The 144,179-nt window shown below is 37.7% G+C and overlaps 6 protein-coding genes across 12 annotated transcripts; all 6 read left to right on the top strand.

Moving 5' to 3' along the window:
• Positions 1 to 4,206: 4,206 nt before the first annotated feature.
• On the top strand, positions 4,207 to 12,475 carry LOC144647173 (low-density lipoprotein receptor-related protein 5-like). The gene is made up of 5 exons (XM_078506938.1): positions 4,207 to 4,282; positions 5,395 to 5,558; positions 5,709 to 5,774; positions 10,955 to 11,360; positions 12,007 to 12,475. Exons 3-5 carry the CDS (start codon positions 5,717 to 5,719, stop codon positions 12,473 to 12,475), a joined length of 933 nt encoding a protein of 310 aa, XP_078363064.1. The 5' UTR covers positions 4,207 to 4,282; positions 5,395 to 5,558; positions 5,709 to 5,716.
• Positions 12,476 to 12,926: 451 nt separating this feature from the next.
• LOC144631929 (low-density lipoprotein receptor-related protein 4-like) lies at positions 12,927 to 74,995 on the top strand. The gene is made up of 19 exons (XM_078490507.1): positions 12,927 to 13,045; positions 13,590 to 13,986; positions 14,373 to 14,776; positions 15,072 to 15,203; positions 18,807 to 19,218; positions 20,176 to 20,576; positions 21,241 to 21,375; positions 57,957 to 58,368; positions 58,855 to 59,255; positions 60,185 to 60,319; positions 61,739 to 62,150; positions 69,135 to 69,535; positions 70,149 to 70,265; positions 70,885 to 71,130; positions 71,583 to 71,623; positions 71,881 to 71,963; positions 72,822 to 73,054; positions 73,617 to 73,758; positions 74,437 to 74,995. Exons 2-19 carry the CDS (start codon positions 13,637 to 13,639, stop codon positions 74,909 to 74,911), a joined length of 4,932 nt encoding a protein of 1,643 aa, XP_078346633.1. The 5' UTR covers positions 12,927 to 13,045; positions 13,590 to 13,636; the 3' UTR covers positions 74,912 to 74,995.
• Positions 23,497 to 28,547, top strand: LOC144644837 (uncharacterized). The gene is made up of 11 exons (XM_078504418.1): positions 23,497 to 23,936; positions 24,062 to 24,165; positions 24,291 to 24,400; positions 24,494 to 24,567; positions 24,645 to 24,757; positions 25,117 to 25,212; positions 25,289 to 25,381; positions 25,456 to 25,556; positions 25,913 to 26,068; positions 26,336 to 26,455; positions 26,943 to 28,547. Exons 1-11 carry the CDS (start codon positions 23,497 to 23,499, stop codon positions 27,090 to 27,092), a joined length of 1,557 nt encoding a protein of 518 aa, XP_078360544.1. The 3' UTR covers positions 27,093 to 28,547.
• Positions 31,658 to 39,918, top strand: LOC144632697 (uncharacterized). Its single transcript, XM_078491405.1, has 6 exons — positions 31,658 to 31,788; positions 32,166 to 32,288; positions 33,245 to 33,391; positions 33,791 to 33,831; positions 36,858 to 36,940; positions 39,749 to 39,918. The coding sequence occupies exons 2-6, from the start codon at positions 32,223 to 32,225 to the stop codon at positions 39,769 to 39,771; spliced, it is 360 nt and encodes a 119-aa protein (XP_078347531.1). The 5' UTR covers positions 31,658 to 31,788; positions 32,166 to 32,222; the 3' UTR covers positions 39,772 to 39,918.
• Positions 74,996 to 78,536: 3,541 nt separating the features above from the next.
• LOC144632759 (low-density lipoprotein receptor-related protein 4-like) lies at positions 78,537 to 116,040 on the top strand. Its single transcript, XM_078491482.1, has 27 exons — positions 78,537 to 78,650; positions 78,712 to 78,727; positions 79,746 to 79,856; positions 85,640 to 86,039; positions 86,635 to 87,053; positions 88,270 to 88,395; positions 88,719 to 89,118; positions 89,613 to 90,043; positions 90,315 to 90,437; positions 91,880 to 92,279; positions 92,699 to 93,102; positions 93,732 to 93,863; positions 94,193 to 94,598; positions 96,740 to 97,140; positions 97,602 to 97,730; positions 101,231 to 101,642; positions 101,768 to 102,168; positions 103,093 to 103,224; positions 105,543 to 105,954; positions 107,575 to 107,975; positions 108,481 to 108,597; positions 109,058 to 109,594; positions 109,896 to 109,936; positions 111,004 to 111,086; positions 112,117 to 112,382; positions 112,878 to 113,022; positions 113,929 to 116,040. Exons 3-27 carry the CDS (start codon positions 79,784 to 79,786, stop codon positions 114,485 to 114,487), a joined length of 7,350 nt encoding a protein of 2,449 aa, XP_078347608.1. The 5' UTR covers positions 78,537 to 78,650; positions 78,712 to 78,727; positions 79,746 to 79,783; the 3' UTR covers positions 114,488 to 116,040.
• Positions 116,041 to 118,991: 2,951 nt separating this feature from the next.
• On the top strand, positions 118,992 to 134,754 carry LOC144631682 (uncharacterized). Of its 7 annotated transcripts, none has more exons than XM_078490229.1 (5): positions 118,992 to 119,007; positions 128,569 to 128,784; positions 131,340 to 131,411; positions 131,808 to 131,879; positions 132,544 to 134,754. In XM_078490229.1, the coding sequence occupies exons 2-5, from the start codon at positions 128,570 to 128,572 to the stop codon at positions 134,096 to 134,098; spliced, it is 1,914 nt and encodes a 637-aa protein (XP_078346355.1). In that variant the 5' UTR covers positions 118,992 to 119,007; position 128,569; the 3' UTR covers positions 134,099 to 134,754. The 7 variants fall into 7 exon arrangements, with proteins under 7 accessions (XP_078346355.1, XP_078346347.1, XP_078346314.1 ...); XM_078490221.1 differs by lacking the exon at positions 118,992 to 119,007 and adding an exon at positions 125,600 to 125,755; XM_078490188.1 differs by lacking the exon at positions 118,992 to 119,007 and adding an exon at positions 125,600 to 125,755 and having other exon boundaries at positions 128,566 to 128,784.
• Positions 134,755 to 144,179: the final 9,425 nt, after the last annotated feature.

Genomic DNA, 144,179 nt, shown 5'->3' with positions numbered 1-144,179 from the left:
TCGCACTAACATATGGATGCTCACGTTTTGTCAATTTATTATTAATAAATATTTAATGAAGTTTCAAAATATAAGCGTTCAAAAGGTTTTTCAATTGTTCAAGGAACGTAAAGCTTCACCTTTTTTTAATTTGCATAATGAGAACTAAAAAAGCGTTTCCTCCTTTAATGAGATGGAAACTATAGAAGGTCGAGTCTTTTATTGTCCTGCAACATGGAAAAGTCAAGATCATCAAGTCCTACTAAAGGATCTGCATTTAGCTAGGTTATCGTGCAATGTTGGAAGCAAATCCAAAATATTCCCTTTCAGTTATACAGAAGGTGACTGATGAAGCAAATAATAAATTAAATATTAGGTATAACAAAATTGGGACACGAGCAAGTAAGAGGAATGGTTTTTCTTTCTTTATTCAAGACCGAAATTTCAGTCTCTTCTTTTTTTGTTGGCCCTGTAAGAAAAGTCGTTAAACTTCCTTGATGAATCTTCCTTAATAAAATGCGCGAGCAAAGGCCAACTTACTTTAATAACAGAGCATAATTTTAACATTGTTCTTGTTTCACCTGCAGATTTCATATGACTTAAAAATTAATAATAATTCATTTAAATTGAAGGAAAGTTGCGTGCTTATTTTCTAGGCCCATAGGCAGCAGGTGCTAAAGCTTAAAAAGTTCTATGTTTTTTTCCCTAATCTTTTTTATTTGCCGTTTTTTACGGGGAAAAGTATGTGCATATGGGATTAATAAACTCGTCTTTAAACATATCATTAAAACGAACGAGGGGTGCTTCTAGCGTGTGTTATTGTTATAACACAAGTTAATTGCTATCGTATAAGCACTTTATTTCCATAGTGCAATTTTCTTTTTTTATTTCTCTAGGTATTCAATAGAAAAAATGCACCGTTTGTTGGTTAAATTTTCTCATTGGTCATTTCAATTCCATACTCATATTAGTATTCACAACAGAAAGTTCATCTTTGCAATTTGCATTTTTTTCAAGAGGTTTGTCCCCTATAAGTTATAATTTATATTCAAATCACTTTCCATGGGTTAATTAATCCTACGTTTTAAATAATTTATTTGTATTCCCCTCACGTTCGAAATAAAATATCTCAGTACACCAGAGTCACTCACGGCATTGATTGATTTGCTGATCGAAAATTTGGTACATTCCCGCTGTTGAAAGGGCAAACTATGATTATTTGACAAGTCCAATTTATGTATGTAGTCAAAATACATAAAAATATATATTCAACACAATGGGAGATAAGCCATCTAATCAGACGCTAATTTTTCTGTCGAGGTGGTGAAGAAAGGGGATCGAGATGTAAAATGGTCGCCTACTTTGGGAGGATCGTTACTCATGAAACTTTATGCTAATAGGGCTCATTCACGATAGCAGCCATGTTTGTTTTCGCGCAGTTATAATGCAAATTAGGCACGTGATTTCTGAGGGGGCAAACAAGCTTAAATCGATAGATTTTAGCTGGTTTCTTATTACTTCTGATAGCCGGTTTTGTCATAGCCATGCTTTGGTTTTGTTATTGTGGTGAAAATATTCTAAGTTTTACGCAATTTCGGCGCTTTTTTAAAATTAAATGTCTGATAGTTTTTTCATAACCATGCTTTAGTTTTGGTATTGTGGTGAAAATATTCTAAGTTGTACGCAATTTCTGCGCTTTTTTAAAATGAAAACGGCTTGCTTAGCTAACAAGTCAAGTTATCGAGTAACTATTTCCAGTTAACCTTAACAATAAAATCATTATTCCAAAACTTGGCAATCAATGATGACTTTGGGGCAGATGATTCACTTTTTAGATGAGCCGATTTTCCGAGAAAAAAACGGGCAAACAACGTGGTTAATTTGCATTATAGCCGGAGCAAAAAACCATCATCACCATTTTTGCAATCAGAATTAAGGCCTCTTCCTCGCCCGGGGATTGGGTTCCGGTAAGAGGAATCGACTAATATTTCAGGTCATTCATTGTTTTCCTCCGTTATACTCCTTTGTGGTACCTGTATTAACCCTATATAAAAAAAGGTTTGCACAGTCCCATGTATATGGTATGCCAGATTTCTAAAAAACGTTGAATCCTTTTTTAGATTTTTTTATGAAATTTTACTCTTCGTCGTGTTTAATGTCGACTGGCTAAATTTAAAATGAGTTAACAAGCGCATTTTAAAAAGTTTATTTTTATATGCTGGTTAAATACACATCCCTGAAGGGGGAATGTTATGAGCCAGAGAATGCAATGTATATAATTAAGTGCACGATAATTAATGAGACGTTGAAACAACAAATACTAACTTCGTTTTAAAGAGATGTCTGAATTTTTCTTCAGGTTCATTGAAAATATTGTTGCGTAGATAAGTTGGCAGTGCAAATGTTTACGTACAAGAATGCACATTTACGAAGGGTTGCCCGGGCGTGTTTAGAAGCTTGATTCTTAACCATATTGGCCAAAAATAACATAAAAAGGAAGTAACTTTGTGTTCTTTAAAAAGTAACCCAGATTATTGTCTGGTAATTCTTGATCCTTTATATATGAATAAGTTTTGTTTTTGATATTCAGCGAACCATCCCAGACAGATAGAGGGAATAGCTTAAGCTCATGATGCATCTGTACCAATCCCAAACACTGGATTGTTTGATTAATCTTGGAAGTTATTGGATTCAAAATTAAACTCGAAATTTGATTGTTTTTATACAGATCAGAAATAAAATTACACGTTTACTCTGTTCCATGCATTGGAACGGTTCGAAACCTTAACTCTATTCAGACCGGGCTTTTTTGGACCTTCTCTGACCGGGGGAGGCCATGGAACTTACAGAATATTTAAGCAATCACAATGTATTTATAGGATGTATAGTATGTCCAAACATCTTTCTTTTGGTATGCGTCGCGTGGGATGATGACGTCATATTACGTGTCAATGACATCATGATGTCAACAGCCGCCATGCCAGAAAACCACCCGAAATTACTGCAAAGTACACAAAATCAATAAACTGTGCTTAAAAACCGTAAAAAGGTAAAAATTAATTACATTTAAGTTAATTTTCATTAATAGAAACACGAAAATTACAAATTTGGGAAAACATGCTTATCAAAATGCGGTTGCCATGGTGATGTCAAGTTCCTGACACAACATCCTATCCAACGTAATTATTCCCATAAAAATTTTAGATAAACTTACAAAGTTTGGCAGGGTTTGGTTAAATCTTGAAGAAGTTATAAGCGTTCAAAGTCAGCGCGGGCCTCAAAAGCCCCCCCCCCCCCCCCCGGTCTGAATAGGGTTAAGCTTGATACCACTCAAGGTATACAAAAAGCCAAGAAGATACAAAATGTTTCAAAAAAATGTTGCGTGAGATGGCTTACGTAAGATACTACTGTTTTCGTAAAGCGGATTCGTAGCTTGGATGGTTGCCCTGGTGGTGCAGTGGATATTGTACCTGTCTAGTATTCCTGGTGTGTTGGGTTCGATTCCTGCTCGGGAAGAGAATTGTACTTCCACATTTAGGCCTTCGACATAATTCTATGAAACACCTTTTCTATTTTGTTTCTTGAAGAAAGGAGCTTTAAATGTGATAATTTTTAGTTCTATCCTAACTTTACTCAGGCGCTAGGTAACAATCCAGTTGCCCTGGAAAATAAAACAGTTTAGCCTGTAGTATTTATCATAATGCCAGTCGTTATTATAAAAAGACTACCAAGAAACTTTAGTCTTTACCAGCCAATGGACGGCTACTTTCTGCTTCAAACCTACAAACCTACAAAGGTTAAACACCGTTTTTGCAGACGTTTGAGTTTATTTGACCATGAGGACTTAGTGTTTCTCAGGTGGAAACAAATCGTAAACGAGCTTAACTATACCCACTTGCTCGATGCAAACATAATAAACAATATTTCAAGGAACAAATTAAATCTACGAATTGAAAAGAGAACAAAACCATATCTTCAGCCAAAGTCAATCTTTACTTTTAATCATGAACAACGAGGCAGATATTGGTAAAAGCTCAACTACATTGATAAAATGGGTAAAGAAATTCAGAGCCTACACCAGACTTCACTGCTGAAAAACCGCCGATGCATGATCACGAGAACCACACGAAAACAAAGATTATCTTTTAAATGTGCCCAAATTTAGCTTCTTAGCAATATTCACTGATATTGCTGTGTTGGAAAACAATAGTCACTTGATTGATTAAAAGACAGAACACATCGTATGAACATAACAAGAGTCCGTATTCTTGTGTGAAATACAGCGCTAGGGCCGGAAATTTAGGTAAGACATTTCTTACTTTGTAAAATTATTAGCATTGCACGATTTGATTTCGCTGCTTTGATGCCATCTTATCCAGGTAACTGAACTGGGGTTTCTGTGCAATGACCAATAACGAACCGAGCTGAATTGACCGCAAAGTGAGATAGAGAATATAAACAAATGCCTTTTGTATCAAAGATATCTCCGAAAATGTATCGAAGACATCTCCAAAAATGAACGAATTTGACAATAGACCAACTATCTGATAAGCTTTTCGTTCATTGCAACCGTACAGTAGACTCTTCCAAATATCTGCCCGGTGGGGGGAGGGGGGGGGGGGTACCCAAAAACGTTTTGTACGGGGAGACTCCGCCCCGAGCTCTTACCCCTTACCCTATTATATACCATTTTGCTAGAAATTGTACCCTTTTAGTATACCTTTTACTGAAATATATACCTCTTTCATATACCTGAAAGTCATGGTATAGACTAAAAAACTTGACGTTTTCTTGTCATTTTCAGGTAGCGCTTAATAAATTGAAATAATACAGCCATAAATTGCATCTGTTTGAAATATTTTAATTAAAGGCCCTTTCAAAAACCTAAATGACAGATTTCATACCCTTTCGTATACCTAAACTTGTGAAATCCCTACCCTTTTATATACCTGAAGCCCGAAAAAGGTACTCCTTTCGGGCGGAGCCTCCCCGTATAGGCCATTATAGCGAGTACCCCCCCGGGAACATCTGACAGAAACAAAATATTATCCCTCGTTAGCTTGACCCAAGACAGTTTTATCTCAGTTTGCTATCACAGTTTTTACTCGGCCTATATCGATTTCGCCCTTCTCGAACTTTACGCCAACGCCACGAACACAATTTTTGGATTCATTCACGACAATTTCCCAACATTTTCCATCATTTTAAACTTCTGTTAACGCAAATGCACATGTCAGTGAAACTTAAAACAACCCATTCTTTACTAAAGTTTGTAAAGTTAATAAGTTATGTAGGGTAAGCATCTGAGTAAGCAATGTTGGCATCTAGAAAAGAATGTCTGGCATTTAAATGCACAGGAAATGTTCCGGATTCGTCAGTGTCGCTAACTGACAATATCTTTTACTTCCCTTCTAGTATAACAAGAGTTTACTTGAACAAAAATAGAACTTTCCGAAAGTTGAATAGATGATTATCAAGCAGATTATCAATGGAAACGTTATCGACGTAAACAGACTTGCCCACCAGCAGTTTCTGAAACTGAGTGCAAATTTTCGACTTATGATTTTGGGATTACCTAGGTAAGGATCGCTTTGTTGATGACTGCAATTGTCATGCTAAAGTTTTGAATGACTTTTTTATCTAATGAAGAGCATAAATTTCTGTTTAAATTTTACAGGGATTTTTTTTTCAATATTTTACAGAGTTTTACATACTTTGACTTCATTAAGGTCTTGAGATGGCAAAGTGTTGTTTACTTGCAGCCCTGGCTTTCTGCCTACTCTCTCTAACTCAAGGTACGTCCATATGAAACTATCGTATAAAGGAAGCGACAAACGCTTAACATACTAAATAAAACTTCTCTCATCGAACTATCAAAGAGAAAAAACTTCAATAAGACAGTAACTTAATGCAATACAATAAATATTACAATGTAACGCGTTAACTGTCTCAAATAACTAGTTCAGCTAGTGGTATATCGAATAAAATCAAAAACAAAAACTCGTCAGCAAATAGATTTTTAATTATTTCCGAAATGTTTATTTGCGTGGTTTGATATCCGCTCAGTTCTACTGGCGATAGAGATGTTGTCGTCGAATGTTTTCATCTACGCATGTAATAGGAGCTGTTAACATTTCACGTCTGATTAATCTGAGCCACCAAAAAACAATTCTTGGTGTAAAACTCTAAAAAAAAATTGATGGGTGAAATCATTTACATTTCGTCTTCAACACCCTACGTGATACCAAGATCCGAAATTTACATTCCTATATGAAACGACTAGCATCTTTGGTTCTTTTATAAGGGAGTGCCACGAGGCTCGTAAGCTGTCTCACGGCGTCTGCTCAGGGACTGATCTGCTTTCTGGAAAACTGTGCACAGTTATCCTCAGCAGAAATTGCGACATATAAATGAAAAACAACAGGTATACGGCGTTTCAAATAAAAATGGGGTTCATTTCACCTACATTGTTTTGTAGTTAATGAATGTTTTAGGTTAATGGTTTCATTGCCTGCGGCTGCAAAGTTTGTAATAAGAGCATACAGGCAAAAGTCATTTTCCGCAACGTTGCTAATTAAGAGTCATTATTTCAAAAGATCGCAAATTCTTCTCTTGCAACCAAATTACTTTATCAAGTTAAAGTGTATATGACATGAAAAATATTTTCTGCTTATTTGAAAGGCCTTTCGAAATACAGAAGAATGGCTTTTTTCTTTTCGAAATATCTTTTTTCGTTTCAGAGATATTGACGTTTTTGTATTATGCAAATTAGATCAGTGATGACGTCACAAGATTTGACTCTAAAAATGGTAAAATACTGAATAAACAATATCTCTAAACCTATTGAAGCAGTGTTCTTGAAACTTGGCACCACCAATGTGCATCAAAAAAGGAACAAAATGACACCCTTAGTATTGTTGCCATAGCAACTCTTTCAGCTCCAGTCTCTCTCTGTCAAAAAGACAAATATCCCCATATCTGACCTCTAAAGTGAGACAAAGTAGGGCTTTCCACAAGTTGCTCGGCAACTTTTTGGCAACTTTTCGTGATTCGAGCAACTTTTTTCCTTTCGAGCAACTTGTTGCATTTTGAGCAATTTCAAAACCGAAGATCTCCGAAGATTATCCGAGTGTTGTTCAAAGGCAATACGAACGTTTCCGAAGATTTACGACGTTTGCCGAGGAGCATCCGAAGACATTTCAACTTTCGGCTCATTTTGCATTAAAACATTACAAAACTCATCAGCAAACATGACTCATTGATATCTTCACGATTTTTCTCAGTTAAAGGAATCCTTGCTATTAAACAAACTTTCCCCTTTAATATGTTATTTATATACTTATTTTGCTGTAAAACTGCATAAAACTGCTTAGAAATCTTACCAAAAAAGGGAAATTAGCATATATTTAGAGAAATTCTCTTGATTAGAAGCAGCGTTTTGGATTTTTTGGAGCAACTTTCGAGCAACTTTTATTATCAGAAGCAACTTTTTTGAATTTTTGGAGCAACTTTTGAGCAACTTTTTGAGAAATTACGGGCAACTTTTTGGGAAATCTCGAGCAACTTGTGGAAAGCCCTAAGACAAAGGGTCCTGCTTAGAACAGACATAGTTCCCATATTGCCTTAATTCCCACCATTGGTTTGGCTGCGCTAGATGGTTCTTGGTTTAAGACAAAAACTGGGAATTTCAGTTTTTATTGAGACAGCACCAGCGGCAAAACTGTTGTCATGGCAACAGCCCTAAGAGTAACATTTTGTTTCTTTTGTGATGCACATTTGTGGTGCCAAGTTCCAAGAACACTGCTTTAATAGTTTTAGAGATATTGTTTATTCAGTATTTTACCATTTTTAGAGTCAAATCTTGTGACGTCATCACTGATCTAATTTGCATAATACAAAAACGTCAATATCTCTGAAACGAAAACAGATATTTCGAAAAGAAAAACGCCATTCTTCTGTATTTCGAAAGGCCTTTCAAATGAGCAGAAAATATTTTTCATGTCATATACACTTTAAAATTATACAGTGCCATTATGTTCAATATAACGTAAGTCTCCAAGTCGAACCATCCTGAGCAATCGCCATACATAAAATCTCAAGTTAATATTGCATCAAGCAATCTTAAAACTCACGTAACTAGCGAACCGCTCCCGCGAGGGACGACAATGACTTTTCAAAACGCACGGTCGCCAACGGAAAGTGCGACTTAACCCTATAAAGAAAATCTTGCTCAGTTGTCAGGGACCCCCAATATAAGAAGAAAATCAGTTTTGTTGTAAAAGTTCATATTAGTTGATTAAACTTTAGCTGAGCCAATCATGTTTTGCAATTTATTGATTGGCGAAAACAAGCATTTGTATTACTTTAATAAAACCTACTTTTAATATTTTTTAAAACTATTTTTGGAGAGAATAACCAGGGCCATCGAGTTATGTACATTAATTCTTGTGAACCCTTGACTTCCACTTCTATCGTCTTTCCAGATGGGTGGTGGTTAGTTGCTATGGGAACTATTATATGTACATTCACATGTAGATTAGCAGAGCAATATCTTTTTGCAACACTTGAAATATAGTTGTTGCCATATTTTTTCGTCTGAAACAATGCATGAATTCGAAAGTGTCAATTTCCATACCTCAGTTTTCCATGAAGATTTTTCCTTCTGCTGCCAATATATAACTAAGTCAACGGTATTGAAATCATTAAATCGATAATTGGTGTAAATAACGTTATACGTTCCGTGGAGTCGTGACGCGAAATATCACTTCATCAGTCGTTCAGTACTGCTGGTAGTTTGCCAACCCGATATTTATTGGCTGTTGAAGCAAGACGCTTTAAATATATTATATATTCTCTAAGAGTATCCAAAGCGTGTAAGCCGATTTTGTGTTTAATATCCAACAAAGGATATAGTCTCTTCTTATAGTTGAGAAAAACATTCGTATGTGGGCTTAAAACTAGAAAGTGGTGTCTAAATAATATAAAAGGCTTTGAGCAGATACCAACCCACATTTTGACAATAAATGACGTTGCTTTGATTTATTGCATTCGGGACTTCACCTCTGTTTGACTTTTTCAGTACAATTTATAGTCTAAAGAAACTGGTTTTGTTTTATGAAATATGTTAAAATCTCGCCTACAGCTACAAGTTCCAGTTTAACGAAAATTTAGGCCCAGTTCAAACGTCTTGCTCCTGCCGTGCTGAACATAATTGCAATTAGGTTCGACTGTAGCACGGCAGAAACACGACTCTGATTCAGACGTCGTGCAAGAGCCGTACCAAATTCAGGATTTACTGAAGCGACGTAACAGTTAGTCAGCGGTGATCCAACAATAATGGCGCCGTTTTCCAAACTGCAGTGAAAACCCCTACTTTTAAAATCATTGCAACACTCAAGAATAAGCTGTAGAGAAAGGCAACAGAAAATACTTTTCCTTTGCAAGCACGCCGAATGTTGTTATTGCAAGTTTGTTTCTTACAACCCTCCTATTAATTTCCGAGAACTCCAATGCTGTTCGAGCCTGTCGATGTCTACCACGCTACAACAACGGATGGTTTAGCCATTTGTGGAATACATCCTCGCCATGCTCTTCGATCAGCAAAGAAAAATTTCGTTTGCATTCCTTCGCTGGCCGCCATGTTTTTGCAGTCTGGCCAACCGTCGGCCAACCTCGTGCCCGGCGTCTTCTCGGCGACAAGTTTTGAAAATGGCGACTCGTGAAGCCGCCATCTTGAAAGCAGAGTAGTCCCTGGGAACGAGGTTGCAGTCTGGCAAGAAAAACATTCAATGCGCATACTCCGTAAAGGAGAATTCTCCTCGGGTCTCCTCGTAACTCCCCGCGGGCACCTTATCCCGCCAAAATACCGAGCTTAAAATTTACCATTTTTATTATTTACTAAAAAAACTTGATGATTTCGACATTGCTGATCCTAGCAGTATGCAGGACGTGATACATATCAACCTAGTAAATGGCCCAGCTCACAACGAGTCTCTCGTCGCTCAGTTGGTTAGAGCGCCCAACCGGTATCTGGGAGGCCATGGGTTCGATTCCCGTCGGGGACTCAGATTTTTTCTTTGTCCTATGCTCGTGTAATACTTCAACTTCACTACATTAATATAATTTATGAATTTTGTTTGGTGCGGCAAAAGCACGACGTTTGAACCGCTGCCGTGCCAAAGTCGTGTAGCACGGCAAGGCGTGTCGAACTAAATTGCTTTGCCGCACTTAATTTAAAAGTTTGATTCAGACGCCGCGCTTCTGCCGTGCTTTTGTCGAACTTAATTCAATTCCTGAATTATGTAAGCTCGGCACGGCAGAAGCAAGACGTCTGAACTAGGCCTAAGTATCTTGAAATCAGCCTTCCATCACTGATCAGTCATTAGAGAGATTTTTTCGTTGCTTCTTTGTATTGGTGAAATCTGTGATAAATGGATAGACGTACAGCCAATCAGTCAAAATTTTGTCGTTATGGACGGGAAACTAATTTTTGTCGATGTGTGTGTTAAAACTGGTATAAACATGAAAACTGACAAAACTGATCTACTTCACCACGTGGGCACTAGTTCCCTGACTCCGGGGATGAACAAGCACTATCCTGTCACGTGATTAATTTAAACAAATCAAAATAGAAGAAAATTTCGTGGTGCACTTTTGATGCATATTACTCGCCAAGATTGCATCATGATCGGTTTTGGCCAATGACGACAAAGTAAAACTCAATAGTAAACTACATCGACCGATACCCGTATAAGATTGTGCCGGGTAAACACACATTGGGATTGAAAACTAAATTTAATGGAAATAAGTGTAACACCAGTTAACCCCATACTCCGGGAAAATGTCAACACCGCTCATTTCAGCGAAACTCACTGGATTTCGTACGTAATAACTTACATGCAGTTAACTTGCTTGTGTTTTCGCCCCTTTAATTCACGACTGTTTTTCTGTTTTGTTTTGTTTTTTTAACGTTCAGAATACCCAGGATTCCTTCTTTTTGGCGAGTATAACAATCTCTGGCAAGTGGCATTACATGATAATGCTACAGTCGGTGCGACATTGAAGATCCCGCTTACAAAAAACATATCAAGTGTCGTAGCCCTGGATTACAATTTCCTCGACGAAAAGGTCTACTGGGCAGACGAGAGGCAAGAAACAATCTCCCGAGCGTTCCTGAACGGATCCTCTCAAGAAACCATAGTATCATCTCGACTTTCTTATCCTTCTGGACTTGCTGTGGACTGTTTTGGTAAAAACGTATACTGGACGGAACGCAAAGAAGACGTGATTGAGGTTGCGTCCTTGGAAGGACTGTACAGACGCGTCCTTATTAGAGATGAGTTACAAAATCCAAGAGATATTGTCCTGGACGTAACCAGAGGGTATGACTTAAGAATTAATATCAATTACTTTTAGTGATCACACTAACCCGGTCGGCTGACTGACTGACTGACTGACTGACTGACTGACTGACTGACTGACTGACTGACTGACTGACTGACTGACTGACTGACTGACTGACTGACTGACTGACTGACTGGTTGGTTAGTTGGTTGGTTGGTTGGTTGGTTGGTTGGTTGGTTGACTGATTGATTGGTTGATTGAATGGGTCATTTTTAATGGATCACTCCATGACCAACATGAGATTTTGAAAGACCCGCATCCAACTTGTGGTTTACCTATAAACGTCTTAACTTCTATTAATCTTAAGTTCGGCTAGTGGTTTTATTGAATTAATATAGGAAATGTTTGCGTCGAAGAACGAGTAGATCAGCATCTGTACTCTGTACTTTGTGGTCTTTTAGTTTGGGTATTTGGCTAATACTTCAATGTTATATAGGAATAACGCTTTCACACCTCCTCTTTTTTTCCTTGTGCGAATTTGAAGCTTGGCGTTTATTTGTGTTATATACGGTTGTGAATCTCGTTCGTTGAGGCTCTTTCTTCATTTAAAGAGATGATTTATCAAATTGTAATTTGGAGATCCTTCATTTGTGTTAAGATTTGCATGTACCTTCATTAATGCAGATTCATGTATTGGACTCATTCGTTCCACCGGGGACAGAAGCCGAAAATAGAAAGAGCAGACATGGATGGCAGCAACAGGAGAATAGCTATTAAGTTAGGATGCTCAGGTGACTCCTATCCTAGTAGTCTCGCCCTGGATGTAACAAAGAACTGGCTTTACTGGGTCGACTCGTATCATGATAAATTGGAAGTGTACGAGTTCCCATCCAAAACAAGAAGAGAAATAATCCGGTCTCATGGGGAAGCCTTCCTAAGAAATCCGACGGGACTGGCACTTTTGGGGAATCATCTGTTCTGGACTGACAGTTATTGGAATGGAATCTTCCGCGCGGATCGAGAAACAGGCAACAATGCAGCGAAAATCGTGTCAACACAATACGATCCTATGACGATCCAAGCTTACGACAAGAACTTAACTGTTACTCCAGGTATAAATTCAAGCCTCACAGTCACAATTGACAACGCTTAGTGATTTATGAAGAGAAAATAAAGTAAATTAGTTCTGTTACTTCCTGCTCTGTTCATTAACTTACTTGCTTTGCTTGGAAATCATTTTTCGTGAGGCCTTTCTAACCTTTTGAGTCGGCTTTACCACATTCTTCGCAAACTCCTGCGTGGAGCTCTGCGGGCGTTCAAAATATGTTCAAGATAAACCCGAAACGTTGGGGGCAGGTTATTCTTAGAAACGTGTTGACTGACACGGGATTCACGCCGCTTCCCGACTGAGAATTACAATGTCTTCAAACAAATATGCCACTTTTCTTTCCCTCGCTGTAACAAAGCGACATCGCTAGACCGGGGGTGCAGTGTTAATTACTCACTTCAAGAATTTAAAATTAGTTAGAAATCGGTCCACATTTGAAAACGAACTATCATGTATTTTGTTTGTTTGTTTGTTTTTTATTTTATTTTTTAGTTACAAACCAATGTAATAGCAACAATGGCGGATGTAGTCAGCTTTGCTTGCTTACGCCTTTTGGAAGAAAGTGCTTATGTTCAGCCAAGTTTATTCTTAGCGATGATGGGAAAACGTGTCTCGGTAATTAAAAAGCAATTTATGATATATCTTAACTAAGGACTATATCGTGCCTTTTGCTTCTGTTTAAAAATGAGTCCTTGTGCGATTTCATTCAAATAAAGAAGGCACTTTTCATGAATCGAAAATGAAAATGCCGGCGAGTTAATATACTCTCCTTATGAAGACTTTTGCACAAGAACTAGCTTTGAAACAGATCTAGACGTACGAGGAACTCGTAAATGACCTTTATGTCTGCGTTGCGATATGTAGACATCAAACTTACATTCCCTGTAAATGATTATGTACTTGCCAACCGGTAATATACCATAAAAGCTTTTTGTAAGTTAAGCACGCCTCTCTTGTTACATTTCCTTTTCAAGAAAGTCAAGAATTTTATTAAATATAGCACAGATGTGTTTTCAAAACCAAATTCAATAAAATGGAAAAATTGTTAGAAAAAATGGATAGCACTTAAGTAAAACTACCCATGCAAAGTTGGAATAAAAATGCACTCGTTGTGTGATCGCAAATCTCTTAACACTCAAATGTCTTTCCACAGATCTAGATCCTCCGCAGTTTCTGCTTTTTGCAGATGCCACAAACCGTAGGATAATGAAAGTTTTCCCACAAGACTCTGAGTCACTCACATCTTTGTCCTTGTCAAACACTTTAACCCGTCCAGTTGCACTAGCCTATGATTTCGTTGAAGACAGAGTGTATTGGACAGATGTCTGGAGAAATACTATCTCCCGTTCATTTCTAAATGGTTCTTCTCAAGAAGTTATTATCGACAAAAGATTGAATTACCCATATGGACTAGCAGTGGACGTTATTGGAAGAAACCTTTACTGGACTGATAATAATAGGCTGGAGATTTCCAAACTGAACGGCACTTATCGAACGGCCCTCATATCCACGGATTTGTATCAGCCAAAAGACATTATACTGGACGTTAATAAAGGGTTAGCATGTATACTTTAGCATTAATGTATCGCACAGAGTTTAATGGTTCAATAACATTTAAATGGACTTATCAGAGAGCAAGGGTGTTTTTTTTTCGTGTCGTTCAAGTCAACTTATGTAATTTGTCGAATCCCACATCTAAGAGTAGCGTCCTCAATCACGACGTGCGTATCTCAGCGGAGCTGAGTGATAGAACGTACCGGGCTACGGTGGAACGGATAGAAAAATACCCATCGATCTGTCAAGCTGCTTGTTTTTGATAGTCTTGAAAAGTTTTTTTTTTATTTCCAGCTTCCTGGATCAATGGAGGAATGAAAATGTTTCATTAAAAACTTTCTGTCCTATATAAAATCATGAAAATCTAACCTTTGATTTTTTTTTCCAGAATTATGTACTGGAAAAACCGGAAAACCAGTCCAAAAATTGAAAAAGCTGACATGACTGGAAAAAGGCGCGTGGCGATCGTCAGTTCAGGTTTGCAGCAGCCGAACGGCCTTACACTTGACCATAACAAAAACCGCTTGTATTGGGTGGATAGCAGCTACCACACGCTAGAGTACTTAGACCTGGATCAAAGCAATAGGGTCACTCTGATACGTTCTTATTCTGCCTTACCTTCTCCTTTTGGACTGACTCTCCTTGGAGATAACTTGTATTGGACTGATAAGCAGGAGCGCGCTGTTTATAGAGCAAGTAAAGAGACTGGTGGTAACGTCACAAAGTTTGTCACAAGCGACGGGCAGCCCATGGATATTCACGGATATAACCTGAGTGAATATTCAAGACAGGGTTAGTAAAAGACATCATTTCAAGTAAACATGTCCGTTTGTCCTGTGTTAGTATTAATCTTACTAATAGCCAGATAATGACAATGTCAGATAAAGAAAGCCTGACAGCTTTTCATTGGATAGTGAAAGCTAACAAAGTTCTCAGTTTTAAACACTTTTCATTGGGGTTTTCTTTTTAGTAAAAGTAAATATTGTTAAAACGTTCAACGTATTAACGCCATTTACCAGCTAACTGAACATAATTTTCATGTAAAAACATGAGAAAACTATAAGAATGATCTTTCTTCCCGTCCAAGGAAACTCTTCTTGTCAGCTGAATAATGGTGGTTGTAGTCACCTTTGTTTACTTTCTTCAACTGGAAGTGAGTGTGCATGCCCCGGGCACCTTACCCTGAAGGAAGATGGAAAAACTTGTCATTATAAATACGGTAGGTAAGACTAATCTTACCACAATAGTTATTACTAATCATTAGAAAATAGCACAAAGTAAATACGTGCGCTGATTGGTTAAAAATTGTGTTTCTATAACTCGATGGAGACACAGACAGTTGTCGTAGACACGGCAATCAATATTCACGGCGCTAAAATAAGCAATGCAAAAATAACAACTAATAATTGTGCCAAATTTTAATGTCACAGCTGACAAAAACCAGGTTAAGACTAAACAAATATTTGCACATTTTAAAACAAGCGAGTAAGATGTTTACAGAGCCCGCTACACATTCAAAAATAGTCTGTGAAAGAAATTATCGAAGCGGCTGACCATTCAAAGAAGTATATGAATTGGCGCAACTTCACTCCATTCTAGGCTTTGCAGCACTTCAGAACTATTCACAGCTCCTCAACTGGACAAGATATTCGTCCAGAATGCCGAGTCAAACTTCTTTTAACAGAAAAATAATTCACTTTCACCTCCAAGGTTCGAGTCGCTCGATCGTCGGTCGTCAAACCATTCGGTTAGTTCGATGAAGCGAAATAAAACAGAATAAAACCACAATTCTTGACTCCTTCCAGTGCTGGACTTCAGTTAAACCATCGACTTAGTTATTTCTCATAATTACGTTAACTTTGGGGCCTGTTTTCTTTGTTTGTTTGGCCAAACAACGGTGAATTTTAGCCTTGAAGCAAATGTTGAACAGTTGATTTATTTCTGTTCATCGACTCCCGTACTATGATTGGTTGATTACTGTTCATGACGTAAAACCGCGAGGTGAAGAGAATCTACGTTTTGATGTTAAATAAAGCGCTAAATATTACTTTGATGTGCGTTATTTTCTTTGTGCTGTTTTCTAAAAGAAATAGAAAACATGTTTTCCGTGTTTCTATCGAGTTATAGAAACACTCGTGAAAGTTTGGGAGAACTCGAAAAAGCTGTGGAAACACTCGTCTATCGACTCGTGTTCCCACAGCATTTCTCGTTCTCCCAAACTTCCACTCGTGTTTCTATAACTCGATAGAAACACGGAACATGTTTTCTATTTCTTAAATGTTTAAATCATTTGTACTTGATCATTGTTCATCATACATGAGATGCAACAGCAACAAGACATTGTCTACTGGGTAACTATTGCCATTGACTACACATGAATGAATACATACTGAATGAGTTTCCTTCTATTTTGGTAAGCAAAACGCAACGAAAAAAGTCTGATCTCAAGTAACTCACAACGAAACCGAAAAAGTTTTGGCATCTCTTACCCACAAGAAACTGCTTTAAGGACGGTGCCTACTAATAACAAAGTATTTTTGCCCGGCCGATGACTATACAAGAAATGTAGATGTTACCAAGGGCTACTAAAATTCAAAAAGAAAATTGGGGGTAGCCAGGCAAATTTTCGAGATAATTAGGTTTGAAATCTGGAAAAAAAAGTGCTGACGTGGCATTTTAAAATAAAGTAAAACTAAATACAATTTCCTTGCAAATTCCATTTGAAATTGGTTTTTCATGAACAAAATCAACATTAAATATAACAATCTTTACAAACTAACAAATAATGTCTTCGGAACTGCGTGATCCACGTTTTTATTAACAAAATAATTGCGTTTGACCCATTTTTGACTCTAGCAGCTCTCACTTGCACGGCCAGAAAATCGGCTTAAATTATTTTTTCACTTGATGAAAAATTAAATATGTGCTCTATAGACTTACCACTTACATTTTATAAAATAAAAAGTAGGGGTCACCACGCGTTTTTAATAGTTATACCAGTTGTTTTCAGGTTCTATGAAATCGCTTTTGGGGTCTGTTACATTTTCCCTATCCCCTCCCTAGCGAGTTCAATATTTGCATCTCGCGCGTGCACTACGCCATTTGTCACGGTTAGCAGTTTGCGGGTAACGTTTTAGCGCTTAGCGATTTGTTTTTAACTGTTAATGTGAGCCATTTTCAGTGGTTAGCGGTCAATGGTTACTGATATGTTGCTTTTCCGCTGTTCCTGGCTTAGGATATGTCCATAACCTGGATTTCGTCGCAGATAAATCTTTCTTGTTTTTAGTCGCGCGCTTGTTCGCGTAGTTGAATTCGTCATTTTGAGTGAGCAAATTAATTAAAAGCGCGCTCGCCCAGTGTGATCGATGCATTGCGTGATGCGCAGAACAAGTGCGCAGTAGCAATAGGAGGCACCGTCCTTAAACTGACGTACATCCGACTCCCTTTCAATTAATATCGCCGTCATGGCCAGAAATTCCGGTCAACGCCACGGCGCACGCGCGAGTTTAATTGGCAATATGGCCGCCAAAAACTGTATGAGAGAAATAAAACAAATTAAAACAGAGCAAGTTCTGGCCTACCGGGAACAAGTGCCGCCCTCTTCTCGAGTTCTTGAAAGGTCCTTCGGCTATTCTGATTAGTTTTTTTTTTCATCAACAAATGATACTGGCCCTGCTTTTTATCGATGTTTATTTTCGAAGCTTGGCTCATACAACGCTCTATATTTCAGAGGCTTGAAATCCAATATTTGCATCCCAAGCAGATTTCGATCCGCCGTAGCAGATAACATTTGCTGAATATCCCAAGTGCCGCCCTCGTTTGAGGATAAGCACCGTATGATGTACTATTTGGCCAATTTTCACCTTCGGTGCTGATTTCTTCGCCCTGCTTTTTGCTTTTAAAAATCTCGTAAATCGTCGAAAAGCAAACCAGGCGGCAGTCCATGTTGACATCCAAAATCCGCTGTCTTTGAACTGCGATATTTCAGCCGTCTTTGCTCCAATTTTGCTGCAAAAGCCATCGTTTGAAAGCTCTTTTGCTCCATTATTTTTATCGTGCAATACTTTTGACCAGTGGTTTCCCTACTACACAAGATATACATCTATGTAGGCCTCATTCTTGTGTCTTCGTAGATGTTTATGAGCCCAAAGTCACGCTTTTGAATCAGCGGCTATTACCAACTTTCGTGACCGCTAAATGTATGATGCATCAAAATTCGCCAAATCCGATGTCCGCGATTTCTGGCCATGGTAGAGGTGAATTCTGTGTAAAGTAACCGTTGCTGGAACTATGAAAATTAGCAAAAGCTAAATTCCGAAGTTTTTTTATTTCGACGACATTTCATTGAAGAAAAGTTTTGAATTTTGACGCATGAGCGAGAAACTCATCTTAAAACAGAACTGTCAACTAGTAAACAAAATATAAAAATAGACACAACAACGTCGCGCTCTTTAGCGACATTTCTCTCATTGACAGAACTTTAAATGGTATCGTCGCGTAAATTCAGAATTAAATAAAGGCAATTAAAAGGTAACTAGGGATCTCCGCATTTAGGCTGGCCTAAATCTATCTATTAAGCTTATCCACTGCGACCATTTTTTTCTACAAGAGACTCCTTCTCCTGGTGTCTTTAACTTCTTCCTAGCCTATCACCACACAAACTTCCTTGTAAAAAAGACTCAAGTAAATTTCAAGTGCTATTTCTAAGAAACGTTGAAAACAGGGAGGGAGGGCATAATTTTACAAAATGGACCATTAAAAAATCTTCAGTTGTATTGATGCAGTTAATTAAGCCCACTGATTTGGCTCTATATTTATTAAGATTTTCAGAAATTCATACTGTTTGCCAATGGATATTATAGCCATGCAGGAATATTTCTATTTTCTTTGGATGGCTCCAACTCAAAGGCCACACAAGTACCAATAGAGCTCAACATGTATCGGCCGGTTGCACTTGCTCTGGACATTATAGAAAATAGAATTTACTGGACAGACACTGGCCTGAACACAATCTCGAGGGTGTTTATCAATGGATCGTCACCTGAAGTTATCGTTTCTGAGAATGTTCATGACTCGTATGGACTGGCTGTTGATCTATTGGGGAGAAATATCTACTGGACTGACTCTTATGCAGACAAGATTGAGGTCAGTAGAATGGATGGAACAATGAGGAAGACACTGATACACCAGGACTTAAAAGACCCAAGGGATATAATACTTGATCCCAACAAAGGGTAAATATAATATTCTGCTAGCGACTTTTCGTTGTATTTTTTAATAGAGAAAGTATATTTAAAAATTCCAGTCATAAATCTTTCATCTTTGAAGTTTAAGATTTAATTAACCAACCACATTCTTGATTAGGATTACCATAGTAAACGTTATGCCAGGGCCGTGACTAGCAAGAGGCATGGCGAGGCACTTGCCTCGTCTATATTTACACCAAAAATTAAAAAAAATGTTTAGTTGAAAAATAATCCACAAAGATGGACTTTTCAGAAGAAATACCTTGTGAAAAGGGGGAATTGGCGTCAGACGTGCATCTAGATTTCAAAATTCGCGGCTCGCGCAAGCTATCACCGATCTATGCCAAAAGTCTGGTTACGGCCCTGAATACTGGACAAAACTGTTGCTTTCCTGAGTAAACGGAAGACGTTTTCTCTGTGAACAGTACTTCCTAGCATACACAACAGTTATATTGTCTCCAAGAAACGTTTAGTCCTGTGAAACCATGGGCGTACAATACAGGAGAAAACGCAATAGAATTTGGAAACAAACATTGGGGAAAATAAGAATGAAGAATTTCAAGTTCAACCTACGCAATGAAAATTTAAGGGAATGGCAACCCAACTTATTAGCAATCCATCAAATTTTTTTAATACTACGGTCTGTTCTGCCAGTCTGTCTGTCTGTCTGTCTGTCTCTTTTGTTAAACGTTTTGTTGGACACCTTGTAGTAATTGGACACTTTAGCATCGCGCGCTCCAATTTGGCGAAAATAGGGCGTGCTAAGAATTGAACCAATCACATTCGAGAATTTTGTTATAGTCATGATTAGTAATCGTCAAGTAAGCAAGTGCATCTCTGTAATAAGCGTAAACAGCGCGATTTCTGCTTTTCGTGTATTATTAGGACTCTATTAGCTAAACTGTTGCCGTCACATTTATTTTCTCTTTACAAATCGTTACACAGATTAATGTACTGGTGTGAAGTGGGTAGTAAAAGCAAGATTGAAGTCGCAAACATGGATGGCGATAAAAGACGGATGCTGGTTAGAAGAGGACTGTACTATCCAAACGGTCTTACACTAGATGAAGAAAACAACCGGCTCTACTGGGTGGACTCAAATTTCGATACCTTGAAATACTACGACTTAGAACGTCATGCGATAACAACTTTGTTAGACCGCAGTTCTATCTTGTCATATCCATTTGGTTTGACGTCGCTTGATGATCAGTTGTACTGGACGGATTGGTATAAGGATGCTGTTTATCAGGCGAATAAGACTTCACCTTCCAATGCAACGGTTCTTGTCGGTGGCTTTAGACAACCCATGGATATACATGCCTATAACAGAAATGTAACCCTTCCAGGTAAAAAGCTTACATAACAATTACTTTCATTACCTAGTTCACTTTTCTAAAAAGCTCAAAAATTCATTTTTTCTGAACTTTCTGCACCCTAGTTCCCAGGAGATCCTTTTCCTCTATCTGCCCTTGTAATCATTTTCCAAAACTCCCAGTAATTAGGAAATCCGCGGACTTGGAGTGGTTTCTTTTGAGTGTCCGTCCGTGATTGTCCGTAATTTCTGCTCAATTGTTGCGTCTGACTTAGAACAAATTCGTCGTTGTAAGCTTTGAGTATTGGCCGCGCTACAGCGCCTGATGTTTAATATTAAAACTCTGAATTAATATGAAAGATCCAAACACACGAAGGTATTTTTGTCGTCGAATTTCTTTAAAAGTTTGACAATTTTACTTTTTCCTCGTGTGTTCAAAAAAATATTGTATATTATTAAAGAATGCAAAAGAAAAGGAAATAAACTTGCTTCCAAAGTTCGCTAGGGATGCCCTTCTTCACAGTCCCGCACCCTACGTAGAATGAGGACTCCAAAGGCGTATTTAATCGTAGTTTCATAGAAAATCCCACAGAAGACGACTTAAAATATGTAGCTACCTCACGAAAGAGTGGTCCTTTGAATATGAAAAATTGACAGTTAATGAACTAATGTATAGTTATAATTTGCTTCATCATCAGTTCACAACTGTTCCTTGTCCTTTGGTGGCTGTTCTCATCTCTGCCTTCTTAGACCAGGTGGCGGATACAGCTGCTCGTGCGCCGATGGCTATCGTCTTTTGGAAGATGGAAAGACTTGCACCAACCGTACAAAAAGTAAGACTAACTATTCATACCAATATGCATCTGTATGCGTGGTAGGTCTGGCAACAGTTTAACGATCAATAAAAACAAGAAGTTGCAATCATACATATAATAAGGCTGGCTCTTCATAACTTCATACAAGCATGTCAACTTCTGTTACCTCGTACTTTCAAAACTACCTTCTTAAAGCGACCTTGAACATACAAAAAAATAGGAGAACAAAATAAAACGTCATTTCTGCATGAGTGATAAAACTTTAAAAATTGAGTCTTTTGCGATTAAATTAATTTACAGTTAAAATGGTATTCTAGTTTTTCTTGAAAAAAGTGGGAAACTTGTTTTCGTTATTTCTGAGATTTTCAGAGTTTCTTACTGTTCGTCGACAGTCAATCAGGAATAACTCTGTTTCCTTTGGTTGGTTCAGACTTGGAAGCCAAATCTGTACTAACAGAGCTCAACATGTACCATCTTTTTCGGCACCAATCAGCTTTTTTACTCGTGAATGCATAATGAAACACGGAGCGAGCCTATAAATAGCCCCCCCCCCCCCCCCCTCTAGCACTTAATTGGCTTCTTTTTCTTCAGCAATGGCGGCCGATGGCGGCCAAAGTAACCATCGCACAACAGAAGCGGGCGCCAGAAGAAATAGCGTTGTTTTATAAAACAACGTTTTCGCTTATGTAGAATGAAAGATGGTAAATAATTATTATACAGTGCAAAACATACATATTCACCTTTTGTAAATTCTGAACGGAAACGATGAATTCGCTTCGCTCGTTTCGACAACACTCCATTAATTTGCGAACATTCAAATGTTGCCGCTAACTGAAACACCAAAACCCAAGCCTGCGATCAATGAACCATCTGTTTTCACTTATTTGAGCATGCCGAGAGTTGACAGAACCAAAACCAGTCTCGTAGCCGCCTCGGATAATCGTATTTTGGCGCGATATTCAAATTTGTGTTGTGACTACGTTTGTTTGTGTTGCGACTTGCGAGCAAAATGAAACCATGCTCAGCGCTTCCTCTACAAACTGTTCTGTTCAGAACAAGAAAATTCGCAATGAGAAGTACTACGAAGACAACAAGGAAAACCTTAAAAATAGTAAAGTCAGATTCCAATTAAATTTGGAAGTAAAAAAGGAAAAAGGTGACTGGCTAAATGCCATAAAAACAAAAATTGATTTCGTAAAAGACCAGCTACACTTGAGCACCAAAAACACAAGAGCAGCCAATGCTCACCTTATGCAGGGGCGGATCCAGGATTTTTCAAAGGGGGGTGGCTGTTTACCAATATTTTTGTTTACTATATTGTTTAAGCCCCAATTTGTTTATGAGGGAGGGGGTTTCAGGCTTTTAGGCGGTTTTTTGAAAATGGGAGCGCAAATTATTTTGGGTCTGAGGACCATATTTCATGGAGCCATAGGCTCCATCCCCCTAGGGGGGTCTGGGGGCATGCCCCCCGCAGAAAATTTTGAAAAGTTGAAGCCTCTTAGACGTGATTTCTGCGATTCTGAGCAGCTTTATACAGCTGTCAATTAAGTTATTAAAACACTGTTTTTCCTTGATAATTTGGCAAAATATTCTTTCCTCAACTTACCTTGAGTTATATTTCGGAGAAAAAGTATAGTTTTATGAAATAAACAGTGATTGAAATTTGACAGGCCACGAACTTACAGGAAAGAACAGATATGCGTTGTTTTGCTCACCTACGTGCGTAGAAATTTTTAGCTCTTGGCAAAGTGGCCTTGGGACAACTTTGGCGACTTTGCCTGCTTGTGAAATCGCTTCGATGCGAAAAAACGGTAAGAAAACTCGCTAAAAAAAGACGTAAATGAAGACGAAAATTATTCTAGCAAGGCTAAAACAATTCTTGAAAGCTAAAAGGAATCTATTTTTTCAAAATTATACACACATGTTCTGTTACATTAAGCCAGAAGTTCGAAAAACAGGCTGTCGAAAATCTCCTATTATGGAAAAATGGCCGTCCTTAACTTTGAACGGCCGCCTGACTATGAGAGGTGAATGGACATTGTCCTTATTTTCTTATTCTTAGTTTCTTATTTTCATTTTTCTGGTGGATCAAGGGGGGTGGCTAGCCACCCAATCCACCCCCCTGGATCCGCCCCTGTTATGGAAGCTCTTCTCGATAACTGGTTAAAGAACAGTCACATTCCATTGGAGAAAAACACCTCAGATGAATTTGTAGACCAGCTGCATCCTTCTAAAGCTGTTCCGTTGCCACCGGAAGAAAAAATGGAAGTTGAGCTGCCAGAGTTGCCATCGGAAATGCTTCGCACAAAAACGCAGTTACATAGCCAATGCAGAGAGAATGATGACATTTACCTAGTTTGTGGGTCTGCAATTGAGCGTCTATTTCTGTATCTAACCGAGGAGCATAGTTTAATCTGTCACTGTAGAGAAAGGTTTGACTTTTCCACCTTCAAAGTGGGCAGAGTCACGAAAAATAATCATTGCTGTAAAGTGGTGGTGGAATGTATGGCCAAAGAAAAGCATACTTTAGAGTGGTTTTCCTCCTCGATTATTTCTGGAAAATACTATGTTAATCTCAGGTAAGAGCGAACTTTTTTACCACATTTTATTTCCATCAATAAAATATCACACTCTGTGTTATATAGTCGAATAAACTCCACACAATGGCTTGTTATTTATTGTATTTATTGTTGTTATTATACAGAATGGTTCACGGATTCACCTCAGCTGGGCTCATTCCATCACAGTACGAAAGTTTATGTCAAGGAGCAAAACTGGGCTATCTGAATGAGCACTATATAGCAGACGGTAAATAACAATTAAGTTTTTTTTAAAAAATAATTTGCCAAAAAATATATTTTTAATTTTTACATTTATGACTTATTATAAAACTGATATGGGTTAATTTAGGCTTCAATATTTTTCATACATAGTTTATGAGGGATCCAGATACCGTGAGGCTGTTGAAATGATGGTTGAATACAGTTTTGCTGAGGAAATTGAGGATGTGAAACAAGATGTTGCATATGACGATGAGGGAACGGTAAGAAGACACATTTTTTTTTATTGAATTTTTAATCTGCAATGATAACAGTTTTTCCTGAATGTAAAACAACCAAAGTCCTTGTCAATTTAGGGTGTTATGGTTGATGGTCGCCATGACTCTGCAAGGACAGCTTATCATACCACAGTCACTGCTATCAGTATGGGGTAAGTATTATTTCATTATTTGTTTCAAAATACTTTACTACAGACTGCAAACTGTAACATATGTATGTTCATAACAGAAGCCACAAGGTTTTAGGAGTGGCAAACTGTTCTAGAGAGGAGATAAGAAGTGCAGAATCCAGGGAGAAACCCATGACCCTTGAGTTGGTTGACAGGTTGAAAGGAGAGGAGGGTGAGTACAGTATACCGTCTCTTTATGGTCTGTAAATGTGTTATTAAACACCAATGTCTAATTGTGGTATAAAATGTTAGGGACCGGTCTTTATTTTGAGAGGGGAGGGGTAATGCAATGGAAAGATGCTATGTTCAAATTCCTCTGACCCTCCCTTTTTATGCAGCACATTTTTCACTGATCCTACCCCATCTTACCCATTCAAGCTAACCTCCCTCATATGTGTGCATAAATTTGTGTGTGCTCCCCTTTTTTCCTTGCACAAAAATCATTGACTGTCCCCCTATTTGCATGAGCCCTCCCCACCCTCTAAATAATGACTGGGTCCCTTAATCCTTTTTAAAATTCAAATACCCTAGGTCTAAACATTACAGAAGTCAGCCACGACACAGTTGTTGGTATAAAGAATGAACTAAGAAGCCGTGGCATTTCAAATTCCTTTGATACATGGCATGGTAAGAAACCTCCTTGCTAGTAAATGGCATCTCTTGGAAACAGAAACAATGTTTACTTTCAAAATTAATTTCCTAGGTGGTAAAGGTGTGAAGAAAGCAATTACAAAAATAGCAAAGGGCACTTTAAAGACTGAGGGAAAGGTGTGGTTCACTGATTTGTCAGACAAAGGTAAACAACTACAAAATCAATGAAACATGATCATCTTTAATGAAGACTTCTAACATTCAACTATCACATTTCAGTGAAAAGTATTAAAACCCACTTCTACTACTCCATGAAAAACTGCGAAGGGGATCCAAACAAACTGAGGACGAGTCTGACAAACATTGTGGAACATTATAAGGTATAACTGACTCTGTATTCCTTATTTTGCATATTCATAAGTAAAAAGCCTGATTTTTATACTACTGGTGATAATGAGAATGTATTAAGTATTCAGACAACCAAATTGCATCATAAAATAATCCCTTATATATCACACAGAAAAAGTTGTGCTGTTTTGAAAAAAAGACCCTGCTTTCTCATTAATTGTAGTTATTAAACTGAATTAAGAAAAAAACACCCTTTCTGAGGTTGACTATTTCTAAATTTGTACAATGTAATCAGCCTACATAACCATATGGCTAGGTTTGTATATTGCCATAACAAAACATTAGCTGAAAATGCACTTAAAAAAAACACACACATAACTCCCCCAAGGGAAATCACAGACACTGCCACCAAGAGTCACGCTGCAAGACACAGGGAGACTATGTGCCCACAAAGAGAATTATCAAGAACCCAGAAGCTGCAGAGGCACTGTTGAAGGCCATAAAGGGTACATCAGTGTACAAATATGCAGAGGATTTTGCTAAGGTATTTAATAGTCAGTAATGTCTGAGGCATTTATGCGTGCAATGGCACAAAAAAATGGCCAATGATGATGATAATTTCACAAGAAATGAAGGCATTATGTGACACCTGTCACAAAGGGGATAGGTAATTGCATACCTATACAAAAATAAGAAAGAGTATTTATTGTAGTAATGGGTTTGTACTAATATCTAGAGTTTAATAAAGGAACACAGTGTACCCTTCCACGCTTTTTTTTGTAAGTACTGACTGTCTTTAATCTTGTTTCAGTGCAGGGACACATACTACATCGAGAGTTTCCATAACTGCCTACTAATTTATGTCCCCAAAAGGATACACTTTGGTGACAAAGTGTATAACATGCGAGTGTACTTAGCATGTCTTGACTGGGTAAGTCACATTCTACTTGTACAATTTCTCTTACCCTAGCATACACCACCCTGTTTTTACTTGCAATACCACTTACTGAATCTTATGCTAAGGAGTGAAAGAACCATTATCTATAAAGTGCAGCCCAGTCAAAATGTGCCAGCAGCCTGTGAATTTGCTTCCTGCAACAGTGTCTGCCATCAACTTTACACAGAACTAATTAGAACAAATATGAAGACTCTTGCATTATGAGTAGCAGGGTAAATGGACCTAGGAACACCTTGAACACATTGTACTCTAAAACAAGCTCCTGGCCTCTATATCTATCTACTTCCTACTACTCCTGACATCCTGTCTCTGCTCAAAGACATTTTGACTGGGCTGAAAGGTGAAACAAATGTTTGCAAAGCTATAAACTGTACCAATGTTATTTCCAGGAGACAATCATGTTGTCTGGTCTAAATTGTACATGAAATACTGGCACTTTGTATTTTTCTTTAATTTACAGAATGAGAATGTTGACAGAGATGTCTACACAACAAAACAGTACCAAAGCATCAAGAGACCAGACAGGGTGGCACCCTTCAGAGTACTGAAGCCCAAAACATATTTTTTTAAGGACAACATCTGGGCAACATTTTTTACTTTTAACTGGTGAAGTCTTTGGGGTTACAGTTCCCTTCAGAGCCATTACTTTCAAATTTTCAAGATGTTATGCATTGCATAGGAATGTGATGGCAAAGACAAGTGTTCCTTTTTTACATTTGAAATAAGATAATTGCACTATCAGCCACAATCTGAGCACCCTCCCTAAACAAGTTTTTATTCCCAAAGCTCTTCTTTAGATAAAATTCCGGGAATTTTGTTTCAAACAAAATTATAAATATTCCTCTATGAGACTTCAATTTAGTTCAAATTCAATAGACAAAGGGCCAATGATAATTTCCAAAATCCTTTGAGTAATTTTACTGTAGAAGTCCTCTTGCCTAACTTATTAGCTACCATAGCATAATATGACTGACTAAAAGCTGATCACACCTAGTTAGATGTTTAACTAGTGGTACCGGTATATTACTTTTTAATGTGAAGCTTTGTGATTAAGAGGGTTCTCATTCAGGCTGATAAGCAATTTATTTACGATGACGGCACATGTCCTTTATACGGAATATTTGGTGGATTAGGCCACCTCTTTCGGACATCGGACACAACACAGTTGGGAAGAACCTCCCGTACATCTTCAATGAAAATTCCCAGTTCATGCTTTTTATTTAGATAGAGGGGATTTTCCCACAACCCAGCCCTTTTAAGCATTCGAAAGAACTCTTTGTAATCCTTGTACCTTTTTGAAATATTCTGAGGACGAGGAAGTCCATTAGCAGAAAGAAAAGAAGCCTTGTCTTGACTTGTTATGCAGGGCAGCTGCAGACAAAAACTACAACAGACTCCTTCTGGTTCTCTTAGTGTTCCCAAGGTGTAAGAGTAATGTGAACTCTCCCTTGCTGAGGGAGACCCAGTACTATTAGTTGTTTTTCTAACAAACCAAACGAGAAAAGGAGGACTTTAAGTAGAATATGATTTATTGAGCTCCTCAAAAAATTATAAGCTTATCTAAATATGACTTTTGTAAATATGTGAATAAAATTTGAACTAAATTATTTTGATAATAATTCATTAACATATTTGTGGGCAGAAACAGTACAGTAAGCCCATAAACTACAACAACAGAAATATGTGCCTTTGATATAACGCATTACATTTTGTAATAGGTCTGACAGGAGTAATTCCTATATGCACAGGCTATTTTTATACCTATCCTTATACCTAAAACTCATCAAACACATCACAGAATTATATAAGCTTACATAATCCAATGCATGTTGAAAATATGAAACATTCGTGAAATAAACTTGACCTTATTTATTGGAGCTAAGACTACTTTTTAACGATTCCACTTTAAAAATATGCTTAACTTCATTATTTACATCTTTTCAAACGAACAACGAGCTTCAAATTACAAATATAAATTTATCTCGCATTCAAGTTGTGCTGAATGTAATTGAAGCAACTGAACTTTGAAACTAAATCAAATATTTCTTTTAATACCTAAATACTTCCATGATAAATTGCAAAGTCGTTGTACTTTCTACTTATTCTAATACAAATTATTTATATTACAAAAGACATATTTTATTTTGGTACCGGCTTCAATTACATTCAACCTCTGTAATGACTGTGCGAATGTCGACCGCGACTATTAATACAAGTTGAGCTATGTTTATAAATTATTTACCAGCTTCATCGTCGTGTTGTACATTATCTTCGCCTTCGGCAACAATTTTCGGTCGCTTTCTAATTTTTCCAACGGTAAGTATCTCCCCGCCGCTGTAATCTACAAAGGAGCAAAGAGACTCGATTTCTTTCTCAGGCAGCAACAGTACCTAGACACGACAAATAATTTCAGTTTGAGTAAACATTATGTTCAACAACATTCGCCCACAAGTAAAAGAAAGAACAAAAATATGAAGTCAAAATCGACAAGAATATACCTTTCTTAATTCCTCGCCTGAAGCCATCGCTCCTGTTGTTTTAAAGTCGATATTTCCAAGCGAACACACTCGATCTTCGATCGCCAGAATTTTTGCGGGAGAGTGAGAAAATCAATACGCGCTAAAATTAGATCTGATAGTATTAACCAATCAAATGGGAGTATGGTCGTCCTTTGGGATTTGTGATTGGCAGGCTGAACAGTTCAGCCTCCTTATATAGGCTCGCTCTGCGTTGAACGAGTATTGTGGGAAAGTTGAGCCATCCGTCCATCCTTCCATCCATGTTAACATTATGCAAATTAGGTATGCTCACGGACGCTTTCTAAATTTCGTTTCCCTCGGCTGTGAATAAAAATACAGCTTTACAAAGGTATCATTTCAAAGAAATAAGTGTAGAAAATACTTCTCCCCTGTAAATGAGAAACAATCGTTTCCCAAACGATGAAATATTGCCTTTTCTTATATAATAATCGCGAACATTCGGAAACAATGACCAGTGACTTTATGTATGTGTTATTAAAAGACTGGGAAGGTTAGAGCACGGCACGATTTATTAAAGAATAATCAGTAAAAGAGTAACGAAACTCTATACAAGACAGATATGTATATAATATCCGTGGAAAAAATAAGAAGAAAAAAGAATTTTAGCCACAGGGTATGAGAGTCGATCGCCGGTCACACGCTTTATAACCGGAGCTCTACCACTGAGCCATCGGTTTACTAAGCAATAAAAATGATGAAAAAAGTAATTCTTATACCTAAGCGACCCTCTTTAAATAAAGTTGATTGTTATTATTAATCCCTATATTGAATATTTTCCATCGATACTGTTCAAAGGAACGATTCAAATATTCTAACGCATTCACGAGTCATAGACCTCTTTGATTCACTATATCAGGTGCTGACTCGTCCTCAGTCGTCTTTTGAATCCGTCTTGAGTCGACTGCTGAACACGGAGGGAATCATGGGAAGGAAGAAGAGAAGCGAGAGAGAGACTCTCGCCTTTCCTCCTCCCTATCACCCTTCGCGTCTTGCAATTTTCGCATAAGAGACGACTGGAGACGAGGTATCAGTTAGCAGTTGTAAATATTGCAATGACCTGTCGAAGACTTAAAACGTTTTAAAACAATGGAGATTTTATTCTGACACTCTTTCGTACCATTATCCGTATAAATGAAACCGAGCCTAATGTAGGTTTTCATTTTTTTTAAGTTTTTCAGAAATTCATACTGTTCGCCGGTGGCTATAATATTCAAGCAGGAATATTTCTATTTCCATTGGATGGCTCCACCTCAGCGGCCATGCCTGTGCCAATAGGGCTCAACATGTATCGGCCGGTTGCACTTGGTTTGGACATTGTAGAAAATAGAATTTACTGGACAGACACAAGCCTGAAGCCTCGAGGGTGTTTATCAATGGATCATTGCCAGAAGTTATCGTTTCTGACTACGGTATGACCTCGTATGGATTGGCTGTTGATCCATTGGGGAGAAATATCTACTGGACTGACCATTACGCGGACAAGATTGAGGTCAGTAGAATGGATGGAACAATGAGGAAGACACTGATACACAACGACCTTGATGCACCGAGGGATATAATTCTTGATCTAAAGAAAGGGCAAGTAAAGTTCACTTCCGTAATAAGTACAAATAGCTATATGGTAGCATTGTGTCCAACAACTTTTTCCCGGCGACAAATTAAGAAATACAAAATGATAGCAACTCCAAACAACATCTTTCAAGCTTAAAATATAAGTATAAGCAAGAAAAAAAACAACAAAAGTAAACGTCATATTTCGGTTCTTATTACAAGGCCATTATCAAACGTAACAAAGATATGATAACGTGCAAACTTATATAGAGGGAAACTAGCAAGGTGACGAAGATTATAATTACGACAAAAATGCTAGTACAACAAGAATGTGGAAGCTAAATACAACAGGAATGTTAAAGCTGAAATTAATATTAAAATAATACAAATTGTTTGGCAGTTTTAATGCCATAGTTGAGCGAAGGTTTATGCTTCTAAATCAGTAAAGATTCCAAGAAACATGACTGGTTGAAATTGATGTTACCGGTACGATGGTCCAAAGCTTTTTGACCAATCGAAGCGCGCGTAGTTAAGTGTCTACTTAGTGTCTTCTGCGTTAAACGTTCGAGACCGGTACACATTATTATCACACTATACACTTAACACATATTTTACATAATACGGGTACGTGAAACGGATAAATTATATAAGCTTACATATAAGGAAGTCACGCCATTACACGTAGTATCTCACTTATATGCCATAAAGCTATTATAAAATAAGAATAGGAATTTCCCTAATAATTTTACTTTCGTTGAAGTAGAGGCAGCAATTTTATCGTTGTAACAAACATTTTCTCCAAACGTTTCCGTAGGTTGATGTACTGGTGTGAAGTGGGTAACAAGCCCAAGATTGAAGTCGCAAACATGGATGGCGATAAAAGACGGATGCTGGTTAGAAGAGGACTCCACAATCCAAACGGACTTACATTAGATGATACTAAAAACAGGCTCTACTGGGTGGACTCATCTTTGGATACCTTGGAATACTACGACTTAGAACGCCATACGATAACAACTTTGTTAGACCGCAGCTCTATCTTGTCACATCCATTTGGTTTGACGTCGCTTGATGATCAGTTATACTGGACGGACTCGAATAGATATGCTGTTTATCAGGCGGACAAGACAACAGCTTCGAATCCCAAGGTTCTTGTCAGGGGTTTAAGAAGTCCTATGGATATACACGCATATGATAGAAATGAAACCCTTCCAGGTAAGGAGCTCTTATAAATTATATGACAAACTTCACTTCACTTTTGGCCTCTACCCCGATCGCGATGGGGGGATATAGGCCGGTTTATAAGAAACATCTGATTGATAATTCCCTGCACGTTCTGTGAAAGTTCCAAATTTTCTGTTTCCATGTACTAACTATAAGACTAGATTGGGAACAGCCTCTCTTTTGAAACAAAAATCAGTGGAACGAACGCGAAAATAACGAACGAGCACGATACACAAAGCCCGCTTGCCCGCTTTTTTCGAACTTATCCCACAGACTTAAACTGGAAGCAGAAACTGCTTCCAGTTTAGTGTCCGTCTCGTCGCTTATCGCTGCGTTACTTTTATTTTCTAAACTATCTTCACCATCAGATCATCCTTGTTCGTCTTCTTATGGTGGGTGTACTCATCTCTGCCTTCTAAGACCGGATGGATATAACTGCTCGTGCCCAGATCACCTGCAATCTGGTGAAGTTTGTTCACCTTCAAGTAAATGTGAGGAAATTGCGTGTGTAGCGATCAAGCTAAGTTTAAATTTTGAAAAGGCTGTTAATGTTTTCCTACTTTTAGCACTTTAGAGGGGCTTTTTATGTTAATCATATTTTATTTTTTTTATCCAAGGTAAATTGTCAATTATCTAATTGTCAAGCGCCTTTGAACTTATGGAAATGGCGCTATATAAATGATTATTATTATTATTATTATTATTATTATTATTATTATTATTATTATTATTATTATTATTATTTTCTGTCAGTTAAACTAACTTCAATTAAGTGAATACAATCTGGAGGGAACTTTTAAAAGCTATAAATTGATCAAAGATATTTACATTGTAAAGCTATTGCTACCTACATTTACGGCGATACCACTGATATTCAGCAGAATAATATGAACGTTTTTTGTAGGAGGGAAACTAGCGAAATTTAAAACATCCTCAGCAATTGAATTTTTTTTTTCTAATCGTTTTGCAGTCACCCGATCAACATCTCATGGTCGAATCTCTTTTTTTCAGCTGTAATACTGCCATTCTCGTCAACTCCAGTAAACACATTTTCGAACTCCATCTACCGAACTGAGAGTGTAGAAATAATTTCAAGCTCTACTTCCATCCTGAGCTCGTCATCTAGCAAAATTATTCAATCCCTTAGCACGTCTACCTCTCACATGAAAACACCTGTTTTTTCAAAGCCTCCATCTGCTTCCCTCATAACCTCTGTCCACTCTTCTCCACCCCCCCCCCCGGGGGTTTTGGGTCCCCCCTTTTTTTTCTTTGTCCCCCCACCTCCCCCCCTTTTTTATATCCCTCTTCCCCCCCCCTTGGTTTTTTTACCTTTTTTTTTTTTTTAAAAAAATTTTTTTTTTCCCTTTTTTTCGTTCCCCTCCAAAAACACCTCTAAAAAAAAATAACCCCAAAAAAATATATATTTTTTTATTTTTTTTTATTACAGTTATATCAACACGTGAGCCTCCAACATCTGCCGGTACTAATGCATGTCTTCCCAATACCTGTAAGAACGGAGGTACATGTGTTATACCTGGAAATTACTGCAAATGTGAAAAATTTTTCACGTGGCATGACTGCAGTGTTTACGTTGGTAAGTGGACGCTTGATGTGGCATTATTTTAATCAAATTTTGTTGAACAGTATTTTTTCAAAATATTCAAAATTCAAGGGCTTTTTTAGGTCACTGGAAAGTAATACACCATTATGTCATACTTCTTGCTTTCGCGTTCTCTGGCAACATTAAGTAATTACAGCGATTTTTACTTCTAATTTTACTCATTTCCCCTTTATTTTTATTATTTCAAATATGAAGGTATAATCAATCTCACTAAATGCACTAAGTTGTAAATCATAGAAGTATGTGGCTGTTTTCGAGTCTAAGAAAAAATATTCTTGAATCCATGACCTATTGTATTATAGTTTACTCACAGAACAGTTCTCCAGTTACATACTGTTTGGGTATTTGACTATCGTTATACTTATTTTTAAGGTTCAAGTACCGTGGAAATTGAGTTGGCTGCTTCTAAGGAGGTATGCTGTACTTCGTCTATTGCTCACTTCCCGCTTACCTGGGTATCTCGGACGCCAGAAAAAGAGAAAGTATTTATCGATTGATTCAAGGAGTCGAGAAGCACCATGTATTAATTGAGTTAAACTAACGTCTTAAGTAAAACGCTTTCATCAGTAGAACACACAGTTTTTTGCGCGCTCTTTGCTGATGAGTGGCCCTGCGTGTACAAGAATTATGATAACAAAAATGGCGCCGATAGCTAAAGCGATGATTTGTTTGTTCTATACTGTTTCTTTATGTGGTATTCTCCTTCTTAAATTGGCACAGTGTGTTGTTGGTCTTTGTCTTTTGTGAGAATAGTATCTCAGGCCCCTCTGATGCAGTGCATCGGCCGTTAGTCAAAAACTTAACATTGAGTGCTTTCGTGGCTTTCCCGGAAATGCGCATATTTCTAACGAACCGCTCATTAGATTTTCAGGAAAATACTTCAGTAAAAAGCAATTGGATTATTGCAAAAAATTTCGAAATTTAATACAAGAAATTGTAAATGATCCAGTGATCCTTCAACAAAGGATAGCTTAAAATCTCTCCGTTATAAGTAGCAGAATAGTGTTCAACTTTGTTCCAGGAAGTGGTGGAGAAAATCTAATAACCAGCAAATCTAATTTTCTGCAAAAATACAAACCCTGATTTTAATACCATGTTTATATTTAGTCACGTTACCACGGCAACGGCACACGCGTCAATTAAACTATCACAATACGCTCACCGTATTTGTTCATCCTCTCAGCTGAATTAATGTCTATAAAATTACGCCACGACCCGGGAGTCAAAGGCATTAATTTGTATGGCAACGAGCTCAAACTGTCGCAATTTGCGGATGACACAAATCTCTTTTGTGCAGATTTAATTTCAGTGGAAAAAGCTTTAAATATAGTCAATGACTTCGGTAGGATAGCTGGTTTACAGCTAAACATGAAAAAAAACAAAAGCGATTGGCTTGGAAAATGGGCCAACAATAAAACCAACCCCTTGGACATGAAGTGGATGCATACTCCTGTGAAGATTCTAGGAATTCATTTCTCGTATGACAAGAAAGGCAATGATGACCTTAACTTTAGCTTGAAATTAAGAAAGCTACAAACAAAACTGGATATGTGGAGTGCTAGAAGTCTCACGCTAATTGGGAGAGTATTAATAACCAATCATTTATTCCGCGTCAAGTATTGAAGTCCCAGATACAGTTGCAGGGACGCTAAAAAAGAAATTGTTCAATTTTATATGGAGAAAAAAGAAGGATAAAATAAAACGAACCGTTCTCTACCAAAACTTAGAGAAAGGTGGGCTACGTATGACAAATGTAGATCTTATGTTTAAAGCCTTGAGACTAGCATGGATCCCCAGACTCTTGAACGCTGGAAATACAAACTGGTGTTCTGTGCCAAACCACTATTTCAGAAAACAAGGGGGCTTATACTTTCTTTTAAAATGCAACTATGACACAAAGTACTTTCCTCAATTGCCAGCCTTTTACAAGAACATTCTCAATTTCTTTCAAGAATTAAAAACGCTTTATGGTTACGACCAAGCAAGTGATTTAGTATTATACAATAATAAAGAAATTCAAGTAGATCAGAAAACAATCTTTCTCAGCAACTGGATGGAGGAAGGAATTGTTTCTATAAAAGACTTGTTGAAGGAGGATGGTAGATACCTTTCATTCCAAGAATTTAAAGAAAAATTTTCATGCAACACAAACTTTCTTCAATATTTTCAGATTATCAGTGCCATACCTGACCGGTTACGGTTGAAAGCGAGACAACTAGAGTCATTTAATAAGCAGTTCTTCACAAGTAATGAACATCTCTTCCATTTTAACAATAATTTCACTTTCAACCTTGATAAAGCCAAATCAAGAGACTTCTACAATCTCTTCATTGATAAAATTCACACCGGAGGTCCGACCGGTCCCAAAAGATGGAGTGAAACACTTTCTTTAAATGATAAACATTGGGCAAAGATATTTAAATTAACACGAAAACTTTGCAAGGAAACGAAACTAAAAGAATTTCAATTTAAATTGATTCATAGAATCGTTGTGACAAAGAAAGAACTATTCAAATACGGTATTAAAACAGACGATAGATGCTGCTTTTGTGGGGAAAAGGACTCAATCAACCACACGTTTATTCACTGCTCTTTTACGAAATCATTCATACAAAAAGTCATTCTGTGGTTTAATACAACGTACAATTTACAGATCTCTCCAACAATAGAGCAACTTTTATTCGGAATTACCTCTAACTTATATGAGAAAAGTATGACCAACAAATTCAATTACTTTACACTACTTATGCGCTATTATATCTATAATTGTAAATTAAATAATAAGCCTATTGTCCTCCATGACTTTGTGAATGCTGCACAACAAAGAGAACTTATTGAAAACACCGTTGATAACTCAGAAACCAATAGAGGGTGAAATATCTCAACTCTCCTTAACGCGTATAAGTAGTTATATTGTAAGTAACAAAAAAGAGGAAGAAGATTGTCACCGTAGCTGACTAAGTAACTGTACATAGAGTAGTTAAGAAAAGTAGGGTAATTTGTAGTTTGTGTTTAAGTCTGCGTAGTATTGTAAGTAATTGGTTTGTTGTGTGTTATTAATAAAATTTAAAAAAAAAAAATCACAATACGCAGTCTACCTTTTTGACTTATGACTTGCCGTTTTGGGGAACCGAGGGATAACGCTTTTAGAGAATTGGCAAATGTGGCACAGGTATCAAAACCTGTGTTCAGCCACCTTAATATTTTTACGTCATCATTCATCGTTCAGTCCCACAAAAAGTACGAAGTTATGAAAAAATTTAAGAAGTGTTGTAATGAGATCTGTTGAGGTGCGTAATATGAAAAGAAAATGATGCTTATCCTGGTTTCGTTGCATTTTCCCTTTATCGGCCGGTTAGCTTAAATCTGAACTAGTCTTTTTACACGACTTTTTACACATGAAAGCTAATATTGCACTATGATTTTATTTTACTTACAGAATCAGTGGAATTTGCTGGATTTTAAGATTGCGATGGCAACTGCCTGTACAGAATTCTTTTGCAAAACTGGTGAATGTACAAGGTAATGTAATACATGCATAATGTACTAAAGATGTTTTTTCGTACCTTGTATAGGTAATCACATAATTTCGAGTGCAATTTGGGATAAATAAGCACGAGTCAATTTTTCAAAGACTAATTTGTAGTCGCTGAAAAATTTACGAGCGCTTATTTCCAAATTGCACGAGAAAAATCATGTGATTACTTATTTAGTAATATTCATGAAAAAATTGCGAGAAAATAACAGGCGCAAATCTCGTACACTGAAAACAATTTATTCAAACTCGGCAAATATCATCACGCGTTTATTCAAAACAAGTTCAAAGCCCAAACAACGTACAGGTTTCTCAATGTCTTAAAAGTTTTTTAGTCGAAAAATCTGGCTTAACTGTCAAACGAATTGTCTGATAAAAGATTCTGGGTTTACCTCTTCCAGAGATTTTCTTCTGCTTCTAATACTTGGCGCTTGGGCGCTTTCGACGGCCAGCCGAGCGAAGCTGTTTCGCTTTCCCTTCAACACTTCCTAGGACAAAACAATTCTCACTCCCGTACAATAGGAAGCCTATAGGTTCTTTTCACTAAGTACAGTGTCTTTCAACAGGTGTTCAAGCGATGTAGTCATTACTTTGAGGCTATCTGGTCCACGATCTTCGAAATTTTTCGCCAGTGTGTTTGTTTTTTAATTCGGGGAATTCGGCGTAAATAAATTCGCTCAAGCAAAGCGTGAGCTTAGTCGGCTCGTAGTTTCGATTTCGTCGGCAATCCCCTTCTTGAGAAACCACTTATTCCAAAAAGAGAACCAAAAAACCCGTGCTTTTCAGTGCTATGGTGTTTAGAGTTGTCTTCAGGTCCTCCACTGTGCTTAAAACGCCAGCCATTTTTTTTCTCGCATCTCGAAGTAGATCCAAACTTCGCGCCATTCAGATCGCGTGGAAGTGTTTGATTGGCCCTCTGTGAGTGTCTTTGTTTATTAACCAATCAGAATGCTCTCTTTTTTTTTTTTTTTTTGCACCGAATTTCCTATTTTCTGCACTATTCTCACTGGCAACCCTCAAGCGCAAACGCCCATAATTCCTTTGGGATATCACTCGTTTACTTCCCAGCTTCTGTATATACTCTAGGGAGTCTACTGTGCATAATGTTTGGCTAAGTTAGTATAAATAGGCCTGTTTATCATGTTTTTCCCTCTCTTCGCTTAAACGGACGCATGACATCAGATCGTCGCCCCACCCTCCTCCCCGCAGCGATGGCTGACCATTGCGCCTTAGCTCCCGCTCCTTTCCGCCTCCTGGCTCGCCTCTTCCTATATCTTATCCCAACCTAGGGCGTTTGGGAGTGGGGGCTCCCAGTGGGAATTTATTACTGTATTTACTCATTTCTGCATCGAATTTACTAAAAACTGCACTTCTCTAAGCCAATCAGATTCGAGAATTTTGTTCATGTATATTATTAAATCCATTAGAAGTATTAAGCAATGAGTGGGTTTAGTGTAATAATCAAAAAGTACTATTTTGTTAAATAATAACGTCTTCAGTCTGTCTTCCGTATAACTGTTGCCTTTGAGTTCAGGTATTTGCCTGGCTTACGTAAAAAAAACTTGCTTAGTTTGCTTTGATATTATCGTAAAGCAGTAGACCCACCTTCATGCATCTTATTTTCGTGTTTAGTTAAATTGAGAATTGTCCTCTCTAGTGTTTGCATTATTTGGCTCTTTCTTCAGCGTTTTGGCAACAGTACTGCCTTCACCAAGGTTTAAAGCCAAATTGTCAATTAAAAATCGTTGAACATTTTAAAAGATCAGCGAGCAGCACCGGCTGTTACCGTAGTTACTTTTATACTTCGAAATCCCAAATTGTCCTCGACCGGTAACATTAAAGGTATAGTAGAACCCCGGTAACTCGAACTCGGATAACTCGAAAAACCCCGCTAACTCGAACTAACTTCTATTTTCCTTGGACCCACTTTTTTATTTTCAGTAATTTTTACTCGGTTAACTCGAAAACCCCGCTAACTCGAACTGTTTTTCGTTTCCCTTCAGAGTTCGAGTTACCGGGGTTCAACTGTATATTGGAAATGTGCCTGTGCTTCAGACTCTTTGCTCTCTCGTTTTAGAAAATAATAGGTCCGGTTAGTAATTAAGAGCCAGCAGAATAACGAAAGTGGTCCATGGAACTCATAATGTTCATTCAACATCTTGCTGGCAATATTAGCTTCAGTCATCAATTCATTACATTATACACTTTTAAAATGACTGTTCCCGAGAGAAACAGATGATTTTGTTTCCTTAGAATCTCAATGGCGAAGCCAAGGGAAACATTGAGATTCGTGGGAAACAAAACATGTTTTGTTATATAGCACGACGAAGACTAAGAAAAATGGCGCTCGTCGATCAACATTCGCGGGCAACATTGCAATGTTACCCTCTGACTTCATAGATTTTGCAATGTTGCCCGCTCAGAGACTTTTGGCGGGAAACAGTTTTTATTGTTAGATGTCATGTGACCTCGCATTAGCCAATAAGAGCGCACGCTGATGGGGAAAAATTTCTACTATATAACAACAACCGATGTGTGATCTTTATTGGCCAGTGAATTAAATGTTCTTATCAGCATTTTCTGTTGGATACCTGTCAAAATATGATATGAGAACGTAGAATAGGACCAAACACGGTTAACCAAGGCGACTTGTTTGGGTTTTTATTTCTGTATTGCTGCATCAAGAAAAAAGTTACAATCAGACTTGTCCAAATTTTGCTGTCAATCACTTAATTGCCTTTCCTAACAGTCTCAGGCAGTAATCATACTCTTACTAATATCCTCATCTCTTGCAGCATGTCCAAATCTGGAAGAGTAAAGCGTTCAGTGGGAACCAAATTCTTTCAACCTTCTGATATTGTAATATCTGGAATTTCCTCTGGCGGTTGGAAAGTTCAATTTGCTGTATTATTTCCATCTGTGGACGGGAAGGCTCCCAAGCCAATGAGCCCTGTTGAAATTATTCACATGGTGAATGTGAATAAAGGAAGTATTGAGAAAGCTGTTGGAGGCAAAATCAAAAGGATAACCGCTGGGCACACAGTCCGACCAAGTAAGGAATCCACCATTGCATTTACTGTTGCTCTGTGAAAATACTGAGTGTAGCGTAGTGTAGTGCACTGCGCCGTAGTGTATGTTGTGTGAAATCTTTTGATTTTCATTTTCTTTTGAATTCCCTGTTTGTACAGTTTACCTCTGTCCAACTTAGCTGTTATTGATATTCACTCCTAGTCAGTTGAGTTGGAGGAAGAAACGTTAACGGCTTTCACTCAGAATAAATGAAGTTAAGTCACACGGTGGAGAGAAACAAGCAATCACATGACCCTCACCGTAAACCCACCAAATTTAACCAAAAATAAATTGTCAGTCAATTCATCTTTCAAATTCTGAGACGCTTCAAACATGCAAGGCTCATCAATACTAGTCCTCTTGCAAATCTTTGTGTCAACTTGAGCACAGGGCAAGAAGTTGGAGGGGAGGGTGGATGGCACTTCCCCTCAAAGCCTTTATCATTAGACCACAGCACAAAATTGAAGCGAGGGAAGAAAATAATTCGAAATTATAGCTTGGCCGGAAACTTTATTTAACAAATAAAGAAGCCTAAGCCATGTTTTATACTGTCATAAAACACGACGGGCATTTGAGAACACGAGGGAAATGTAGAAAACATGAGCCGCATGCGAATGTTTTCTACATTTCTCGAGTGTTCTCAAATGCCCGGATATAGATTTTAGACGACGCGAGTGAAAATTTAAATAAGGTTTCGGTCGAGAGCGACCAAGCAAAGATGAAATTCAGCAATTAGTTTACGGGAAAACCAGAAAACAGACACAATTTCATTCAGTGTTCAACGTAAAATAAGGCTAAGCATTCTTCTTGATGTTGTCTTTTTGAACTTCAGTATTTAAACTTCACCGACTCTGAGTGCAAGTTCGTCTCAGCATAATATAGTAGTCTCGATGACAGCCGTCCTTTGCTTCGTTCGACTTGAACTAGGCGTATAATTTCCAGAAAAGCTATTGCTTCGGATCTTCCCGTAAACATTAATTGTTGTCACAATTTTCCAGGATGAATAGACGATTTAAGAGTAGATTGTCGAAGAAAATCTTCGAAAGAAAACTCTCTCGCTCGCTTTCCTTGCGAGTTTCATTCAACTCAAGAAGTGAACACCGCGCCGCAAAATTTATCCCGCCTCACTTCGTTGACATCAAAATGAAATGTCCAGTGGATTTAAACTTAACAAGGAATTTAATAAAAACAATTATTCCATTCGCCCTTGTTGGATCACAGGCTTCCCAAGCTCAAAAGTCGTCTTTTTGATTGTTTTTTTGGAGCCCTTCGGGCGGCTGACTCTACATACGTGGTGTATGCGACAGCTTGTGTATATAGAGAAATGTATGGGAAAATCACGGATTCCCTAAAATGGGGTAAATAACTATCTATTTTGAAATAAAGTTTACCTACCTCTAATGTGTCGCTTACTTGTGTCTTGTGCCGAATTTGAAGCCATTCCGACGCCATTTAGCGAAGTTATTCGAAGTCGTTGTCTCTCCTACTAAAAAGAGTAGTAGTAGAGAGACAACGACTCCGAATAACTTCGCTAAATGGCGTCGGAATGGCTTCAAATTCGGCACAAGACACAAGTAAGCGACACATTAGAGGTAGGTAAACTTTATTTCAAAATAGATAGTTATTTACCCCATTTTAGGGAATCCGTGATTTTCCCATGCATTTCTCTATATACACAAGCTGTCGCATACACCACGTATGTAGAGTCAGCCGCCCGAAGGGCTCCAAAAAAACAATCAAAAAGACGACTTTTGAGCTTGGGAAGCCTGTGGTTGGATGCGAGTGGTTTATAGCCAAAGAACAGTCAACGACGCGCGAAGCATACACTCGAGGAAAGTTGACGAAAAACAATAAAACATGATTTTTCTATGTTTTATACTCTGATAAAACATAGATTTTTAGCCAATCACAGCGCGCGTAGACTCCTATCTATATTATAATATGGCCCAATGCAATCACAAGGTAACAACTACTTAAACTAAGGTGACCCAGTGCTGATCACGTGACTCAGTAGCCCAGGCCCAAACTGCAACCCTAACCCTAAATCTAACCCCAACCCCACCCCAACAACTCAACCCTAACCCAAAATCCCTAACCCTTACCCCAATCCGTACACGGTTATAGGTTAAGCATAACACTAGCTTTCACTCTGTGACGTCATAAGTTCTGATCACGTGAACTCTGTTGTTCTCCTTAAGCAATTGGAGAAAAGAGGCCTGGAAAAAAGCAAGGCTTTTACGGGTATCGCGGAGGTCACGGATTACATCCCGTTGAAGCCCTGAATTTTTCAGGTTCCTTTTCGCCAATTGCTTAAATGTTTGGGGATTATGGTGAGGATCGTGTCATTGCTTGGCTTTTTTTCAGTTCCTATGTCAACCCAAGATAAAGGAATATCTACAGTTGCTGCTGCTGCAGTTGGAGGCATTGTTGTCCTGGTGATAATAGTTGTGGTATATGTTATCTGCCGAATGAGGCGGTAAGGATTTCACATGATTTGATCTTGATAAAGTGTTCAATTAGATAACCGTTTTTTTTTTCTTTTACTTGTCTTTAGACATAGCTAAAGAGGCTATTCGTAAAGGTTTATAGAAAAATAAACTCTGTTTGAAGCAAACATGTGTACAGGTTTTTGTCTACGCACCTTTAATATATTTTCCTAGAAGGGAAACTGTGAGCTTCCATGAACAAATAACCTTTAAGGACAAATTCAGCTTCGTGGATTTCTTTCTCCAAAATACCATAATTTTGGTTATTTCACTTTGTTGTTCCCAAAGGACGGTGTTGATATCTACCAAGCTAGATGTATTTAATAAATCAGAAAAGCTGTTAGTTTCTTGAAACATTGTCTTGCTGCGTCCGTAGGAAAGTGAAACGCTTACTCAATAATCAACTTCGAGTTGACAAAGGTAAATTAACCAGCTCCAACTAAGGGCTAACGCTCCAAATGTCAGCTCTCTCTTTTTTGAGATTCAAGTTAGCTAAGTGTGTGTAAAACTAATTGCGTTCGACAAAGGAGAACGCATACTAATCGTGTCATTTGTCCGAAATCAGTCCCGCGGGTATCGCCGATGCTGTCCCATTTCAGCTTCTAGCGCCATCTTGGACTGGCTGGCTGACACATGGCCTCGATTTCATGCAAAACAAGATGGCCTCTGGTCTTTCGATTACAGTAACGTTTTGTGCTCGAAGAAATAACTGAAACGTGTGTCTTAAGTTTTTAAATGATGTCGAAAATGTCATGGAAAATAATTCACGGGTATCATCCAGGGACGTTGAGTTTTAGTAAAATTCATTCAATTATATCAGGACAATATTTTTGGCTCGTCACGCAATCTTTTCTTCAAGAGGTTGCGTTATCCTCTTTACCGCTAGTTAGGGCCTTTTGCCTCTGCTTGGTTTTCTTTTTCGAATTCCCCGTGGTTTCTATCTTGAGTCGAACGCACTCCCCTAATGTCTGATTACCACTGGTCTAGACGTGACAAGTATACGTCTGCGACTTTACGAGCCTTCCAGACGCATAAAGTTGTTAAAGGTCTTTTCTTTTTAAGTCATCTTATTGGCCGTATTTATGTAAAAAATACGGTTCCTTTTCCTTGCAGCAAGAGAACGCCTGACGAAAGAAGAACAGCCACCATGCGTCTAGGAAATAATGTGACAGGCGATACCCATATGAACACTGAATTTGTCAACCCAACCTTTGACGCAGACTCCATATGTGATTCCATCTCAAGAGCCAGGGGCATTTCAGTGGCAGCAAGCTTAGAGCAAGCGAGTAATGGCGCTTTAAAAGAAAATGACACAAGAAACGAAATAACAAATAAGGCACCCTCTGATGACAGAACATATCAAGCACTCGATGAAACAGCCATGACTTGCCAAACATACACCGTGGCTTGTTCATGAGGCGGCAGAATCGAGAATCCTGAGAAAAGTTACGCCTCTCTTCAGCAACAAGACAGCAAAGAACATTCTGGGCATGGTCGCAGAATCGAGGATCCTCAAAAACGATATGCTGCCTTTAGCAGAAGAAAGAACATTTTGGATGAGGTGGAAAGGCTGGCCATTAAGAGGCAAGGATTCCTCAGCATACTTTGGGTACAGCGACAGATGACGACATTTATGAAAACGTAAATTAAAAGAATTAGTCACGAGCTTTATTCGAAAAAGTCTTTTTCCCGCGTTGCAAGAGCTCCTTTAACTGAGCGAGTTTCTTCTTGCTCCAAAAAATTAAGAGCCCTCTGAGAAAACTCTTTCCAGAGTGAGTCTTAAGAGTAAAACGGAACAAAGATATAATCAACTTGGTAACATTTTTTTGTTATATCCAATGCTCAATCACTATAAACATAATTTTTTTTTCTGTATCACCGTTGGTATAGTTTCGTTGACAACCTTTGGTGTTCTTTTTTTATTTTATTCATTTATTTTAAGTAAAAATTAACTATGGTTATCTTTGGTGTTTAGCTTTCATTTTGCGTCCTCGTCCTGTAACAGGTCAGCAGCAAAAGAAAGCTGATTATGTCTCTACGTGTGTTTTCTCACGTTTGGCAACGGTCGCATTTTCTTGCTTCGAGTTTTGATTAGCTCACTGCGTTACTTGCGTCTCCTGTGATTGGCCAAATGTAGTTACTCTGGCTTTGGCTCTATAGCTCTGTGTATGTGTGTATATTTTCATGTTAGTTTCAGGTCGAATTTTCTTTCTTCCGTTATATTGCAGCTTGAAGTTTTTAGGCCATAAGTAAAAGTAGGCAACAGTTGATAGGAAGAATTAAAGACCCTGGTCTGGATGTTCAAGGGGGGGGGGGGGGGGGGGCACTTTCCACCGGATAAACCACTACTGAATGGAAAAGTGTTAAGAAAACCAATTACACTATTCACTGACACCCCGTGAATCACCGGGCCCTGTAAAATACTGCAACGTTTACTTAACCTTAAGTTTTCCATGGAGTGCTTACCATTGAGCCAAAAAATTCGTAAATTTCCCCTAGGAGCTATTTTTTCCTTGATGAAACAGAACGAAGGAAGTTTCTATTTCATATTTTACGTTTCTCCTGTTTCCAGTACTCTTGAAAATCAACCACGTGGTCTTTGCTGACGTCATAAACATTATGATGAGCGCCATTTCAAGTGCTGGTCGACTGTTTACCATTATTTCGACTTTGTGTGGCTGATGGTAAGCTCCCCAGGATTTTATGCCCAAGACAACTGTCAATGGTACGTTTCTTTAACGCTACAAAATGCAAGGGCAATATTTATGTAAATAGGTGAGATTATTAAAAAAATCGTAGCTTTAGTTTGTTAGGTTCTGGCTCTTTTTAAGTTGCCCTGTTGGTAAAGATTATTAAAAATAGGTGAGATTATTAAAAAAATCGTAGCTTTAGTTTGTTAGGTTCTGGCTCTTTTTAAGTTGCCCTGTTGGTGAATTGTTAAACAGTACTTGTTTGTAATCTCTATAATAGAATATAACAGATATTCATCCTCAGGTAATCAAAAGCCGCTTGGTACATACTGTTCAAATATGTGCCAGCGTAACGTTCAAATGTATTGATGAAAACGTCATTACAACAACCGTCGCAGAATTGTCAGCATCACTCTCCGGTTAACTGTAGCCACTTTGATTGACGGAGACGAGGGACAGGGGTGGACTGATCTTCCCGCTTCCATACCTTTTACTCTCGGTTGCCGCCGCGTCCGTGCACAATATTACAATATAAGCATATGTTTGCTAGGGGCCTAGTCAGCCCTCGTCAGCTCCGAGGATAAGACAATTTTATTGATTGATTAATAATGGTAATAGTACTGAGTGTAGCCCAATTCGGTCTGTAATCATACGAGTGATTAACAAAATCGGACGACCGCGAAGCGGGAGTCCGATTTGTTTAATCACGAGTATGATTACAGACAGAATTGGACGACACGAAGTCCTGTTACCAATTAATCAAAACTATGACAAAATTTGAGAAACAAACTAACCTTTAGTCAAACGTTTTTATAAAAACTGAAAAACATAACAGTTTACTCAACAAAATGCACAACAACAGCGCGCGCAAAATGACGCGTACTGTCCAATTACACAGGCATGACGCGTAAACTGTCCTATTACACTGTCCAATTACAAGCATGACGCGTACACTGTCCTATTAGTGCTCAAATCGGGCTGCTGATAACCAATCACCGATCGAGAATTTTGATATAGTTTTGATTAATTGATTGATTACGCACTGTTGCATTTTTCCCAATTCCTCACTGTCTCCGCCACTTTGGAAATCCCGATTCCCACCCCCTCTTATCCCGCCTCCCGTAGAGTTCCTTCCCCCTTTACTTCCACCGCCCCCTCCGCCCCTTAGATCCCACAAGAGGGACGAAAATATTAAAATTTGTCAAAGGCAGAATATATGAACAGTTCGGACATGTCTCGTATGTATAGAAGTAGAGTGTATATTTCCAATATTTTAATTTTTGATATATTGCTATCAGATCCTAGTATTCCATGCATTGTCGCATAAGTTTTATTGCCACGCTGTAGTATTTTTTACCTCGATATTTTTTGCTGTATTGTGGTTCATAAGAATAAGGGAATAAATTTCAGGTTGTTAAAATAAACTACGTTTGATTTGGCGAGTGTACTGGGTGTACATTGTTTTGAAATTATTTCGACTGGCAGGAGGCAAACCAGTTGGCTATATACAAAGCGTGGTCGAGGATTTGAACTCGGGACAACCGAGAACAAATCCAGCTAGTGGCAAGGGCAGGTCTTGAACCGAGGACCTCCAGATTACAACATCAGCGCCTTAAACCACTCGACCACGCCTCTTCCTATTTTTTATTGAACTCGTGTATTGTAAACGTTGTATTATAGGAGTATGTTAAGTGGTCACTTTTTATCTTTCTTTCTGGTCAGAAATGGCAATGTTTATTTCCCTGAGCAAGACATCTGTAATATTAATATACGTGTGGCTGCAATAAATGATTCTCTTTAAATACCGCCGGTATCTGTATTTGTGAAACAGCAGTTAAGATAGGGGTCGGGAGGCGGGTGGTGGGGGGAAGGGGGGGGAGGGGTATCTGTATTTGTGAAGCAGCAGTTAAGATAGGGGTCGGGAGGCGGGTGGTGGGGGGAAGGGGGGAGGGGTATCTGTATTTGTGAAGCAGCAGTTAAGATAGGGGTCGGGAGGCGGGTGGTGGGGGGGAAGGGGGGGAGGGGGATTGAAGAATCAGAAAAGGTGATCCTGTTCAGGGGAATTTAAAGCCAAGACCAGAAAAATGCACTCGCATAGTAACAGAGGGATAAACGACTATCTTTTTCAGCCAATGGACAAGTTTTACTTTCTGCTTCTATCTGAAGCACAAATGCACCTGGTTAAAATGCAGATGGTTGGGTCTTTTACCATAAGGACGTAGCGTTTCTCAGGTACGCAATAATTGTACAAGCCAAGGCATACCCACTTGCTTAATACAAACATAATAAACAATAGTTCAAGGAACAAATTGAAACAAATACGAACTAAAGAGAGAATAAAACCGCATCTTCAGCGAAAGTCAATTTTAACTTTAATTCATTTGCATCGAGGCAGATAAAAGCTCAACTACCTTGATAATCCCCCCCCACAAAATGGGTAAAGGAACTCAGAGCTTACAGTCCAGACTTGACTACTGAAAAGCCACGGAAGCTCGAACCACACGAGACCAACTAATATTATCTGTTAAGTGTGCCCAAATTTAGCTCCTTAGCAATATTCACTGATATTGTTGTCTAGGAAAATGATAGTCACTTGATTGATTAAAAGACAGAACGCATCGTGCACATAACAAAAGTCCGTAAAGTGAAGTAAAGCACAATGAGCCAAGTTTTGGCAAGGCATTCACTGCTTTCGTAAAATAAGTGGCGTTGTACGATTCGATTCCGCTGTTCTAATGTCATCTTAACAAGGTAACTGATCTGGTAGATTCAGTATAATGACCAGTTATGAACCATGCTGTACTGCCATAGTGAGATACAGAATAGGAACAAACACCTTTAGAGTCACAAATGTCTCCAAAAATGAACGAACTTAAAAATAGGCCAACCATCTGACCAGCTTTTCGTTCATTGTAACCGTACAGTAGATTCTTCCTAACTAAAAAAAAAACGGCATCTGAAACATCTTCTCGCTAGTTAACTTGAGCTAGGACATTTTTATCTCGGTTTGCTATCGCAGTTTTTACGCGGCCTATATCGAACTCGCCATTCTAGTACTTTACGCCAATTTCACGAACAAGAATTTGGATTTTTTTTACAACAATTTGCCATAACTTTCCATCATTTTTAACTTCCGTGAACGCAAATTCGCATGTTAATGAATTTTTTAAACAACCCATTCTTTTTCTAAAGTTTGTAAAGTTTATACTGTAAGTTGTGTCGAGTAATCATTTGAGTAAGCAATGTATGCGTGTAGAAAAAAATGTCTAGCATTTAAATACACAGAAAATGTTTCGGATTCGCCAATGCCGCTAACTCGCAATACGTTTTACTTCCCTATAACCAGAGTCTACTTGAACGAAATTAAAACTTTTTCATAACGTTAAATAGATTATTATTGAGAAGATTATCATCGGTAACGTTAATGAATAAACAGATTTGCCCACCTGCAGTTTCTTAAACTGAATCATTTGTGAATTTTCGACGTATAATTTCGGGATTACTGGGGTATGGACCGCTTTACTGACAACTGCTAATTTTTTTTAGCTAATAGAGAGCATTTCTGTTTACATTCTAAAAATGCATTATTTTTTTTTTTTACTTTTTACAGAGTTTTACATATTGCGACTTCATTAGGGTCCTGAGATGGCGAAGTGTTGTTTATTTGCAGCCCTGGCTTTCTACCTCCTCCCTCTAACTCAAGGTACGTCCACATGAAACTATCGTATTAAAGAAATTTCAAGATTTTTGCGACAAACTCTTAAATGTAATAAAATACTTTCATCGAACTGCCGGAATTTGCGTTAACTGTCTCGAATTATAATAATAATAATAATATACTTAATTGACCACTCCCGCAATGGGGTTTTTCAGGGCCAATGTGGAACAAATATTGTAAATAAACATAACATGGTTAAAAATCCCAACTGGCAGAAGGCAGACCAGTTGGCTATTTACAAACGCAGCCGAGGAGTTGAACTCGGGACTACCGAGAACAACACCAGCTAGTGGTCAGAACGGGACTTGAACCCGCGACCTCCGGATTACAAGTCCGACGCTCTAACCACTCGGCCACGCTGCCTCCTAGTGAAGCATTGAGAGTCAAAAAAAACGAAAACAAAAGCTTGTGAGCAAATAGAATTTCAATTTCTTTCAAAAATGTTTTTGTGCGGGTTGCGCTTAACTACAGTACGTTTTACGGTCCGACCAAAAATCAAAATAAGTTTATGGGTTGCGTTTTATAACAAGAAACTGTCCCAGTAACACAAACACATGTTGTCAAGGGGTGTGGATGCTCGTCGGAAAATTTAGTTAAAACCCCTAAAGATGACCAATCTGGGAATGGCTTAAAATCTTTTGAACCCCTAAAAATACCATTCAAAAGCAAACAGGCAAGTAAAAGCTAAAGTGACTCTACTGACGATAGGTATGTTGGCACGGTTGTTTACATCTATTCATATATGAATTTTAAAGATTTCATGTTTGATCCATGTGAGCTTTTTTCTTTCATTTTTCATGTGCAGCCCTAGAAAACCTTGAGGATTAATAAAGTAACGTTTCGTTTTCAACACTCAACGTAATACGAAACTCTGCAATTGACATCCAGATTAAGGACTGGAGATGATGAGCATGCTTTCTCGCGGCGTCTGCTCAGATCAGAGACTGTTTTCGTTTATTTTTTTCCTAGGAAAATTGTGCACGGTTGTCGTAAGCAAAAGCTGCAAATAGAACTGAATAACGACAGAAAATACGTTCAAAATAAATTTAGCTTTCAATTTACTTACGTTGTTTTGAAGTAAATGATTATTTCAGGCTAATTACTTTATTGCCTGCGCCTACAAAATTTACAATATATACGAACAGGCAGACAAAAGTCATCTTCCACGAATATTATTTCAAAAGATCGCAAATTCTTCTCTTGCCGCCAAATTACTGTTATCAAGTTAAAATTATACATTGCCATTATGATCAATATAACGAGTCGTATCAAACTAAATCACCAGTCGAAGTACCTGCCGGTTACCTGGGAGCAACCACATCTCAAAAGGGATCACCTTAGCGACCAGTTGTGCAAAAGATCTCAAATTAATATCATGCAATCTGAAAACTCAAGTAACAACTCACGTAACAACTTTGACTTTTCAAACCGCACGGCAGTCGTTTACGGAAAGTTCGACTATAGTTTATGAAAAAAAACATTGCTAAGTTGTCAGGAACCTCCAATATTACCAGAAAATCAGTTTTATTATGACCGCATTTAGCTCCAGTTCAGAGTTGTTTAAATTAAACTAAGGCCAATTTTGCATCTTATTTTTTGCAAAAACAACAGGTCACTGTCAGGTCCTGTATATTACTTTAACTAAGCATACTATAAATTTGTCCCGAAACTATTTTTTTAGAGAGATAAACAAAGACCATTGTGTTATGTTCTTATGAACCCTTGACTACCACTTCTATCGTCTCTCCAGATGGGTGGTGGTTAGTTGCTATGGACACTATCTCACGCGTAGACTATCAGAACATCTTTTTTGCAACACTTGAAATATAATTGTTCCTTAAATTTTCCTTCGACATAAAACAATGCATGAATTTGGAAAAAAAAATGTTACTTTAATTTCTTTTTCCATTAAAATTTCTCCTTCTGCTGCCAATTTGTAGCTGAGTTAGCGATATTGAACATAATAAATCGATATTTGGTGTTTTGCCACATACTGTTATCAAAATAACGTTAAATAAATACGTTCTGTGGTGTCGTGACGCGAAATATCACTTGATTATATTCAGTACCGCTGGTAGTTTGCCAACCAGATATTTATTGGCTGTTGAATTCATGAAGCAAGAAGCTTTTTTATCGAAGAGCCAAATCTCATTTTATTGTGTCCAATGCTGCTAGATATTTGTCAACCGATATCTTTTGGCTGCTGAAGCAAATAATTCTTTTGTTAAACGGGTGGTAAACTTAAATAACAAAAAGAAGTTGACGTCAAGGTTTATAAACAGCACATATCTTTAATGTATTCTGCGCAGAGCAACAACATTAAAATAGTCTACCTCTTGTTAGCACTTGTTTACGTCCACTCAACGCTTCGTGACGACCCAAATAACGGTTAAGAACGACATTATTATGTCGAATATTTGCTGTTTCCTTTCTGTTCGCTGTATGAGTTTGACTTGGACGGGCTAAGAGAGGAGCAATGCACAGCTCAGATGGGAATATCTAGTGAAACCACAATTCCATCTCCAGGCCAAGTGCACCTTCGTCGCTATGACAATAGAAAATAAGAGTTATTAACGTACATTTAAATTTAGCAGTTCTTCAAAACAAAACAAAAATTAATGAATTTCGGAACTTTTCAGGTAAAATATATATTTTATTATGATTTTGTTTTTTTAAATCAACTCTTGTAACAATATCCAAAAAAGTGTTAAGCCATTTTTTGTTCAATAACCAACCTTTAAAAAGTCTTCGTTTCGTTTGAGAATAGCATGCATATGTCGGTTAAAAATCAGAAAGTAGTGTCTAATAAAGCAATGCAACCCACATTGTGAACGCTTTACTTTTGGTTGGCTGAAAAAGTGGTGCAAAGTTTTTGAACCAATCACAAATCATAGTAATGCAAAACCAAAGCAAACGTGAATTACTTTCAAAAGTCACGTGAGAACCGCTGTAATATTATGTGCAATTCACTAGCCTGTATTTCCCCCGTCAATTCAACACGATCTTTTTTTGATTTTATTAACTTTCAGAATACCCAGGATTCCTTATTTTTGCCGAAAATAGCAATCTCAGGCAAGTGTCTTTGAATGATAATGTTACAGTTGCTGCGAAATTGAAAATTCCGCTTACAAAATATGTATCAAGTCCGATAGCCCTGGATTACAATTTCATCGACGAAAAAGTCTACTGGACAGACGTGGGGCTAGAAACAATCTCCCGAGCGTTCCTGAACGGATCCTCTCAAGAAACCATAGTATCATCTCGACTCTCTTATCCGTACGGACTTGCTGTGGACCCTTTTGGTCGGAACGTATACTGGACGGATCGCTATGAAAACGCTATTGAAGTTGCGTCTTTGGACGGGCTGTACCGACGAGTTCTTATTAGAGATGATTTACAATATCCAAGCGATATTGTCCTGGACGCTACCAGAGGGTATGACTAACACTGATTTTTCTGTAAAGATTAAATATCAAAAAAGATCTTTCCTGTTAACCGTCCTGATAAAGATTGTAGTGATTACGCTAAGCTGGTCAAATGACTGACTGACCGACTGACCTAACGAACGAATGAACGAACGAACGAACGAACGAACGAACGAACGAACGAACGAACGAACGAACGAACGAACGAACAAGCGACAGCGTTCGGACGGAAGGACAGACTGACTGTCTGACTGACTGACTGACTGACTGACTGACTGACTGACTGACTGACTGACTGACTGACTGACTGACTCCTCTTAACTCCAACAATTTTAACATGCAGATTATTATGATCAATTACTGGTAGTTAAATCGAATAAAAGGAATTTCTGCGTCGACTATGGGTATTTAATATATTTTTGTATTTGAGTCAATACATACATGTATCACGTTGAAGGTACAAAATCCTTGTCGTTAACACTTGATCTGGCGATTCTGTCTCTTCTGTGGTCTTTCAGTTTGGGTATTTAGCTAATACAACAAGGTGATATAGAAATAACACTAAAATCACCCTTCTCCTCAGGCGCTTCGCATTTTTCGTGCTGCAATAACAAAGCGAGCGAGAAGCGCGAGGGAATATCTCCTTCCTAATCCTAGGCCAAATTTGAAGCTTGGCATTTATCTGTCTTACACGATAATGATTTTCTTCTTTCATGCTCTTTCTTTATTTAAAGAGGTTTTCTTGTCAAATTGCGATTTTATTAATGCAGATACATGTATTGGACTCACTTGGTCTATTCGACGCATTATGAAAAGCCGAAAATAGAAAGAGCAGATTTGGATGGCGGGAATAGGAGAATAGCTATTGAGTTAGGATGCTCAAGTGACGCCTATCCTAGCGGCCTTGCCCTGGATGTAACAAAGAACTGGCTTTACTGGGTCGACGCCTATCATGATAAGTTGGAAGTGTACGAGTTCCCGACCAACACAAGAAGAGAAATAATCCGGTCTCATGGGGGAGCCTTTCTTAGTAATCCGACAGGACTGGCACTTTTGGGGAATCATCTGTTCTGGACTGACAGTTATTGGAATGGAATCTACCGCGCGGATCGAGAAACAGGAAACAATGCAGCGAAAGTCATGTCAACACAATACAATCCTGTGTCGATCCAGGCTTACGACAAGAATTTAAATGTTACGCCAGGTATGAGTGATATACGAGGAGACAATGAAGTAAATTAGTTAAGAGACCGTCTTTCTGAAAAACACCCACTCAAATTCGCGTCAAAAATTAAGTTTGCCTGAAACTCTTGAAACTAAAAGACTTTACCAAAGCTAGAACTAAAACAGATTTGGTTTCATTCAAAATGATTTTCTGGCCGCTTTAGGAGCCAATGAATATTTTGCCCCTTCTAGCCCGCCGCAACGTCTGGAAAATTAGAAAAATAGGCATTTTTCGAGCCGCTGTCAAAAATTTCATTCGCATCACACACCGACAATTTTTATATCAATTTGTTCATAAACATTTCTAGTATTTTTAAGAAAGTAGCAAGATTTCGCTCGATTTATCTGGAAATGCGAAATCAAGGATAAAATGACCCCCACTACTGATCGGCATCGATCGAAGGTTGAAAAATGACCTTGATTTAGAAGCGAATATTTCGATTTCGGGACCTAGCTGATAACCATACTCTACTCAGCCGAAAAGTGTAGTCCTGTACCGGCTAAAATATGCCAAATCCCATGTATTTTCAGTATTTCAAAAGTTATGACCGTCTGTATTAGCACATGTGCGAATAATAACGACATTTCCGCTTAAATCGTCGTTTGACAGCGGTTCAAAAAAGGCCTATTTTTCTAGACCGAAAGTGCATCGTAAGTTACTTACTTCAAGAATTTACTTTAGAAATTGGTCTACCGATATTAAAAAGCGCATTTTGGTTTGTTTTGTTTGCTTTTTGTTTTTTAGTTACAGACCAGTGTAATATCAACAATGGCGGATGTAGTCAGCTTTGCTTGCTCACGCCTCTTGGAAGAAAGTGCTCCTGCTCAGCCGGGCTAATTCTAAGCGAAGATGGAAAAACGTGTCTCGGTAATAAAAAAAAATCATAATATATCTTAACTGAGGACTATATTGTGCAAAAATATCACGGGAAAAGCTGTGAATTTTCGGCACAATAATTATCCCACTATTGGCTTAAAAATGAACTTCTCGTTTGTTGGTGTGTTTAGTAAAAACCCACTGCTTCCCTTGTGAATAATTGTAAAAATAGCGACCGGACGGGCTTACTAGAGGTATTTTATTGGCCGCAAAGCGAAAGCTGTCTGCTCCGAGTGCAGACTCGTTTGAAAGTGTCTTGCTTTCACCACAGTTGGTTTCTTTGTTCATGTCGGGGCGTTTTTGTCTTCTCTTCATCTTTGAAAAGGCGCTACTGACTATTTCCGATCCAGAAGTATAGATACTTTTATGCGAGATGTTTCCTAAACAAAAGGAAATCTTGGCTGAGTTGACGTTTCCTTCTGTAAAATGACAGCGTGCTTAATTTGATATAAGCTTAGCCTGACGACAGCTATTTTTCAAATGCAAGGAAACCAAGCCGAAGACAGCCAGTGCTGGTGCTAGGCCCTTTAAGTTCAATGTCGTTTGTTTGTTCGTCTTGTTACGAATTTGGTACGACCTAAACAAGATGACTTGCCCGTATAGTTTTTACACTAGTCTACACGAATACATGGTCAGACGATTTGTCCGTCAAGGCCATTTGTCCTTCTTTTTTGTGTGAAAACAGCCATCAGAAGAAAGGTATGTCATTTCTGTATTTCAGCGAACCAAAACACCAAAAAGTGCTAGTCAGAATACCCTCCAACCACTAAAATGGGCAAAGCAGCTCACTGTAGGTTTTTGTAAATATAGAAGATGTTTTTCCAAGACTGAATGCGATAAACTGGCTCCATGGTTAGATTAAGATATAGCACTTAATTAAAACTCAAAGATCCTTGCTAAAGGCATTTTGTAAGGAAATAATAACTCACCTGTGGTCTTTCCACAGATCCACCGCAATTTCTGCTTTTTGCAGATGCCAAAAATAGTAGGATAATGAAAGTTTCCCCACAAGACTCTGGATCACTCACATCTTTGTCCTTGTCAAACACTTTAAGCCGTCCAGTTGCACTAGCCTATGATTGCATAGAAGACAGAGTGTATTGGACAGATGTCTGGAGGAATACTATCTCCCGTTCATTTCTAAATGGTTCTTCTCAAGAAGTTATTATCGACAAAATATTGGATTACCCATATGGACTAGCAGTGGACGTCATAGGAAGAAACCTTTACTGGACTGATAACAACAGGCTGGAGATTTCCAAACTGAACGGCTCTTATCGAAAGGCCCTCATATCCACGGATTTGCATCAGCCAAGAGACATTATAGTGGATGTTAATAAAGGGTTTGTATTGATTTGCTAATCTTTCCTTTAAAGTTCATTATCATTAAATGGTCTGAGAGAGGAAGATTTGTTTGCCGTGCCGATCAAGCCAATTTATTTAATTTGTCGAGTCCCACAGCGAGCAGTCTCACTCCTCGAACATAATAAATGCGTACATATATATCTCCGACTCTTTTGTTTCCAACTGGTGCTGCAAGCTGCTTCTGTCATTTCAATTTTTGGCATTTTGGATACCTTCGATCTTCAGAAGTTCCAGATTTTGTTTCTTAGGAGCTCGGCAGTTGGCACCCCTTTCTCCCTATCTACTTCTGTAATTTGCAGAGGCCAGAATATTCACTTGTAAATGGAAGCTCCGGGCGGGAAAATATTTGACTCGATGCCATAGCCTTACGAACGAGAGTCAATATCTTCCAGAGTTCTCGACGCAACTCGATCAATAAGTATTCTATCGTACCAGAATTTTGAACATGGCTCGGACGGAACCTGTTGAAAATATCGTAATGAATACACAATACACAGTGTGCTAAATAAATAGCTGACCGTTATTGGTCGGAGAGCTTTTTCGGCATCGCCTTGCATCAAGCCGGCCTTAACCTGACTCATTCGGTGAAATATTTTGTATTGAACACGTCAGTGGGATATAGTGGCAAGGATAGAGAAATACCCTTCGACCTTTAAAACTTTTTTGATAATCTTTTTTTTTTTTCATCTTGCTGGCTTAAGGGATTAAAAACATGACACTAAATATTCTCTCTCCAATGTAAACTTGTGGAAAATCCAACCTTTAATTCTTTTTTAACTACTTTTTTCCAGAATTATGTTTTGGACAAACTGGAATACCAATCCAAAAATTGAGAAAGCTGAAATGACAGGAAAAAAGCGCGTGGTCCTCGTCAGTTCAGGATTGCAGCATCCGGACGGCCTTACCCTTGACCATAACAAGAACCGCTTGTATTGGGTGGATAGCAGCTACCACACGCTAGAGTACTTAGACCTGAATCGAAACAATAGGGTCACTCTGATAACTTCATATTATGCCTTATCTTCCCCTTTTGGACTGACTCTCCTTGGAGATAACTTGTATTGGACTGATAAGCAGGAGGGCGCTGTTTATCAAGCAAGTAAAGTGACTGGTGGTAACGTTACAAAGTTTGTCACGAGCGTCGGGCAGCCCATGGATATTCACGGATATAACCTGAGTGAATATTCAAGACCGGGTTAGTAAAGATGTCATTTCAAGTAAAAATGTGCGTGTGCCCTACGTGAGTGTTTCTGACAACAAGATAAAAAAAAATAGTGTCAATGTCAGAAAAAAAAAGCCTGACAGTTAATTTACTTCAGTTGTTTAAGGAAACATACTATGTCCCTGTCGTTGGATTGCGAATTTTTCAGTTTTAAACACTTTTGATTCATTGGGGCTGTCTTTTCAGTAAAGTAAATTTTGTTGTATGGTTTTTTCTTTGAAATGTTCAAACGTATTTGCCAAAGTTATAACGCTAACATGTTGATCCTTCAAAAACATGAGAAAACTCTTAAGTTGTAATCCGATTAATAAAACACGATATTTCTTTCTGTTCAAGGAAACTCTTCTTGTCAGCTGAATAATGGTGGTTGCAGTCACCTTTGTTTACTTTCTTCGACCGGAAGTGAGTGTGCATGCCCCAGGCATCTTACCCTACGGGAAGATGGAAAGACTTGTTATTATAAATACGGTAAGTAAGACTAATCTTACCCGATGTTTAATGTTATCGATGATTTGTAGTTTATTGTACATTATTGTAGTTTATTGTCAAGAGAACTTGTTATTGTCCAACATAGAGACAACAGCAACCAGACACTACCTACTGGGTAACTGTTTCGATTGACTACAACTACGTTTGTACTTGGGATTAGGAATTGTATTGGGATAACTTTGATGTTGTTTTTGTTGTTACTGTTGCTCTAGTTGGCATAAGGTTATCCACTGTTGATCCAATGTTGCGCAAACAATTACTTCTACTGCTGTCTTTGATTTTATTTCCGGCCAATCCCCACATTACCTTTCTTGGAAACAAATCAAGTACAATCCCAGTGGAAAACAGAGCATCATTTTGTAAAACAGATCCTTAAAATATCTTCAGTTGCATTTATCCAATAATTAAGCTTACTGATTTGGTCTATACCTTTTTTAGATTTTCAGAAATTTTTACTGTTCGCCGATGCTAGATATAGTCAGCCAGAAATATTTCTACTTCCTTTGGACGGCTCTAACTCAGGGCCCACACCTGTGCCAATAGAGCTCAACATGTATCGGCCGACTGCACTTGGACTGGACATTATAGAAAATAGAATTTACTGGACAGACACTAGTCTGAACACAATCTCGAGGGTGTTCATCAATGGATCATCACCTGAAGTTATCGTATCTGACAATGTTTATAGCTCGTATGGACTGGCTGTTGATTCATTGGGGAGAAATATCTACTGGACTGACTCTTTCGCAAACAAGATTGAAGTCAGTAGAATGGATGGAACAATAAGAAAGACACTGATACACCAGGACCTTGATGAACCGAGGGACATAATTCTTGATCTCGACAAAGGGTAAATGTAAGCTAATGTAATATTCTACGTGCGGCTTTCAGTTATTTTTAATTATATTTACAATCTCCAATGAACTTGTTGATGATTTGAGGAATATTTTTTCTTCCACTTCTGCAAATCTTAAAGCTGAAGCCATTTTCAATACTACACGAATTTTATGTGTTATTGTCGAATTGTTTGTGTTATTTTATGTGTTATTGTCAATACTGCACTGTCGGAGTTTGACGACGTCAGGTAAAGAAAAACGCGTGATGGACTTAATCCAATTGCACGTGCGGATTTTGGACAGTGAACGAAGATTAATTATGCAAACTTTCACTAAATGAATTGACATTCCTCGGTCACTACCATTATTTGTGTTCCAGTAAGCACTGCGTCTTTACAATAAACATGAACAACGCGACTGTTGCTTGTCCTCTTTAATAAGAATTGTATTGGTTAAACTATTTCCTTGACATTTATTTCTCTTGATGAAACGCAATTTAGGTTGATGTACTGGTGCACCGTGGGTGTCAAACGCAAGATTGAAGTCGCAAACATGGATGGCGACAGCAGACAGATTCTGGTTACAAGAGGGCTGAACTATCCAAACGGACTTACATTAGATGATACTAAAAACAGGCTTTATTGGGTTGACTCGGGGTTCAATAACTTGGAATACTACGACTTAGAACGTCATACGATAACAACTTTGATAGACAGCTATTTTATATTGCCCCGTCCATTTGGTTTGACGTCTCTTGGTGATCATTTATTCTGGACGGATTGGTATAGGGATGCTGTTTTTCAGGCGAATAAGGACACACCTTCAAATTCAACGATGATTGTCAGTGGTTTGAGACAGCCCGCGGATATTCACGCCTATGACAGAAATCAAACTTTTCCAGGTAACGGACTATTAAAAATTAGTTAAAACCTTGCGAGGTTTAGTTTGCAAACATGTCTTTAAAAGCCCCACGAAGTCTATAGAATACCAAGTATAGAAAAATACCAAAATATTACTACAGAAAGTTTATTGTATCCTGTCGTCTTAATAATCGGCAAAATGCAACTACTCGAATTAACCTTAACCTTTATGTACAAAATATGTACGCCAGTTTTCTTTAAACACAGAGACCAAACTTGAACAAACAAGAAATGAACCCGAAAATAATAAATATGCTTTTTGATTTAAAGTGCTACTACGATCAAATTTTCGACTTCCATTTTTTTACATTTTCGTGTACAAAAAGGCTTTCTTACTCACCTTGCCAATTTTCAATCCATTACGAACATCAGAAGGCGTTTTATTTTAATGTTTATTTCCGATAATTTACGGCCGCCATTAAAAAACCTTGTTCCAAGGCTTGGTTGCGAATAGGGAGAAAATGACGTCAAGGCTCCAAATACCTCACGGGTTGAAATTATAATAACAATATGTAGTGAAAATCACGCGAAAAGCAACAAAAAGTTTGGGCTTATTTTTCGTGCAATGTTCTATGCTGATTGTTATTATAATTTCAACCCGTGAGGTATTTGGAGTCTTTGACGTCATTTTCTCCCTATTCGCAACCAAGCCTTGGAACAAGGTCTTTTAATGGCGGCCGTAAATTATCGGAAATAAACGTTAAAATAAAACGACTTCTGATGTTCGTAATGGATTGAAAATTGGCAAGGTAAGTAAGAAAGTCAAATTGTACACGAAAATGTAAAAAAATGGAAATCGAAAATTTGATCGTAGTAGCACTTTAAAGTAAATGTATTTCATTCCTTAAAGTAACCTTCCATAAGATTTGAAATACGTCTTATGTAGGCCATAATTTTGCTTCGTTATCAGATCATAACTGCTCTTCGTTTTTTGGAGGGTGTTCTCATCTCTGCCTTCTAAGACCGGATGGCAAATATCGTTGCTCATGTCCCAACAAACTTATTCTGTCAGAAGATGGAAAAACTTGTATCAACGAGACATATGGTAAGGCTTACTTTTCATACCTGCGTCGCTACTTTTGAGACATTTTTTCTGCTGTTTACATGCATCTGAATGCATGGTAGGTAAGGGCAACAATTTGGCGATCGATAAAAGAACAAAAATATTTAGATGATAAATAAATATTTATTATTTATATAATATTTTTATTTTTATTCATTTATTTACTAATTAGGTGATTCGTTTCGTTTTTAATTCTAGTAAGTATTTTGTATTTTAATATTCTCTTTGAAAAAAATATTAGCTTATTGTATATACATGTATCTACTATGAAATTCAAGGTAAAAAAGTTTATGTACGTTTGTATAAGATGGCTAATTAGTTAAGGTTGTCTGAGTTATAGGTGGTTTTCACTGTCACGCCACTGTCACGCCGCGAAAAAATAAATCCAAAACTATTGAGTCAAAAAAATCAAGAATAATACAGGTTGTAGAAAACTACTAAATAAACTTTTTGTCCAATTCTCAGGTCCGTATTTTGTTCCGTACTCGAGTTATCCGTCAAAATGTTTCACGCAAATTTAGAGAGCACAGTATGGAAACTCCATGATGGAGTCCAACTGGTTGGGCTCCAACATGGCCGCCGGAAATCAATGAAAACATCTGGCATTAAATTTTGCTACAAAAAGCGGTCCGATCACCCTCGTAAAAAAGTAAACATTCGCATAAACACTTCTAGCAACACCTCAACTGTTCAGATTGTTAAAAATCGCAAAATAAGGCATTTTTTAAAGAGAACGTGACAGCCTTCTGGCGGCCATCTTGGATCTCGTGTGGCGAGAAACTCCGAAATTCAAAATGGTCTATCTTAAAGACGGCGATTGCTATCGAGCTAAAAACCTTCAAAACGATATATATTAAGGACGTCTAATAGCCAGTGAAGGATAAAAACTCAGGGGTCTTGCGATTCTGGATTTTACAAATTTTGATGACGTCACGTGTAAACCAAGAATAGACGGGATCGGCTAACGTGTTTACATCATTGCTGTCACTCAATCTAGACCACGAGATGATTCATTTGGGAGATTGAAATAGTGCAATTTCTCACACGCAACTGAGAGCATGGGAGTATGTACCGACATCCCAAATGGATGTAAACACGTTAGTCGATTTTGTCTATTATATGTTTGTCCTTTGGTTCTTTCCTGCTAATCGGCAATACCTTATCAGTCATTCCCAGCGATGATGAACATGATAAACACCTGTGCGAATTTCTAAAAATGAAGCAAAGAAAATTGCAAAAGCAAGTCATAATTTATAGCAAGTATTCCAACTGTTTTAGAATTTAGTGACTTTTACAATTCTCTTTATTTTCTGTTAAAACCTTGTTCCAATTTTCTTGTGAAAACAAGACTTAATTTTTTTTAAAAAAAAAACTCATTTTATTATTTTATGTTTTTTTAAGATTTTCAGAAATTCTTGCTGTTCGCCGACGCAAGATATAGTCAACCAGAAATATTTATGTTTTCTTTGGATGGTTCTAACTCAGAGGCCAAACCTGTACCAATAGACCTCAACATGTATCGGCCGGTTGCACTTGGTTTGGACATTATAGAAAATAGAATTTACTGGACAGACACTGGCCTGAACACAATCTCGAGGGTGTTCATTAATGGAACATCATCTGAAATTATCGTTTCTGACAATGTTTATAGCTCGTATGGACTGGCTGTCGATCCTTTGGGGAGAAATATCTACTGGACGGACTCTTATGCGAACAAGATTGAGGTCAGTAGAATGGATGGAACAATGAGGAAGACACTGATAGACCAGGACCTAGATGAACCGAGGGATATAATTCTTGATATCGACAAGGGGTAAATATCGTATTTTGGGTAATAATCGCATGTCGACTTTCAGTTATTGAGACGAATGATTTTACTTTGATTTAAGTTAATATTACTCGCTTGGTAAATATTCGCCTTTGTTATTTAGCTGAATTTTTTTCCCAACAGTGCGCGCCCTCATTGGTTACGTCGAGGTCACATGACATCTAATAATAAAACTGTTTTGGGGCAAAAGTCTCTGAGCCAGCCAACTTTGCAAAATTTAGTAAACTGGACTGTTACCTGCGAATATTGACCGACGACCGCCGTTTTCACTGGAAAATTTGACCCATTTACAGACTTTATAAAATGTTTGTGAATCTCTAATTTACAGACTTCGTAGTTTTTCCTGTTAAAGACAAAATGTTTGTAAAATTATTTTACAGACATTTTATATGGTTTTTCGGTCTTGTATTTAAAAGAAAGTTAGTAAAATGTTAGTAAATTCTAGCAACAAGGATAAGACGTAAAGACTACAAATTTACAGACTTCATAAAATCTCACACAAATGTTTGTAAATCTTAATTTACAAAGATTTTACCGGGCTTAGTATCATCACATAAAATGTCTGTAAATGATAAGCTCTCAAAATAAGTAACAAAATCTCTGTAAATTTACCAAATGAATTTGTCTAAGCAAAACATCATAAAATCTCTGTAAATTTTCACATCTTCAAGTCTCCAAACCAGTAAAACAGAGCGAAAGAGAGAAAGAGATATTGAGAGGGATAAAGAGGGAAAAAAAACTTAGAAGACTCGACTATTGCAGTCGGACCATATTATTTAATGTGCGTTTAATTAATGCCCGTCCTTGAGGTCCCAGCTTGTTATTGCAAGAACTAAGAACGTAGTGCTGGCTGATTTACCTGTAAGTAGGGTAAAAGAGATTGGTTTTAAGAGTTATCCAGTCTGGTAGTCTCTTACAATGCACGGTTTAAAAGTAAGCCGGTAAATCAACATGCACTCTGACGTCTGAAACACGTACCGGAATCACGTAAGAAATGTTTATGAACTACACACAATATAAAATGACGCATGCAGGGCTTTATAAAATCTCCATAGATTGGCACAAACGGGGCTTCATAAAAACTCCATAAATTGGCACAAACGGGGCTTCATAAAATCTCTATAAATTGACACAAACGGGGGCTTCATAAAATCTCCATAAATTGGCACAAATGGGGCTTCATAAAATCTCCATAAATTGGCACAAACGGGGCTTCATAAAATCTCCGTAAATTGGCACAAATGGGGCTTCATAAAATCTCCATAAATTGGCACAAACGGGGCTTCATAAAATCTCCATAAATTGGCACAAACGGGGCTTCATAAAATCTCCATAAATTGGCACAAACGGGGCTTCATAAAAAGTTCATAAAATGTCCATAAATTGACACAAACGGGGCTTTATAAAATGTCCGTAAAATGCCCATAAATTGCCACAAACAGGGCTTCATAAAATTTCAATAAAATGTCCATAAATTGGCAGAGCCTTGGCACAAACAGGGCTTCATAAAATGTCCATAAAATCACAGGCCTCCAAAACTCACGATTCGAGAAATCGATGGAAAAGAAAAATTATATAAGCGTATGAATGATTTATATGCGTATGGACGATTCATTTAAACGTGTGAATTATTTATGTAAGCGTATGTATGATTTATGTCGTATTTTTTGTCGTACCCTTCATTTTGTCGTAGGGCTCGTAGCCTTCATGGCTACGACACATGACGACAAAAACCTCAAGACTCCCCCCAAAAACAATTAAATTAATTAAATCAAAGAAAATTGAGTACATTTTCCCTATTTTACTGAAAAGAAGATAAAATTTTATTTCGACGAACGCTTTTGTTTTTCGTCCATACGCTTACGAACAAACGGACGGAGGACAATGAGAAGGCTCTGGGAACGAGACTTGACGATTGGACGGAGGAGGTCTGAGTACCAAACGGTCAGGGTTCTGGCGCTTGTTTTATAATCATGATAACGAACTTTTATTCGTTTACAAATGTTTATACATGAAGATTCGATGCTCGAGTCGCTTTTCTATTAGTTTAAAGCTCGCTTCATGACGGTTATCGGTATTTCTGACGATAATCTACTCCCGAAGGCTTCTTTTGCTCAGAGTCGAGTGAAATCGAGTGTCAGTGAGTGGAGTATTCCGCCATGTTTAAATTTCGCCATACTGGTTCAGTTTTGTAATGCTTGCTGCTTCGTGTGGACTTCAAGGTACGTTTTTAAATGTAGGAAGTCTTGGTTTGTTAGATTATGTAGTAGATACTTGATGAGCTTTCTATTATAAATTATTTTAAGTGATGATGAAGTCTTCCTACATACCTTACGATTTTGTGAGTCCCTTTGAAAAGTTCGTGCACATGTATGAGGGAGATAAAATGTAAGGCTTACATGTAAGACTTTTTTTATAAGGAAAATTGAAATTCAGTACGAAAATCTTTCCCTGTAGAAAGTATTATAGAAGATTTTATCCTTCTTTTTTTCGACATGAATCATAACAACCAGCCAGGGTACCTATGTTGCAATTTCTGAGATTTGATTTGATTGGTTTACATGCAATGGCATGTGAGCTTCTATACCATGCCATAGGAAATACAGCCAATCAGAATACAAGAAAGCCATTATTTATTCGACGGTATTTAACCTAACCTTCCCATTGTGTGCCGCGATCTTAATCTCGACAAAATTTTGTAAGCGTATTTTGTATATGGCATGGTACATGTATAAAATAGTTACACAACACTTTCTAGTGGTATACTGTGGAAAATCCCACTTGTCACTTGTATTTTCTTCATATACACACTCGCCTAAAGGCTTGTGTGTATACCGCCAAAATACAAGTGGCTCGTGGGATATTCCATATTATTAAAAACTAGCAATGGTATATTGCAATAGCCGATTCCCTCTATAGCGCGCGCCTGCAGGAAATCAGGGTAGTTGTATTCATCAAATCATGCGCGAGACTCAGCAACAATGCGCGTTGCTGAGTCTCGTGCATGGTTTGATGAATACAACTACCGTGATTCCCTGCAGGCGCGCGCTATAGAGGGAATCGGCTATTCCTGCGTTTTGATTGGTTAACAGGCTATAGTATATGAGCTCATAATACCATTGGCCACAAATTTGGCAGCGGATACGCGTCAACGAAAATAGCTAGGGAGCTCAAATATTGCAATTCTTTTGGCATTTTTAATAAAACAAAAGACTTCAGCTAGGAGCTAGGATTTGAGCCAGGACTTGAGCTCAGGACTGGTTAGCTTTTATTTGTTGTTTAGGTCACTACTACTATAAATAGTGTAAAGATTACAACATCATAACAAAAAGGACTTTTTAATACAGTTTCACACTGTTCAAACACTAAAAAATAGTTCTGACTTGAGTCCCTAGCCCTGGCTGAGTCCTCAGAGCTCAAGTCCTGGCATTTACTGAAGTTTATCTCTTAAAATACACCTTTCTTCTTGCTTCAATTGTGTTTCGAAATCCAATTGTTGATTAGAAGTCATTCCACTAGCATGTGTTGAATATCAGTTGGCTACAACTAACTCATATTCAACAAGTACGAGTGGAACTGTTGTTTTATTCTAAACACCAAAAGAAATGAAATATTTGAGGTCCCGTCCGGGTTGTTCTCGTCAATGCATACACCCACCATATTTTGTGGTCCACAGTACATTGTATATGAGCTCATATTGAAAATTATATTGCCTATTAACTAGTCAAAACTCATAAAATTGGAATATAGCATGGCTTGTTTTTAATAATAGCAGATACATATGTTCAGTTATCCCAATATTGTGTTTTTGTGCCAAGAAAAGAATACTGCTACCCCAGCTAGAGCTCAAACCTCGATTGCATGATCTGGGATTACGTCAACCACACCTCGCCGTTTATTGCAATATCCGTCAAACATCAACTATAGGTTTTGTGCTGCATGTTACTAGGGAAAAATGTTACATGTATATTTCAGCATATCCTCTCTATATTTTTTAGATTAAATGTGCTGATTTAATTGTTTTGTTCATATTACATTTACAGTTCCTTTATTTTTTTGCACCTTATTGTATTAGTAAAATAATTATTTATTATTTTAAGAGTCTTTGTTTTTACTCAAGCTACCAAATCAACCCTTATGTCCTGGTTCATTTTTTGATTTGTTTATATTATGGTAACTGCACATAAGATTGAGGCATTGTTTACACAGATGCGGTTTCTAATCAACAGGGATTTACATATGCATGACCTATCAAAAGCTATATGGCTTTAAACTGTTCACAGGAAACCAATCAAACCATTTTCCAAGTGTACAGTGTATAAGCAAGCAGTACACTCTGTGGTTTGCCATATTTACTTTTTAGGAGCCAGCCAATTTCACACCAAAACACAACGATCCTTTTTTTTAAATAGAGCGGTTTTGCTGTTACAGACCAATGAAACCATAATTTTTGAGAACACTTTCTCAGCATTTTCAAAACAATGCTGTTTCAACATCCCAGGGATGTTATTAAGGGCCGGCTGCCGGCTAAATTTACCAGCTGAAAGAGAACTTAAAATCGGCTGAAATTTCACATGAAAACAAAGACTTGCAAATGGGTAAACTTGTAGAGCTCCCAAGGCCAGAAAAGCCAGCTGGGCTTGTTGATGATTAGTGTTTTCTTAGCTACATCCCTGCACCTGTCAGGGCTGTTTAAAGCAAAGGCGTACCCGTACCCAGTTCAAAGGCAGTATGGATACAAATGAGTGTGTGAACAGTGCCTTAGTGTCAGATACTTTATGTCATATTTATATTTTATTTGTAAATACTTAAATTTAAAAATGTTAATTACATTACAACTATCTTAGCTGTTGGTCTAATAATTATTGTCACCTACTCTGTTGGTGTAATTTTGCTTACTTGTTCTGTTTAGAACATTGGCCCTTTGTGTGCAGTTAACTAACAGTATTTTTTTCTGTTCACCACAGAAAAGGGCATGACCATGCACGTTTGCAACATGGCAAAGTGAAAAGAAATAAGGCATCAAGCTACATGTTCAGGAGGCCAAATTGTCTACTATGTACATATATATAAATGCTTGATTTGTTTTATTACCTTTGTATATTACCTTTACATGTACTGTCCTTGAATAGTGAATGAACATTGACAAAACATCACCAGTGAAGAAATTATTCAACGTGGGGCAAATAAAAACTCTGAGTCTCCGACGGGAATCGAACCCATGGCCTCCCAGACACCGGTTGGGGGAGGCCATGGGTTACCCATTGTTAACCATACATGTAGAAGCAGCGAGCAAACATCGTCTAGTTGACATGTCGGCCATTAAAGCGAGTTCTTTTTTCCCCGAATATTGCTTGTATTCCAAAGCAAAAGTATTATTCAAAGATGTATGTTTTAAATTGAAATCAACATGAATTCTTTGCCATGTTACCATACCAGTGGCATTTAAACATGAACTGTTAAATTTTGTATTCAACTTTTAGAGTTGTTCATATTACAATGCTTTTTTTTCCTGTTGATTTTACAGAGAAAATGTCAACATTTTATTAAGATTTATTGCAATGAAGTATATCCTTTTTATAGACATTCCCTGTACTTTTTAAGAACATTCTGTGTAGTTAATTTGTGTACATTCCACTGACATTTTATGCAATGATTTTACAGAGATTTTATTGAGATTATATGCTATATTTCACATACGCTTCTTGCTTTTCCATGTTGATTTTACAGGGAAAATGTGGACGTTTTACAGAGATTTATTGCAATAAAATGTATACATTTTATAGACATTGTGTGTACTTTTGTGATACATTTTATGTAGTTATTTTGTTCATATTTTACTGACATTTTATGCAATGACTTTCGTTCACTTTTTTCAGAGATTCTATTGAGATTTTGTAATTTCGCTTTTACAGAGATTTTATCCCCCACTTTTTTTACAGAGAAAACGTGGAGATTTTACGGTTAATTTACAGAGATTTATATCTATGTCACAGAATCTCTGTAAATTTTGCACCAAATTTACAAGAAAAGTAGCAACATTTCATAGACATTTTATGAGATTTCAACGAAGAAAAAGTGCTGAAATCTACGGACTTTTTATGTAGTTTACAAAACCTCTGTAAGTGTGCACATTTACAGAGATTGCAATTTACAAGGAGAATGTAGACATTTTACTGAGATTTCACTAACTTTATTAAAGTCTGTAAATGGTTCAAATTTTCCAGTGTTTTCTAAGTCTTTGTTGTGCTATATAACAAACCACTTAATGACTTGTCTTTACGGAAACCAGTTAATTTTGTTTCCCTCGAATCTGAGATTCTCGGAAAACAAAATTATTTGTTTCGCTCGGGAACAGTCATTTAGTGTAATAATATTCACTTCGCCTTCGGCGAATGTTTGCTGAATATTTCGCCCCAAATGGAGATTATTGTAAATTCAAACCTTGTTTGTAAGTGACCTATTGCGAGATACAGCTGGTTTGTGGAAATCAATCTTTTGCCTATTGTTATAACAGTTAAATTCTTTATGGAAAACGTATGACTGAAATTACAGTTGCTATTGCTATAGTGGTTGCATATATGTAGTTAATTTCAAACAAGAGAGGATAAAGGGTAAGAGAGTGAACTCCCCATATAGGCCGTAAACCAAAGGTAATCCCTCTTAAGTTATAGACATGTTACCCACTACTTCTGCGGATATAATATATCAATATATCGCTGCGTGGATGTTCTAGCGTGTTTCCGTGGAGAAAGCAAAGGCCAAAATATGGTGGTCGGCGGAGTGGGATAACTCTGGTCGAACCCATTAAAAAGCACGAAAACATCCACGCAACGCGCGCTAACATCCGCAGAAGTACTGGGTACCATATCTGAAAATAACTTTAAAGGGATTACCTTTGGAATAAGGCCTGTATAGGGGATTCACTCTCTTACCCTTTATCTTCTCTTATTTCAAACGTTTCTGCAGGTTGATTTATTGGAGCAACAGGGGTGTCGACCACAAAATTGAAGTCGCAAAAATGGATGGAGACAGCAGACGGATACTGGTCAGAAGGGGACTGTACTATCCCAATGGTCTTACACTAGATGAAGAAAACAACAGGCTCTATTGGGTGGACTCATTGTACGATACATTGGAATACTACGACCTAGAACGTCAAACGATAACAACTTTGTTAGACAGCAGTTCTGTCTTGCAACATCCATTCGGTTTAACGTTACTTGATGATAACTTATACTGGACGGATTGGTCTAGGGATGCTGTTTATCAGGCGGACAAAAAGACAGCTTCAAATATAAAGGTTCTTGTCAGTGGTTTGAGACGTCCTATGGATATACACGCATACGATAGAAATAAAACTCTCCCAGGTAAAAAAAAAAGTATACAAACGAAACCTGCTTCTTTCTCAGTTCCTTCTCTCTCGGTGCTTACGTCTATGCAGTAAAAGTCACAATACTCTTTTTTATGTTTAGCTCGTAATTCAGCAACTTCAACTGATGTGCGAGTATTAAGCAATGCACACGGTGGATTTGACTTTTGGGGAAAGAAAGAATTCCTAAATACGCCCATCACTATTCCCCTACCCATTTTAAAACCCAGTACCCGATGACAGTTTCAGGACATAAAGGACGAAGGATAATCCGAATAAATTCATTGTGTCCAACAATTCAGACAACAAATGAGGATCTTGATAAATAGATTGTTATATTTCGCTATAAGCTATACCATCATCAGACTGAGATTGCTCCACCTTCTATCAGTAATGACAACGAATATTTCACCCATGTTGTCCGTGATAATACAACGGTATTAGACTGTGATCACAACTGGAATCTTCTTCTATACAAAGAGGCTTATTATATCAAACGCCTAGCACCTTCCCTGAACAATGGACTAAAATCCAGCAGAGAACTCTATCTATTCTCCTGAGTAAACTTATTGTTTCCGTCTCCTTACCCAGCCATTTTTCTTTACCACCAGATCATCCCTGTTCCTCGTCATATGGCGGGTGTTCTCATCTCTGTCTTCTAACACCGGATGGATATCACTGCTCTTGCCCAGATCACCTAAACTTTGGCGAAGTTTGCTCCTCTTCGGGTAAGTGTCTGTGCGAGTAAACATAATCGTTGCACATTTTTGTAAGCAGTCGTTAAATCTATGTTAAGACTTAGAACATTACAAAAAAATTAGCGCAAGAAAATGTCTTATTTTCAGTTCCTCAAAAAAAATTCGTGATCAAATTATCCATCATAACTTTTTAACTAAATTACTGTGCTCGCGCAAAGCGAGATTTTTACCTGTAGTTAGGTACAATGGCTGAAAGTCATTACTTACGAGGATATATGTGCCAAAGGCTTCCCGTTTTCTGTATCTAACAAAACATCCTACAAGAATCTTAAAGATGTTTGCTATCTCATTTGTGGCCGAGTGGTTTAGTGCGCTGGTGTTGTAATCCGGAGGTCCCTGGTTCAAAACCTGCTCCTGCCACTAGCTGGATTTGTTTCTCGATAGTCCCGAGTTCAAATCCTCGATCACGCTTTGTATATAGCCAACTGGTTTGGCTCCTGCCAGTTGGGATTTTTAACCTCTTTATGTTCATTTTAAAATATTTGTTTCCTCTGTTTCAGTGGCATGCCTGTAAACTAGCTATCTCGAAGCTAAGTGCAGGACCACTATAAACAACATTTATCTATTTTTTATCTATTTTATCTTTCAGTTGTCATTTTGCCGTCGTCATCAACTCCAACTAGTAGAACGTCCACTTCCCCGACATCAATCTTCAATCTATCATCCTCAACCGTGCAGCGGGTTACGGTTTCATCTACCAATGAGCCTCCAACTCCTGTAAGTCCTACTGAGTGTCGTCATAATACGTGTAAAAACGGAGGAACATGTGTTGTACCAGGCTACTTTTGCAAGTGTCAGAAATATCACGTGTGGAACCTCTGCACTGTTTATGTTGGTAAGTGACGGGTGGTCGGAATGGTGCTGGTAATAACAAGTACTTAGTTGTATATTGGTAAGGAAGATTTAAGCCAAAACATTTCAGTCAAACAGCAACCCATTAAACATTTTTTTGCTCATTCCAAAGGCAATCTTTCTGAATTGTATTTCTAAAATGATTTTACGAGTATTTGAAACACTTTCAGGAGTTCCAGGAAATCGTATGTTTTTTTTTTTTTTTTTTGTCAAACCTAAAATCCGCCAAGGCTGTGCGAGGAAGAAGTTCTAAATTTCATGCACCAGGGAGGGCAAAAATCTCACCAGGTCGTGTTTCACCAACTCCTATAACTCCTTCTGGAGAAATTTACTGGAATTATTATGAAATAAGCACAATATATTTCCGGAGTATATCTAAATTGCTCAATTAGTGGTAAGAACATTGTTACTTAAATTAAGTACTTTTCTAATTAGGTTCAAGTGCTGTGGAAATTGAGCTAAGCTTTCCAAACGAGGTAGGGATTCTGGCTAATACCATCTTGTTTCCGGCATAAATAACTCTCGCTATTGGCTAGTCTGCTTTTGATTGTTTTTTTTTTTAATAAGGGTGAGTCAGTTAACATAAGTTTTGCTTCAGTTCTAATTCAATTTGTTACGTTTTTCTTTAATTGATTTAAAAAAAAACTATAGAATGAATTTTTACACCACCTATCGCATACCTAGCAATACTTACTGACGATCTGTTTTTTGTTATGTTTTGCCCTTACTTTAGAAACAGTGGAATGAGTTTGACTTTAAAGCTGCAGTAGCAAAAGGTTGTACAAATTTCTTTTGCAAAAATGGTCATTGTAAAAGGTAATAGTATTATTTCATTTTGGATTGATGTAAGGCTGTGTACTATTTATTGCTCATTATTTAAACTGACGAAACTGAAATGGAACCCAGGTTTTACAAAATCGAACTTGAGTGGTATTTGCTATTTTTCAATCACGTTCAGCGGACTTTTCCAATCGTTATAAAGAACACTTTTTTGCTCAATATTATGTTAATTCACGCGGAGATAACAAACGTTGAAATCTAATCCAGTGGAGCCCGAGTTTAAAGATTAGTTCATGTTCATGTAGATAAGCAATCAGATAAAACCGCGGTTTGAAAAACTGGAATAAACAGCTCATACAGTTTTAAAAGTTCTCAAATTCCTCTAGCCTAAAGGCTTTCAAAATCTCGTACCCAGAATTCGCAACTAGCTATTGTTTTGCGTCTATGCGATTTTCATTACAGCATGTACTAATTTTGAAATCTTAATAAGAGTTCTTAAAAAGTTTTTTGAACGGTATGAAGCCATTTACTGTGCTACTGTTTTGTCTGGATCGTCATTCGTTGAATACCAGAGGCCTGTCTATTTCAAAACAGAGTCAACTGTTTCAGAAGTCCCGATAGACTGTCCCTACTTACGGTTAAATCAATTTTTCTCCCCGTGTTTTTCGAAAAAAAAAGCAAGTACGGTAGATTCGAATACCTTTGGTGCAACAGATCTCAAGATTCTACAGCACCGATAAACTAAATTACTTGTTTTACTTTGTAACGTTTTGAACCAGCCAACCGTTGCAACTGCAAACGATTCAATGCATGCCTAACCTAAGCCACCTGACTTCCCAGGCTTGAAAAACTCGATTTTTCACTCTCTTGTCAACTCCTCCTTATATCTTGCAGACGGGTAAAGCGTTCAGGAAGGGCAAAATATTTTCAGGTTTCTGATGTCAAAATACTTGACCTTTCTTCTGGCGGAGAAAACACTTGGAAAATTGAGTTTGCTGTTTTATTTCCATCCATGGATGGGCATGCTCCCCAGCCAACGCCACCAGATCAACTTGTTGGAGTGGTCCAAGAAAATAAAGAAAGTATCGAGAAAGCTGTTGGGGGTATAATCATGAGTGTAAAAATCGGTAAGTTAATGTCTTTAAGTTAGATTAATGATCAAGAAACTCCATTCGTTCAGTCATTCGACAATCGAAAGGACAGTTGTGACTGACTGACTGACTGACTGACTGACTGACTGACTGACTGACTGACTGACTGACTGACTGACTGATTGACGGACGGACGGACGGACGGACGGACGGACGGACGGACGGACTGACTGACTGACTGACTGACTGACTGACTGACTGACTGACTGACTGACTGACTGACTGACTGACTGACTGTTTGCATGCTTGCCTGTATCATTGGTTTGCTGGTTGGTCTGGAACCAGTTTAGTATTGTATTGTTACTGTCGTTATTGCAATACAAATAGATTTTGTTAGTTAGACTTAAAGACAATAACTAATTTACAATATTTTTACCAAGAAAACAATAGAGCAATAGAATAACATGTCGTTAGCTAACATGTCGCGGCCGTTGTCGCGGCCGTTGTCGCGTTACTGAAAACATGCTCAATCACTCTTATATGCTTTAGAGTATTCACGATTAACATGTGTTTTTCATCGAAACAAATTTCTTCTTAGGTAAACAACCAGAACAACCTAAAAGGAATGAAAAATCAACCCAAGATAAAGTAACGTCTGCAGTCCCGATTGCTGCAGGGGTTGGAGGCATTGTTGTCGTGATGATAATAGTTGCGGCATTAGTTATTTACCGAATGAGGCGGTAAGACTATCTAGTAGTTTTGTTTTATGGGATTGTAAATGATTTTTTGAGTAGGGGGGGGGGGGGCATCAATCATGATAATGATGATGATGGCTTCGTCAGTCTCAGTAAACCTTGGATGCGCCTAGTTGAGGTCTATGTTTGAGGAACAGCGTCGGGTGTGGCTAAACAAGCCGATCCGCGAGTGGCAGTCTTTTTACTTCATATATATTACTACTTTTTTCTTTTTTTTTTTTTTCAGAACGTCTTTTGTGGTCTCTAATGCTTAGAAACCTTGAATGCGTGACCAGTCTATTTAAGACTACTCCAGCGTGAGGTTAAAATGGGGTTGCCTGTAAAATAGGTCTATCGTCAAGCTTGGGAAGCTCAACAGGGCAATTGTTGACTTGTCTTTCTGTAGCATGAAACCGGCGACTAGAGAAAGTTTGTGCTTCACCTACGATGGGATGTTAGACCATGACAGTCTTCCTGGAAGAATTTTTTGTTGCCTTAACAGTTTTTACTTACTTGAGGAGAAATGCACAGTGAGATTGTTGTTCTGCCTAAGAACACAACACGACCCGGATAGGGCTCGAACTTATTGGACCTTTTGATCAAAAATCCAACGAACTAGGCCACTGCGGCTCTCGCCATAAAAAGTAGGATACACTGTACCAAATAATTTCTTTTGTCTTGCAGAAACAGACGGCCTAACAACACAGGCGACTTCCAGTTGGAAAATGACTGGGTAACAAATACCAACTCACTCACTCCATTTGATAACCCAACCTTTAATGAGGACACGACGTGTGATTCTATATCAGAAGCCACGGGTAACTCGCTGGCGGAAAAAATAAGGCAAGGGAACGAGAGTGGTATACAAGAACCATGCCTCCAAAATGACACGAAAAACGAAATAACAAATAAGTCACCCTCAGACGACAGCATCGGAATGTGTAACCCTGCACATGATGTGGCTAATTCTGGAGATCGCGAAATCGAGTATCCCGAAAAAACATACGCCTCTCCTCAGCAGCAGAAAAAAGAAAATCCTCGGAAAGACGAAGACCATAACATGAAGCCTGTAGATTTCCAAGCCGAGTTTCCTCATAGCACAGCAACGAGCCACAACGACTATGTGAAAACAAAGTGTGAGGATGAGTTGCACGCTTGAGTTGCAAAGAGCATGTTACCTCATGATAAGGGCCTCCTTAAATGAGTGAGCTAACGGTCCTCCACCTTAGAATTAGCAGTCCTAAGACATTCTAAGACAGTGGACCTTAACAGTTTAATAAGACGCCGATATAACTAGCTTTATGCAACAAAAGATTATTTTAAAAAATTTATTTCAATTCATTTCAAAAATTTTATTTGTTATATCTATGGAGACTGCATAAATGGCACCTAAATTTAAAAAACAGTGCTTGTACATGCTTAACCTCATCTAAATGATTTCTGATAAAGGATGTTTTGCGTAAATGTGAGGCTTAAGATGTATAAGTATTTTCATTCAAATTCGGAGTCCATTTATGCAAAGTGTCTATTTTCATTATAATTTCTATAAACATTTTAAGCAAACTAGTCGTTGACACGGATTTCGATCGACTTTGACTTGCTTTGGCTGCTCTTAAAGGGGCTACCGCTATGTCACGCAATTTTAGGCAATTTCGGCACTGAACAACTGGTCATAGAATTAATTGAAATTTCTCAAGAACTTAAAAGAAACACAGAAAGGCCAAAAAGGGGCTTGGATGGGCAAAATTCGAGAAGATTAAAACCGACTGCGTTCGGGTAAACTTGAAAAACGTCGGCCCGACTTTTTCAAGTTTATCTCAATTTATATGAAAGTGTCATTTACAATGTTCGAAAATAAATAGAATTACCTGAAATATCGTGGCATTGAGGATGATTTTCAGCAAATCATAGACTTTCTCAACGTCCTTCGACGCGCGGTTTAGGTATGTCACTACCAACGTAAAAGTAAAGTTTGTTTTCCCGCTCTTGACACCGGGTGCATTGTTTAACACAGAGCTCCGATTGGCTCTCTGCATTGTTCGCGTTTATTGCGCTTCACCAGATGTGTTTAATTTCGCTTTGGTCAGTTTTACGTAGGACGGCTGAAATTGAAAACAGCTTTTTTTTCCCAGATACTGGTATATTGCTGACGCTGGTTAAACTTTATTGCCTGAAATCACATAGCAAACGTAGCACATGAAACAATGGGCGCTTTCGATTCGACCAAAAATTCCGGAAATTTCGGAACAAGGACGAATGGTACAGAAATTTCCTGGGAAAGTTTCCAGAAAATCTGGAAAGTGTTGACTTTCCGAAATGCGAACCATTCAACCGAAAACCTCGGAAATTCCAGAAGCAAAATCAAATGGAACTGAAAGTTCCCGGAAATTGTTTTCGAAAATTTGGGTCTACCTTGCGAGGTTGTCCTCTTTTCCGGAAATTTTGGAAAAAGCTACCATTTTACACTCAGCCTAAGTTCCTTCGGCAGAAAATTTAGCGATTTGTGCAGCTGAAAGCAGCTACATGTGTTAAGGAAACATTCTTGAAACTCCAAATAAAAAATTTAGGTGAACTCGGTTGTTTTTCGTTGTTGTTTTGCAGGCGGCAGCAAACTGAAATGTACAAATATTTATAACGCGCGTGCAGGCTACACCATTGTTTTGCTCATTAAACTGTTTGGGTTGGGACGTTTTCGTTGCTTGTAGTGGGCCTTTTGAAAGGTCCTTGTATTTGTCGCCACGATGTCATTCATGGCGTTTATATTCAGTGCTCGGAATGCTTTTTATTTGCAAAAATATCGAGTTATATGTACAGGAAACCGGCCACAGTGCATTATTTTAATGCACCGTAGAAATTTCCATATTAGACGCACTACCTGACCATGTGCAAATTTTGTTTTGCCTTCCGTGCAGTCAACCGAAAAAGTTGGAAAATGCAGTTCCATTTGCCACTGGAATTTTCTGGAAACTCAAACCAGAATTTTTGGTCGAATGGAAAGCGCCCAATAAGTTAAAGAATTTTTACCGCGAATGTTAACTCGTTTGTGTGGCCGGATCTGTGTATTGTGCGTTACTATAGTTACTTCAGGCAACTAGTACTCGAGCGTAAATTAATATTTTGTAAATTAAGAATTTTTTTAAAAGGGGTACAAATAAAGTAAAGTTGTTTCAAGAATACAAGCTTTATAACTTTGTCTTTATATTCTAATAAAGATAATATTAGCTATAGTTTCTGCTTTGTTAACCTTTTTTGATAAAATTATCATCATTATAATCGTGATATGCATGTTAGCAACCCCACCACCCGCAAGTATCCGGCTTATGTTATTTAGGTAGCGTTCCTTTTAACCAATCCATTTTCGGATCTAGTTCATTCAGATTGTTTGAATCTTTGGGTTAGCTGGAACGAAAATCTAAAAAAGGTCACGACAAGGGGCCGAGATGACCAATCATGTGTTATAATCCGGACCAAGTTCGCTCAAATGGAACGACAACCTGAAACAAGTTTCAGTACTGACCAATCTGAACGATCCACCTTCGAAAGGTGGATTGTTCAGATTGCAATCTAAGATTGGTTTGTCCATAAATGGAACGGGAAGTCTAATTTTCGATCGCAAAATCCGGATTTACGGATTAGTTAAAAGGAACACGGTTCAGGCACGTTAACCCGTTTAGCTAAATTATTGGCATTGATTTGCAGGAAATATCCAGTTTTAGATGAGACTGTGCTAGGATCATTTTCGAATAAAATTTTTATCGTACTCGCTTTTTACTCTGCGCCACTGTTTTATTTGCCGCCTTTTCCATGCACGGCTTTAATTAAAACAGAACTGAAACATCTATCTCATCTAGTTAAATTTACATTTTAAAAAATTAATCAAGTAATTGTGAAGTAAGTTGGTGAAATTCTTAATAAAACAATTCCTTCATTTGCGCTTGTTGGATATGAAGTGATCGCAATCAACTGGGCATTTCGCGCGCCGTTGATTATTAATCAAGTCAAATCAAACGCACAGTCGTCGAATAGTTAAGTAACTGACAGTTGACCAGGCGAATCATTGGTTTTTTTTTTCGAAATCAGGTGTTATTTTCTTTTCGTTAAAGATAATTCAAAATCGCTGTTAGAGAGACTGTTTGGAAATTACACAGAAGTTTTTATTGGTAATTAAAAAGAATTTTAAGGTTTCCCTCCTTATTCAGTTTGATAGCTTTTCATTGTCTTAACATTTTAATACAACTGAACATTCCCAAAATAACTCATACGGTTTTAAAACTTTGTGGTTTTGAGTGGTCGCACTCTATGATGTAATTTGCTGTGCTGAATTATGATAAACACAATCGTTTGTATCATAAGAAAGCTCTGACGCCACTTGATAGTATGATATAATTGGTTAAATAATTGAATTTAACACAATCTGTGGTTTCTAGAGGAGTTGTAATGACTAGTAATATTTGTAAGTCCTTACTAGTTGCTTATCAATAAAGCAAGGACCGCTAATAGCTATGTTGGCCATATGTAAACATGGTCTACACTTCAGTCCCCTCGGGCAAATTACTACTTTTTGCCGGATAACTTTTCGATGCTGGTTTCTTGAAGAAATAAACTTAAAATGTAATAACTTTCGGCTCGATCTGCTCACTAAATTTAGTAGCTCTGGGAAACAGTTCTCTGTGCAGTTACGAAGCGTGAAATGTTGATGTTTTATTCATAATCGTATCCACTCATAATGATACTTTGTTGTCTAAGAAAAATAATCACTTGGTTGAGTAAGGATGGAGTCGTCACCGAGGCAAGAAGAAAGCCGTATTCCCGCAGAGACTTAATATTAAATATTCGGGACTCCTAAGAGGGCGTGTAAGACTAATCCAAGAATAAATAGGACCAAGCAAGTTATTCATTGTCGTCGCAGTTTGCATCGTATGCACATACAAGAGTTTTACTCTTGTGTGAATACAGCCTCGATCCCCAAATTCAGGTAAGTTTATTGCTTCTGTCAACAAAAATGTGTTTTTGCTGTTCTAGTCCCTCCTTATGTAAGAAACTGGTGGATGGTGGATCCGATTGAAGAATGTTTTACAACTGTTTGCTTGGCGAGAACACTCTTATAGTAAAAGGCGAGTATACAGTTGAATTCGTGATCGATACATATCACCAAAAAGAAAATGCCTGATATGCTCTACGTTCAGTGTAACTACTGCAGACTGCTTTTAACGTAAACAAACATCTGAAACTATATCGTCTACTCGAACCAAGACAGTTTTATCTCAGTATGCGTACTCTCGCTTTAATTTAAACTTGTTTCTTTCCGCTTATATCCAACTCGCCATTCTCGAACTTTTCTCCAACTCGACGAACAGCATCCGCTAACATTCAGCATTCCTTTAGAACAATTTTAGCAATTTGAACAATATATCGATTATTATGAATTCGCATGTTTATGAAATTAACAATTTACTTTGCACGTTAAATCAATTCCTTTCTTAAGTTTACGACGAGGTTGAACATTTATACAGCGTACTTAGCTTATTACGAGAGTAAATGCATTCTGTGCAAATAGTGATAATAGCTAATTCCGCCCTTAGAAACAATGCCACAATTCCCAGTCTATGTCGCATTCGCTATGGCGGCTAAGTAGGAAGTTTACCTCAATAGTTATAACCAGAACCTTCTGGATTAAAAGTAACACTTTCGAAAAAGCTACATAGATAAGTGTTTAACATAGTATTACTTTAGAGTGCTCATCGAATAAGTTATTGCGTAGATACATTTGCCCTCCAGCTGTTTCTAAAGCTGAATGCAAATTTAACGAAGTTCATTTCGGGATTATTGACAGAGGTATGATTTATTACTTTTTTAATGATTAACTTTATTCACGTGTCGAGTCTTTTAGCACTGATGTGATAATTTACAACTGCCTTTATCCTCTGTTTATGTAAATAGTTTCAAGCAGCTACAGATCATTTCTTGACAATTAATGTTTACATTTTACATAGTTTTACACCCTGCGACTTCACTTGGACTTTATCAGTGAATGAAACCAGCCGCGATGGCCAAAGGTTGTTTACTTGTAGCCATTGCTTTGTACCTACTCGCTGTCACTCAAGGTACGTATAGTACAGGTACAGTACATCGAAGAGCCAAATCACAATAGAAAGAATGACCTTCTACAATACAACTGTTATTAAATGACTTAAAAATGCCGGGGTATACCTTGAACTGTCTCAAGTTATTTAACAAGTGGAGTATATTGCGAAGATTTTCATGCAGTCAATAACATTTTGTCCGGCGGCTTAGCTCGAAATTTTAGTTGAACTGTGCACTTTTTGATACAAGCATGAAACTTGGCACAATGAAAGTGGTCAACAACAGAAATTTTTGCAGATATAGTGCCAAGCCCGAAAAACACCGGTTTCCATGGAAACGGTAATTTATTAACCCTATTCAGGCCGGGCTTTTTTGGATATTTTCAGACCTCCGTAACTTCCAGAATATTTAAGCAATCACAATGAAACTTGGAGAATATATAGTATATCCAAACATCTATCTTTTAGTATACGTCACGTGGAAAGATGACGTCACATTACGTGACAATTACATCATAATGTCAAAACAGCCGCCATCTTGGATCCGCCATCTTGGATTTCGAAATTTTTCCAAAACGTCATAAAACCGCCAAAAATTACTACAAAGTACTCAAAATCAATAAAACTGTGCTAAAAACCGTAAAAGGATGAAAATAATTGCATTAAAATTATTTTTCATTAATAGAAACACAAAAATTACAAAATTGGGAAAACATGCCTGTCAAATTGCCGTTGCCATGGTAACGTCAAGTTCCTGACACAACAACTTATCCTACCAAATTATTACCAGATAAATTTTAGATAAACTCGCAAAGTTTGGTAGCGTTTGGTTGAATCTTGAAAAAGTTATAAGCGTTCAAAGTCAGCGCGGGCACTTTCCGCCCCTCCCGGTCTGGATAGGGTTAAAGATGAATTACAGTCCGTACTGCGCAATCTCGGCTGCAATGTTTATGTGAGCCTCACAAACAAAGCAAAACTAAAAATTACGTGACAAAGTGAAACTTACCTGTTTCTTCATTATTAACGCCAGATATCCTTGCAGAACAAATAATAACAAGTAGAAGAACCTTGACGCTATTCCAAACGGACGTTTCAGCTCATCGGAAATTCTTGAACGAAGCGAACTGTAATGGCGGACTAAAAAACTTCATGTATGCTGTCACCGAAGTGTAACGTTTCAACGAATTCAAAACAAAAACGTAAACAAACCCCGAGTCTGCGCAGTACGGACTGGAAATCAGCTTTAAATCAATGAAATTTCGTGAAATATTTGTTTGTCCTGGTTTATATACTATTATACCAGGTAGTGATACCAAGTCCCACGTACAAAATTTAGAATGAAATGCTGTAATTTAGACTGTTTACAGCCCTATATTTTCCTATTTTTCTTCTGTTAGCGAACGGTTCACCGATCGCGAGAGACCTGGACGCTAGCGCAAAACGAAAGACGCGAGGAAGCAGAGGGCGGGGAACGAAAAATCTTTTCCCATGCAATAATTTCCTAGTAAATTATTGGTATCAAACAGATGGTAAAAAATAACAATTGTAAGCCTAATTAAAAGCATTCATATCTGTATTTATGAATAAAAATCAACAATAAAAGGTTTACAAAAGTACAAGAAGAAATACTTCGTGGGGGAGGGGCCTCTCGGCTGAAAATTTCATTGCTGTTTACTAGCTGAAAATAGGAAATTGGCGTTGGCACTATATCAAGAATTGTTTAGTATGCGAATACTTGTAATCCTGCAAAGTTTGGTGCTTGTATCAAAAATCGCACAATTCAGGAGCTAAGCCGCCGGACTAATAACCGAAAACTCGTCAACAAATGAAACATTCATTATTTCCGAAACGTAAATTTTGTAAAGGCTGCTATCAACTACGGCTCGCTTCACAGTCCAGACTGAACAGACGAAATATGTACAACGAGGTGATTTTATAAGAAAAAGCCGTCGCAGTAACATAAACAAATTATCGTGAGCCATCCCGCTCCATGTTGGATTGATCTGTCTACCTCAAAATCGTTCCATCCTGAGCAAAAACTGTGAACATTAAAGGAAATGCTTGCGCATAGCAGCAGGATCGAGTACCTTAAAGTTGAAAATTGGCGTTTATTTCACCTACCATTGTTTTGTTAATTGTTTTTGGCTAATGAATGTTCCAGGCTAATTACTAGCCTGTGGCTTGCGGTTTTAATCACTCAACAGATTGGCAGCAACACAAGCAATCATGTGTTGACTTTTACAGTTTTGAAACTTTTTGACTTTATCTTCAACTTGAAGGTTTATATTCTAATATAACAAATGTATGTCAAACAAATCTTCATACTTCAACAATTCAAAAAAACTGTGGTTAAGCCAATGATACACTGTTCAACATGTGTTAAGCAACACATGTTGAGACTGCTGTTCAACAAATGTTGAACAGTGTATCATGTGATGCTGAATGTTGAAATATGCCATGTAACATGTTGAACGTTGTTGAACGGAATAGATCTGGTTGTGTCCCGTTTAACAAGTTGAAACATGCGTTGTCGCAACATTTGTTGCTCAACAAAAGTTGCCCTTACAATGAGTTAAAAACAAGATAATCAAAACATCCACATGCATGATTCTGACCATGGATGCACTTCAGGTTACGACTGTATTTTCATGCACAGGTTATTACGGTGAATGCGCATTCACCATTCTGGATTGCTTTTAATCAAATAGTGAATGCAATGAAGGCATTTTCGTGGAAATCCACTCTTTTATTAATACCGATCGCAAATAAGTTGTTGATAGCTAAATAGCCCAATGGCTACCGAACACAACTACCGGTTTAATCCAATTGAGATCAGGGTGGGGCTTTTGAGGCCCTCTCAACTAGTTTTGAGTGTAATTTCCAAACGATTCAAGCTATATCCACCAAACTTGTGACTTATTCAAAATTTTGCATCGGATTTTCGTGTTCCTCAACCTTTAAGTTTCCGTGGCAACCTGTTTTTGACAGTTATGTTTAAAGATTTCACTTTTTGGATAATTTAAATCAAAGTTATTCCTATTTTCCTGATTGCATTTATATTTTGTACACAGGTCATTTAACACTAATTTGAGAAAAATGTGAATTTTGCAACTGGATCATTTAAAGTTGTTACTGGGTGTTCTGTGATTTCATTTTTGCATTATATATTCTCATAGTGAAAAAAGTCTTTGATTACGAACAAAAGTTTTACGTTCCATTTTTCGTGGGTTATTTAATAAATAAGTTAAAGAAATTGATGGGTGGCGGATACTTTAATATCGAAACGTCAAGTTACGTTGTAAGTAGAGACCAGATCTTATCAGACTCGTTGGTGTTACAGATTTGTGGTTATAAATTCAAACTTGATCAAAAAATTGATAAAAGACGATTTCAGTCAACAAAATCAATGGCGTCATGCTGCGTCATAATGACACCGAAGGATCTATCTGATTTATGAGAATTATCATGTTAAGTGTCCTTTGTCGTATTGGTGGGTATAGCGAAAGAGGTGCTAAGGGGAGCAGGCTTCCAAGGCCCCCCGCCGGATAACAGAATGCCAAAAAATTCAGACTAAACGGGGTTGAAATGGATTTCAAAGAAAGGGCATTTAGTGCTTAAAGTTAAATTTATTAAATCCGCCAAAGCATTCTCCTTGTAGCCCGACTCATTCAAGAATCTGAGGGCGCTTCCATTAGTCAGAACTTGCCGGTTCGGTGGTTTTGAATGTTAATTATATAGCCGTCAGTATATCCCATATTGTCAGCACAGCTATTTTTCCTTAATTTCTGGGAACTGTCCAATTTGGGATTAAATTTGGATAGTTTCAATTAGGATTTTTTGGTAAAATTCACAATCTGTCCAATTTAAGATAAATTGGACAGTTTCGTCTCGGCCAATCAAATCGAAGAAAACACAACATGTGATGGATATTAGCCAATTAGCACAAAGCATAGCGTCAGCGCTGTAAACTGGTCGCATTGTGAGTCGACAATGGCGGAATTTTATGGAGCAAGTTTGCTACGTTTTTCTATTCCTTTTGAGCTTTTCAGCAATAGAAACAACAAAGAGAAATTTTCTACGTTGTAAGAAGAGGAGCTAGCTACACTAAGAAGCAAAAACCAAGAGCAAAACGCCTCCAATAGTACAAAACTTGGGTGAACGTAAATGCAGCGAAGCGAAGCAAGAAATCTGTCAGATATTCATCGCCATGAGCTAGATGCAATTCTTTGTCGTTTTTTGCTGAAATTCGAAAAGAAAAGACGGTGATGAAGTACGAACGATATAGGGGAAAGAAGTATGTCACATTCAAGAAGTTGTTAAGCTCTTCGGACACTTTGTTTACGACTTTCATTGATTGATGCCGTGTTTTCACTCACTTTGTAGCAAGCTTCGCAAACTCAGGTGAATAAAATTGCACTGTTTTGTTTAAGTTTTATTTGTGAAGACAATGCTCTGAGTGAGTTGCATGTGCTGTGCTATGCCTACTATTGTTGAATGCTTTTCCCGTTCTGGACATAAGTTTATTGTTTATGCTGGATTGACTGACTACAAGCTATATAATTTATATGTAACCGGACTACATGCTTGTCCAATTTTGGAAATAATTAGATTCAAAAAATTCCTCTGACAGCCAAATTGGACTCGGCCTACGGCCTCGTCCAATTTTGGCTGCCCTCGGAATTTTTTTCATCAAATTATTTCCAAATTGGACAGCATGTAGTCCAATTACGTATACGAAATGGCCCTTTTAACGAGATTTTCCCACAAAACAACCACAACAGTGTACAATATCTATGTATAGACTGATTTGACAGGACAAATCTGACTAACAACGGAATTTTGTTCTCGAATAAACCGGTCTGGCCAGTTTGAAATGTCAGCCGTCTTCTCGTCGTAACACCCCAGAGGAGGGGCGCGGCGAGAAGGAAAAGCGCCCTTATTTTCCTCTTTCCAATTCGGGTTCTTTTATGTTTTGGACGAAAACCCGTTTTATTTGATAATAGCAGAAACTCATAAGGGGTTTACACGTGTAACGCGCGCTCACAGCGTTTGAATATTCAGTTTTGCCAAGTAGCATATATTTGGGAAAACATGAAAGCAAATGCTTTATACACGTATTAAATGACACACGCAACCTCATTGCATTCGGTTTTGCGGTGAGTTACTTGAATTTCGACCTAAGCGCCGTAAAATTCTTACCAAAACTAACAAAAATCATTAAGTGTATCCAAGTGAAGTTCTCCAGACTACTAAATGATAACTAAATAATAACTTAATTCGACCAATCTTGTTCAAAAACAAGATTACGCCATCGAGTGCGAGCTAGAGTGCGCTGTGAACTTAATCCAAATATTGGAATTTTGATTGGTTGATTTATCTCGTGATTTTTCAAATATGGCACTTAATGGAAACGACTGTGCAAACTCTTTGTACAATACGAAATATAGGGAGTTACACGTTTCATTCTGATAATAAAGAAGTAAACTTTTGTCTTGTCAGTTTTAAGATTGAAAAGTTTCTTTTTCAACAAATATTGGTACGATTACTTTTGTGATTTCTTATGTCTAAAGTAGTTGTCATGTTTTTTAGTAGTAAATGTTGTTTTGTAGTAAACAAAATCGCTTATATCACCGATAAATGAATAAAGATAATCATTTCGAGACTGCAAAATATCATTAATTTTCAAACAATTTTGAAATTGTAGCTTCTCTTAAAGTGATCCATCTATTGCGTTTAAGAATGAAGCAAATCTAAGCGTAGGTCTTTTTCCTTGAATAAAATTCTTCTTTTCTTACAACACTAAGGTAACAACAACTGCTCTGAACCTTGCTTGATATACAGTGCAGGATCCAAAATTAACGCAATCGAGTTAAGTACCTCCAGAATAGTTAACCTCGTGCCCAACCTTCAGCGAGCAGCTGCCCTCGATGTCCATGTGAGCGAGAAAACGTTATACTGGAGCGATATCAGCCTGCGTGTTATCAAACGAATGAACATGTCAAGTGGGATTATCGAAGACATCATTACAGAAGATCTCGGGTATGTGTACGGCCTTACCGTGGAATGGGAAAGTCACTTAATATACTGGTCAGACTACACTTACGGCAAGATTGAAGTTGCTTGGCTGGACGGTTCCCAAAGAAAGCTACTCTTTATCGAGGACGTAAGCAGGCCGCGGGGAATAGCACTGTACCCAAAGAAAGGGTGGGTAACATTTAGCAATTATTCAGGATGAGGCTGAGCATGATAGCGATAATTATCATGGCCGATGTTTGTGTTGTCTGCCGAAGCCGAAGGCCCAAATCTAGGCCTTAATAATTTCGTTGTCATGCGAAAACCCAATCCAATAATTGTTTTTATTATACAATTACAAATGTAGAAGCGTTCTGATTTTTCACGGAGCAACAACAAGGTAAGTCACGCAATGGCACGTTTCAGTGTAAACAACTTTATTAACGACAGCCGTGTATTACAGTAAATTCAAATGGCTAACAGAAGGAAATTGAGCGTCTAAAAACTTTGCACGGTGACGTCATGTGACATCATAACTATGGTGACATGCACAAAAGCCATTTCAACAAAATCGTGTCATACCTGCTGGCGGACATTCCAGTGTCTGTAGATATGACGCGATTCCACAGTGCCATCTGGTGGTGGTAGATTGCTTTTAGCCAATAAAATTGAAATACCTTTAACATTGTATAATTTTATCCACCTTCGAGGTTTATTGTTTTTGCGAAGTAAACTAACTGGAAATGCATTGCTGTTGTTTCATGGCAATATTATTTTTCTTCTTTAGGTGGATGTTTTGGACTGACTGGGGATCAACACCTAAAATCGAACGTGCTAGCCTGGCTGGCGTGGATCGAACTGTCCTAGTTGATCTGAGCAGTTCCTCTCAATACTGGCCAAATGCGATTTTTGTTGACTATACAGAAGATCGTGTCTACTGGATTGATGCATACCAAGATGTGATTGATTCTACTGACTTATATGGGCACAACAGGCGAATGCTCTCAGGTAGCATTCATCCTTCACAAAACACGAATCCCTTTGACTTCACCGTTTATGGTGACACGCTATACTGGAGCGACTGGAATACCGACAGCATCGAGAAGCTTAATTGGACAACTGCGGATTACTTAGGGGGGTTTGGTGTTCTGACGTCTGATCAGGTTTTTGGCATCGCATTGCTTCACCAGTCACGACAGCCAGCAGGTAACGTAATCCTAATTTATTGCAATTTACGAACAGCAAATTTTCAAAAGTTTTCTAAGTTAACCCTCGGACGTACAAGAGGGGGGGGGGGGGGTGGATGCCACCCCCCCCGTAAGGTTTTTTCCAAATTTTGAAAAAAGCATTTACCCTACAATGCTGAAACTTTCGGTAGCCGTTCATTCATCCTTTGCGGCAATTTTGATATGTCAACCATGTGCCCATGGTATATGACGTTGCCATGGCAACGTCATAAGTACAAGCAGGTCTTGCCAAAAATCGTCATTTTTAACATTTTTCTTGATTTTTTCCAGTTTTTTAAAACAGAAGTGCAAGATTTGTGTATTTTTACATTCCATAAGCATTCTAGCTTGATTTTGCATCAATTTTTGTTATTTTGTGACTTTCTAAGAAAATGTTGAAATCCAAGATGGCGGATCCAAGATGGCGGCTCTTATGACGTCACGTGACGTCATGTGACGTCACAGCCAATTAAAATTATGTCATCTTGTAGAGTAAGCTAAGGGCTTTCTTGTCAGAGCAAAATAATTTCGCTACGCCTTAATATAACGAAAACTCCGGGGAGGGGTTCCATCCACCCCCCCCCCCCCCCCCCTTGTACGATGATGGGGGTATGAGTTTGCTTGTACGTCCGAGGGTTAATGTTATTGATATCGAATTTATAATTTAAATGGTGAATATAGAAAATCGGGGCATTCTGATTGGTCGAGAAACTCGGCTTATGACGATATAATCATCCCGCCAGAGGTGAAAATATTTCAAGGATTGGATACTAAGCCGTGCCAAATTCAACATCCAGGCAAGTTTTAACTATGGCGGAAAGTTGCTGAATAGAATTTTCGTTCATTGGAAGTCCAAGTCCGGGATATCCAACACATTGGGAGTTTTGAAAACTAGCTTCAAAGGCTTTTGGACGATAAATCGGCAAAAAATGGTGCTCATTGCGTTGGAATTGATCGTAAATACGGTGGTTTTATCGATCGCACGTGGCCATAAGAAAATGAGTGACGGTCCTTTTGCGGTACTTTCCTAAGCTATTTAGTGCAAAATCAAGTTGTTGCAACTGTTTTTGTTGCTGTTGCTGTTGCTGTTGCTGTTGTTGTTGTTGTTGCTGTTGTTGTTGTTGTTGATGTTGAACACTTCAACAGCAGTGACAACAAAATTTTAAAGTTCAAAAGGAATAAATGTTTCCTTTTAGGTAATCAGCTATGCAAAACAAACAACGGAGGCTGCAGTCACTTATGTCTTTTGACGCCTGACGGATTCTTGTGCGCCTGTCCATATGGCCTGCCACTGTTGCCCGATGGAAAAAGCTGTCAAACAGGTAAAACCCGTTGTTCTGTATGTTATATTGGCTTTTAATTTACCAATTTTCTAAGACTGCTTTGTTACTGTTCCATGAAATGTATTATGTGTATCTGGATGTTCTTTTCCAATGCACTACTTTAAGGTTATGGATACGTAAAAAACTTAACTTAACCTGTTGCTGAAGCAGTCTTTGGACCTATTTTTGAAAGAACGCCATTAAATTCTCTATTGGGTATATTAGCTGGTAATGCAACGTTCTACACGTATCCTTTACACCACCTCTATGTATACAACTAGCTGCCAGTTCTTTTAATCATTCATCACTTGTTTCAATTTCAGATTTACCAAAGTTTCTTCTCTTTGCTGAGGGACGCAACCTCAAGCAGCTGCCGTTGTATCAAAATACAACTTCGTTTAGAATTCCCCTTACCAAGGAAAATATATCAAGCCCCACAGCCCTGGATTACAATTTCATCGACGAAAAAGTCTACTGGACAGATGTGGGGCTAGACACAATCTCCAGAGCGTTTCTTAACGGATCCTCTCAGGAAACCATAATCTCAACTCGACTCCAGAACCCTTATGGACTTGCTGTGGACTCGTCTGGCCAAAATATATACTGGACGGACAGCTATGAAAACGTGATTGAAGTTGCGTCATTGAAAGGACTGTACAGACGTGTTCTCGTAAAAGATGACTTACAAGATCCAAAAGATATTATCTTGGACGTTACCAGAGGGTATGAAAACTCTATAATACGATTTTAATGTTGCTCGCGGTAACTCGAAAGAAAAAATAGTTGAAATCAAATTTATTGTCAATTCGAACTGACTCGGTACTTGAAAAATGACAGTTTGATTTTTTATATAAAAGCGTAACAAGTTACACTACCATGCATGATGTTTACTTATACCCTTTGAAACTTGTAAATCAATAGTATGACTTTTTCCTGTGCAAAGGGTGTACTCCGACTGGAAGAGTAGAGAAAATATTTTGCTTGTGAAATTTATTTTGTGACCACAATAATGGACTAAATTTGAAAATTCGATAATTGGTTGTTGACTGACTCAGACCATTACGAACTTCATTACTGCGTAGGTAAACAGGTCCTTTCAGTATTTTGACACAAAAAAAAAACAATTCTTTACCATTATTTAAGGTGTTGTCGTCATTCATTAATGTTGTCTCGATAGTTTTGCTTTGTTTAGTTAACATGCATTTTTGTTAATTCAGATTCATGTATTGGACTGATTGGACCAATTATTGGCCATATGGTTCGAAAATAGAAAAAGCAGACATGGATGGTGGCAACAGAACGATGGTTATTCACTTGGGATGTTCCAGACCCTACTATCTTAGCGGCCTTGCCCTGGATGTAGCAAAGAATTGGCTCTACTGGGCAGACTCGTATAGTGATAAACTGGAAGTGTATGAGTTTCCATCTAAAAGAAGGAGAGAAATAATCTCCTCTCGTCGAGAGGCCTTTCTAAGTTATCCGGTTGGGTTGGCACTCCATAAGGGGCATCTTTTCTGGACTGACTGGAATAGATATGGAGTGTACCGTGCGGATCGAGACACGGGTGGAAACGTGGAGAAAGTTGCCTCTACTCATTCCAGGCCTATGTTAATTCACGCCTATGACAAGGATACTAATATTATTCCAGGTACTGTTCTATTTTAGCCACACAATTAATATGGGCTAGAGATGAAGGAAATATATAGAGAAGTAAATACATCAGTAAAGGTTGACCTCTTAAGGGTTTATTTCCGCACACTGTACGTGTTGCTTGTGCAAAGGTGGCTTCACGTACAATTTTAACTACGTACCCGTGAATTCAGAAATCCTTAGAATTGGCACGACAACTTTAATAGCGTTAAGATGTTACGTCAATCTTATTCTGGACTAAAAGCGTCCAAATGTTTTATACGTTTCAGTTACAGACCAATGTAATTACAACAATGGCGGATGTAGTCAGCTTTGCTTGCTGACGCCTTTTGGAAAAAAGTGTTCATGCTCAGATGGACTCGCTCTTCAAGATGATGGTCAAACCTGTCACGGTAATACTAAGACAAATGATACATTATTTAACTAGGAAATACGTTATATACGGAAGGTCATTTAATAATTGCAGACACTACAAGTTGAGCAATATTAAGCCACTAAAAAGTTCTATTTCGATAAAAAAAAACTCTCTCTTTTTTTATTCAAGCCAATAGTCGCGCTATGTTTGATAAAGCGCTAATATAAAGACGACAATCTGATGGGATAATTATTTGGCCATGAGTCATGTCCTCTTTTAACTAAAAGTTGATTAATTTATAACTAATTGTAATTAAAGTTTTGACAATCTTTTTTAGGTATCTTAATTCCTTAATAAAAAAACACCTTAGGGTTACTATTCAGACCGGGGGGGGGGGGTGCTTTTGAGGCCCGCGCTGACTTTGAACTTTTATAACTTTTTTAAGATTTAACCAAACGCTGCCAAACTTTCTCAGTTGTTCAAAAATTTATCTGGCAACAATTTGGTAGGATTGGATGATGTGTCAGGAACTTGACATTACCATAGCAACAGCATTTTGACAGGCATGTTTTCCCAAATTTGTAATTTTGCGTGTTTCTTTTAATAAAAATCAACTTAAATGGAATTATTTTTACATGTCTACGGGTTTAAAGCACATTTATTTTGAGAACGTTGCAGTGATTTTAGGTGATTTTCTGGCATTTTAGAAAAATTTTGAAATCCAAGATGGCGGATCCAAGATGGCGGCTGTTTTGAAATCATGATGTAATTGTCACGTGATGTGACGTCACCATCCCACGTGACGTATACCAAAAGAGAGAGTTTCGGACAAACAATACATCCTATAAGTTTCATGGTAATTGCTTAAAAAGCCCCCCCCCCCCCCCCGGTCTGAGAAGGTCCAAAAAAGCCCGGTCTGAATAGGGTTAAGTAAACATTTCAGCTCAGCAAAGGTGAGGGCCAGAGGAGGAGCAAGGGGTGGAGGAAGGTTGATTGCTTGTTAACTTGAAGTATGAATCTTAAGTAAGTCTTTCCGACTTATAAGAGTACGAGTAAAAGAAAACGTCCCTATTTTATCTATTTAGAATCTAGAAAACGAGGCTATGTACTTTTACTTAACAGCTTGTGAGCATTGGACAATAGTAATTTCTATTGTATTGAAAGTCCCTGACTGTCTCGTGATTCTTGCACAATCCCAATCTATTGTAAGAAGTATTAAAGGTCGAAATTGGGGCCTAAGGCACAAGCAATCTACACACCTTTAGCCTTGTCAACCTGGACATTTTACCACCTAATAGAATCTAAAGACATTTACAGAATAGGAGGCAAAAAAGACTTTAATTTGCATGCAAATAAATTCATGTATCACCGAAGATCGAACAAGTTGGCTGCTTAGCTATCACTTGGGATCACAAATCACTCATTAACAAGGGCGAGGCCAATTGAGCTTAGCATTAACTTTCCAATGTTTATCTGCAGCTCCTCCGCAGTTCCTGTTGTTTGCAGATTCTACAGACGGTAAGATAATGAAAGTTACAAGACAAGACTCTGGATCTCTCACTCCTTTACCATTAAGCGATCTCAGCCGTCCAGTTGCACTAGCTTATGATGTTGTAGAAGACACAGTGTATTGGACAGATGTTTCAAAAAGGACCATTTCACGGTCATTTCTAAATGGTTCCTCGCAAGAAGTTATTATTAAAACAAAGTTGCAGTCTCCAAATGGATTGGCAGTGGACATTATTGGAAGAAATATTTACTGGACCGATGAGTACACCAACAAGCTTGAGGTTTCCAAACTGGACGGTTCTTATCGGACAGCACTAGTAACAAACAGTTTGAATAGCCCAAGAGACATAATACTGGATGTTAATAAAAGGTGGGTACTATTTTGCTTATCATATTTATAACGAAATTCTCGCTTCTAATTAGTTTCCGCACAACTTTTTGTTAGCTAGTTGGGATCACACATACCTGTCCAATTTATCAAAGTTACAATACTTACGTGTCAGCAAGTGCACGTGTACGTGTAACGGAGAGTTTGTAACCTCTAAATTCGCTGCACTCACTTGTGAGATATTGTTTTTTCCACCTGAACTTGACATAAAATTCATATCCTCTCGCCTTAGTGTAATATCCTCTATTGATCTTACTAAGCAAACGTAGCCACTTCTGTCGCCTGTTTGTAGTTTCACGAAAAAATGATGTAATGGACGTCTTAACAAAACAAAAAATCAAAAAACTTCGTACAAAATAAAGAAATAAAACCTTTAAATGACAATGTTTGTTTCTTGGTAGAATGATGTATTGGACGAGCTGGAACTACTATTCCAAAATTGAGAAAGCTGAAATGACGGGAAAACATAGGGAGGTCCTCGTGGGTTCAGGATCCCTGTACCCGAATGGCCTTACTCTCGATCATGAAAAAAACCGACTGTATTGGGTTGATAGCAGCTACCACAAGCTAGAATACTTGGATCTGAATCTAAATAATAGGGTGTCTTTGATAAGTTCTTACTATATCTTGCGTTATCCCTTTGGACTGACGCTGCTTGGAGATGACTTGTATTGGACTGATACTCGGGAACGCGCAGTATATAGAGCCAACAAAGAAACTGGTGGTAACGTCACAAAGTTTGTCTCGGTCATCGGGCAACCGAAGGACATTCATGGATATAACTTGAGTGCATACTCAATACCTGGTAAGTAGAAAAACCTCATTGAAAGGAACTATTCCGCGGTAAATATATTGATACTAAAACCCTTTTCTGTTCGGGTTCTTTTCTTCCTCTGCTACCACGCACGAGAATTCCTCGTTATTTCAAGAACAAATTGACCTATGACTTACGATATTTAATAATTATTTGCCGATGTTAAAGGAAACATTCACGGAACCTGAGGTGAATAATTACTTTTGTATTACTTTCAAAACTTAATATAGACAGCTACAAAACCAAGGATTAAACCATGAACCAAGGTCGTCCTGTGTATATTTTTACACCTTAGTTTAATGCATCGATCACGAATCAATTTACACACAAAGCAGCTGTCTTTTACACTAAAGTAAATCTATTTGTTAAATGATATCTTATAAACTTCAAAACTTATCTTGCTGGAATCGCGGGATGTTCTTCATATTCTGGTAAACTGGCTGCAACGATGAAGTTCATCACGATTTGTGTTAGTTATTACACAGCAGCACAACAGATCTAGACAGACTCGCCGGTGTTATATCGATGAAATGTCAATCATTTCACCGGCAAACGAAAAAAAGGAAAAGTTATTGTTAAAATGTGTTAAATGTAAAGCTAAGTCTTTCTTCTTGTTCCAGGAAACCATCCCTGCCAGTCAAATAATGGTGGTTGCAGTCATCTTTGTTTAATATCTTCGAACGAAAGTGAGTGTGTATGCCCAAATCACCTTACTCTGCAAGAAGATGGAAAGACTTGTCATCATAAATACGGTAGGACTAGCTAATGACAAACAAACCACCACTCAGTTCTGGTACATTATCTGTCTCTTTCGTACATCCAACAAAACAACCAAAAACCCAAAACTACTTACTAATACAATAACTAAAACAGTTAACTTGATAAATGAACTTCAAAATTAACATCTGTCTTCTGTTTTTGTCATTATTACTATACGTTTCCCCATTTTATCCATTCTTGTTGTTTGCCGTCTATTTTTTCCAGTCTCTGTCATCACACTACTTTACATCAGTGTTGAAACAGTTCTTCATTATAGTTCACAACCTTTTGTGCAGTAAGAAGTTCTCTCTTTCCGTCATAGATTTTCAGAAATTCTTACTGTTCGCCGATGCCAGTAAATCAGAAATATTTCTGTTTCCTTTGGATGGTTCCGATTCAGAGGCCAAACCTGTATTTATCGAGCTCGACATGTATCGGCCGACTGCACTTGGTTTGGACATAATAGAAAACAGAATTTACTGGACAGACACAAACCTGAACACAATCTCGAGGGTGTTTATCAATGGATCGTCACCAGAAGTTATCATTTTTGAGGATGTTTATGACTCGTATGGACTGGCCGTTGATCCACTGGGAAGAAATATCTACTGGACTGATACTTACGCAAATAAGATTGAGGTCAGTAGAATGGATGGAACAATGAGGAAGACACTGATACACCGGGACCTGGATAATCCAAGAGACATCATTCTTGATCTCAGAAAAGGGTAAATATAGAATTCTTGTTAGAAATCATTAATCTTGGACAGATGATATGATTCGATGAAAACATGGTTGAGACTTTTTTGAAACATTTCTCGTTATTTAAAAGGTAACTTGAAAGCAATTAAAGCGATCAATCGTCTTGAGCTCTTGATCGTCAACCGCCATTTAATAAAGTCAATACACCTGACCGCTCAGCGACACTTTCAAGAACAGATCATCATTACTAAATACAGCTAAAAAAAATTTCGTGTTTTAACGGCCCTGGACAGTCGCTATTGGAATGTCAACCTCTAAAAAAATTCAAACAGCAACACACAATCGTCAGCCGTTAACACCCTTATTATTTTACGTGTTCAATCAATAAGACACTCAAGACAAAATAAAGAATAAAATTCAACGGAAGACCTATCTTTGTTCTTTAGCTTCCACTTCAATTTGTTTGCATGCCAATCCACCCGCAGTGTTGTCCATTCGTTGTCGAAAACAGTTAGTACTGAGATAAAGAGAGATGGTAATTTTTTAAGGTCAGCAGTGAAATGAGAAAGATGTAATGTTCATCATGTCGCGAGCGTGGCACAAAGAAAATTATAAAATGGTCGAGGAATTGCGCGCGCTGTGATTGGTCAGTTCGAACTTATTATAGTCCCATAAAGCACGTTGCATACGTCACGTGCGTGCTTTATCGAGTTTTAATATACAATCTTCGTTCACTGTCCAAAATCCACGCGCGTAATTGGTTAAAATAGATCACGTGATTTTGCTTTACCTGTCGTCAGCAAACTCCAACAGTGCAGTATTGACAATAATGCACAAAAATCGTGCATTATTGAAAATGTCTTCAGCTTCGAGGCTTGTAGAAGTGGAAGAAAAATATATTCCTTAAATTATCAACGATCCAATACAAAACAAAATCGAAGAGGATAACAACTTGAAGCGCTTTCATGTTCAAAGGTAAACTGCAGCTCAATAAATACATTTTTGTGTGCGATTGACTTGCTTGTAGTTGCTTGATTGTGAAAGCCATCGACTCGCTTTGAACAAGCTTCTCGCTGACTGTATTTATGAACGACCACAGCTGATGAACGATTTTATGAATCATTTTAAGCTTTATTTCTGTACGGCTTATTTGTGATTTTTATATTATTGATGTAATCCCGTGTAATTAAACTTATGTACTACCACACTTCTTATTTTTAAACATTAAGCTTATTGTTTGAAGTTCGCCGTTAAGTCGATGATCGCTTGCAGTGTACTTAGATTGTATATTAAAAGGGTTAGAGACTGTCCGTTCGTGTTTTGTTGACAAATACACGCACTTGCTGGCCTCACAATGAACTCGATGAACTCGATGAACTCTCGTTCATTGTGCGGCCAGCGCGTGCGTGTATTTGTCAACAAAACACTCACAACAGTCTCTAACCCATAAATAATGCACGCTGCTTACGTCACGATTTTTAGCGCGCGCAATTTCTTTAACATTTCATAAAAGAAATAAAAAACTTTCTCCTCATGCATTATTGAGTTATGTAAGCACTTGGGAATTTTTAAGAACACTCGAGAAGTGCGAGAAGCACTCGGCTGCGCCTCGTGCTTCTCTATGCACTTCTCTCGTGTTCTTAAAAATTCCCGCGTGCTTATATAACTCAATAATGCACTCGGGCGCGTTTTTTATTTCCTTAGTAAAACGGTCTCATAGATTATCAAAAAGTACATTTTTGGCTCATCAGACCAACTTCTACTTAACTCATGTCCTGAATGGAAAATTATTCAATAATGCGAAACGCTATTTGTCAGCACGTGACCATTTTGGATAGACTTGGTTCATCTAAAGTAAACATAAAAGTTGTGCTCCTCTACCTCTGAGTAAAACAACATACCTTACTGTCGTACGTAATTGAACTTTTCCCTTGGTTTATTGTTATTTTCTTTTGTTCTTGTGTATGGTAATGTATGGTAATATATTATAATTATTGAACATTGAAAATAAAAATTTTACCGCAATATTAACGATAGATTAGGCTTGCTTCTTGTAACATTGAGTGCGGTAACCAAGTTTTTATTATTGTTTTCTCCCTTTATAATAAAACTATCATGGTATTATCATATCGTCTGTAATAAGGATGGTTCCAAAATTATTTTGCAGATTAATGTATTGGTGTGAAGTGGGTGTCAAACACAAGATTGAAGTCGCAAACATGGATGGAGATGATAGACGGGTACTGGTTAGAAGAGGACTGTACTATCCAAACGGTCTAACACTAGATGAAGAAAACAAACGGCTTTATTGGGTGGACTCATATTTCTACACCTTGGAATACTACGACTTAGAACGTCATACGATAACAACTTTGTTAGATCGCGGTTCTATCCTATCATATCCATTTGGTTTGACGTTACTTGATAATAACTTATACTGGACGGATTGGAATAGAGATGCTGTCTATCAGGCGGACAAGACAACAGCTTCAAATAGCACGGCCCTTGTTAGCGGTTTAAGCCAACCCATGGATATACATGCGTATGACAGAAACCTACCTCTTCCAGGTATGCATCTAAGAGAACTTGTAAAATGCAAACTTGGTATAAAAAAAATGTGAATTGAAAAGTACAACTAGCACTTTTTTCCTTAAAGGTGAAACACTCCAATTAAAATTGACTTGCAAAATGTCTGTAACTTTCCAGGGCTCGTTTTTTTTTACTTCTTTGCTCAACACACAATTTAATTCATGTTTATAATCACATTTATCAAACATACAATTTTCCTATGTTTTGTTAAAGCAGTAAAGAAAGGGAAACGCAAACTATGATACATTTTAATAGATTCATATGATAACCCTACATTGCGTTACAGTGTACATTATTGATGTTTACTATAATAGCGAGGAAAAATTCATACGCTTCGTTTGTGTGTCCTTTGACGGGTACTTTGGATCCGTAATGCGAAGCAAGTTTGCGTGTATACGTGAAGTTTAATATTTAAATACTGAGCTTTGCTTCCCCTCCAGATAATCCTTGTTCCTTGTCCTATGGTGGCTGTTCACATCTCTGCCTTTTGCGACCAGATGGATATCGCTGCTCCTGTCCCAGTAACCTTACTCTGTCGGAAGATGGAAAGACTTGTATCCATTCATACGGTAAGACAGACTGACTAATCATAAAGCATCACTATTCAATTCTGTTGTTTTCCTATGCAACAGTTAACTACTATAAAGGGAAATAAAAATACTTAGACACCTCTAAGTGGCAAATGCTTAAAATGATTATTACTAAACGTTATCCCCATGGTGAACCTTTGATTGTCCTATTGCCTTTTGATAGTTTCCAGAATGTGAAAACAGAAAACTTATAAAAAATTCACAAAAATGCACCAGATGCAATTCATAGCAATACCAAACCTGGACGTGTTAAATGGCCTTGGGGCTAATGAAGGTTTTTATGTTCTTTTTTTTAAGATTTACAGAAGTTCATACTGTTTGCGGGTGGCTATTCTAGTCAAGCAGGAATATTTCTACTTTCATTGGATGGCTCCAACTCAGAGGCCAAACCTATACCAATAGATCTCAACATGTATCGGCCGGTTGCACTTGGTTTAGACATTGTAGAAAATAGAATTTACTGGACAGACACAAGCCGGAACACAATCTCGAGGGTGTTTATCAATGGATCGTCACCTGAAGTTATCGTTTCTGAGAATGTTGATGACTCGTATGGACTGGCTGTTGATCCACTGGGGAGAAATATTTACTGGACTGACACTTACGCAAATAAAATAGAGGTCAGCAGAATGGATGGATCAATGAGGAAGACGCTAATTCATCAAGACCTGGATAATCCAGGAGATATAATTCTCCATCTTGAAAAGGGGTAAATATAGTATTCTTCACAATATGTATCTGGCTTTTAATTTTTGGGGACAAATAATCCCCACAAGATATACCAAGACAGCTATTATCGTTGCATTTATGTGTTGTTTCCAAACTGGTCTGCAGATTAATGTACTGGTCTGAAGTGGGTGCCGACCACAAGATTGAAGTCGCCAGCATGGATGGAGATGATAGACGGGTACTGGTTAGAAGAGGACTGTACTACCCTAATGGTCTTACACTGGATGAGAAAAGTAACTGGCTTTATTGGGTGGACCAATATTCTGATTCCTTAGAATACTATGACTTGGAACGTCATACAGTTACAACTTTGTTAGACCGCAGCTCTTTCTTGCGATATCCATTTGGACTAACGTCGCTGGATGGTCACTTGTATTGGACGGATTATGTTTATGACGTGGTTTACCGGGCGGACAAGACAGCAGTTTTAAATCCAAAGGTTCTTCTCAGTGGATTAAGAGATCCTATGGATATACACGCATATGATAGAAATAAAACCTTACCAGGTACAACACATTGGAACGTTATAAGGGGTATCGAATGGTCTTTGCGAGCATTTGCGAGCATGTGAGCAGAGCGTTTTTCTATGCGAGCGCGAGCATTGACAAAAGTTAGCCTTGCGAGCAACGAGCACTTTTCAAAAAGCAACCTCCGTAAAAACCGAGCGCGCGAGCACTTGCAAAAATATGCGAGCACGAGCAAACAAGCACCCACTAAAATTTTGCGAGCATTCCGAGCAGAAGCGTAATTTTGCGAGCAGTGCAAAATTTTGATGGACCATTCATCACCCCTGTTATAACTTTTAAGGTTATTCTCCTAAATAGAACTGAACATAGATTTTTTCAATCAAACGTTTCCTTTTGGTAAAGTAAACTTAAATTTTAAAATAAAAAGGGGATCACCATATTCGTTTAGGAGCAGGACGATCTCGTATATCTTTATTTCAGTTGATAAAATACGGATACAAAACATTTTCAAAACATCCGTCAACTTCGTTTACTTTCCTTCGAATTTGTTATTTTAGATTAGCAAACAAAATTCTTTATTTAAAAGTGATTTCAAAACCCAAGAGTATGAATTTCTTTTTAAACAAAAGCTGCGTGATCTAGTTCCAAAGTCATCGAACTGAGATGATAATGATAAAAGGATATATTTTCCTTCCATTAATTTTACCATCACGCAGATTTATCAGTCAATTCCATTTATACTATTTATCTTTTTGGGGTTCGTCGTTTGTATTCACAACTAAAACACAGTCTCGCGACCATCGTAGAATTAGAACGAGATGGACTTTGTGAATCGTAACGTCAGGGAAATATCCAAGATTTACAAAAGGCTTATGTTTCATTTCTCAAAGTAGCTATAACCTTCAAATTCATCATATTTTTGTATATAATTGATGGACAGTGGTTACTTTTTCCTTTCATTAGATCATCCCTGTTCCTCCTTCTTTGGCGGCTGTTCTCATCTCTGCCTTCTAAGACCAGATGGTGGATATCGCTGCTCATGCCCCGGTGGCCTTAGCCTGATGGATGATGGAAAGACTTGCAACCATACAAACGGTTAGGCTGGCTATTCACACCACCATGACGTCTTCCTGTGCTTTCTTACAATGTTCCATTAAATAAAATGCTTCTATATGCTTGGTAGCTTGCTGTTTAATGATTAAATGTTTCATTTATTTAATTACATTTGTTCCCAGAAAGGTTCTCCTTCAAACATAGATAAAGCGTACGCGATATTTCTCAGGAATTATGGGTTGTAGTGGCTCACCGTTGCTTGATTGAAGATCCAGTAATGTTTACTACCGCCACCAACAACTTTAGGCATCGTCGCGTACCCTTTATCGCCTCTGAAGGAAAAAAATCTTTCTCGAAACTGCATAACATGCACAACCACTTAACCCTTTAAACGTTAAAGCCGACTTTTGTCGAGATTTGGAGGAGCAGTCAATGAACCACTTGTGACGTCATCAATTTGCATGTCTACAGATTTTGGTAATAAGCAACTGATAGGGCTAGATTTGACCTTTTCACGGAACTATTTATTTTACGTATTGGCTGCATCCTGACAGAGCTTATCAAGAAGATCACAATCAGTTTTGGGTGCAAAATCGGTCCTTAGAAGTACCAAAACACCTGTAATTGATGGAGGTCCTCTTTTCAGGGTTGACCAACGATTTCATCCCAGGGGGTACTCAGGATTTTAGTGACGGGGATGATCGAAGGATTTTTTTGGGTTTGAAATTTTCGAGTCTGGGATTTTTTGGGTAGAAAAAATTGGCAAGTATTTTTGTGATTTAAGTAGGGATTTTTTGGGGTATTACAAACAATCTGGTGCCTTGCCAGCGTAGTTCTGCGTAATTTTGTTGTTGATTTTTGAGGGGTCAATTTTTGATCTAGGGATTTTTTTGGGGTTATGTTGGAAGCCCTAGGGATTTTTTTGGGTCTTGATTTTTGCCCCCATTCGATCATCCCCGTCACTTTAAATCTAGAGTACCCCCCCCCCCCCCTGGGGATTTCATCTAAACGTTTTGGCCTAAAGGAAGGATGTGAAGAGTAGAAAGGAGTGGGAATAAGAAAGCCGAGAAAAACGGAAGGAAAAGGGGAGACAAAAAAAATGGGAACGGTTTCGAAAACTTATAAAAAATTCACAAAAATGCACCAGATGCAATTCATAGCAATACCACACCTGGACGTGTTAAATGGCCTTGGGGCTAATGAAGGTTTTTATGTTCTTTTTTTTTTAAGATTTACAGAAGTTCATACTGTTTGCGGGTGGCTATTCTAGTCAAGCAGGAATATTTCTACTTTCATTGGATGGCTCCAACTCAGAGGCCAAACCTATACCAATAGATCTCAACATGTATCGGCCGGTTGCACTTGGTTTAGACATTGTAGAAAATAGAATTTACTGGACAGACACAAGCCGAAACACAATCTCGAGGGTGTTTATCAATGGATCGTCACCTGAAGTTATCGTTTCTGAGAATGTTGATGACTCGTATGGACTGGCTGTTGATCCACTGGGGAGAAATATTTACTGGACTGACACTTACGCAAATAAAATAGAGGTCAGCAGAATGGATGGATCAATGAGGAAGACGCTAATTCATCAAGACCTGGATAATCCAAGAGATATAATTCTCCATCTTAAAAAGGGGTAAATATAGTATTCTTCACAATATTTATCTGGCTTTTAATTTTTGGGGACAAATAATCCCCACAAGATATACCAAGACAGCTATTATCGTTGCATTTATGTGATGTTTCCAAACTGGTCTGCAGATTAATGTACTGGTCTGAAGTGGGTGCCGACCACAAGATTGAAGTCGCCAGCATGGATGGAGATGATAGACGGGTACTGGTTAGAAGAGGACTGTACTACCCTAATGGTCTTACACTGGATGAGAAAAGTAACTGGCTTTATTGGGTGGACCAATATTCTGATTCCTTAGAATACTATGACTTGGAACGTCATACAGTTACAACTTTGTTAGACCGCAGCTCTTTCTTGCGATATCCATTTGGTCTAACGTCGCTGGATGGTCACTTGTATTGGACGGATTATGTTTATGACGTGGTTTACCGGGCGGACAAGACAGCAGTTTTAAATCCAAAGGTTCTTCTCAGTGGATTAAGAGATCCTATGGATATACACGCATATGATAGAAATAAAACCTTACCAGGTACAACACATTGGAACGTTATAAGGGGTATCGAATGGTCTTTGCGAGCATTTGTGAGCATGTGAGCAGAGCGTTTTTCTATGCGAGCGCGAGCATTGACAAAAGTTAGCCTTGCGAGCAACGAGCACTTTTCAAAAAGCAACCTCCGTAAAAACCGAGCGCGCGAGCACTTGCAAAAATATGCGAGCACGAGCAAACAAGCACCCACTAAAATTTTGCGAGCATTCCGAGCAGAAGCGTAATTTTGCGAGCAGTGCAAAATTTTGATGGACCATTCATCACCCCTGTTATAACTTTTAAGGTTATTCTCCTAAATAGAACTGAACATAGATTTTTTCAATCAAACGTTTCCTTTTGGTAAAGTAAACTTAAATTTTAAAATAAAAAGGGGATCACCATATTCGTTTAGGAGCAGGACGATCTCGTATATCTTTATTTCAGTTGATAAAATACGGATACAAAACATTTTCAAAACATCCGTCAACTTCGTTTACTTTCCTTCGAATTTGTTATTTTAGATTAGCAAACAAAATTCTTTATTTAAAAGTGATTTCAAAACCCAAGAGTATGAATTTCTTTTTAAACAAAAGCTGCGTGATCTAGTTCCAAAGTCATCGAACTGAGATGATAATGATAAAAGGATATATTTTCCTTCCATTAATTTTGCCATCACGCAGATTTATCAGTCAATTCCATTTATACTATTTATCTTTTTGGGGTTCGTCGTTTGTATTCACAACTAAAACACAGTCTCGCGACCATCGTAGAATTAGAACGAGATGGACTTTGTGAATCGTAACGTCAGGGAAATATCCAAGATTTACAAAAGGCTTATGTTTCATTTCTCAAAGTAGCTATAACCTTCAAATTCATCATATTTTTGTATATAATTGATGGACAGTGGTTACTTTTTCCTTTCATTAGATCATCCCTGTTCCTCCTCCTTTGGCGGCTGTTCTCATCTCTGCCTTCTAAGACCAGATGGTGGATATCGCTGCTCATGCCCCGGTGGCCTTAGCCTGATGGATGATGGAAAGACTTGCAACCATACAAACGGTAAGGCTGGCTATTCACACCACCATGACGACTTCCTGTGCTTTCTTACAATGTTCCATTAAATAAAATGCTTCTATATGCTTGGTAGCTTGCTGTTTACTGATTAAATGTTTCATTTATTTGATTACAGTTGTTCCCAGAAAGGTTCTCCTTCAAACATAGATATAGCGTACGCGATATTTCTCAGGAATTATGGGTTGTAGTGGCTCACCGTTGCTTGATTGAAGATCCAGTAATGTTTACTACCGCAACCAACAACTTTAGGCATCGTCGCGTACCCTTTATCGCCTCTGAAAGAAAATCTTTCCCGAAACTGCATAACATGCACAACCACTTAACCCTTTAAGCGTTAAAGTCGACTTTTGTCGAGATTTGGAGGAGCAGTCAATGAACCACTTGTGACGTCATCAATTTGCATATCTACAGATTTTGGTAATAAGCAACTGATAGGGCTAGGTTTGACCTTTTCACAGAACTATTCATTTTACGTATTGGCTGCATCCTGACAGAGCTTATCGAGAAAATCACAATCAGTTTTTGGTGCAAAATCGGTCCTTAAGAGTACCGAAAAACCTGTAATTGATGGAGGTCCTCTTTTCAGGGTTGACCAATGATTTAATCTAAACGTTTTTGGCCTAAAGGAAGGATGTGAAGAGTAGAAAGGAGTGGGAATAAGAAAGCCGAGAAAAACGGAAGGAAAAGGGGAGACAAAAGATGGGAACGGTTTCGCAAAAAAAATCCAAATTTTGGCATGCGCCGAAGTAAAATATTGCACATTTTTTCACAATCTCGTCCCCAGAGCCTGCGTTTCCCTTGACCAGCGGGCCGGGAAACTCAACGGCTCTGGACGAATCCAAACCGGAACCAGGAAATCCTGGTTCCGGTGTGATTGTGCGCGTGCGCCAGAGATTGCAAGACTCTTTTGCGCACGCTCCACGTTCCACTGAATGCTGCTGCTGCTGTTTTGGGATCATTCTCTACTGTTAAACATTGTTATACATTGAACATGCTTATTTAAGTGAAAAAGAATTGCTCTGAGACTGTTGATGTCGTCTCCAAACAGAAATACATCCAAAAACTGCACATGTTACGATTGCGTGCACAATCTGTGATTTGCATAAAGCACAGACTTTCAATTCCCCAGGGGCCAGGACAACCATCCCGACGCACGTTCAAATTTTGGCGCGTTACAGATCGACCAATCAGAAGTGTTTTCATTGTTTCAGCGGCTTTTTAGAATAGCCCAGAGGTCACGATCCCTGGCGCAGACCAGAAGGATCGCGGCCTCTGGGGACGAGATTGATTTTTTCATTGAATCTTTATCAAAATCTTGCTGCAGTGTGGAAAAGTGCTTTTTAAGCAAAGTACAGTGGAACCTCGATTTAACGAAGTCCTCGGTTTAACGAACGATTTTCTTCAGCCCGTCCAAAGTTACAGTAAAATGTATGGAACAGGACCTCGATATAACGAACCTCGATATAACGAATCCTCGTTATAACGAACACAATCCAGAGACCAAAACGTAAAATGTACCTCGATATAACGAAAAAATGTCAACACGCGACAAAAGATAATGTGGAACAGACCAACAAAGATGAAAATCCTTTAATCCTGTAACAAGAGAACAAGTTCAAGTACATATGCTCATATCTATGTGCATATATTAGACATTATAAATGTTATTTTCAGAAATCGTCAATATCCGAATATGTTGGGTTCGTAGTGCAGCGTAAAATTGTTAAAAATTGATTAACTATACCTCGATATAACGAACATTTTGGTTGTTTTTCCGCTAATTCGTTATATCGAGGTTTTCGATATAACGAACCCTCGATATAACGAACAAATTTCCCCAGTCCCTTGGCACTTCGTTAAATCGAGGTTCCACTGTATAGGGAAATTCAGGATCGTAGCACCAAAAATTTAGTTTAACAGCAGAAAAAAACACGGTTTTTTGAGAAATTTAGCACGTCATATTTGTGAGGAACTTTATGGGGTCTTAGCCAGTGTTGTTAATTATTAACCAGCTCAAAAGTGCTCCACTAACTCTTTAACTCGCGAACTGCTTCAGTTGGAGGCTTAATTCGCGTTTCCTTTCTGTTTCTTCGTTGCCTTCCAACCTTTGATACTTCCCTCCTCAATATAGGTTAAATAATACTCGGGGCGCTCATAATAGAGGTAATGATTTCAATAATTAAACTTTTTTCGGGACAAGTGTTTGCGTCCCCGGGTGTTCCCACAATTGTAATTCACCGTCAAGAAGTCCTTTAAATTTGTCCTTCCAAAACAAATTTAGCTAAATGCTTTCCTTTTTGTAGATTATCAGAAATTCTTACTCTTCGCTGATGCAAGCTATAGACCATCAGAAATATTTCTGTTTCCTTTGGATGGTTCCAACTCAGAGGCCAAACCTGTACCAATAGAGCTCAACATGCAAACGCCGGTTGCACTTGGTCTGGACATTGTAGAAAATAGAATTTACTGGACAGACACAAGCCTGAACACAATCTCGAGGGTGTTTATTAATGGATCATCACCTGAAGTTATCGTTTCTGATAATGTTTATAACTCATATGGACTGGCTGTTGATCCATTGGGAAGAAATATCTACTGGACTGATACTTCCGCAAATAAGATTGAGGTCAGCAGAATGGATGGAACAATGAGGAAGACGCTGATTGACCAGGACTTGAATTATCCATCGGATATCATCCTTGATCTCAAAAAAGGGTAAAAATAAGTCGTATTATCCTCGTGTGACTTTCCGTTATTTAAAAGTAAAATCATAATTTATATATGAGATGAATATTTATTGAGGAAGCCTTCGTCTATTTGACGTGAATTGCGGAGGAGCCCAAACTGAAGAAAAACAGCTAGAACGGCACTTACAAACTACATTGTAAGAATTATTTAATATGATTTCTCAAACTCATTAATAATTCATCTAGTTAAAACAAAGGAAATCAGAACCGTGACGGAGTTTGGAAATCTGATCTTAATTAGCATAGATTTTGACGATTTTATTTTTGCCGTTTACGTTGTAGTTTTAGTTTCGATTGAGAAGATATATCAACCACTCGACAGAGTGTTTCATCACATTTCAAAACACCTCGAAGTTCGCCAAAAATACTCCGCTGCGCGTCGTACTTTCAACTCTCTTCTCGATGTTTGGAAATGTGATGAAAAACGCTGTCTCGTGTTTGATATATTATTAATCATAATGTATTGTACTTGGTAGTCAAGTGACATTTTAGCCTTTGACGTGAATTGCTGGTTCGCGGATGTTTAACAAATCTACCACATTTTTTCATTGTCTAAATTAGAGACCATAGAAATGACGTCATAAAATGCTCAAACTCCTGTGAGACCACAAACCGCAAGAGAATGGTTGCACTGCAAATTTTTGGACAATTTATGGCGTCATCTCCATAATATATAAGAGTAAAGACCAGGAAGAAATGTAGTCGATTTGTTTTTTACAATAATATCAAAAATATACCGGCGAATAGAGAGAAAGCCAATGCGAAATTGCTCGCGCGAGTGACACCTCGTTAAGTCACTTTTTTCCGCTTGAAGCTGAAGAGTTTGTAGGAAATTTCTCCCAGTTTTCGTTTGTTGAAAAAGTTGCGACAATTTCTCTAGTTATTTTTAAGTTGTCTTGTGTTGCGTTAGTGGCAACGTCATTGTGATGGGTCGACTTAGCTCTAGACCGATGAGCGCGCGAGATCTCCCTCAGTTATTGTAGAATATTTTTGAATCTGCGTGTCGTATAGCTATTAAATGGTTGTTAGATGTTTTACTTATTTGTGGTAAATTTTGGAAAAACTGTATCATTAGAATGACATTTGTTATTCTATGGTCATTACGTTTATATCAGTATTATGTAATAATAATATAAATATATAATATATAAATATAATAACAATAGTTTTTATTTATTTGTAATGTTCATCATGTCACGATAGTGGCACAAAGAAAAGTAAAACGGTCTATAATTCAATAATGCGAAACGCTATTTGTCGGCACGTGACTATGTTGGATAGACTTGGTCCATCTAAAGTAAACATGAAAGGTGTGCTCCTCTTCCCCTGAGTTAAACAACATACCTTATTGTCGTAATTGAACTTTTCCCTTGTTCAATTGTTATTTTCTTTTGTTCTTGTGTATGGTAATGTATGGTAATATATTATAATTATTGAACATTGAAAATATAAATTTTATCGCAATATTAACGATAGATTAGGCTTGCTTCTTGTAAGTTTTTTATTATAGTTTTCTCCCTTTATAATAAAACTATCATCGTATTATCATATCATCTGTAATAAGGATGATTCCAAAATTATTTTGCAGATTGATGTACTGGTGCAACAGAGGTACAGACCACAAAATTGAAGTCGCCAACATGGATGGAGATGATAGACGGGTATTGGTTAGAAGAGGACTGTACTACCCTAATGGTCTTACACTTGATGACAAAAATAACCGGCTCTACTGGGTGGACTCACATTCCGATACTTTGGAATACTACGACTTACGACGTCATACGATAACAACTTTGTTAGATCGCAGTTCCATCTTGTCATATCCATTTGGTTTGACGTCGCTTGATGATCAGTTATACTGGACGGACTGGTATAGATATGCTGTTTATCAGGCGGACAAGACAACAGCTTCGAATCCAAAGGTTCTTGTCAGTGGTTTGAGACGTCCAATGGATATACACGCATATGATAGAGATGAAACCCTTCCAGGTAAAGAACTCTCATAATTTCTTGCACGCTCTGTAAAACTATGATGTCTCTTTTTCTTTGTATCGTTTATAAGATGGCGCAGATAGAACTCGTTCCGCAAACTGGGGTTCTATATAAATTGACGCTTTACCACCACCGGTAGCCACCACCGGTTGCCTGGTGAAAACTGTCAAATAATATCAAATACGACGCACAGCTTTCTCCTTGACGATTAACCCACGGATACAAAAGCTTAATCGGGTTGAATTGTACGTATGCTTCAACATTTCAAAAAATGAATAAGGTTTAACTTCAACTAGTTCCAAGTTATGTTCACTTCTATTTTCAACTTGAGCCAGTTGTTATTTTCTCTGACTGACTGACTGACTGACTGACTGACTGACTGACTGACTGACTGACTACCTGGTGTATTGTATACTTTTGTTCCATTCCGGAATCCCAGCTATTTTGTATTGGTATATGTTTTTTTTTAAAAATAAATTGTAATCATGTTCTCCACCATCAGATCATCCTTGTTCCTCTTCTTATGGTGGGTGTACTCATCTCTGCCTTCTAATACCGGATGGATATAACTGCTCGTGCCCAGATCACCTACAATCTGGTGAAGTTTGCTCACCTTCGGGTAAGTGTGAGCAAATTGTGTATCTCATGAACTTGCTTTCCAACTTTTATGACTCACTTTTTAAAATTAATATGTACTTCTACCTAAACTAACATAAATTTAGTGGATACAACGCCCCGGGCGGGCTCTGGGTACAATGCACGCAATAATTATTCACAACCTACCTAACAATCACACTTATCAATCGTCTTCCTGTTTTGAACCTTAACAATCAAGTAATAAAACGATAATTATAAAGTTATTACCATCTAAATTTATACACAAGGAAACCAGTTCTATTCAGCAGGATAATATTAACATACTTGGAATATGGCTCTAAACATATTTCATTTCGTACGATGGAAACACGCAAGAGTAAAACATTTCAACGATGGAATTTATTTCTTAGCTCCTTCCAGTTATTTGGTCATATTCTTAAGGACTGAACAGTGTTTTATTGTAACTATTATTATTTTTGCAGCCGTAATATTACCATTCTCGTCAACTCCAATTAATACAGTTTCGAACTCTAACTACCAAACTGAGAGCGTAAATGTCATCCCAAGTACTACTTCTGTGTTAAGGTCGTCAACTAGTAAAACATTTTCGTCACTCAGCAAGTCTACCCCTCACATGAAAACGCCTTTATTTTCAACGCATCCATCTGCTTCCTGCAAGACCATTATCATTACTTCTGTGGCACCAAGCTCAGAGTGCGATTGTTCAATCTACAATCCACCTGTCAAGACAGAGCAAAAAATCTCAATTTCATCAACTCTTCCATCTTCCTCCCTCAAGACCTCCGTCAGCTCTACTTCAGCGTCAATTTCATCTCACAATCCAACCACCCATACTAAGAAACAAACCACAACTCCATCAACTTGTAAGCCTCCATCATCTGCCGGTACTACTGCGTGTCTTCCAAATACCTGTAAGAACGGAGGGACGTGTGTTATACCAGGAAATTACTGCAAATGTGAAAAGATATTCGCGTGGCATGACTGCAGTGTTTATGTTGGTAAGTAGGACCGATTTGCTGTGACGATATTTAATTAAATTTCGTTGAGCAGTGTTGTTTCACTTGTAAGTTTTACGTTTACGTTTAGTCCTTATCACTACATTTTGATTATTTTAAATAGTGGGGGATTGTCTTACCAAATTCTATTCCCAGGAAACGCGTCTGTGTTTGAGTTATAGAAAACGCATTTTCAACCCGTACAGTGTCTATTACATCTGTGAGGATAATTTACCTACAGCGAAGTTCAGTTATTTTTACATTCTGTTCGAGTAATTTGATTTTTCTTGTTTTCTTCTTTAAGGTTCAAATACTGTGGAAATTGAGTTGGCTGTTTTGAAGGAGGTATGTTGTGCTTCATTATTGTTCACTTTCCCTTTGCCTCTATACCTCGGACGTGAGGAAAACAGAAAGTAATTATCGATCGTGGAGTCGAAAAGCATCACATATAAAATGTTTAAAACCGCGGTCTCGAATAGAACATGTTCATCAGTATAACAGAAATTGCTTTAATAATAGGAAAGGAAATTTTAATAATAGGAAAGGACTCATATCTTCTACCCATGGCCTCCCAGATACCGGTTGGGCGCTCTAACCAACTGAGCTACGAGAGACTCGTTGTGAGCTGGGCCATTTACTAGGTTGATATATGACACGCGTCCTGCATACTGCTAGGATCAGCAATGTCGAAATCATCAAATGTGTAGTAAATAATAAAGATGGTAAATTTCAAGCTCGGTGATAAATAGTGAAGAAATTATTCAACATGACACGAGCGTGGGACAGGAGGGCATGGGTTCGATTCCCGTCTTTATCCCACGCTCGTGTCATGTTGAATAATTTCTTCACTATTTATCACCGAGCTTGAAATTTACCATCTTTATTATTTACTACACATTTGATGATTTCGACATTGCTGATCCTAGCAGTATGCAGAACGCGTGTCATATATCAACCTGGTAAATGGCCCAGCTCACAACGAGTCTCTCGTAGCTCTGTTGGTTAGAGTGCCCAACCGGTATCTGGGAGGCCGTGGGTTCGATTCCCGTCGGGGACTCAGATTTTTTTTGTCCCACGCTCGTGTCATGTTGAATAATTTCTTCACAATATTATAATTATTATAAGAGGATCAAAAAGATCATAGCCACGTTACCTCGATGACAAACAAAACCTTTGCCTGTGGTTTGGCCCGTTTGGGTTCTCCCCTCGCCATCATGGAAGCGAAATGACGTGGCTATGATCTTTATCAGAGGGTAACGATATAGGAACGGAGGTGTATCCTTAAATATAAGAAGTGTTTTAATGACATCTGTTGTGTAGTATGAGGCAAAATGAAGCTATTCTATTACACGATCAGATATATATTTAATCTAGTCTAGCTGTGTGATTTTATTTCTTTGGTCTACTTACAGAATCAGTGGAATTTGTTGGATTTTAAGATTGCAATGGCAACAGCCTGTACAGAATTCTTTTGCAAAACTGGTGAATGTAAAAGGTAACAGTAAAGAATCATAATGGCTTTGTAATACAAAATTCATTATGGATTGAAGGTCGTTCTTTCGTGATTAGCATCATATTAAGAACGAGTAGAATTACTTCTGGTGACTTCATGATTCTGAAATTGAAATACAAATAACTGGAAAGAATAGTGCTCTCCATAAGAGCTACCTACTTCATTCACAAACTTTGACAGCCAGTAGACTGCATACAGACAGATCTGTTATGGCCGTGTCCAACGTTTCTACTCCTTCTTTAAAGTCTTTCGTGTCAAAAAGGCCGCCGGTTTCCAAAGTACAGGAGTTCACCAATCCATTATTCTACCATTCCTCGAACAGCTTAAACGGCTGTATGGTTTTATAATCTGTTGATTTCGGTACTGCATTATCTACAGTTCTCTTCTCATCCTCTCCCGAAAGACGTTGTTGCGGCATACATCCAAACTGAACGACAACTTGTTAATGGTGGCAACTCCACCAAACTTTAAACATATCAAAATAAGTTAAATCACGCCATCCTGATGTGTAAACTTACGACGCGCAAAACACTGCACTAAAAAAAACTGATGTTGAAATAATCGCACAAAAGAATGCCTGACATCCCAAACAATTGGAAGTCTTTGTTTAAGAGTGAGAAGTTCTTTCCAAAACGAGAGCAAGTGTTTCAACGGGCTATCCGAGCACCTCGAAACAATAACTCGACCGAGTGTATTATTTGTTTCTCGGTGCATGTTTGGATACGCCGATGAAACACTCCCCCTCGTTTTGGAAATAGTAGCTACCAGCATTTTCTTCTGAACACCTGTTAAAATATTATATCAATACGTTCACATCTACAGCCTCGAACAGAACCACGACTTGCTGGGGTTGCTGTTTTTGTTTTCGTCGTATTAGTACAACATGAATTATTATCTAAAAAAATTCAAACTATTTATGTCAGCAAAACCGTCCAGAATTCACTGTAAGTCACCTTTCTTTCCTAACAGCGTACCAATAAAATACTCTTGCCAATGTCCTTATCTCTTGCAGGAAGTCCAAATCTGGAAGAGTAAAGCGTTCAGAGGGAGCCACATTCTTTCAGCCTTCTAATATTATAATATCTGGAATTTCTTCTGGTGGAAAAACTTGGAAAGTTGAATTTGCCGTATTATTTCCATCTGCTGAAGAACAGGCTCCCCAGCCAATAAGCCCTGTTGAAATTACTCACATGGTGAATGAGAATAAAGGAAGTATTGAGAAAGCTGTTGGAGGTACAATCAAAAGGATAACTGCTGAGCCTCAACCGGATGATCCAAGTAAGGAAACTACCATTGCACTTATTGTTCTTTTGAAAAAACTAGTGCAGTTTAGTGTACCGTAGTGCATGTTGTGTAACATCTTTTGATTTTCATTTCCATCTAAATTCCCGGTTTTTGGAAAATTTGCCAGCATCCGACTTATTTATCGATTGTAACGATGTTACTTTATGCATGATTATCGCTAGGCCCTGGACACGAGTTTTTACTAAGGCCCGTATGTTGCTCGGGTTTACCTGGAACTGCTGTGTCCTTTATCACTGGAGTTACTTCTTTTGAAAATGCTACATCCAATTCCTTTAGTTACTTCAGTTGGATTTCAGTAAACCGGCAAAGGTTCTGGTAGTCATATCATAATTTCATCAATGCACAACGCATTTGAAAGCTAAACATGCTATAAATGATGTGATCAATCATTTGCATCTGCGTTGTGAATTCTAAGCTTTGAAACATGCTTCTTGTCAAACTCATCAAGTTATCTTTTCAAAAACATAGGCAAAGAACCGGGTGAGCCAAAAAAAGATGCTACAGCAACCCAAGATAAAGGAACATCTACAATTTTGTTTGCTGCTGGAGTTGGAGGCATTGTTGTCCTGGTGATAATAGCTATGGCATTTGCTGTCTACCGAATGAGGCGGTGGTAAGGATTTCGCAAGATGTTGTGTTGATTAAGAGTTCAAATGGATAATCAGTCTGCTTTTTTTCACTTCTCTCCTTGCCACGATTTACAAAAATAAACTCTATTTAAAAAAAAAAACATTAGAAGATTTTTGTTCACGCAATTAATATCTGTTTCAAAAACGAAAAATGTTAGCTTCAAGAAACACTGATTTTAACGTCCAATGGCAAATTCAGATTTGTGATTTTCGCTCTTCAGAAAACCACAATTTTGTTCCTTTAACTGTTTTGCTCTCAAAGGACAGCGTTGACATGTACCGAAATGTATTTGATACTGTTTGTAAAAAAGGTACTCAGTTTTTCTGGATATTGTTGTGCTGCGTTGGCGGGCAAGTGAAACACTACTTACTGAATTATCAACATGAAGTCGATAAAGGGAAATAAATCGCTTGGAACCAACGATAGGCTAACACTCGAAAGGTCAGCTCTACAAAATGAATAAAGCGGTTGATTAACCTTTCTTGAAACTTAAGTTGATGATTAGCTAAGTGTGCGTGAAAAGGCCTGTTTTATGTGCATTGACTCTATAAATTTGGACGTAAAATACTTCTCAAGCAGGTTATGTCTGCTTTTGAGCCTCTCAGACGCATTAGGTTGTTAAATATCTCCATTTAAGTCGCCTTATTGGCTGTATTTATGTTACATGAGAGTACAAATAATTCGTTTCAGACACCGCATTTCTCTCATGACTTTGTTGTCACCTGAACTAAAAAGCCTTCAATAAGAGTATGAATCCGGCTTCTCTATTTCCACTCCAGTTTCCCAGATAAAAGACCATAAGATTACAGGTTTCAATTCGTCATATTCATGCATCCTAAAATTACAAATAATATCAAAGTAATGTAAGTTATGTTCGTTTACCTTGCAGCAAAAGAAGGACTGATGAGAGAAAAACAGGAAATAACCTGTCCGGCAATACCCATACGAACACTGAATTTGATAACCCAGCCTTTGACGAGGACTCTATATATGATTCCATCTCAAGAGCCAGGGGCATTTCAGGAGCAGCAAGCTTGGAGCAAGCTAATAACGGTGGTTTACAAGAAAATGGTACAAGAAAAGAAATTCCAAATAGGGCCCCCTGTGATGACAGAACATATCAAGCACTCGATAAAACCGCCTGGCTGGCCCAGCATACACTGTGGCTTCTTCAGGAGGTCGCAGAATTGAAAATCCTGACAGAGGTTACGCCTCTCCTCAAAAGAAAACAGAACAAGGCAGCAAAGGATATCCTGGGCAAGGTCACAGAATCGACGATCCTGAAAAACGATACGCTGCCCTTCAGCAGAAGAAGGAACATCCTGGACGAGGTGGAAGGTCTGGCCAATCAGCGACCAAGAGTCCTCAGCATACTTCCGGTACAGCAACGGATGAAGAAATTTATGAGAACTTACAGTGCAATGATGAATCAGGGGCTTGATCTGTAAGAGTCTTTTTGTTCAAGTGGCGAGAGCTACTTTAACTGAGTGAGATAATTTTCTTAATCCTCAGAATTTGGAGACCTCAGAAAAAACTCGTTTCCAAAACGTATGGAAGGATCTTAAGAGTAAAACGCAACCAAGATATAACCAACTTGGTAAAAAAAATTTTTGGTTGTTGCTAATTATATCCGACGTTCATTATAAACGATTTTTTTTTCTGTATTACCGTTGGTGTAACTCAGTTGACGATCTTTGGTGTTTAAGCTTTAATTTTGCGTCCTTAGAATTCGGTAACAGGTCAGACGCAAAAGAAAACTTTTTTGCCATATGTGTGTTTCTCCACGTTTTGCACCGGTCGCATTTGTTGCCTCGAGTTTTGATTGGCCCAGGGCAATATTTGCGTTTGCTGTGGGAAAATAATGTAGTTACTCTGGCTTTGGTGCTATATTATTTAGAAAATATCAATATGTGTTTGTTCATGCTTTAACAGGTTAATTTCAGGTCGAATTTTAACTTTTTCGACCGTTGTATCGCGACGTTTTTAGGCCACAAGTAAAAGTAGGAAACCAGTGATAGGAAGAAGTAGAGAACCTGGTCCTAGATTTTCAAAGGGTGAATAACACTATCCACCGGATGAATCACTACTGAGTGGATAACTGTAGCAAAGCCAACTATACTATTCACTGAAACCCTCTGAACCACTGGGACCCGTAAATACGATTGCAGCATTTACTTTACCTTTTTTCCTTTTTGGGAATGAGGCAGAAAACTAACCTTTGACTTTCCTGGGAGTGCTTACCATTTAGCCAAATAATTAAAAAAAAATTTCCTTGACAGTCACAATGTTCAGGGTACCTCCAGAGGCTTTTTTTTAGCTACGTGGTCTTTGTTCACGACGTAAATAGCCAGCGCCATCTCAACAGCTGGTCGACTGTCAATCAATATTTGGTCTTGTTTCGACTTTGTGCGGCGAATGGTAAGCTCCCTATGGCTTTATGCTTAAAAAAACTGTCAACGGCACGTTTCTTAATGAAGCAAGGGCAAATGTTTTGTAAATAGTAAAAAGTATCGAGCTACTGTTTTTTAGTGTAAGCTTCATTTCCGCTTAAGCTAAGCAACACTCACAATAATTGATTAAATAGTCATCCCAATAACTGTGTTAGATTTGTCGGCATCCCATTAATGCGATGCCGTATTTGTTTTTATTGATCAGGGGCTGACGGCGGACATGGGGGGGTGGGGGCAGGGTTTGATCTTCCTGCTTCACGAAACGTTTATTCTCGGTTCGCGTCCCATTGTGTTATTCCTGTTGCAAAATATTGCCCATCCCACGAAGAATAGGGATATCAAAATTTGCAGAAAGCAGCATATTTCAACAGTTCTGTCGTTAAGGGTAAAGAATGTATATACATGTATCCATTATATATTGCTGTCATATCCTGGTAAGCCATGTAGTGTGGCAGAATATTTACTGCCACCCTTTAGTCTTTTTTAACTTGACATTTTTGACATTTTTTGCTGTAATCTGGTTGGTAAGAATAAAGGAATAAGTGAATAAATATTGGTTTTTTAATATATCAATAAACAACATAAAATGACGTTTTGAAATCTAAAACAGAAAAGCAGGCCAAATAATGCAACTGAAAAAAGGACCCCGCCTTTTTCTCTACTCGTCGATCTTTATTCTACTTCCAATGTCACATTCGACATCTACGTCATTTGCCTTCAGTCAGGGAGGTTTGTATAGGGAAAACTGTACCTAGTGTCTTGATTACTGCGCGAGGCCGTAGGCCGAGGGAAGTCCGTAAATGGAAAAACTGTGCCCAGTAGTTTCCTAGTAGTTTCCCTGTAGTTTCCTAGCAAACTACAACTAGTTCCTAGACCAATGGATACTTCGAATACATCTGAAAAATCGCGAGATTTTCGAGTAAAATATCAATTTATTTTTCACAACTAGTTCCTAGACCAATGGATACTTCGAATACATCTGAAAATCGCGAGATTTTCGGTAATATCAATTTCTTTTTCCAACTAGTTCCTAGACCAATGGATACTTCGAATACATCTGAAAAATCGCGAGATTTTCGAGTAAAATATCAATTTATTTTTCACTAGGCGACGATCTCGGCACCTCCGTCGTCATTGCTTAAGCTCCCTAAAACTGTCTTGAGTAAGTTCTTAACATCGAGAAGTTAGTTAAGAATCTCACCGAGGACAAAGAATTTTTCTATGCCTCGTGTGGTCACGAATTTCCTTTCCAAAGCTAACGCTCAGGAGGATATTCCTGGTTTACTTAACAGCATTTAAAATTACTTGAGAGTTAGTTCTCTACTTTCTTTTCTGCTTATCAGTCCTGTGTGGCGCAACATTCACAGTTGCAGCCTGAAGAATGATCTGTTTGCTATATATAAATGCCCTCAAAGAAAGTCACCTTCTTCTTTCACCTTTTCTGAAAGTGCCAAAGGAAATTTGATTGCCTCGTTTACGAGATGCTTTACATAAAGGAAAGGAATCCGAAGTTAAACACTCATCCGTGCAAAACTCCTTGTTTGAAAGAACATTCAGACATTTTCATTCCTTGTGCAATTGATCCATTGTTTTTACCTAGTATTTATACATTTTTTTATCTACTTTCATTTTGACTTGATAATGACGTTAGCTCAACGTCGAAACGTCGTCGTTTTTTAACAAAGTTTTCTTAATATGTTTTAAAGAAACATTTAATCGCAGTTTCCAGTCAAAGTTTAACGAATAAAATAGCTTTTCGAAAATGAATGGGTGGAAACGTCAGTCATATAAAATTCACAAATAAAAAATTAGAGAAAAGCACAAACCGTGGCACCAACTCAAAACAATAAAAATCAGTTACGATTCGAATACTTCTAAATTGATTTCGGCTTGTGAACTCAAATAATCGCGAAAAAATTACTATATATTTATACTTTACACGATTAAGTCACTTACAGTTTCTCTAAATGCACGGCAAAAAAAAATTTATTTCGAAAAACAGTTTGCAAAAGTGAAACTGAATAAAATGTGTCTCCTACGTACGGTTAAATATTGAAAGAACTTATTTCTTTTTATAATTTAAATGCTCGCATCATTTCAACTCATAAATGGAGTCTGAAAACCGGTGACCGACCTCAATATGGCGTAAAAGTCATTGCAAAATGGACAAACAACGACAAACTATGCACGGTAGACTACAGCCCCGGGACAACAACTTGATTTTGTTCATAAATGAAATGAATACTTGCCTTCTGTAGAACTTCAAAGACTAAAATTCCACTGAATTTTGTCCTTTCACATTCACTGTCTTAACTGCGTTTTCGATTTTGGAGGGCAAAATCTTGATGGGTTAGTTCGCCTCGCTGCAAAATGATTTCGCGGGGCGGTAAGCGGTCCGTACACGAAGTTCGGATGGAAAACTATGGACCGATGGAGCACGGACATTAAGCCAATCATATTCAAGGATGAAGGATCCCGAACCGACAAGATGCTTGGTGTGCGCTGGCGTTTTATGAAAATAACTTGGAAGATCCACGTAAAAGAACACAGGAAGGAATGTTTGCTCAGGGCCACTTCTTGATAGTTCTGGCAAGTACAAATAGAGAATTTTCGCCTGCAGAGTTGAAAGATTTTAAAGGAATGGAAAAATTATTACGTAACTACAGTTAGTAATTTCGTCACAAAACGTGATACGAGGTTGAACTCACAGGGTGGTATTCTTGTTAATTGGAAAGAGAAATTATATACGGATCAAGTGTATGACGTCAGCAGAATAACAGAATAGAAACAAAGCCAACGCAATCTAGAGGGCATAGCTAAATAAGGTCAATACGAGGAGCCTTTATCCTTCCTTAGCCTTTCGGGAAGTTCTATAGATATCTGTTTATTGCTTTTTTTCTGTAATCAGCTAACAATGAAACTACGCCTACAACCGGCGAATCATGTTCCTGTTATTTTAAATCGCGTTTATGACGTCTCTAGGATAAAAATAATTTGTAATGAATTGATTGGAGATACAATTTAAGGATATTTCAATCTCGCGAGCCTAAAACGGCTTTTAAAGTATATTTTTCGTTCATAGAGCTTAGAATTTAGTCTCATGCGGAGAAGATCAATATCTTGAATTTTAACTCGACGAACGTAAAAGCAAGCGCTCCTTGCAAAATGAGATTGTTTCTCTTTTCCTCGACAATAATGTTCAGTTCGCCGACGGATGTTTACAGTTTTTAATTCCATCCCCCATTTAAATACAAAATAACATTTCTAGATTGTTCTTAGCCTGGTCTCGAAATGTTTCCTCCAATTTGATCCGCAAATGCAAACAGTAATGGGCTGTTGCCATTTATCAATTCTTTATCTTCAGATTGTCAACGTCATTGTCAGATCACAGTTAACTGGCTTAAAAAGAGACAAGGTAAAAACAAGACGTTCGTCAACTCACGTAGTCCAAACAAAAGCCGGAACCTTGCTACTCGTTTGACAGACTGAAGGAAAACTTCGTCGAGTATCAAATTCAGGTAAATGTTTTTCATGCATCCTAGTTTATGGTTTTATTCAGTATTTATGCCGCGTCCCGATCTTTTACCTTAGCAAAGCACATTGTCGGACTTTATTTAAGTTTTTCGCGTTTTTAATAACGTTTTCAATATTCAATAACTGTTCGCCTGAAATTTCAGTGAGACTATTTTTGCACAATATATTGAACTCTTCTTGATTTTCAAATTCGAAAATGGGAAGATAGGTATATCTTTTCTTCATCATCGGCTATTTCGCATTGCCTTAAAACAAAAGAATCAATCCGTAAAAACATGGATGGGCGATAAAGATTTGGCAAAAGGCTGGCAAACAAAATCGAGTATCATTTTAACAACAATCCTTGAACGGTGGCTGAATACAGCAGCTGCCTAAACTATTTAGTTCCCATCAACAAATGAGAATGTCACTACTAAATTTATGGCCTTGAACAGGATTGTTTCAATCTATCTGATAACTGCAGGGCGAGATTCATTTTCATGCGATGGTGAAGCCATGCTAAAAATAGAAAATAAGGTGGACGGCTTTTACCAGCCCAAAGGCCTCTTGAAATTGTTTCTGATAAGGAAACTAACTTGACGTAAAATTGTTTTGCATAATGAAAAGTGTTGACAATAGGAAGTATTGAATATATAAAAAGCACAGTTTAATTGCAGACAAAAAGTGCTCGAATAGGTGAAGCGTTTTCTCCGCTTGTCTATAAGTTCTGAGTTAGAAAAAAAAAGTCGAAAAATTACGTGCTGAAATTGCAACTTCCAGATAGTATATTTCACAATTGTTAGCAAGGCGACCATAAAGGAGAAGAGAGTGAGGTTATTAAAAGGAATTTTTGTATTTAAGACTTATTAAGCCTGCTGTTGTGTTCTGAGAAGTTGTTGTGTTAAGTAAGCAAAATGGCGTACTTTAGACAAAAATTAAGTCAGGTTGTTTTTACACTCATTCCCTGGAAGGTGGTTTGAAGCATTGCGGGCACAAATACACATATTTACTTCGTTTTTTCACTCAGCAAGAAGTAAGCTAGCCGTCTCAACTAAATGTTGCGATCGGGTAGTTGTACTTTTGTATCATTTTGCCAATTTCTCAGTTTTTCCTTGCTGTTCTATTTTGGATTTAACGCTCAAAGACAATCTCAGGGTGATATAAAAATGCAAGAACCCTGCTGGCTTATACAACTTCCGCTCCCTGGCTCATGTCATATAAGATTGAAGTAAAGCAATAACAACCTCTTGGGAGGGTTAAGTAAACCTTTTCTGTTGCATCGGCGAAACTATTTTAAAAAATAACTAGCAAACCTTTGTCTTTTCAAATTTTCCAGTTATCGTGTATTTTCTTGCAGCCTTCAAAAACGTCATTCCTCTTTCTATAAAGAAAACATTCTGCTAGAAAATAAATTTGGGATTAAGGCACTAATTGCGACTGGCTGTGACACTTTAGGAGAACTCACTTAATTCTTGGTCTGAATGATATAACCAATAACCAATTGCAAACAAACAAACAAAGAAACAAACAAGCAAATAAAGTGTTGGCTGTACAAACTCACTTTTTCATAACCCGTAAGACTCATTCGACTGCCACAAATAACACTATTCTGTTACTTTAACAATTTGTCGCAAGTTCCGTTAACAAACAAAAGGAAAGCAAAGCGTAAACGCGGCCAGTTATAATTTAATGCTTTCATACTTTCTTGGCGTAGCAGTACATTTTTCTTCCCAAAACTACAATTTATGTTTTCAAAACAGTTTGAGAAGAAATCCCTGTGCATTGAATTATTTTGTTAGTTGCGGCAAAGCGATATTGAATATTGCGCTTGGAAAAATTAATATCCTGTCATAAAATAGATAAACTAATACATAAACATACAGCTGGTCGTATAACTTTACATTTTATTTTTTGTTTAAATTTGATTTCATTGCGGTTCTTATATTAAGGTACGATTAGTATTCAGAGTTTTGAACAAAATGTGTAATCATGTCCCAAGTCACGAAAAAGTCTGTAAATGGAGTGTACTTTTGAAGTATGGAGTTTTATTTTTCACCTTTAATTTCATTTTGAAGAACATTTAAATTTAAAATATCTTTCGCAGCGGGGCACTTAATGAAATATAAAAGGAAAACAGGAAATCTTTAAGGCGAATTCAATTGCATGGATGGAATATAAAATATGTATCGTATTATTATCATTAGTGTTTTTTTTTATATTTTTGTTGTTTCTCCCCACAGAAAACGTTAACTAGTACATGTAAATGCCCCGTTTTGTTTGCTGGTGGTGAGACAGAAAAAGAGCGTTTAAAAGCCAGGAAACAGAAAGGCAAATCTGCTGACGTGAGATCTTTTCCCGATCATTTAGAACCATTTTTTATGAAAAGTTGTTATTTAATTATCCAAACGTTTTGCAATGCTTAAAAAATGTTACATTGAAAATTACATAAATTGCCAAGTGAGTGACTTGCGTATCTTATATTGAGGTAAAGCCTGTACCTCAATATAAGAGGCTGTATTATCTTCATTCCGATGTCTCTAAGAATCACGAAAAATAATAGAAGTAGCGAAGTTTGTGAAACAAAATGACAGTATTGGTACTGTATCATTACTGTCATTTTGTTTCCCAAACTACGCTACTTCTTTTAATTTGCGTGATTCTTAGAGAGATAGCAATGAAGATAATGCAACCTGCTGTTTTGTTGTCATATATTATCCTTCCCACTGAACTTTTTACAAGGGCTGTTGAATTGAGATGTTTGTAAAAAAAAAATTATTGCATTTTTACTGAACTTATTTATCTTTTTGTTATATTTTTATTATCATTTTTTCTGTAATTAAATAACTACCGTAATAAAACTGCGCCCAAGCTTCCCTCTAAAATAGCAAAGCAAGTCTGTCAAACGTCTGGTTTACAAATGATGTCCTTTTTGTTTCAACTCGCGTCTGCGATTTTATAACGTTTCCTACAGTCATATTGCTAGCTTTCTGCAATTAAAGCGTGTTTTTAGTCTTTCTGACGAAACATATCCCCAGTAAATATTACTAAGACGTTTTAAAAACAAATTGAGAGTATTTCAGATTTGAGATTAGGCTGACACTAAATATATTGCCAACTGTTTAAGCAAAAAATACCCAAGATTGCTTCCCACGCCAATTTTTGCTTGTTTCACATTGCTTTTGCTCCATAAATGAGATTTCTATGAAAAGAAGCACATTTTGAAGGAAATTATCCTTTTCAATTTAAGAACAACCTTGTTTACTGACCCCCAAACCGGGAAAAAAAGTTACTTGATAAACGCTAAAATAAAATCGAATTTACACAATGGTAAAAATAAATCCCATATCCTATAAATTGATAGATAATACACGCAGAAATTTTATGAGTTACGCAGCATCTGACATTTTCTTTACCCTGAGGGACTGGGACGGAAATGACCACGCAACTAGAAATACACCTACATGAATTACCTGTAGATCCAACGCAAACATGACGCAAAGTTTGACAGTTTTATAGAGCATTGGATCATGACGCGGACTTCCCAAACCACTTTGAGCACAAACAAGGCTGGCCCTCATAGTTGTGCTCTCGCCCCCAAATCATATTATCCTCTTCTGTGACGTAGTGATCGTGAACGTGCTATCGAGCGTCTCTTGAATCGAATTTTGTTAACTAATAACTGAATGACAAACAAAAAATATTAATCTGGAATACAACTGAAGCCAATATATCAGTCACAATGTAATGAGTTCTCTGAATTATTGGTCATGTAGCAGCTCTCGCAAGGTCTCACATGAATGGCTCGCTACCCTTCGAGGGAACAATAGAACAAACAACAGGAACAATGCCCCTAGCCCCAAAAACAATAACAGCTGCTACGATAGAGGACCAGTAGAATTACAAGCTTATGAGGGCTGCTAAAAAAAAAAAAAAAAAAAAAAAAATCAGGACTAGAAGAAACATTTTTGGACTTAACAACATTTCACTCAAAGCTTTTTTCGTTTCTCATGCTTGCATTCATATTTATTATCTTGATCTTGGTCAAAGATACAAATATCCTATAAAATCCTTTCGTGCTGTCCTTGAAACATCTCGATCTTTACAGGACTGGAATATTTAAAAGTGGCATGACTGGACAAACAGAACTCCGAACTGTGAACACACTTATCGAACAAAAAAGAGCTAAAATGACAGAAAATTACACAGTGAAAAGTGAATCCCTTATCCGATAATTTAACGCATAATTCGCGCGGATATATCGCGAACTCGTCGAGTATTTCCTCACCCCTGCGGGCTTGGAAGTGTAAAATGCCCCCGCGTATTATCTGCAAACATAACAAAAAATCAAAACACCAGTAGTTTTATGCTTTAATACTTTAATCAGTAAAATACTCCTAAGACAGTAAGGACTTTACTAGGAGAAATAAAAGTTGAAAAATCTATGGTGCATCGTTTCATAACGTTCTAACATTTCAAAGTGTCATGGCTGCACAAAACAAACTTCAGACAGAAAATACATACATTGAACGAATAAGAGCTAAACTAACTGACAATCACGTAATGAAAAATAAATCGCTTATCGGATAAATTGACAGATAATGTGCGCGGATATATTGCGAGCTCGTTGTGTTGTTCCTCGATCCTGCGGGGCTTGGGAGAATACTACGCAACTCGTAATATTTCCCCGCTTATTATCTGTCAAACCAACGCAAACATGACAAAAAAAAAAAAACACAACGGAAGTTTTATAGTGCACTGTTTCATAACGTGGACTTCGAAAAATACCTAGGGCACAAAGCAAAATGAGTTGTTATCCGCTCCTCTGACGTTGTGATTATAAACTGGCACTTATAGTGCTTGTGTCGATTTGTTATCGCCTATCGTCCACGCTGATACGATCGAAAATGTAGGGTTTTCGAAAGTCCCCGTTTCCCGTATCAATTGATACCATAGGGCTCCGTTTTCAAATGTCTCTAATATGAACAGCTTAACAAAATGTTCAGTTGTTTTCGGTAAAAACGATGGGCGTTTTTGATCGAATCGATGTGGACGATAGGCGAAAAGCAATCAATGAAAACGTGTGGACGGAAACGCGCCAACGAAAACGGATTAGTGTGAACAGAACCTAAGCGTCCCTTAAATCCTATTTGTTTAGCTAATAACTGAATGGCTAACAATAAAATATGGCTACTTTAATGCAATTGAAGCCATTTTCTTAGTGCAAATTTAGTGCACTTCTCTGATTATAAATAAAAGCCATTCCACTTAAAGCTAGTCTTTGTTTTTCTTGTTTTTATATTTATTTTATACTGAGCTTGGTCTAAGATAAAAATAGTAAATTCCGCGTGTGGTGTTGCTCAAAAACAACTCATACTTTAACAAGGCAAAATTATTTTAAAGTCGCATGAAAAAGCGCCGATCTATCTCATCTAAAACCACTTTTTAAAAGCGCTGGCAAAAGAAAAATCCTTTGACAATGTGCATAGACCAGTAATTGCTCAGTTGCATGACTTCACATAAAAATATTTTGGAGTTTTAATAATGTTTATACGTTTTAGACGTCTCTGCTGTGAATGTAATGCACCTTGTCTGGGAATTGACTTTCCCACTAATTTCGGGATCAAATATTTAAAAACGTTTCACAGTATGCGGACTTCCGCCTTCTGCCGTATGGTCAATACTCGTGATATATAAGTGGACTGAATTCGCTGGGAAATGGGCAAAGAAAATCAGCCTTCGCAATATTGCTTTATTTTTACGACAAATTGTAGCCGTTTACACAGTTTCAATCCTATTTAAGTATTTGAAATTTCATTCAGCCTAATGACTTTCATATTCGGAAGGATTAAATTTTGTTCAAATGCTGGCAAACTGGGCGCTTTAAAATGTCGCTGGAGAATGTTTCCCTACATGTGGTGCGTGTAATAACTAATATCCTGACTACCTCTAGAACGCAAATTAGGGTTTCTGGAAAAAAAGATTTATATAATATATTTCTATTAAACCAATAAAATCATTTTGAAAACTTGCGTTGAAATATACGCAAATCAATCAAAATCATTACGTTAAGTTTAGAAAAATATACAAACACAAATGAGAAGCTATAAATGTTGATAAGCCGCTGAAAGCGATAACTCGCTAATAAATTCATTTCCTTTTACCTTTTGCCAAATTTAGGGCTGGTGATATATTTCAATTGGTGGTAAAACTAATGGAGCACACAGGTTAAATCAAGGCAAAATTCGGGCAAGTTGGAAATTTGATTCTTAATAACCAAAACATTTCACCGTGCAAAACAAATAATGGTCTTTATCTATAACCCTCGCGGGAAAAAGTTACCCCGCTAACTCGGTAGCCAACGGTGTGCGTGACGGCAGCCTACTTGTTCCCGCCATCAAACAAATAATAAATTCAATAATGGCGATGTTCGCCCAATAGTAAAAGTACAGGATGTAAATAAAAGGTTTGATGAATTGTCTCGACCGGAATGAACTATCACTGTGGAAGATTGATAAAGCTGAATGGGGCAATCCTTGATCAAATCATGCAACTTGTTCTCAGGGAAGTTGGAATCGACGCCCACAAATTTTCAAATTTTGAATGACATCAAAACTATCTGATATCGCCGTTTGAAGCAGAAAGCTAAACCGAAACAAGAACTTTGATCGGTAATCCAAAGTCTATAAGGTGATGTAAACGATATTCTGAAAGATAAGAGGAAAAGATATTCTTCTACATTGCCCTTGAGTCAAGGTGAGTCGTAACATTCTAGCATTGATCCAGTACACCAGAAGGCCTCTAAGAATAATTGCCACCGATAACCATAAAATGCATTTTTGCCACTTTGACCTTGATTGAACAAAATATTTCTATGATATACCTTAAAAAGCACAAAACCTTATTTCGCTATTCAGGAAGATTTTTAATATATATTCATGAATCATTTTAAGCCGCAAACTACAGTAGTTTGTAATCGTGAAATCGGAAACGTTCACTGTTTAAGGTTGTAAAGTATTCACCCTTAATATTTCTTTAATATTTGACACAGTATTCGAAAGAGGGTGCCTAAATAGACTTCATCAAAACACGCCTATGCTGAAATTCCAAAAATTTCCTAAACAGAAAGTTTTTTCAAAAGATATTACAATAAAAAAGATGTACCAAATCATAACTCAAAACTAAAGCGCTATCCATGGGCCTTGAATGTCATTGTTATCTGGGGTCCACTCGTTGTTTGTTTAATTGAGAAAGGAATATTCCTTTTCCGATTACCGATTAAAGAAACGCCTGCCAATTTTCCTTCGTCAAGAGAGTCGCCATAGGAAGATGGTGGCGTTTATTTTAGACCGAACATTTTTGTCTTGAAAAAGCTAAGACCGTGTGAAAAAAGTTACAAATTTTAATTTTAAAGCGGTATCAACCAGGTCGTACAATAATTACAGCATTTTGGTCTTAACTTCCTCTTTTTTTACTTCAACAAATTTAGGTATTTTTCTGTCCTTTTCGCGCCCCGGCTCTCGTTTATCAACCTATTTAGTTCCGGCTTTACGACAAGCTGTAGACGTAAAGGAGCGAGTAATAACGTGATAGAATTAATTGATGTCACTTAAAAAGGAACTCGTATTGCTTTATTTTGACGAAAAAAGCCCGCTTTACACATTGCGGATAAGAAGCCTTTTGTTGTTTCTCTACGAGGAAAGGGAAGGTGTAAACATAGTCTTTAAGGGCTTTTGAAATTATTTTAAAAACATGAAAACAAGTTAGAATGTTACTAATATTCTCTAAAAGGATGAAGCTTTGTTGAAAATATCCAATATAACAACAACTGAACAAAAACAAAACTTTATATATTTAAATATCGAAATCAGTGCGAACCTTTAAAAGCTTCTGCCTAAAAAGAACCAATTTTAAGTTAAATTGCAAGTTGCCATGCATCGTACTACAAATGACCTTGAAAAGTTCCAATAGTTCTCAGTGAAGTCATACAAATCTTAATTTGTTCCTCAAAAGTTAACAGCTAAAAAGCAGAGGGAGGTCGATTTTTTCCCCTTTAAATGATTTCCAATGCATATTTCCGTTTTGCTTATAAATAGACTACCCCCTCTATAAATTGAAACCCTCGATTAAAGTGTCAACAGAACTGAAAATCTGTTTCAATAGCTGTCGGTTTTCATAATGCAAATATCGTCTTTCATAATTTATTTCATCTTTCCGACCCCTTATTTGGCTGAATACTGAGTAACACAATTGCTGTCGTCTATTTGGAGGTATTTTTCGGAAAATTGAAATCCGGCAACCTTTGAGGTATATTACTCGCCATACAAACTAATCAAATATTTAATGTTAATTTCAATTCGCCTTCTATCGTTAAAACAATATGCTGAAAAAGATGGCCTAATCCAGAGGAAACTACGCTTTGTCAAAAATGTCATCCATTCAGTCGACTTTATCTTGTACAAAAAATAACTGTTCGCGAACATAAGATAGTAATCCAAAAATTTAAAACTGTTTGGAAAGGAAATCTCGTAACGCACATTTATAACGAGTCAGTTTACAACAAAACAAATAGAGTGTATTTCCCGATAATGCGTGCCTGGTATTGACCTGTGAATGGAGATTGCTATCGTTAATGTAAAAAATGCCCGCAAAAAATCTAAAGCTTTAATAGAAATAGAACCATGTTTTGGGAATGACGATTCCGAGAAATTCAGTAGAAATCCCCTCAGAATAACCACTTCTTAAACGTACTTTTTTAAAGGAAGACAACTAGTTTCCGCTTTCAGGAGGAACACTTCAATCAATTCCATTTTTTAAAAGGCAAATTGGCATAGTGCGGCTATGACAAAAACCAATTTGTTACAAGGTGTCTACACAACAATTAATTCCTAATGTAAATGAACTTTATGTTTACACCGACAATGTCGAATGTCTGCAAAGATTATAAGAAAAACACATAATGTCGCCAAAATGATGTCTTCCTTTTTCTTTATTACTGCAAGAAACTTCTAGAAACATAATTTTGTCATTCGTTTTGGAGAATCGTGCATTTCATACGATCTGAAAAGGAAGAAAACTAAAGAGCTGCGAAAGCAAAGTAGTTGATAGCTGACGATCTCGACTGAAGAAACAATCTATGCAGCCGCACAACACACAACAAACTTCAATTCCAAAGAATTAGAAGCGTTTTTTTTTTGGACAACAAAGTTGTCTTTCGCAATTGTAAGCCAATTGGTATTCTAGGGATTTGATAATAGGTATCGATTGCCACTCTTAAACCATATGGTATTATGTTGTTGTTGTTTTTTTTTTTTTTTCAATCACAAAAAAAACACGATTCTGCGAAGAAAAAAAATTAAGCTTGTTTCTTCTAGAAGAGAATTTTTATATTCTGGTTTTTGATAAAAGCGATGAGCACGTTTTCGTTATGTTTCAAAGAACGTGTTTGTTCACTGTGGTTTGAAACGATAAGCTTTATTTTTCGTATTTTAATCATTTTGGCTCTTATGGTTTTTATGCATGTTATCAAATATTAACAAGCCCTCTTGCATTTGTCTTTTTCCCAGCAGGATGAGGACGTTTTTACTTGCTGTGGTCGCTTTAACGTTCTGTAGAGGTCAGACACGGGGTCAGAATATGGAAGTCACAAATCTGTCTAGCTGGAATCGGTGCTCTTCAATTTGTTTGTGCGCGGTGGATAACCAGAGTCGTATCTACGGACAGTGCTCTGTCAATGAGCTGGATGAATCGGTGGAATTCAATCTGTCAAGAGAACTCTATTACTTGTAAGTATTTCACCATTCCAGAAGATATTAGTTAGAGTAAACGCCGCGCTTTACTGGTCGTATTAGAACAAAATAAGCAAAATACATAATTTAAAAAGTTGTGCGAGATCGTACCTACAGCCGAAGTTCCTTGTTTTTGTGCAAACCATTTACAACTTTAATAAATAATGTCAACAGCTCGTGGATAAAATCGGTGTTAAATATTGATTATATATTTGATGTCTCGTGGCCAGTAATGTTAGCTCGAATGAATAGCGGAAGAAATATATTTTTTACTCGATTCGATTTCGTTCCAACACAACGTGGAAGCAACAAACTCCGTGCGGTAGCTGTGCTGAGTTCAGTTGTTGCACAAGAACAATCAACAACAACGACGACGACAAAACAAAACAAACAACAACTTTATTTAATCACGGAATTCAACACGACTGAAATGCAACGCATAAATTAGTGGAAAGAGGAACTTCCTGGTATTCCCCGCTATTTGCGAACATCATTTGAGGGCTGCGGGCAAATGCAATATCGCTTGAGGCGAAGGAAGACGGAAAAGTACGATTTCATTTGTCCGATTCGCCGCAAGTGCAATGTTTTGACTATGTAAGACATTTTAACCTTTTAAATATGGAGGTCTTTTTCTTCAGAAAACGGAGTGGCTATAAACCACTGAGTTTGAAAAATGAAATATGGAAGGGAACAATGTCAAGGCCACTGTGCTGAGTTCGCAATTATTCAATACAATTGTCCCTTTCACTATGCATATCTGGGACTCCGAAAAATAGATACCTATTCTAAGCTTCGTTTCTATCGGGCCAACCCAGCGTGAAATTCGGATTCAGTTGCGCTCAATCGGATAAAAATAATTAAAAACGGAAAAAACTCTGACTGAGTAACAACATAAAAAACTGAAGGAAGAACTTTATTCTGCACAGCAAGCGTTCCTTTATTTTTTATGCTTGAGCGGAGTCAAGGGCAAAACAAAACAAAAATGAGAAGAGGGGGAAGGGAAAGGGAGAAAAGGGAACTCTGGCTGGCAAACTCCACGATTTTGAAAAACGCCAACCAGTTTTCCACGTTTGAAATCGTTTATAGGTTGACAGCTTGCCAATTGGCGCAATATTATACTTTATCCGGCGAGTCACAACGGCTTCATTTTATTTCTAATTGGTTAAAAATACTCCAAATGTTCGGAAAAAGGCGACAGTTTGACTGTAAGCTTAATTTAAATTCATAAGAGAATAATTAATCACGGGCTAAATTAAGCTTATATTTTTCTTTTGACCCAAAACTCGCTAGGGGTCGCAAAAATCACAGCAACACATTTTACAAATTAGTTTAAAAAGTCGAACAAATTCCCTTTTCACCAAAGAAAGATTAGCCGCCAAATTCCAATATTCGACTCGGAAAAGCTTTGTGAAGTGGCCAAATAATACTAGCAAAGCCTGTTGCTATTTGCCTTTTTATTACAACCAAACGTTATAACAAAACCACAAACAGCTAAAAAACTATCTTTTGCAAAATACAGCAGGTGACAGAGCCATGAAGTCTCTGGACTCAAAATTATGTTATTATACCCTTGGTTGTTCTGTCTTCAGATAAAAGCGAATCCGGCTGAGGACAGGTCTAATAAAACTTGTTAATCAAAATTACCACGTTGCAACATTCAGAAGCAAACAGATTTTTCAAACTCGTGGGTTTGCTGGTAAGCCTTGCACCCCCCCCCCCCCCTCCCTACCCCTCCTATTGTTTGTCCTTGCTCCAATTTTCGCGCAGCCAAAATGGGGAAATCCCTTCATTTGGACAGAAACTCTAAACTTTTAGTCGCTTGCCGCTTGTCGAGTTGACGAGTTTCCGGGTAGGCGCTGTACAACCGTAGACGTATAGCCGAACAAATGCTCTTCAACCCTAGCCGTGTTGACAGATATCCGTGTTAACGCAACGACTTGTTGTTCTTGCCATTTGAATAAATGAATGAGAACTTTATTAAAGTGTCAAAACCTTATAGCCTGGGAATAATACAGCATACTAATAAGGGGACACTGCTAAAAACTAAAAACTATTCTAATACTCATATCAATACAATAAAAAATATATATCAGTAATATAAAAATGTTATTATAATCTATGATCCCTAGGTGTGTAAAACGTCTCTCCTCCCTCCAACGACCTAAGCAACCCAGTAAAGAGCTATTTGAAGGGTTAAAAAAAGCAACCGTCACGAAGCCGGGGCATTAATTGGAACTCCGTTAAATCTTACATTCGGCGAAAGCTCGAAACGACTTCAGTGTTCAGATCTTACTTGAAGAAACAGAGGTAGTCAAATAACTCACACGTTTAATATATATCTAGTTATATCCTTTTTAGGGCTCATAGCTGGGGAGTTTTTGTCGGGAGATTTTTTACGTTTGAGATTGGGAAAGGTGGAGACCTATTTTTGTGGAGAGGTGACAATTGTCGAAAACATTAGGAACCGGCTGGTTGAGCCGGTACCAGGCATGTAGTAATTAAGAAAAAATACTAAAAAGGAGACTGATGTTAACAGTGCGTTGTTTCCTCAGGTCTCTTGCAAACAATGGAATCAGCGTTATCCGTCCGGGAATCTTCAGAAAACTGGACAAGCTTGAGTTTCTGTATGTACAAAAATGTTGTAGTTTGGATTAGTAATTTAAATAATCATAAAGCAAGACATTATGAACATGAAGCCATAACACTGACGTCCATCGTGCTGACTCGTCCCCAGTCGTCTTTTGAGTCCGTCTTTTAAGTCGACTGCTGAACACGGAGGGAATCATGGGAAGGAAGAGAAATGGAGGCTCTCGCCTTTCTTCCTTCCCATCATCCTTCGCTTCTTGCAATTTTCGCATAAAAGACGACAGGGGACGAGTCAGTCCATCGTGTTCGAAGTAGCTCTAGTGACTTTAGGCATCAAGAAAAACGTTGGGATATTCTTTATTTTCTGTTTTTGTCCATTTAGGTTTCACTGTCAAGATAACGAGATAATTAATATATAATTCCTTCCCTTTTAGATCGTTAGCGAACAACAGCATTGAACTAATCAACGAAAAGGCATTTCAAGGCTTGAACCATCTTCGCATATTGTAAGTTGTGGGGCCCACAAGATCAATCTCAAGGCCAATTTACATGCTACAAATTGATAGCTCGACCATGTCTGAATTAAGAGCCTGTTTAAATGGAGGCGGATAACTCTCTGAACCGAGCCACCCAGAAGGAAATAAAGCATATATTTCTTTATAAATGGTCTTTTATATAAAACTCGCAAAGTAGGAAGGGATAACCTTGAGGGACGAGTAAAATTTTCCCATGCAAACACTTTTAACTTGCCTGTCAGGGAGGACTTTAGACATACAGAGCATGCATGAAACTGAAAATGCTAGTTTTTGTCTCGGTTGTAGGAACAATTTTTCCCTATAAGCACCCGGCAAAATATGGCTCGGAGGGGAGGGTAGCCCCTCTACCCAGGGAAACTTCTAATCATTTAAACATGCCCCTAGTAAGAAAATATGTGCATGGATACAAATTGGCCCATTTTTCTAAAATCGGTTGCAGTGCAACCGAATCTACAAATCGGGCTGAGTTTCATTCTCAAGATGCAATAAAGTTACTTAGTTTGGGCCAACAAATTGTAGCATGTTTGCAGCTTAGTTGACGACCATTCAAACGACTAAAACTAGTTATCAAATGTACTCTACCACACTACTGAGTGAGTTATCAAATAAAGGTATCTTGAATTTTGTATTTCAGAGATCTTCAGAATAATGATGTAAAGGAATGGAACGGTGACACTTCAAAAGACTTGCCACTTCTAGAAGTCCTTAAAATGAACGGAAACAAGAATTGGATACCCAGTCAGCGGCTTTTAAACATGCCCATGCTAAAAGAAGTCCTGGGTGTTACGTGGAGCAAACACTGCTTCACATGTGACCTGATAAAGGTATCGGAAAACGAAACACTCTTCGGTGATGACGAAATGGGCGACTATGAGGAGGATAGTGGGGACTACTTTAGCGGTGAAGTCGAGGAGGACATGACGTGCCACGTGACTCTAAAAGAGTTCTATTACCACCCTAAAGATGTCAAATACGGAGTTTCCGCACGATTTGTGAAACAAGGATTTTCGCCACAATGCTTCTGTGATTATAACTCGGATTGCTATAACTATGACGTCATAATACCATTTTTGAGACAGCTGTACAGTGTTCCTCGAAAGCTGTTTCTTTCCCAGTACGCACTTGGGGGTTTGATTATCGTCCTTAACCTTATTGTTCTAGTCGTTATTATTACTTCAAGATTGCTCAGGAACAACATTTCATTTATTTTGGTTGGCAGTGTAGCGTTCAGTGACCTCCTAATTGGCGTACACGGCGTGGCGATTGCCAAATACAACTTATTTAGCGAGTCAGATGACGTTAAGCCGCGTGTTATTATGGAAACCGACACCTCGATTTGCACGTATATGGGAATGATATTCACTGTGGGTCAAGTGACCGCTGTTATTAACTCCTTGTTGTTAACTTTGGAAAGATATCTAGTCATAGTTTACTTCCAAAAATGCAGAGGCAACATGAAGAAGGGAACATTAATTGTAGTTTTGTCCTTTGTATGGATAGCCGCCATTATTTTTGCAAGCTTGCCTTTGTTGGGCGTAAAAAGGCTGAAATATCACAAGTGGTTCCAATGCACAATGCCTTTTCACGCGGGAACGGGCATCGTAGAAACTTCCAATGTCACACTCAGCATTTCAGGCATATTTGTGTTTCTTTACTTGGTCAGTCTGGCACTGTATGGTTTGATCTTCTGCTATGCAAGAAAGTCCAGTGTACAGTTTGGCATTAAACGGGAAGCGAGGCTGGCGAGAAAAATCGCGGTGCTGGTGTCATCCAATTTCATCTTGTTCACTCTGCCGACTGTTCTTCTGCTGGTGTACGTGTACTCATTCTCTGACGCTCTCGATATGGCGAAGTCTTTCTCAAGCATGCGCTCCTTGTTTATAGTGGGTGGCTGGCTTCCGGTCACGTGTTTCAACCTGAACTCGCTGGTGAATCCGTTTCTTTACCCATTCAAGCACAGTCGTTTCAAGAAGGAAGTGCGCTCGTTCAGCTCCAGATTACGTAACAGCTTCAGTAATACATTTCACCCAGTGGTGGCAACTGCACATCAACTGAGCCTGCGAACATCTGCACTAAGCCAGCACTTACGTCATCAATTTCATTCATTTGCGTTTCGCAGGGAAGGCGAGACTTCCATTCGAGTTGAATTTGAGCTTGGGCTGCACCAAGGACGAAGAGCATCTGTGTGACAAAAGTATCATTCGTGGTCGAACATCAGTCAAAATAAAACTAATTGGGCGATAAGGGTTTTGATTCCTTGGAGGTCATTATTGTAAAATAAATCTTACCTGCTATCGTCATGACTTTAGTGATTCTTTTGAAATCGAAAAGGGATGGGTCTGAGACAGCCAAAAGGAATCTATAATAATTAGTTAATCTTCGGGTTGACACCAATCTCGTCCCCAGAGGCAGCGACCCTTCTGGTCTGCGCCAGGGATCGGGACCTCTGGGCTATTCTGAAAAGCCGCCACAAAGGCATCTGAATCTGATTGGCTGTTGAAAAACTTGTTCGTTTCCCCACATTATCGACCTCAGAGCTCGTCGAAACAATGAAAACACTTCTGATTGGTCGAACTGTAACGCGCCAAAATTTGAACGTGCGTCGGGATGGTTGTCCTGGCCCCTGGGGAATTGAAGGTCTGTGCTTTATGCAAATCAAAGATTGTGCACGCAATCGTAATATGTGCAGTTTTTAGATGTATTTCTGTTTGGAGACGACATCAACAGTCTTTGGAGCAATTCTTTTTCACTTAAATAAGCATGTTAAACAACAGAATGATCCCAAAACAGCACTAATTACAATTACGTGACACGACCTGAATTTACATAAAACCGCAGACATGTCTAGTCTCTGGTGAATGAATTAACGGTCGAATGACTTTTTTAATTATTCAGTGGTAGAACACTTTAAAATTAAATATACATTGAGAAGAACTACCTTGTTGATTTTGACTTTACTGGGGCTTTACACGAGCTAAAGCTGTAACAATAATTTTTGCTAAAATTTTCAACAAAAACCTACTGCTAGTAATCGTTGTAAGAGCCATTTTTTGTCTCTGGAATGTGGAGCGTGCGTAAGGATTTCCTGGTTCCGGATTGGATTCGTCCAGAGCCGTTGAGTTTCCCGACCGCTGGTCAAGGGGAACGCAGGCCTGGGAACAAGATTGGGTTGACACCCAATCGCTCTACCAGTTCAATATAGTAAAAGGCGTGAAACTCTCAGCATTCTATGGTCGCAAATATATCACCCATAAATGTAATAAAAATACAAAAAGTACCAACAATAAAAATAAAAATTAACCATAAATGTATTAAATTTTAACCATAAATGTAATAAAATTACTCACCATAAATGTAATGAAATTTGACCATAAATGCAATTAACCAAATAACCATAATTCTAATAAGGATTAACTGAAAAGGTAATGCAAGCTAATGCACTACTGTTAGTCAAGGTACCACAAATTGTGTCACTGAAACTCCGTATGCGACATAAATAGCTAGCCCTGAAAGTTGCCTAGAAACCTTTGTGGCCCAGAATGGTCTTAAAAATACTGTCTTTTTACCTTTATAGTGTTTTCTTGGTGCCACAATATGAAAGTTCGCAAAACGTTGCTAGAAAGGCACATTTATCCTTTTTTGCAAGATTATGATGAAGATTGCAATTTGGTGGATAGAACACCTGCATTAAAAAAATGGTATTGCTTATGCGTAACTTGTGCCACACCCAAGCCGCGCGTTAGACAACATAGCATTCTTTATAATCCTTCGTATGCGATTACCATTTAAGCAAAGAAATGGAAACGCTACTGAATGAAATCTGAAAATATGGATGTTTCTTGCATCATAACTTTTATGATAACACAAATTTCACAAAAACCATTCGTAGCAATAATCATTTCGACATTTTTTATCCATTGGTGGCGATATAAAACTAGAGGTTTCTTTTCGATTCGGAAACTTTTGAAGGGCTCTTCGATGGAAAAAAGTGTGTGCAAATACCTCATCCATGAAAGGTCTGGTTTCCAAGATCAAGCGGTTTGAAACCTTCCGTAGAACAAATTGGTAGTTGTTAATGAACAATAAGATACATAAAAGTCCATTTTACAGTTGCCTGCCAAGTGACCTGGCTTTTGAATGGTAGTGAGGCTGAGGGTGACCTTGCATTGATACAAACCTCCCTGTTATATCATGTACATGCAAAATAGTTAGCAATCAAAACAACATGATTTACACAACAAAAGCAGTGAGGTCTGTATCCAACCAAGGTCACCTTCAGCCTCACTTCCATTAAAAGGACAGATTACTAAGCAGGCAACTATAAAATGGTCTATTGCAATTTATAATTTTTAGGTAGGGAGAATTACTTCGCTTAATTTCCATCTTTATGTTCCCATGATCTCTTAAATGTATACTTTAGGACCGCACCCATTTCCCTTCTTCCCGCCCCTCTTTGTTTGTTTGTTTTTTTAATTTTTTTCATATATTCTATTTACTGTGACATGTAAAAATGTGATACAGTCAATTGTCATTTTAACGCAACTTCGACCTTCAAACTAGAAACGACCTCTTGCGAATGGGAACATCGAGAGGCCAGGAATTCGCATTCTTTTGATTTTTACGACAACCAAACTTTAGGGGACCATACATTAATACACTAATTGATTACTACCTCAACTAGCACTTTCACACTAGATCAGGTTGTAATCACAAATGCCCAGTTAGGGATAGATATAGTTCTCGATCTTTATATTAGTCAGGTCGCTTAGGGCAAATTTTTGGAAAAATCGTTACACGGTTGATAAAAGCACCAAACTTTGCAGAATAATTCTTTAGAGACTATTTAATAGTTTTATCCCTGGCTCCACGTGAATTTTTTCTTGCAATTTGCAAAATTTGCTTACATTTTTGACTACGAAAAACTCTCAAGTACCGCTACCACGTTATTTTGTATTGATACAATGAAAGTGGGACAGAAGGAAATATTTATCTACTCCGTAAGTAATTTGCAGTTTTATGTTTAAATGCTAATCATTTGTTTGATCTTTTAAACGAGTTTGGAAACTGTTCAGGTCTCAAAACAAATATCTCTAAAACGGAAGGAATGTGGCTTGGCAGTCTTAAATGCAATCTTGATAAACGTTCTCCATTCAATATTTCGTGGCCTAATAAATATGTAATTGCATTAGGGGTAGCCTTCGCATATAATCCCTCTGTTAGTTACAAAATAAGTTTCGAGGAAAAGCTTGTTGCGCTAAAGAAACTTTTAAACCAATGGACGACCAGAGGCTTAACTCTAATGGGAAGAATTTGTATCATCAAAACCCTCGCCATCTCCAAGCTTGTTTATAATACTTCCGTTCTTACAACACCATTTAATTTTACTAGTGATAGTGAAGTTAATGATATTTGTTTCAAGTTCATATGGAATTTTAAGCCTAATAAGGTCAAACGCAACACACTTATAGGTCCTATAGAGAAAGGTGGCCTTAACATGGTAGATTTCACCATGATGGACAAACCATTAAAAGCAGCATGGGTTAAACGTTTATATGAAGCTGGTGATAGCAAATGGTGCTCCCTCTTCTCATCTGCTACATCCCAATATGGTGGTTCGTTTCTTTTGGAATGCAACTTTATAATGTATCTGTTCCTAATTTCGTCTCGTATGTGCCATCCTTTTACAAGGACATATTGACTGTCTGGCAGGAGCTATACTCCAAAGACCCTTCTTCTGCTAAGGAGTATGAAAAAATGAAATCATTTAGAACAACCGCTTTATTAAAGTAGATGGGAAGTCAGTCTTCTATCAATCTTGGCACAGAAAAGGAATAATCAAAATCGGTCGTTTGCTAAATGAGAACAGAAAGTTTTTATCCAGGTCCGAGTTTCAACATAAATATGGTATGACGGTAAATTTCCTAACGTATTATGGCCTTCTTGCCGCGATCCCTGAAGTATGGAAAAAATCAATTTTAAATTCCGAACGAATGCTTACCGATGTTGACAGTAATTAGCTTCCTCTTGCGAATGTCACTGCCAAATCTGCCCGCGAACTGCTTGTGTGAAAGTGTTCAAAGCCCCAAACATAGAAACTAAGCTTATAGAAAAATGTCTTCCTAGTAAAGCCATTTACGAATCGCCATTCAAGGTAACAATAGAAAATAAACTCAGATGTTTTTCAATACAAGATCATACATAACATTTTACCCACTAACACAACTTCACAAAATAAATTGAAAAGTTCTCCAATTGTGATCGTTGAAACTCTCCATGGTTGAATACAGCATCTCCGAATCTCGACATCTTCCTCCTTTTACTCAGTGAAAAGATTCTCTATGAACGTACAATTGCTTTTAAAAATAATACTTTGACGAAATTCAGATCAAAATGGACAACACTTTGTGCAAGAGTTCCCCCCAGTTATCCGCCCCAGAGGTTGTGCCACAATTTATTTATTTATTTTCTCGTTTTTTTTTTTACTTTCTTTGTTATAGTTTTTGGCTATCGTGTATTTTTTTTTTTAAATTCATTAACTTAGTACTCTATTTCTTCCTTTCGCTTTACTGTTTTTTGCTTTTTATTTATAGCAGAAGAATACATAATAGAAAAATAAAAAATATATATACAGTTAGTAGTAAGATCTAATTGCAGTAGTAAAAAAAAACTGAATTTGTAAGTACATTTTAACTTTAAAATGTAATTAAAAATTAGTTTTGTAAAAAAAATATTGAAGACAATGTTGAACTTTTCGCTAAAATTTTAATTTTTAGATGCAGTATTCTAAAATGTTTATTGTGGTAATTATATACGCGCTTGTAGTTTGTGGCCGCCGAGGGATGCGGAACATGCTTAAAGAAGCCTTGAAGAAACGAAATTACACAGAGGACGCACAAAGTTTGGCCAAGGCAGCTTCAATAATAAGAAAATACATTTTACATTTTCAGCCACGAGGCATATAAATTAAATGGACCGTTTCCATAAAGTAGCCAAAAAGGGTTGTTACCATCTAGCCTCAAACCCTTAATATTCTTATTTTCAACGGAGACGGTTTGAAAAAATAAAATAAGCACGAGTCCCAAGCATGCCTTACCGTTTGCCAGCCTATTGTGACCCTATTGTCTACAACACGAAGAAAAATATCAAAGAAATCTGATACAGAAACAAGGCACTCATAGAAGGGTGAACCGCCTCTGCCTGTCTACATTGACTTGAACAACAAAATACAAGCGGATCATCCAGCAATTACACCAGCTGCGAATTTCTATTTCCTGGCCAGGGTCACGAGCGTCAGGGTCACAAAAGCTTGAAGAGTGGACAGCAGAATCCATGTGCCAGACCTTTGACGCGAATGAAGTTGTATCCCCTGCCTGCGAAAGGTCTGTTCACTGTTGGTGCCTTAGACAACCTTCAAAAAGCTCTTTTCTTGGTACCGGCATCAGTCTCCAGTTTTAGGGGAAAGGGCAGACTTGGCAAGCATTTAAAGTTAAGTACTATTTAGCCTCCCATCCGAACGAGTCCCTTGATGCCGACTGTGAGCACTTCCTAAAAACTGAATGGTTGGTTATCATCGTTTATGACAAAGATAGTTCGTCCTTGTCCCTTAACCAAACAAGGACGAACTTTTCAGTATTAAGAACGTTCATTGAGAAGATGGCACCGACGGGCAATGCTTTGCTTTAACTCACAAGACGGGCGTTCGACCTAGGACACTTGTAGTGATGCTGAGCAAAATATCCCTTCACCAGACTTTATTTTAGCCGAACACCCCCTGAAAAATCTTATTGACCACTTACGAAAGGGAACATTGCAGAAGAACTTTTATGAATTTATTCAAATTAGCTAAAATCGTTCTGTTTTAAATTTCAAGAAAAATAAAAAAAATAGATGAAGCCACGAATAAACTTTAAAAAAGGATCAAAAAGGGGCTGCGTGCAAAAGAGAGGGCTTTTATCACAAAATCTAATCGATCGCTTAAGAAAGGACATTGCGGAACAGCTTTTATGAATATATGTAAATGAGCTAAAACGTTCTGTAGTAAATAATAGAGATGGTAAATTTAAAGCTCGGTAATAAATAATGAAGATGAAGTGTTCAACATGACTCGAGCATGGGACAAAGAAAAATTCTGAGTCCGGTCTTATCAACCTAGTAAAATGGCCCAGCTCACAACGAGTCTCTCGTAGCTCAGTTGGTTAGAGCACCCAACCGGTATCTGTGAGGCCATGGGTTCGATTCCCGTCGGGAACTCAGAATTTTTCTTTGTCCCATGCTCGAGTCACGTTGAACACTTCATCTTCATAAAACGTTCTGGTTTACATTTCAAGAAGAAATAAGATAATTATGGTGGAGCCACTGATAAATTTAAAAAAGGTATAGAAAGGAGGCCGCATGCAAAAATTGGTGGTTATAAATTGGAGGCCGCATGCAAAAATTGGTGGTTTTATCACGCAGGTAACGATTACTACGCTAACTGACCTGACTAAATGTCTAATTTACTAGGAATTAATGATAATAATAGTAGAGTAAAAGTAGGGATTCTGCGCCACTTTTTATGGTGCTTTATGGTGCAGTGACGCCACAATAGCCCCGGGGTGTGACATCATCGGGGCGTTAGAGTTTTGGGGCGTAATCTAAAAATATAAAAATGACATCATCAGAGCATTCAGGGTTGACATCATAATTTTAAAAATTCAAAAATATGATGTACTGGATTTATTTTTAACCACATTCAGGTATTTATTTTTTATTATAAAAGGGGTGAAATTTAAAATTGTTGCACTTCAAACAAGTGGTTAGACCATACGTTTGTTTCCTGAAATAACTTGCATCATTTGTTGGCAGATGAAATGGAACTTGAGGCACAGATTAAAAGAAATAAAATCGCTGACTTGATAATGAAGGAGTTTGCGTGTTGCATCAATGACTTGGTAAATGAAAGTGCAAGAGAACATTGTAATGGCTGTGAGATGGATAATTTCAGTCAACTAGACCACGAGTGTTTGACCATGGAGTAGTAGGAAATTTGGATAAAATACTATGAACGAGCGAAAGTGCACTTAAGTGTAAACAAACTATGGTCTTTAATTGAGAAAAAATAATGGCAAAAATGAATGGCGTTTTAGATGACTCGTGGATTAGATATTTCCTTCAACTTCCCAAGGTGAATGTCACAAGTGCCTCTTTATTGTATAAACATTATGAGCGTCGAAAATATGACGAAACAGATGAATGTTTGAGACTTGGTTGTTACGATCACATGTGATAAAAAATGTGTATATTACACTTTCAATAAAAAGAAAACTGATTATCTAAACTGTATTGAGTGCATCCTGTAGTGAAAGATGAGCAAGATGATGGCGTCTGATGAGGAGAAGAGATGGCTTGTTGTGGGAATTGCCATGAACAAAGTAGCAACTCCAGTATTGAGAGATTTTGTCAGACAACAAATGGACACGACATTTAAGTGATATAATCTCTTGTCTTTGTTCTATTGAGCTTTGCATTTCCCTTAAGTAATTTAAGACACGATCTATTACTAGTAATTACTCAACCGTTACATCTAATTAATGCCATCTAACAAGCATAGCCTTTGAAAGCGTTCATGTTAAATAAAAATCTCTCTGGAGTATTGAAAAAAAGTGAAGTGATTGTTAAATAGTTTGACTATATGTGAGAAACGAAATTTCAATATTCTAATTGCTCATAATGGATCACGTAGAAAGATTTTACATCATCCGGTTCGCTCCAATTGGTTTCCCTTATTTTTATTTCACAAGAAATGAAGTAAAAATATCTTATCAATTTAACAATAAATTACCCTGATGCAGTGGAACGGCATCAAAATGACCCCCATAAAATAATTTTTAAAAAAGATTTAACTGCAAGATCGGTTGCCGCGGGCATAGTGGGTTGTCCTGTAAAAAGATTTTTGTAGTTATGAGGAAAAGGAGCAATGAAATAATCATGGCATACCCAAAACTGTAACCCATGTCTTGGATATTACAGTTTATTTTTTCAAGCCTTTAGCTGCCGCTTTTTTTGTCGGTAAAAACGACTGCGTGGGATGCTAGATTTAGGGAACCTGGAAATCGCATGGTTTTCTCTTCAATTTGCCTTATGGGTAATAATACAAATATCGGGTACTCTGATTAATGCTTGAACAAAATAGCAACGAACACCCCCTGAAAATCTAATTGACCACTTACAAAAGGGGAACATTGCAGAACAGCTTTTATGAATTTATGAAAATGAGCTAAAAACGTTCTGTTTAAAATTTCAAGAAAAATAAAAAAAATCAGATGGAGCCACGGATAAACTTTTATAAAGGTTGAAACAGAGGCTGCATTCCAATACTGAAGACTATTCGCTTACAATTTCGGTTTGACGTAATTGCCTGAGAATTGCGCCATGGTAAATGTTGCTATAGTGTCCTATTTTGTCCATAACTGGGACTGGTGGATCTAACATGGCGTGTAATTCTTTATCGTGGACAATTTCGTCTGCTTGCTGTTGAAAAATGGCCTTTCTTGTCCAAATTGTAAGGCGGCCATATTTCTTTAAGAAATTAGGTCGTTCTGCAAAATGTCATTGGTGTCAAGGCTTTTGTGGGTTATTATAACGAGCGACAGATGATCTTTGGCCGTGTCAAGTGTCACTCTGACTACCAGGGAACGTTTTGTTTGACTAAAAAACAACCTGTATTAAGATAATAATCTTTCATTTTTTGTCTTTAATTGATTTGATGCAGTTATGATGCATAAATGTCTTAATGTCTTACCGTGGTGTAAAAATATGGAACAACCTAAACGAGGATTGAAGCAAATAACAGACAAAAAAAATGCTTAATGAATTCATTTGTGATGTAGATAAGGATGAACAATATTGTACATAGTTTTTGTGTTTAACCCTGTAATTTAAATATATATTTGTTAATTTTTTTGTACCTTAATATTGATGCTGAAAAAAGTAGTAATATAGGCACCACAGAACCCCCAAAAGAGCGGAGTAAATGCGGAGAAATGCTGAGGCATCTCACTACCGGGCTGAGGCATCTCATTATCGTGCTAAGGCATTTCATTACCGTCCGTTAGCTGATGTCATAGCTTTTTTTTGGCCATTTGGATCGGCTGTTTCTAAGAAACAAAGGCGTTCATTGGCTGCCTTGGTTTTAAGGTGACACTCTGATTGGTCATGTATACGTCTATTGCTGTCCAGGAATAAAACGGTATGCACTGCCTATAGCGTCACTCTTGCATTTGAATTTTAAGCGGGAAATAATTCGAAAAGTTGTTTGGAAACTTCTTTTTCAAGTGATAATTTTTTGTTTGCTAATATGGATTTTTTATCAGCTTTAAATTCTTGTAACACGGTAGGAGAATGCGAGACTCTGACTGGCAATTTTCCAATCCCGCGACACTTAGTGCGAGAAGCCCTAGAAAGATATGCTGATTTAACAATGAATCAACTAAATTTTGAGGTATGGTAGTTTTACATTCTGTTTCAATCTGTAAAATGTTGGTCATTTGGTTGTAATGATTTAAATTAAAATGTATACTGTTCCACTATATGTCCTTAGCTACCAGAGCAACCATCGACTTATCAGATGTTACAAGATCTTCCTGGATCTATCGAATACAACATAAGTTACCATTGTCATTAGTTGTTGGTAAACGAACAGGATACTGTGTAAATATACCTTCCATAAAAAAATAATAATAATAAAAAAAAATAAATGTTTTAAAGTTAAATTCAAAAGTTTATACTTATAATTTGTTTCTATTACTGTTTACATGTAGTTCTTGAAAGAAATACAGAAAACGGATTCGCAAGAAGTTGATGTAACGGTTAGTTGACTATCGCAAGATGTTTAAAAATTCAAACGTTAGTAGTGAGGGCAGCACCGAATTAACCCCTTCTTTGTGGAATTAATTAACTTTTTGTGGAATTAATTAAGTAGTGACGTCAAAGGGGCGTACGTGACGTCATCAAAAAGGGGCGTAAGTGACGTCACCAAAAAAGAGGCGTAATCTAAAAATAGAATAGTGACATCATTGGGCATAATCTAAAAATAGAAAAAATATGATGTAATGGACTTATTTTTAACCACAGGAAGGTGGATTTATTTTTTATTATAAAAGGGGTAAAATTTAAATTGTTGCACTTTGAACAAGTAGCTGAAAGAGACATTTCTTTCTTGAAATCATGCATAACACAAATCAGAGCAGAAATTTGCTGGTGGATGAAATGGAGGTTGAGGCACAGATTAAA

This window comes from Oculina patagonica, chromosome 1, assembly GCF_052425735.1.
Source record: "Oculina patagonica isolate OP01 chromosome 1, crgOcupat, whole genome shotgun sequence".
In the NCBI taxonomy this organism is placed as follows: domain Eukaryota; kingdom Metazoa; phylum Cnidaria; class Anthozoa; order Scleractinia; family Oculinidae; genus Oculina; species Oculina patagonica.
The sequence above is the reverse complement of the archived record's forward strand: the minus strand, read 5'-3'. Positions and strand labels throughout refer to the sequence as shown.

Bases quoted from the DNA above. Each gene is read 5' to 3' on its own strand.
- LOC144647173 (XM_078506938.1), top strand. From the start codon at position 5,717: ATGGCAAAGTGTTGTTTACTTGCAGCCCTGGCTTTCTGCCTACTCTCT. The intron at 5,775-10,954 runs GTACGTCCATAT...TTTAACGTTCAG, and splicing joins CCTACTCTCTCTAACTCAAG to AATACCCAGGATTCCTTCTT. The intron at 11,361-12,006 runs GTATGACTTAAG...TCATTAATGCAG, and splicing joins GTCCTGGACGTAACCAGAGG to ATTCATGTATTGGACTCATT.
- LOC144631929 (XM_078490507.1), top strand. From the start codon at position 13,637: ATGAAAGTTTTCCCACAAGACTCTGAGTCACTCACATCTTTGTCCTTG. The intron at 19,219-20,175 runs GTAAATATAATA...ATCGTTACACAG, and splicing joins ATACTTGATCCCAACAAAGG to ATTAATGTACTGGTGTGAAG. The intron at 69,536-70,148 runs GTAAAAAAAAAA...CTTTACCACCAG, and splicing joins TAGAAATAAAACTCTCCCAG to ATCATCCCTGTTCCTCGTCA.
- LOC144644837 (XM_078504418.1), top strand. From the start codon at position 23,497: ATGGAAGCTCTTCTCGATAACTGGTTAAAGAACAGTCACATTCCATTG. The intron at 24,401-24,493 runs GTAAGAAGACAC...TTGTCAATTTAG, and splicing joins CATATGACGATGAGGGAACG to GGTGTTATGGTTGATGGTCG. The intron at 24,568-24,644 runs GTAAGTATTATT...TGTTCATAACAG, and splicing joins GTCACTGCTATCAGTATGGG to AAGCCACAAGGTTTTAGGAG.
- LOC144632697 (XM_078491405.1), top strand. From the start codon at position 32,223: ATGGATATAACTGCTCGTGCCCAGATCACCTGCAATCTGGTGAAGTTT. The intron at 33,392-33,790 runs GTAAGTGGACGC...CTTATTTTTAAG, and splicing joins TGACTGCAGTGTTTACGTTG to GTTCAAGTACCGTGGAAATT. The intron at 33,832-36,857 runs GTATGCTGTACT...TTTTACTTACAG, and splicing joins AGTTGGCTGCTTCTAAGGAG to AATCAGTGGAATTTGCTGGA.
- LOC144632759 (XM_078491482.1), top strand. From the start codon at position 79,784: ATGAAACCAGCCGCGATGGCCAAAGGTTGTTTACTTGTAGCCATTGCT. The intron at 87,054-88,269 runs GTAACGTAATCC...GTTTCCTTTTAG, and splicing joins CCAGTCACGACAGCCAGCAG to GTAATCAGCTATGCAAAACA. The intron at 113,023-113,928 runs GTAAGGATTTCG...TTTACCTTGCAG, and splicing joins GTCTACCGAATGAGGCGGTG to CAAAAGAAGGACTGATGAGA.
- LOC144631682 (XM_078490179.1), top strand. From the start codon at position 128,519: ATGTTATCAAATATTAACAAGCCCTCTTGCATTTGTCTTTTTCCCAGC. The intron at 131,412-131,807 runs GTATGTACAAAA...CTTCCCTTTTAG, and splicing joins CTGGACAAGCTTGAGTTTCT to ATCGTTAGCGAACAACAGCA. The intron at 131,880-132,543 runs GTAAGTTGTGGG...TTTGTATTTCAG, and splicing joins TTGAACCATCTTCGCATATT to AGATCTTCAGAATAATGATG.